Source organism: Nicrophorus vespilloides, unplaced genomic scaffold (genome assembly GCF_001412225.1).
Source record: "Nicrophorus vespilloides isolate i.1.1-1 unplaced genomic scaffold, Nicve_v1.0, whole genome shotgun sequence".
NCBI lineage: Eukaryota > Metazoa > Arthropoda > Insecta > Coleoptera > Silphidae > Nicrophorus > Nicrophorus vespilloides.
This window is the reverse complement of record NW_017095935.1, coordinates 1-126,957: the sequence shown is the minus strand read 5'-3', so window position 1 is coordinate 126,957 and position 126,957 is coordinate 1. Positions and strand designations below refer to the sequence as shown.

The window sequence follows — 126,957 nt, the reverse complement described above, 5'->3', positions numbered from 1 at the left end:
ATCTTCATAAATTATTTTCGTTAAAGATTTTTTTTAATTTAATATATATTTTTAGGGCAGAAAAACCTATGGTCAATAGCCCTTTGTATCAGTTAACTTTTTTCAAATTATATATATTTATTTTGTTCTTTTTATTTCTGTATATGTTTTTTTTGTACGACTGATGCGATAAACATTATTATTATTATAGATTTTCAATATAAAAACAATAAATTTGGTTACTATATAATATATAAAATATATTTCTGAAAAAGTTTAGAAAATTGCCTTTTCTTTAATATTGTAGAATCTGCATTAAAAATTGGTTAACTTTTGTTTATACTGAGTAAATTAATGAAAATTAGCAATTATTATTAAAAATTTTTCGTTGATAAAATGTGTGCTAAAAATATACAGTTTCCTACTTCTACTTCAATTTACACTTATATTGTTCTATAAAGCAAACGTATGAATAAAATAGTTATATAATCATTTTTAGATATTAATTTCGAACTAATTATATTTTGTTAAATTCAATTAACTAATTCTACAATTAATTAGAATTTGTCATAAAAAAATAACGCAATTTAATTATAATTAATAATAGCAGAGTGTGATAAATGTACAATTATAACTTTATGATTATTTTGAAAAAAAAACACTAATAATTAAAATTAAATTAGTGAACGTTTAGAAATAAAAATTATACAACAATACTGCAATTATTTGAATTGTATATAAAATGTGTTTTATAAATATATGTATGAAAGTAATTATATTCGCATTAAAATTAAATAACGTTAACATGAAGAAAATGCTCATAAATGTAATTAAAATTACTTTTATGTGTTTTATTGGTTAGAAAACATTCAGATTTATATAAAATATTTTGTGTTTCAATGAAAATATAATTAGAAATAGAAAGACAATTACAATTTAAAAAAAATACATTTTCTAATTTAAAACATGAATAATTTCTATCATTATTATATCAAATACGTATTAATATTAATAAAGAAATAATACTTTTTATTTTTTTATTCTAAAACTGCAAAAATTGATATTTTAATTAATAAATCTAAATGTAAATAATTATATTCGCATTAAGATTAAATAATATTTAAATGAATTGAATGCACAGAAAATGTAATTAAAATTGTTTATGTGTGATTGATTGACTTGAAAACATTCCTACAGTTGCGACGAGAATAATAAAAAAAATGTATTAGGTGCGTTAATAATGCCAATTAAACTGAGCGAAAAAGCGAAGGAGGAGAGCGAAAAAAAAAAGAACAATCGTGTGCACATATCACATATTTATAACAACAATGAAATGAGGAAGTTAAGTCTTAAGATTGATTACCTGGTGTATAGTTGATATGAGATGTCTCTGACGGGATCGATGGTCGGACACTTGAGTTTCGGAATGGGGAATAGCTGTACGTAGGCGTCTTCTATGCTAACACCCGGAGGGCCTTCGTCAGAAAATAAGTAGAAATACGTTAGAAATGAAGAAGAAAGTTTAAAGTAAAAGGGGTTCGCGCCGTGTTGCGTAATAACTTTATGGATAGAAGTAAAAAAAAAACAGAGCAACAAGTAAACTCACCCGGCAGTGCGCTGAGCAAGCAGGCCAGTAGAAGGTTTCCTGCATCCATAACAAAGTCCGCACTGACGACTAACTTAAACTAAATGATATCAATGGGAAAAGTTTTGCCGGGTAAAAGTGTACCACCGCGAATTTCGTGCGCGCTTACTTCAAGCTTCTTTCCTCTTCGCGGACGCCGATGGATTGAGTCCTGGTCGAGCGACGGTGCGATATGCCCTCAACGGGAATCCTTCCTCTTACACGGTGCATTTCTTTGCTCATTTTTTTTTCTTCTCCATCAATCTTGAATGAATTAAAAGTTCACGCTCCTACATTCGTTATGCAACTGTGATTAGACCACGCGATTCGTATTCTATCGCCTACCAAACACCGGTTCCGTTTTAGCTCTGCGATACGTTCTAGCCGGAAGTAGGAAGTGTCTACTGTTTTTTCTTATCTTAGCAAATTTCTCTAAGTAAATCACGCATTATATGCTAATTTTCAGAATTGATAGTTTTACTTAATCCAGTTTGTATTTATACATTTACTACATGTGATACAAATATTAAAGATATTCTCATAAGACAAATAATATAAATATCTGTCAAGTATACTAACTTTTATATCATTTGATGTTATAGGGAACTTCTTCAGCTTATGGTCCAGCCGATGTACTCTTCGATGCTTCTGACACCCACGTACCGTCTTTCCATCTTCAAAACTCGCTATTCTCTTTAGCCCATTTTCACGCACCTTGTCACAGCGAACTTCGGGAGTGGACACCTCAAGTGTACTAACTATCATTAGTTATCTTCAGGTCTAATAACGTTGAATCTATATTATGTCAGGTTACATATAGTGTGGATGTATTCTAATATTAAATTTCGAGAAAATTAAACAAATATTCCAATTCAAAATGTTGACTGTTGATATCATAGACATAACAGATTTTTTTTAACTTTCCAAATTACACATCATTAACAAATGATAAAAAACCTCTAGTAATTTTACTTAATTGAATAAATAAATATAGTTGGGACAGCTTGGACGTCTCATGTTAGTATGCATGTACCATTTTTTTTAAAATTTTGAATCTGTTTTTATAATCTTTGAATTCTTTCCTACAAGTCTTTTGTATACTTACTGACTATTAACAATAAATAACATATACAGAGGAAGTATATTCTTTAAAAATATTGTATGCATATGCTTCAATTTTTATACTTCTTACTTCTAATTTTATGTTTATTAAAGATTATAACATATATTATGTATAGAAACTTGATAGATGTTTATAATGCTGTTATAATATATGGACCTATTATAGCTCTGCGATACGTTCTCACCGGAAGCAGGAAGTATCTAATGCTTTTCTTTAACCAAGCAAATTTCTTGCATGATATGTTAATTCCCGGAAAAGCAACAGTCATTTTACTCAAATTTGAAGCCATTAAACTTTTATTATAATTGTTATTAATATTCAATTGTAATGTTTAATATATATATTACACATTATTATTACTACAATTTTAGTCTCCTATATCTATCTTGTATCTATATCCTGTCAAAGACAAACCTAGTACAGTAGATTCCTTAATCGGGACACATCGGGCTGACCCAATTATCCGAAGTTCCACAAAAATTGACAGAATATTGTCCCGTAAAAGCGGAGTAAATTTGTGTTTAGTTTTGTTTTAGTTTTTTAGGATTTGTCCCTAATACGCGGCTGTCTCGATTAACCGGTATCCCAATTAAGCGGCTCTATATCTAAAAATCAGTAACAGCTGGTGACAATAGAAACAAGTGGAGCCTAAAACAACTTATTTTGTTTTAAGTATGTCTATTTTGACTAATTGACTAATTCATGAAATATTGGGTTCGTTATACTTAAAACCAAATAATCCTAAAGGCCATAGACAAGCACTTGTTAATTACAGTGAAATCTTGAATTATCACACGATTACTATCTTCAGTGACAAATTAACCATTAAGAAATAACATTTTTCCTATAATTGCCTTTAATTTATAAAAATGATATAAACACATTGTGTAATTTCTAATAGAATTCAATTATTACCTCGCATAGTAAGGACAGTAGGTTCCGTCAATATCCCGGACTAATCGAACCAAATAAAAGAGAAACAAAATCGCACAAAAAGAAATTTATATCCTTTTTGTCCGATCGTTTCTATTATATTTATACAGCAACATCTCTCATAGTACGGTTTAGATCAGTTCATATGAAACCCCGTGTTTTGAGGTACCATTTTCCCTGTACTGTCTGATTATGGATGCATCATTATAATATACTTTGAGAGATTTTTACTTGTATAGATTAACCAAATTTAGATAGAAGTCACTTTCAAACTTTATTATATAAACAGTATCTATATTATATTAAATAAATAAACAATATTCCTTTGACACTTGTACTTCTATTAAACAACAAAGTGGAACCTTGGTTGTCGAACATAATTCGTTCCTAAAGGCTGAACTAATACTATAAATTTTAGTATTAACACCATTCTCGTAACTAATTGCCACATTCTCAATATTATGTTTTTAATATGATGCGTTTTTTGTTAGATTTTTCAAGAACCGAAGTTCTATATTATCCTTGTCTACTTCATAAATATATTAACTAGTAAAACGTGTGTAACTTTAATTTTCTTATGTTTAATTCACATCATTTGTGACATGAGATATGACTTTAAACTGCATATACAAACTTTTATTTTTTGTTGTGCCAAATTATTATTTATTCACTATTATTTGAAGCACTGGACTGGACTGGACTGCTTCTTTGAAGCAATGACAATTGTCACACATTTATAACAACTTTTGTTTGTTTTTGAGTCTACAAAAACAGCAAAAAAGTAGTAACCTTTAGGCCTATTTATGTAATTTTATAAAATGATTTTAAACATCTTGCTAAGAATTTAACTTTATACTAACCACTAAGAAATTATAATAAACGTATATTAAAATACTTGCTTCATTATTGATAAAATAATATAACAAACAAAAACAGTTTTATCTCCTACGTTTTTTTTTTTGCAGGAAACAGGAAATATCTGCGCAAATTTCTCTAAGTAAATCACTCATTGTATGCTAATCCCAGAGAAACCAGTAGATTTCAGCCACTGAAAGATCATCGAAACGAATCTTCCCATCATCGACAAAACAAAGACGTTATTGTTCATAATCATCTAACGCCAGATATTATATAAACGACTTCGCAAGATTTTTGCAATTTATTTAACACACTTTAGCAATAATCGGTGATTGTTAGCATCACGGTGATACGGCTTTTCTACACGAAGAAAATATTTAAAATTAAAAGAAAAAACCTCTTGTCCTATTTATGTAATATGATATTTCCACATCGATCTTTAATTTGTAAAAATTATATAAATATATTGTGCAAATTCTAGTGCAATTCGATTATAAATTACTCGTATAATTGACTAATTTTGTGTATATATATAATTCAGTATATAAAATCGTACAAAATGATAATTTAATAGAAAATTATTTTTTCGTATATTTTTATTATTCATTCATAAATAAAAATCTATTGATTCTAATTTTTACATTTTTTCCGTTTCTTTCTATTACATTTAAAAGTAATACATCGCACAGTCCGGATTCACTATAGTCCGGTTCGAAAATTTAAAAAAAAACTAAAATTTAATTGTACAAAAATAATAAAAAATCAATTCTCTTTTTATATGTCCCTCGAATAGTCCGGTTTCAAAAACAGATATTGCTGTATTTGCAGTACTGCTTCTTGTATGCATATTTTCAAATAAAGAAAACACTTATGAAAGTCACATAAACTTGTGTGATTTTCTTAAATAAATATCCAGAAATATCGAGCATTTACTAGTCTTCAAATGAGATCAAATCGACCGCAAATTTCCAAACAACACGCGTCCACTTTGCATATAACATAAAGCCTTTTTTAAATTAATTAATAAACACTTTACTTAGTATGAGAAGTAATTCGACTTTATTGCACGCAATTACTGGTGAAATTTATTGCGCTGTTATTTAGTCAAGCGAATATGAACTATGTTTGTACACGCTGCACGCTAGTTGAGGCCATGGATTATTACAAGTAAAAAAATATTGAAGTAATTGAAAATTTTGCAAATGCATATTGTTTTTCCTTTTTTTTTGCATTTTATTTTGAAAGTTTTATTAGGCAAAAATTGTAGAGATTTATGCAAATCGGTGCCAATTTAGTAATATTATTGCATTACGTAAATGGCACAAAATATTCGTTTGGTATAAAAATTTAAAAAAAAATATGTTGTTGCTAATTAGGTTTATTAGTGATTTATTATAAAATAATATGTAATTTATTTATTTCGATAAAAATAGAAGAATATATTGATACATTTATAAGCTAAATTATAATTAAAACATATGTAAAACAGCGTTTATCAAATTAGTTGCTACTCAAAATTGGGAGGCAAAAAAGTTGAGAAACTCCAGTATAAAACTGTAATCAATTACCTGTAAAAAAAACATGAAGTACAAATTAATATAGTGACTTAAATTTTATTATTACATAAGATCAAACTTGTGAAATTTGTTATAATTATAGTTTAAATAATTTTAATAAAATACTTCAAAATCAAAATCACTGAAGTTCTATTGATTTGTATCAAATTTAATATTTAAACGCAAATTTTATAATCTTTATTGCAACAGAACCGACTCACCATTGCGTCGCAAATGACAGCTGTCACTTTATGTCAAATGTTGAGAAACTCTGGTATAAAATATAGTTCTGAAGACGACAGGGACATTTATAATACTGAGATTTGCATCAAATACCTGTAAAAAAATAACATGAAATACAAATTAATATTGTGACTGAAATTTTGTTATTACATAAGATCAAACTTGTGAAATTAGTTATAATTATAGTTTAAATAATTTTAATACAATCCTTCAAACGATATCTCTTTTTTTTTCAAAATCACTGAAGTTCTATTGATTTGTATCAAATTTAATATTTAAACGCAAATTTTATAACCGACTCACGATTGCGTCGTAAATGACAGCTGTCAATTTATGTCAAAAGTTGAGAAACTCTAGTATAAAACATAGATCTGAAGACGAGCAGAGACATTTATAATACTGAGATTTGCATCAATTACCAGCAAAAAAAAAACATGAAGCACAAATCAATCTTGTGAGTTTAATTTTGTTATTACAGATCAGACTTATGAAATTTAATATAATTATAATTTTAATAAAATATTTCAAACGACAACATTTTTTGTTCAAAATCACTGAAGTTTTATTAATTTGTATAAAATTTAATATTTATAATCTTTATTGCAACCGCTACGACTCAAAATTTGTGGCAAATGACAGCTGTCACCTTGTGTCAAACTTGTGAAATATTCTTATTGGATCGCAGTACAACAGCAAATAAATATGTTGGAACGCGAGGAAAAAAAGTTGAGAAACGCTGGTGTAAAACAAAATTCTGAAGACTTTGAAGCAAGTACAAGTAAAAACAAAAACTTGAAGTACAAACCAATCTTGTGATTTATAGGTATAGTCCAAATAATTTTAATAAAATTATTCTAATGACAACTTTTTTAAACCACTGGATTTGTATAAAATTTAATATTTAAAGCCAAATTTTTAATGTGAATGGGTAAGTGTCTGTAACTAATTACTTATTTGTATAATTATTGAACAAACAAAGAATATTTATTATTTAAAGAATCGCATTTAAATTTTCTGAAAAAAGTATTATAAATTTTGATTTTTTTTAGTAGTTTAAATAATTAAAAAATATTAATGCATAAGAAAAGCAAAAATATAAGTTGATTCATAAAATTTAATAAAGAAATAAATTTCTAATTTAATGTTGAATTGTCTGTAATAACGTGGAAGGTGAAATAATCATTTATAATAGTTTATAAACAAGTAAATATATAAACGATAATAATATACATATTGAAACGTGTAAGATACGTTTTTACTCATATTCAGACAAGCATAAATGTGCAAATAAACATAATAATAATGTTTGCGGCTTTCAAACGAAATACATTTAAAAGTATGTTAAAGAAAATATGAATAGAAATAAAGCTGTGAAACTATCGAATAGGGAAAGTATGCAATTCGATTTTGTCACATATTTGAGAAATTATATAATCGACCAGTTGGCAGAAATTAATGGATTTATCGGTAACATTCGATACTGCATTAGCAAAGGTCGCAGATTTAATGCATCTCTTATCTACTTCACTAACACTCTAATACTATTATTATTTTATAAATCTACTCTCGAGTCGTTTGAAAAACAGAATTTAATGGAAAACAAGAGTAAAAGGCAATGCGCATTCGATAAATTAAACTTTAAATTATGCAGTACGCATTTTCCACAGCTCTAAATTGTCCACCGAACGATATTTATGCAATTATTGGCGGATGGTTGTAAATCTTGTAGAAACCAATAAAAAATAATTAATCCGGCTTTGCGATGGGAAAAACCTGGACGAGGAAAAGCGGATGACCATGCATGCGATTTCCACTGGATCAGCTTCCGTCAGACAATCGTTTTAGCTGAAAGGCTGTTGATCCTTTCGTTACTTTTACTTCCACTGGAAACAAACGATTATGTTTACACAAATCAAATCATTCTCTAAGATACATATTAATAATTGTGTTTGCACAAATCGTTGATTAAATAATTCTTTTTTAATCATTTTGATCAATTGAATTTGTACAAATTATCCATAAAATTATTATTTTTCAATTTTTATCCAATACATTAACAATTAAGTTTATGCAAATCAAATCAAATCATTCTCTTTGATTTATATTAAATAATTGAGTTTGCACAAAGGGCCGATATTTTTTTTTGATTCATATTAAATCCACGAATAGTTGAATTGGAACAAATTGTCTACAAAATAATACTTGTACGATTCATATTAAATACATATAAAATTAAGTTTGCACATATCGTCTATATTATAATTACTTTTTCGATTAATATTAAATGTACAAAAAAATTGAGTTTGCACAAATCATCAAAAAAATTATTTTATATCTATTCATATTCTATGCATTAAAAATTAAGTTTGTACAAATCAGCTATAAAATAAATGTTTTATCGATTCATATTGAATGCACTAACAATGAAGTTTGCACAAATCGTCTAAATGATTGTTTTTCAATTTACATTAAATGGATTAATAATATAGTTTGCGCAAATCATCGATAATATAATTCTTTTTACATTCATATTAAATGCACTAACAATTAAGTTTGTACAAATCATCTATAAAATAAATGTTTTTTGGATTCATATTGAATGCACTAACAATTAAGTTTACACAAATCGTCTAAAATTATTGCTTTTCAATTTAAATTAAATGAATTAACAATAAAGTTTGTACAAATCGTCTATAAAATAATTATTTTTATATTAAATGCACTAACAATAAGTTTGTGCAAATAAAATAATTCTTTTTCGATATATATTAATTGCACATACAATTGAGTTGGCACAAATAGTCGATTAAATAAATATACAATGCATTAACAAATTTGCGCAACTCGCTGATATTTTTTTCGATTTAAATTAAATGCACTAAACAATTAAGTTTACATACATCATTGATAAAATAATTCTTTTTCGATTCATATGCAATGTATTGTTTGGGCAAATCGTTGATATTTTTCTTCACTCGATTTAAATGCACTAGTAATAATGTTTGCATAAATAGTCCATAAAATAATTATTTTTAGATTTATATCCAATGAATAAACAAGTAAGTTTGCGTAAGTCTTTAATTTTATTTCGATTTAAATTAAATGCTCCAACAATTAAGTTTGCATAAATCGTTGATAAAATAATACTTTTTCGTAGATATTTCGTAGATATTCTTTTCTCGATTTATATTAAATGCACTAACAATTAATTTTGCACAATTCGTCGATGAAATAATTATTTTTCGATTCATATGCAATTCATCAATAAAGTAAGTTTGCGCAAATTGTCGATATTTTTTCTCTCTATTTAGATTAAATGCACTAATAATATAGTTTGCATAAATCGTCGATAAAATAATTCTTTTTCGATTCATATCCAATGCATTTACAATTGAGTTTGCACAAATAATCGATAAAATACTTGTTTTTTTTTTCGGCTTATGTTAAAATCACTGCAAATGCAATATTTATACTTGAAACTGGAATAGGGTTAATGCAGCGAATCCAGTGATGTCGACAACCAGTTGAGAATCAAACGAGGACAATAAATAAACCTCGATCGGAAAAACACTTAATCTTTCCACGTCAATTTAGTTTACAATTAATTATATATTATGTATATTTCCAGCAATACGTTTAACGTACCTTGACGTATTATCCATTTATACTAATCATTTTAGTGTTTGTACATTTTACATGTGTTTTAAACTTACAGAGAATGGTCACTTTTGCAATAACATGTTTCAAAAGCTGACTTGACAAAATTAATGAGTTTAGAAACCAACCAATTTTCTTCTTTTATTCCAAAGAAAGACATTTATAAATATTAATTTTGTAGCAATTAAACTTCTCTTCCGGCTTTTGAAAGTTGATATCAAATCATTGTTTATTAGTTCAAATTAATAACAAAACTACTTAAACCATGGTTTTGTACAAACTCAATTTAATATGAATACAAAAATAATGATTTTATCCATGATTTGCACATTCAATGCACATTAATATGAAATATTTTATCGACGATTTGTGCAAACTTAATTATTATAAATGAATCTTCATTTTCCATATCTGTATATTTAGGTAAGACACATTTATAGAAGAAAAATAAGAAAGTTTAAATAAGGAAACAAACTTTTTCCATTGTGTCCCAAATTTTGAGGAAAATTTCTTAAGTCAGGTAGTTTTAACATTAAAATTGACAATAAATATAAGTGTTTTTTGTTGAAAATGTCCAATAACAATAAATACTAACTTTCCATTTTTACTTTTCCAATGTCCTATTTTAGTTGCGAATACTATATGCATTTCCATCCAGTAAACAATTCCAGAGTACAGCAATGCCTCGTATAGTGCGGTGCGATCAATACGATCTGACTATAGTACGGTTTGAAATTTTCAAAATTTACTATTTTTTTATTGAGAAAAATCGTACACAAAATTGTCTTTATGAAATATACATGCTGTTTAATTTTATGTGGTTTTAAAGTTCCCCGATTAGTCCGGTTTCATACAGTGCGAAACCGTTTATCCGTACTATAAGAGATATTGCTGCATTCTTATTAAAGTCTATATTATTTGTAGGAATATTTTGCAACTTAAATTGTAAAAAAAAAACATTCAAAAACAATATTGTATTGAATTATAAATAACTAAAGTATATTTTTTGAGAATGATTGCACATAGATTTCTATATATATAAACTAAAATAAACTTAATGTCATTGAATTAACTGGAAAATCTCTGAAAAGTATAAATTTATTAATTTAAGTAATTTTATTCCAAGAATTCAACTGATTTTGTTTTCCTTAATTTACTCTTTTGTAAGTTGAAGATTAAAATTAAGATATTTTTTTATATTAAAATAAAAGATTATTAAATTAGTTTAGTTAATTTGATATTATCTTGTAAATAAATGAAATTAATTTTGAAATTTAAGTAAAAAAAAAAATTCTTTTCTATTGATGTTTGGCCAATAAATTATTTTTTTTATTTTAAATTAATTTTTATTTATTGCTTGAAAATGTAAATACCTCTTGTTTAGTAGCAAAAAATTAAAAATTTCAGAATATCTTATGAGGTGTTCTCTATTTCATATTACTTACTTAATACACTTTAACTGAGAACTGAATGATGAAGTAATTAATAATTAGCATCCGTTTTACCTCAATTAGTTTTGTTATATACCCATTAGTATAATAAATCAATACATAATGATAACAATGAAAAACGTTCCACAATATCTCAAACTTCAGAAAATTGAACATGTCTATTGGAATCTATAAAATAATTTATTGTCGCTTGAGGTGCACGACATAATTTAATAAAAAAAAAGTTGCTACCGTTCATGAATATCGACCGATTTGCGACTGATACAAGCCCGATATGCAAATACTTTCACATTATTTTCAAACGGTGAAAATATGATCAGAACAAACTTGCTCATGCATTGACTTATTTCAATAAACGTTTAATCAATCGAAGCACGAAAATAAATCGTTTAATAATAATTATGCGTTCGCCCCAGATAATATATTTCATTTCGTATTCGCAAAAAAATAGGATAAAATGTGCAAACTCATTGGAAAATGCGCTGAAACACTTTCATTTCAGAGATTAATTAAACTTCTGTTATATAACACGCACCGTGTGGGCCTTGTTGTTCATTAGCAGCAATACTTTCACTGTGATTAGGCATAATTGTTCACGAAGAGGAATAAAAGCATAATGATTCGGATTTTTTTAGATTTTGACTGCACTTTCAATTGCATTGCATGATCATTATCGTGCAATCATAATGTAAACGCTTCAAGCAAACTTTTAGAAATTTCAATAACGCAGATCAAAAGATTATAATTATCTAATGATTAATGTGCATAATTGTCTGTAATGATGTTAGATGAAATCACCCTCATTTCAATAAAAAAAAAATGGTCATTGCATAAAAATGTTAAATAAATGAAAACTGTTATTAATATTAAATTATTTATTAATTACTCTTAATATCTACTTATTGTTATTGGTGATTGCTTTGGAATTATTATAATAAAATGTTGAATGCTCAGAGATTAAGTTAATCTCAAACCTCCTGATAATAAAGTTGCCTATATTATGTAAACGGAGATGATCCAATTCCTTTAAAAATTGAAAGGAAATCTACTATTATCAGATGAATTTAGCACTGCTTTAATCTGATGATTATGAATACATAAAACTGTTTATTAAATCGACCTTTAGATAGAAATAAATGGCATAAATTTATATAATAATTTTGAAAGCTCATCACTTATTTATGAATCAAATACAACGGATTATACACATCACGCTCTATCACTTAATAAATGTTAAATGCTATTATTCTTAATTTGTTCACTAATTTAATACAAAAAGCAAATGTTTCTTTTTTCATATTTTTTTTCGTCATCGCCTCCACATTTCGTAGTAGTAGTAACAGTCAAAATGTCGAACTTATCATAATTGTGTATAAATAAAATTGCGAAGAAAATTATAAGGTTACAAAGTTCACATTTAAACGAGACTCCCTTTTGACACAATTAATTCTCGAGAGCTTACCTCATTTAATATTAATACACTATACGACATTTAGGTAAGTTGCGGATTCGCAACGTTTAAAACACTAAATTTACATGCTAAAAAAGTATATGTTTATGTATATATATATATATGTATATATAAACCGAATTGCGTAAAAAAAATAAATAGGAAGATTTTTTTTGTATCGTTTTCGTTTTGTCCAATTTTTTTTTGTCAGTTATTAATATTTACTTTCAGCCCGCATCGGAATAGCAACAAAAAATCAGTCGTAAAAATCAATTCTTTCTGCCGCCCCTCCTCCTCATGGTGATGGTGCACTGTGGACAGTACCATTTCCCTTTCGGAGGCGCCGTTATATCCACACATGGATAATGGAACCATTCGGAAGGGCAATCCTCGTTATCACAGGCAACCATATCACCATAAGAGACTTGATTGCATAAACAGTATCTGGGTTCGTTAGGATCATAAGTCCATTCGCCGTCGGTGACCTCTTGAGTTTGCACTTCGACTGCGGGTGCGGCAGTTGGCTGAACAGCGACGGGCTGCTGCGTAGCTATGATTTGCTGCTGGATGGCAGAGCTGCTGCCAGCCGTAGAGAATTTCTTTTGTTTCTTTTTGTTGCTATCCTGCTGTATAGCCTGAATGGCGGTCTGTGCTGCCCCAGCTAATTCCCTGCCCACAAAGTCATTCACATTCATCCTAGTGTGAATGGCTTCATAGGAAGCTTTCAAACTTGCCGTTCTCCTGCCTTGCTGCATCTGCTGGGTTGCAGCTATCGCCTGCGAAGCAGCTGCAGCAATTGCAGGCCCAGCACCGATGTGATTCAAATTGTACTGAGGTGCAGATGAGTTAGTGTTTATAGAATTTTGAGCTATCACCATATTTGAATTGTTATTTGCTGCTGTATGTCTGCTTTCTACTATTGGTACGTTATTACCAACAGCTTGCCTTTTCTCAACATATGCGTTTATTGAATTACCGCTGTCTCGCCTCTTCTCAGCTCTCGGCCGATACCTCTCGTATCGATTCTCTTTCTGTGAAGACAAGGAAGCGCTAGCTATTGGTGTGTCCAGGTCGAATGAGCGCTTCTCTAATAACTCGGTAATCCCCTTATTGTCGGCTTCCAGTTCGCATTTGAACTTGAGCAGCTCCGTGTCGAGCCGCCTCAGGTACTTGTCCACAAGATCATACATTGTGTTGGCTAGATGCACTTTCTCGTCGGCATCTTCTAGGACCTTGTAATACTCTTGATGAATCGCCTTAAACTCGCTGTTCGTGGCCGGCGTCGAATCGTTCATCCGCTTGCATTCACTAAATAAACTTTTGACACGCTTCTCCAGCGTATCCATATTATCTTAAAAGACCCAATTTTTAGCATCATCAACCCACCATAACTATATATATTATTAAGAGTACTTACTATGCACAGACAGATCTAACTCTCTCATTTCAGTAAACCTGTCTCGGAGCTCTTGAGGCAAGTGCTCAATCACTAAAAGGAAATTAAATTATTCAGTACTTAACTTTAATACCAACCACTTACTCTCCAAGTAATCTTCCAAGTACAGCATTTTTGCTTCAAAATATTATTAGTTTATTTATATATAAACACAAACACAATGTTCAAGCACTAACCTCGAAATGTGACCCAACGTCAAAATGCTTTAAAGACGCCAGTACGTCGCGCTGCTACCAATATCCACATAGGTACCAACCCAACAAAGAAGTTACCAGAAGTTACCCCAAAAAGAACACAACAAAATAAAAAAAAATAAAATCTCAGAGTTTCTAAATTTATTTTTTAAATATCTATTTTCTTTTCATTTTATTTTTTTTAGTAAATCATATTTCTAGACACACGCACATATTAAACAATTCATAAATTTGATTCCTAATACTTTTTTTTTCTTCATTGCATTTCATTACTCCTTCATAAGTTTCATTTATGTATATAACACTTTTTTTATTATTTTTTTTTTCGACTTTTCAAATAAGTTAAACAAATAATTTAAATATTAATATTTTGCTTTTGAAAATGTTTTGTCTTAAAATTCGAACTGATCTTGCTCGATGGGCTTCTTGATCCATTTCCCCAATCCGGCTTTGTGGAATGCATCGAATAGTTGGGTTTTTGCCAGCTGCAAAGAGTCTCATAACATACTGAACAAATCCAACAAAGCAAACAGAGAAAATAACCAAAAACGATAAACAGAACAACAGTAACAACGACAATAATAAAACCAAAAAAAAAATATATATATGTATATAGTGAAAGAAATATGTATCAATGAACGGCAAATACCTGGTAAGGTGTGATCGAGTGTTTGATGTCGCTGTAAAAGGCGCTGCTCATGTTGATGGGTGAGATTGTTGATAATCGCTGACTTAATTCTAAAAACTTTTGCAGCATGAACTTTTTACAGAGTCTCGAGACGCCGACCCCGTTCTCAGGTCTTCCGGTCGTCGTGTTTATCACTTCGACTCCTTCATCGGGCAGGTGGCCTAACCAATTCACTGCGAAATTCGGAGCCTTCGTTGGTTGTCTACTTTCAAAAGATGTCACCAAACTCATATTTGGTCTATTCAAACGGAAAGGGGGTGGAAGGCCTTGCAAAGTCGATTCAACTCTTCCACATATTGCTCTAAAAACAAACAAATTAAACTTTAGTAAACAAACAAAATGTCTTCAACAGCTCACCAATTTAAGAAATATTCAGTATAGTTAACAAAATAATTATAAATTACCACACTTTACCAATAACTCTATTTAAACCAAAGCCTGTGCATGTTTTGTATATGTGCAAAGTATATTTACTTGTACAAGATACTTAGCAAGTACCTCATAATTAAAGAATGCACCAAGTAGATTTTACACATCTATTACTTTTGTTATTCAATCTCATATCAATTTAAAATATTTCATATTCCATAATCATATTCCATTTCTATATCTATTTTTGATAAACAGTTTAAGTTCCATAGTGCACTTAGCTAAGTCTATTAATACATAGGATATTTTAAGTATATTTTGTGAAGCCACATTTTCAAGGACATCAAATTTCCAAAAATATTCTTGCATTATCAAAACTTTAACGTTTTTATAACATCGATAACAACAAAATACGGTATTGTAAAATTTTATATTTATTTGACAATTTATTAATAAATACTTTTCAAAATGGAATTCAAAGTACAAAGTACATAAATTTGTTGTGTGAAATTATATAATTAGTTTTGTGAAACCAATTTAGAGAAAAAAAATACGTTGAAATTCTCAACTAATTATATTTTTACACATGTATTATTAAATATATTACGTACTGGTGACGTGAAATCATTGAATATTAAAATAGCCGTTGACCGAACGGATTTACTTCAAATATTCACGGGAGGGTGACTAAAATCCGGTTGTTGTCATTCAACAGAATTCAAGATTCATTGAATGGGGTTCTCGTTATGCGAGGCTATTGCACACCGAAACAGGGAACGGCGTTATTATGTATGCACCCCTCTGAAGATGCTTCCACGATAAACGCCGTTTGCAAAGCAAACCACAGCATTACATTGATTCACTTACAAATATTATACAATGTTCTATACAGATTTTGTATAATACCTCAAGGACTATCAAACGTTCAAACTTTTAAAAACACGTATTTTTAACATAGGTGTTTACAATATTGAAGACAATTCAATTTCTATGAAATTTATATTAATTATTCAGATTCCGTATACTCAGATAATTTTGTTGTAATAAATGTGTGTAAACTTTATAGGATTTTTTTCGCATGCAAAATGAAAGTATTTTAAATGTGTTTAGTGTGATAGGATGCTTAACGATGCGTTTACATAGAGGGAATGGCAAAGTGGTGAGGCTTGAAATATAAGTATAGATACTGACCTATATAAATGTGTTTGATGAAATAGGCTGCCCAAGACAATTGATGACAGATATATAGGTTCAATAAAATGGGACAGCAATGAACCTTGAACGCCTAAAACATTCCACCTTGCCACTTTATCCGAACAAGACATGGTTAAAAGTCGTTCCCCTTGTAAAACTCCATCCCAAGTTTGAAGAACACCCCCTTTAACGGGCACCGTTCCTTCGCCTGATTCGATTTTGGACCTTAGTTGACCCCTGCTCGACCTATTAGGATGTCTGTCTTTACCCACCATGCACACCTCTTCGTGGGGACTGAAGATCCGGGCATCGCCGCAAGGAGCCGTGTTTATATACAAGTGGAAATCGATGCCTTCTTTCAGTTTGTAACCGGTGCCTTCCGGCCTTTCCATGAATATCGATTGCTTACCTTGGCCTTGAACAAAATGATACAATTCAGATAGTAACATCAACTGGTATCGTCTGCGTATGTAGAATGTCTACTTACTTATGGCATTTAGTTGGCAGTAGAAGAAGTGAACCAGGGCGCGTCTGGCTACGATTTCGGCGTGCATGTCGTTCAGGACGCACCCCTGCATGCTGATATGTTCACCGGAAACACACTTCGTTCCGGTAGATACGGTGATAACTTCTAAATTGCCGTTGGGAAGAGTCATAACAATGCCGGCTAAGACCTTTCTTTTAGCATGTGAAGAATCATTAGCCATGACACTCGTGAATTTCTCATTCACTGCTCTAGAATCACAGATACATTAATTCGCGCGAAACACGAGTCGTTCGAAAACGAAAACAAAACCAAAATATGTGATATAAAAAAAATATATAATATTATTGCAAATAAAAAAATTGAAATAATAAAACGAAACAAATATAGGTGAAACTTGAGAATAGGGTATTAATTGAAACTGTAAATTTGTTATGAGTATATGGAATAATACCCGATTCTAAAGTTCATCCTAAATATATATATAAATATATTTAAATTCATACTTACATGAATTTTTAAACATTTAAAAATGAAATTACAATCGTAGTCGAAGAAGAGAAGGGAAGTTACAGCAGTACACTATTATATTTACCAAATTAACAGTCAATGTAAGTAAACAAGAGTTGGCTGGCTGTGCCGCAAAAAATTTCTTCCATGCAGAAATCCAGAAATGATCTGAAAAAGCGGCGATTTCCGATGAAGAAATTTTTCGAGGCCATTATATATATAGGGGGGTTGAAGAGAACTACTGTGAAATATAGTAAACATAAATAGTGTATAACATGTAACACAGTATATGTGGCAATCATATATAGTTCATCGCATGTGTACGGGCGCGGGGATCTGAGTGGGTGATAGTTACCTTCCAATGCGATCCGCCAGTTCCTGCTGTTCGGAATTGCATGAACCTCTGTTCGTCGTGGACACTGGTGTGATGCTGAGCAATTTGGAGAGGGCCATAGTGGCGGCCGCATTCTTGGCCATCTTCTTGTTCGAGCCTAACGTTCCAGAAACAGAAAAGAAACAAACCAGGTGCGCGTTCATCAATCAAAGACCAGAGTCCGGAGATGACCATCTCCGGATGTTTGTTGTTATTGTTTTTTTTTGTGTGTATGTGTATATCTTTACTAAATATTTAAATGGTTTGTTGCAATAATCACCTGTACCATAGAACTCCTCGCCCTTAATATTAACCTTAACGCGGAACCGGGCGTAGGGATCATCGTTCTCCGAGCAGATATACTTAACACTGGGGAAGAGCTCGTTGAGAAGCATGCACGCGTTCTTCGTGGTGTCTTTCTTGTACATATCAATGCCGCCACTCTTAAGTCCGTTTTCCTCAAAATTGTCACTAGTAAAATCCATATTAACGTTATTGTTCGCAATTGAGGAAATAACTTTACAACTGTTTGGAAACTGTATGAACGACTTGAGGGCCATTTCGGCCGCATGGTAACGAGCGATTTTCTTCGACTTGCCCACTCCCATATACCTTTGCCCATCGACCTCCACGCACACCGTGAACTGGGGCGAGTGCGAGGGGCCGCTCTGCTCCACCAGCTCATACTTTAAACCCACCCGCAACTCATTTAATATCGCTACGGGATTCCTTTCACCAACATTCGATAAAGGATCAACCTTTTTTCGTTTCCCGCCACTATCCTCTATGCCAATACAGGAAACACACAGACAAAATAATATTAGTCCACATGAACATCATTATCATCATATATACACAAAATACTGCCTCAGAAAAACTACAGAGCAGAGATTCTTAACTTCATCAATATTCTTTACATTAATCCAATCCAATAAGAATAACATGTTTTTATGTACGTTCGTATGAACATAAGGTATGTTTATACGAAAAAAACACATACATTACATGAGTATTCATCGTCCCATTGACATACAATCGCCTAACGTACAGCGATTATGCAATTGAGAGCTGACAGTATACAATTAATTTCTTTCCATTCTATTGTTTTCACAAGTTGAGAATCTCTGATATAGAAAAGAGACAGTTTCACCCTTAAAATCCATACCTTCAACTAGATTGAACCTATATATAAATCTTTATTCAAAATATACTTTTAATTGTTTATTTCTCCATGTAGCATTTCAGCCTTTCAAAAAAATTACAAAGTTTGCTAATTGATTTCATATATAACAAGTCCTGAAAATATATTTTTCTGTTAATTCAATAAAAATAACTGTTGACAACTAAACAAAGATATTTAAAATTTGATTCATTTTCATAAAATATTGAAAAGAACTTGATTTCTATTAAATAACAATTCTTTATAGCTATTTCTCATTAATGGAATTATATGAAAATTCGTTATTATTTGTATAGACAAAACTTGTTTAAAGTTTGCAATCTGATTGGATTTTATGATTTATTGAATAAGATCTCAAAAATATCATAAGATTCAATGATTTACTGTAAATTTGATAGAAATAATAGTTGACAACTAGAAAAAGACAAATTTGACTTATTTTCATGAGATTTCTTGATTTATATTAAAGGAAATAATTAAATTTATTTAAAATTAACTTGAATTAAATTTTGACGATTATGTACTTTTATTTCTTAATTTATGTTCTTAACAAAAAGATCTGAAAATTTCTTAATTAATTGTTGACAACTCTTATTGGAAGTTTCAGTTTGATTCATTTGATTTTACTAGGTTTGATTAAATATTTGACTATTTTATAAAGCTATATAAATACTGCATGCGTATGTAATGTAATAATCTTGATTGAAAATCAATGTTAGTAGCAGCATTTAGCATAGTTTCAACTGTGGCAATAACATTCCATGCATGAATTAAACAGTACTAATAAATCATACACAAAGTTGATTAGAAGTAAATGTTAAGTATATACAATTAATATAAATAAATGGAAGCATAATAGATATAAATAAAATTGAGTGGAGCAGTAAACAACTGAAAACATATTCGAATAACCTTCACCATTCCAACTTGCAAATGAAATTGTTACATTGGTATAATATACCATATAAAAAAAAGAAGAGTGAAGAGTAAATCAATAATCAGTCTGTGCCTTCGAAAAGGTCACACACATGTGCCTTCAAATCAAGTGGTAAGGTATGGAATTTGAGGATGATCCGAACAAAGATTCAAACTTTAATCAGTCAATTTAAATTCAAAATGCAATTATCAGAGCCTATTTGCAAAAGGGGGAATTCGAGATTCCCCCCAACATCGTGTACAACGAGGCCTGCTTATCGCAAAATACGAAAAAAAAAAGCAATGAATACGTGAAAAATTTTGTTGGATTTCGATGTAGTTTTTGAAATAAAGTTTAAAATAGAAACCAAAAATAATAATGAAAAACACCTTTATCTGCTGCGTTCTTTCTCTTTTTTTCTCTCTTTCCCCTTTTGTAATTACATTGATTTATCTGCAACAGAGTGTCATGAAACAATTGAACCACCTTCTTCGTCGCTCGATCAATTGTCGCGCGTTGAGACAATTGTTCGGGAGCGACGGAGACGGCCAAAGAGCTGAAGACAAAAAAAAAGAGAAGAAGAAACACAACAAACAAAAGATCTGGATATTCGAACAACGAATGTACAACAACAAAAAATGCGAGTGTTTCAATACCATTGGGACCATTCTCTTTCCTCTTGATGGCATGAATCTCCGTCTCGTTCGCCATTTCGCCTCGATCTTTTCCTCTTCGAATTATTGTATAATATATAAGCGCAATTAATAACAACAATCACAACAGAAAAAAAACAACCGAACGAACTAATACTTAATTATATGTATATATATAGGTATATGTGTATCTCTCTTAACTCAAGTCAGCGATAAATTAAAGCATTAAAAACAAAACTGATTGTCACCCACAAGCACCAACTTAAAGTATCGATAAACTGCGACTGCCAACTGCAAGCAACCAAATCCTAACTTTGATGTACGCAAATTTTTTGCGTCTCCTTTAGAACTACCACCATTTGAACTACCCTAAGAAACATCCACAAAAATCATTATTAAATACTACCGTTACCTATAATAATAATACAAACTTATTTTATATCAAATACAATAATAACGTTTCATCTACAATGCAAATATATCATAAAAAAACACTTTGATCTACTTTTAAGTAGAAGTTTAATTTTAAAATTTATACATTTATCACAATTTAATTATATACACTTTAATTATAATTTAATAATAAATAAAATAGTATTAATTACAATATTTAAATTAATTGAGAAAGATGAACTAATAAACAATTTGAACTAATTTCAAATTTGAATCACTGTTCTTTTTGAAGGTCGTAAATGTATACATAAATGGAACACAGAATGTGAATTAAAATACTGAGATTTGTACTTCTTAGTACAGAGAATTGTACAGTTTATATACTTTTATAACCATGAATCTTAGAACATTCTTCAAAACTGTAATTGATTTATTTGACTTTAAGTCTTTATTTATTATACAATTTATATAACTAACATTTATATTTATTGGTAATATATATTTTATTATAAATTGTATACTTTCTGTATTGTACAAACATGTAATTGAAATTGGAATCACTTGAACATTGCACTATTGGAGTTGTTTATTGAAGGTCGTAAATGTATACTTAAATGGAATACAGAATGTGAATTAAAATGCTGAGATTTGTACTTATAAGTACTGAGACTTGCACATTTTATATACAATTATGAAATCATGAAACTTAGAGTATTCTTTAAAACTGCAATTCATTTACTTTGAACTTCCATATGGAAACTCATTTATTATATTATATAAATTGAAATTTGTATATTTACTTGAAGTACAATTTCTTGACAAATTCTTTAGTAAATTTTATTAAACCTGTTACAATTAATCTATTAGAACAATCCATTCCAAGTTGTCTAACTAAACCAAATATAACTAAAGTAATTGGTATACAAAATTATTTAGTATATTTAGTGTAAGCTTGAATTAAAATGTATATAATAAATTATATCTGCACTAAAACGTTTTCAAAAATATTATGTAGCAAAATAACTAAATAACTAATAAAAAAAATCTTGTATTAAAATTATAAAATTCTTTAAGAAAATATTTTTTCATCTGTAGTTATGCTATAAAATGTATATGTTACGGTAAAAGTACACAATCGGTAAATGTATACATTTCCCGGAAAATGGTAAGTATAAATCTGACAGCAGCGTCATATATCTAAATATTTACATCTACGTATATCGGTAAAAGTTGAAAATAATAAATACGACCAACCAAGTCGTACCAAGTTTTACCGTAACATATATAAGTAGAAACAATGTTATTTATTAAAGATTACCATATATTTTTATAATAAATTCAAAATATTTTGACCTTGGTCTAATAAAAAAATAATTATTTTGGTATAATTAAGATAATATTATAAGAAATGTATTAAATAATTGTCATAATTAATAATTATGTGTTATTAATACTGTTAAATATAATTCAAACCTATTTTATAAATTTGTAAATATTTGTTTTTAAACCTAACTGAAAAGAGTAATCGATATTTAATCGATATTTATTACATTATATTTCCATATGGATGAGTTTAAAATTGTATGAATTGTGCATAAAAGTAATTTATTTAAATAAAAACACATATTATAGTAGTATATAGTAAATTAATAGTAAAATTATGCAATTCACACTTCTTTGTTATAAAAGTTCATCATTGATACCTGCAAACAAGACCAGTAGTTTAATGCCAAAGCAGTCTGTCACAGATGTGACGTATGTAATTTTTGATTGTCTGTTAGTTATCAAATGCAAGGGGGTATTTTCAATTCAAAATCGACGCGTTTGCTTTGGTACTTTTGGATAAACTAAAGAACATGCCTACGTTCATTTCCAGTAAATACTAAATTATCAATCAATATCAAGTGTCTATTTATTGTTCTTTTACAGAGTATAAAATTATTGAGAAAATTGGGGAGGGATCATTTTCGGAAGTGTTGAAATGCGAGAACCGGGTCACGAGGCAAACGTACGCAGCGAAAATTCTAAAGAAAAGTTTCCAAAGGTTCTAAGTTCACTACGTTTATGTTCTGAAGAAAATTCATAGTTTATAGCTTTGTTTTCCAGTAACAGTGATGTTTACTATTGCGCCGAAGTCATCGCCATGCAAAAGCTGAGCAAACATCCAAACGTTCTCTACATGCTGGAGTACTTCTTGTAAGTCATCATCATCATCATCATCATGAAATGTTATCTTTGATGTTTTCTGTTTTGTTCGCAGCGAGAAGAAGTCGAAGAAGGTCGTGTTTATCTTCGAGCTGATGGACATGAGCATGTACGACTTCATGAAGAGCAAGAAGCGGTAAGCCGCACCGGTCACGAGGGTATATATTTAAATCTCTTCATTCACAAATGCAGTTGCATTCCAGAAGCGAGGGTGAAGACATATCTGTACCAAATGCTCAACGGTTTGGATTATCTGCACAGGAATGGTTTGTTCCATAGAGACATCAAACCTGAGAACATTCTTGTAAAGTTGAATCCGCCAATAGCGTATATGCATTGTCAGGTAGGATCTTCTGGATATTAACTTTTGATTTTTACCCAAGTTACTTATTTCGTAGAGCGAGCAAGTGAAGATTGCAGATTTGGGATCTATACGCGGTATTTACAGTAAACCGCCTTATACCGAATACATATCAACTCGATGGTACAGATCTCCGGAATGTCTTCTGACCAGCGGCCACTACGGCCCCAAAATGGACATCTGGGCCACTGGATGCGTTTTCTACGAGATCTTGACGTACCTAAAAATCAACCTTTCAACAATCAAAACATTATTAATTGTTTTCTTAGAACCAAACCTCTTTTCTCCGGAACCAATGAAATTGATCAATTGACTAGGATACACTCCGTGTTAGGAACGCCTAGCACCAGATTGCTTAGCAAACTCAAATCCAGGTAATAAATTTCAATTTGCTAACAAATTTTATTTCCATTTTATACTTAGATCAGCCAATCTGAAAAACTTCCAAAGGCAAATTGGAACAGGCTTAACACCTCACATCAATCAATTCAGCGATGACGGACAAACTGTCCTCAAGTTGATGCTCCAATACGACCCGGAAATCAGGAGCAACGCTCGACGCCTTCTTCAGCACAGATACTTCAACGATCTGAAGTTACAATTTATAACTTTCTCATTTAACACACAATAATCAATCTCCTTTTTATAGACAACAAGAGAGGTACGCAAAACTGGTTACGGCGCACATAGGACAAGAGTACGGAGATCAACCTAACATGAACTTCAATCTAGAATACTTCAAGAAGAAACGAGTATGTTATTTCCTTTCAAACTATTTCTTCATCATCATTAATACTTTCAGTTCCAGAGCAACTCGATGAAAACGCTCTTGTGTAAGAGCGGCGAATCCCTCAACAAGCAAAACTTGAGCGCTAAAACTGCTGTGGATCTGATGGGTGACAAGAAATCTAAAGGCAGCTTCGACGCTAAGAAGAATCTGAAGATGTACAACTCGAATTCGGACACTCAGCGACGCAAGAAATCGCTACAGGCCAAAACAAATTTGTTTAGGAAAACCACAAGGTTATAATAAAACAATTGGGTGAACAATTTTAAATTTGTTTGTTCCTTCTCTTAGTAACTTGACGAAGAAAACGGAAGTCTCTGATGACCACTTAAACATGAAGGCGTTCCAATCGACGTCCTTCGTCATGCCGAAACGGATCTGCAATAGAGAGACGCGACGGCCCAAATTTTAAGAATCAATTAAAACTAATAAATTATTAATAACATTCGATCTCCGATTATTCTCATTAAAAAAAATATCATGTATGAATTTATGAATCAATGTTCATAAAAACATTTATGTAACTGTCTCCTGCATTAGTTGATAATTATAAATTCATCTAACCAAACAATTTCGTTTGTTTAAATTATTTTATAGATAAACAGGTATTATTCATATTGGACAATGGATTGGATTAAATGTTTTGTTAAGAATAAAGTTTATTGTTTGCATAGGGTTTTATTCATTCGTTTTTTTTAAACTTATCTAAAATATAATATAGATAAAATATATAACGTATAAAATATATGTACTTAAATGTATATATAATAGGATGTAAATCCGGATGCGGTAAATCAGACACAATTTGTACCAAGAAATGAATAACTTTGCAGATGTAGAAGATCCACAAAAAACAAAACAAAAACGAACGTAATTGAAATGTGGCAGCGATATCGTCCCCAAAATAATAAATCATTAACATTATATATATTTCGAATAAAATAACAACTTAATTAAACGACTTAATTTTATAAAATGTTTATCGTTGCCAAATTTCAAGATGTTTACCTACTATAATTTAAAAATATTGAAGTACGTCGAGCAATATCACACTTTGCAGTAATGTTAAAATAATAATTTTAGAAAAAAAAAGTATTTTTTTAACAATTGCAGACGATGATTTTGACGCACCTCTTTGTGTACCCTGTTCAATCGAATGAAATGATATGGACATGTCGAATCTACCGTACACGAATCACCCATTATTTATATACGTGTAAATATTTGTACCAATATAATGCAATCTCAAATAAAACGAAGTAACAACACAAACAAAAATACACGGGAATGTCTCTGTCATACATACACATAGATTTTTAATTGTTATCATAGAGACTATCTGTCATTAGGGAAGTCCGAAGGATCTTGGTACGGATCAGGCCTGGATTGTCCAGTCTATATCTGTAAAACAAAAAACAATACGATTTAATGAATGCGTTCAATGTCATGTATTGATGTTGAACATTACTTTAAGCCACGCGCTTTCAGTCTGTCTTCTACGGCAGGTTTAATCCGCGGTATTCCACCAGGGCTATTGCGACCACGACCAGTCAGAATCATCAGAGTACCGTAGTCACTTTTCTTCTCCTTCTTCAGAAGCCTGATACTCCTATCCAGAAACATGTCCAACGCTGCCAGTGCTTCGGGGACGCGCAAATAGTGCAGATCCAATGTGTCGAAAGCTCCCAGCCTGTTAAAATGCTCGTGTAAGATCACGTTTGCAGCCTCATTGTTTGCACGTTCGAACTTCTGCGTCTGCTGAGACGCCAAGTTTGAATAATACATTGCGACTTCGGTCATCTTCCTCTGCTGATAAAGCTGAGCCTTCTGAAGCAACTCCTTTCTTCGTCTATGATACTCTGCAGCTTCCTCGCGCAATTCGTCCGCCGTTCTTTTTACTTCCGCTTGTTCTTTGAACTCATTGGATTTCTGAGCTTCGCGCATTTCTATCATGGTTTCTTCGGAGATTGGCGGTTCGCTAACGTTCAGGTTGTTCACTTTCATAGCACCTGATTGCCGTAGCACTTCCACCGTTTGTGTATAAGAATTACCGTGGGCATGGAGGATTTCTATTAAATCATGGCTAGGAATGTCAGGGAACGATTCCAGCAACTTATGTTTGCTCATTTTGTAAGCGATATCATCTGGTGTTTGCTTCTTCCATTCCTCGTTGAGGCTCTGTTGCTTCGATAGAACTTTCTGCTCGGACATAATGGTTTTGAAATTTGGCGTTATGCGGCCCTCCTCTTGCTGCAACTGCCTTGCAAGCTCCTCATCTTCCCTTATCATGTTAGTTAATATTGCGTTCTGCGCGTCCATCTGCTTGAAGATCGATTCCACGTACATAGCGTGCAACTGTTTACCCAAAGACTTAGGCATTTCAATGATGGGTAGAAATCCTTGAGGGTATTTTATGTTTGGATCACCAAACTTCTGCTCCAGTTGCGCAACGAACACCTCTCCCAAATTGAATTCGATAAATTCTTCGCTATCATCAAAATCAGGATCGGAATCGACGATAATCACATCGCTATCGTCCGATTCTTTGTTCTCCTCCCTAGAAGTGCTTGCTTTGGGCGACACCACATTCTTCTTCTTCCCTTTGTGCTTCAATTGCAATACGTGTTCTGAGTAGTGTTCATCATTGAAATCAACGTTAGCCTCGATTATTTGCTTGAGGTTTTGCCGTTCAATCTGCAAGCGTTTCCTGTCTTCATCTGAAGAGCCATCATCTACTTCGATAAACTCATAATCCACATCTTCGGATTCATCGATTTCCATGGATTTGGGCTTTGGTGGTGGCTTGTAATTCTCCAAGATATCCTTATTATTTTCCAATAGAATTTCGATTGCCCATTCGACACTTTTATTGCACTTTTCGTAGATCTCTACTATATATTCCAAAGGGTATTTGTTATCAAATAGGCCGACTAAATGATCCAGCGATAATTCGTCTATACCATTTTCTTCGTCATCTGTCATGGTACCTTTATCCAGAAACCCGCTCTTTTTGTACATCGGAGGTAAAATCGCGACGTTGTTAAAATTGTTTCTAGCTATGATCACTTTTAATGACGGATCATCAATATCTTTATAATCGAAATTCGTTTCAACGTTCGCATACGCCTTACTATTCACATCAATAGACTGCCAAGCTTGTTCATTTTCCATCCTAAAGTTGTTCTCCTTATTAACTATGTCTACATCTTCATCATCAGATATGTAGATTTCCTCTTTGAGAATAGGTGGATATTTCCTGGGCTGCGGCGGCAATTTCCCATCACCGTAACGCAATTCAAATTCATTAAATATCCTATGGACTGTCAAGTTCTTCTCATACCTATCCAACATATCCCTGATTTTACTTCTAGGTACAGCATGTTTGTTTCTCTTGGTCAGTTCTCTTTCATTGAAAGCCCAAGGAGTGTCAGGCTCCATGATTTCTATCATATAACCATATTGCACCCCCCAAATACAGTAAGGTTTCATTTCCCACATCTGTGTATGAGTGTTATCTATAATAATAGGACTGACACCATCATGCATCAAACGATGAGCCCTCGTTTGATTCCACCTGTGAGCCTCAGTTATATATTTGCCATCATACTTGTAATTTCCATTACTGTAGAAGTAATCATCAGCACTCAAAATGTGATCGCTCAATGTGCAATTATTACCAATGGACTCTTGCACAATTTTATTTGCCAAGTAGCTTTTACCACTACCCGGTAATCCTCTGAGCATAATCAACACTTTAATTCCCCTCTTCAAGGTCCCTACGATCCTATCTAAATTCTCGTTCCCTGTGAGTCCAGCCTTAACCTCAGACATAGCTGTGCTGTTTGTTATATCATTCAAACAGGTAGTGGCCTTCCGTACTGATGTTTTGGTGGATCAACCGCAAAAGATAAATTCAATTATAATGTACAACAATTATATGATTTTGCATTAGCTTACATTCGAATCCCGTCTCAAACGCCACAGACAAAATAACATCCCAATCAATCTTCCGTTCGAATTTCATCCTTAACTGCTGAAGCACTCCGCTGTTCTGTTCGAATTGTTTTTGCAAACTCTTTGCGTTATCGTTTCCCTCCATTTTCGCGCTCTCTTCGGGAACAAAAAAACAAAGAAAAAATCACCTTGATCGAATTCAACGTTTGCCGCGCTATATAAACCAGACGAAGCGCTATGAGATCTGTTGCTCTTATATGCACTGTGACCCATGTATTACTAGTTATGTGACGCCAAAATTAATTGTTATCAAACCAAACCAAACAATCGGAAAATTCCCCCTTCCCTGCTTATTTTTTGTACGATGAGAGCCAATAACAGCCAATGTTTTTGTTGTGGTTCGCAACTTCAGCAACAGGAACTATGGTTGCTGTAGTGGCGTGGTCGAATGCCGATTGGTGGCAGGAAAAGCGGGGGAAATGCAATTGTGAAAGTCCATGATTGCTTTCCATCGATTTCCAGGTAAAAAAAAACGGGAATTGCGCATAAATTTGCGAGTTACCCGACTCACAGAGTGTCCCTAGTTTTCGGGGTATTGTTGTCCGGAAGTTGGTAATTCGTTAGTCGGAGAGCTCGGAACAAAATTCCCCCAGATTCAGTTCAAGGTTAAAGCAAGATCCCAGCTGATGCTTCCAATAGCAATAGACAAACAGAGCACGAGTCAAGTTCTAGGTGAAAAACCAGCAGAAACATATCCGCCGATGCTTGATGACCGGATCGCAGATTTGCTAAAAAACGGATCGAACCTAGGACTGGAACTGGTGTTGCGTTTGTTTCCCACTTCGTCGAACGGTGGATGCATCTAGTCGTCTTAAATTTAGTGCACCAAGATCTCATGTTGGGAGGGGTGATTCCATTTTATTATATACCTTAACCAGCGCAAAATAAATTACTCAGGTAAACTCCATCTCAGCCCGTTCCTCCTATACGCACGCATTTTCCCAACACCCTCAATATTGATTTCACTTTACATAATTCCACCTAAATCCAGTGCAAACACAAGCATTTGTTGTTTCTTTTTTTTCTTCTCTTCTACCCTTCAATCCTTTCTCTCTCACTCTTTCGCCCCTCAACCACACTCACCTATCATCACATTATCCCTCTGTCAGATTCAAATGGTCACAGCCTAAGTAGATCAATTACACTCAAAAACAATTTACTCTGTAAGTTAATCATTTCTGTCATATTTTAAGGTTAAGACTCTGCCTATGTATGTTCTGTTCATGATTCATTCCTACCATTTTCATACAAAGTGCCCCTTGATTAATCTCAGCTATATTTTAGAAACTTTTTTGTGGGATTGGCTGGGAGTGAAATGCCTCGCAGTAAGCGTAGGTCCACAACTGAAATGAGTTCTGTAGATGAAGAAAGATATGCTTCAAAAAGGATACGCAATTATACTAGGTAAGTCTCCAAATTGCAGTAAGACAGTAGGATATAAATATAATTGTTTATAACTGTTTAACTTATCTCAGTTAAAAAGATTCTTGTATAATATATTATGCTTAATTGCCATATTGTATACATTATACTTATTGAGAGGTCAGCAAAAGGTGGATGTTTTTATGCTTTATCAAGCTTTTCACAGATGCATATATAAATTACTGTATGACAAAAAATAAACAGTATAGTGGAACATCGCATAACAAGCATTTCGCTTAACGAACAAAATGAATTGTAAGAAAAACGAGCATCGTTTTGTATAACGAGTGACGATGAGAAGTCCCGAATTTCGCGCCTGCCTCATCATTTTTAAAACTTGTGTACACATATAATATGTATTTTTTAATATATTTCGGAAATTTTAGAACGGATTAAACTCGTTAAGCGAGGTTCCACTGTATTATATTTCTATTATTACCAGTATGAAAATATAAATTTATTTTTTCAATTTGTTGAATATAAAATCAATATAGTAAAAATACTAAATAATCTATTATTAATTTCTAATGTAATATTTGAAAACAGTTTTTGTTTTAATTTTAAATAACAATTTTAATTACCTGTTATTGTTCATTTAATGTATTTATCTCAATCTCAAATTAAATAATTTACATTTAATATTTTCAGGGAATCCATTTGTGACTCATAAATAAAGTTTAGATAATTTAACAATTGTGGTGTTATTTAAATTCATTTGTGTTTAACGACTTTAATCCGTTCCAAAATTTTCGGATTTTTACTCGTATAATGAAACATATTCAAAAATACACATAATATGTGTACACAAGTTTTAAAAATGATGTAGCAGGCGCGCAATTCGGGTCTTCTCATCGTCATTCGTTATGCGAAACGTCGCTCGTTAAGCGAGTAATTTTTCTTACAATTCATTTTGCTCGTTAAGCGAGGTTTCACTGTATATATATTTAGTACAGATATTTGACATTTGTCCGCAGATATTTAGGCTTGAATTTAAACAACAATACAATCTCAAGTTAGTAATCAATGATATTTAAGTGTTTATTTTTCTTGATAATCTTTTAACGTTGAAATATAAATTTCGACATTAATCAGGATTAAAAACATGTGAATGAAAGGTCATTGAAAATAATGATATGAAGGAAAAATGAATACTTTCACTATTGATTTGTAAGGAAAATTATATGCAGCTTTGTTTTGTGATTAATATAAAACTAACAGATTAATTAAACCAAATATTGAGATTTATTTTTAAAATGTTATAGGAATCTTACTAATTCTTAATGGTTATTTTTATTTTGTTGCTCTTTTGAAGGGCACTTGACAAGTAAGTGAATGTATCCATGAAACGTTGTAAGATCGAATCCTTGATAGAACCAATCAATAGGATAAAACTTTAGAAATTCCGAGAGTTACAATTCTTAATTATTCTGGAATTAAACATATTTACAAATATAATACATAATTTATTCTAACACTGAAGTAAATGTTTAATTCATTTTTTTTGTTTTAACTTTCACTTTAGTTTTGTTAATAATATTATTATTTATTGATATAGTTAACATTTTATATCAGAAAACAAAATGTTTGCTCTAAGTTTCAGTTTTTATGGTTATAAAACTATTAAATTAAAAGTATTTATATAATCATAAAAATGTGATTTGTTGATGTTAAAGTTCAAAATATTTTCTACACGTCATTTGATAATTAAGGTAAATTGATGCACCGTCATTAGTTATTGTGTGTCTCTAAATAATACATGTATTTAACAAAAAATACTAAATTAGATTTGATGTCTATGTGTAAACTAAACGTTTTCTAATTAGTGGAGGAGAAATGTAATTGAAACTTTTCCATAACAACGTTAACGATTTATTTGTTATATGGGTTGTTATGGAGAAGAGAGTATTTTATTATCGTATGAAGATTATTGCACGTGAGGGGATGTTTGTGTCTGTCTAGCATTCGAAAACTGAACGTGATAAAAAGAAAATCCGTTTCAATTGGCGCGTCGCGTTCTTATTTTTAGAGTCCCCCGGCGCACGTTTAGTTACAAATTTAGATCTTTGGACCTCTCTCCTCACCATCTCTATATGTCAGCAGTTTCTGACCACCATGGATGAGTTAGTATGTGTGTGATCAATTAAAAATCTTATGATACTGAACTAACGCATTTCATTAGCTAGTATTATTGAAGTTTATATATATATATTTATTTATATGTACATATATAAATATTGCATAACGTATGGATGATTTGCTTGGCTCTGAATTGTGGTGTTTTTGTGTTAGTTCTAGGAGGTATGGTAATCGGGTGGACGAGGCTCTTCAGTTCAACCAGAAACGATGTCTGACGTGGTTCAGAGAGTACACGGCGCCAGATGATCCGGATACTTTAGGCCCGGAGGGCATGGAGAAGTTCTGCGAGGATATTGGAGTGGAACCAGAAAACATAGTGATGCTCGTCCTTGCGTACCGAATGCAGGCCCGCCAGATGGGCTTCTTCACGCAAGAGGAATGGTTGCGGGGGTTGTCAGACTTACAATGTGATTCAGTCAGTAAAATTCAAGCTAGGTTAGATCATCTCAGGTGTCTGCTAAATGATCAGAATCATTTTAAAGCCATTTATAGATACGCTTACGATTTCGCTAGAGTAAGTATTATTTTTGAAGCTAGTTGACCCTTATTTTTTTAAATCTTTCAATGAAATTAATGTAATAAATTGTGTATTGGTAATTGCAGGATAAAGATCAAAGAAGTATGGATATGGATACTGCTAAAGCAATGTTAGCATTACTATTAGGAAAGCATTGGTCACTGTACACAAACTTCAGTCACTTTCTGGAACAGTCCAAGTACAAGGTGATCAACAAGGATCAGTGGTGTAATATTCTCGAGTTCTCCAGGACCATCAATATCGATTTAACAAATTACGATGTCGATGGTGCATGTCAGTATACACTTACGTAAATGAAACGGCCTCATAATTGATTGGGATGAATGCAATTTTGCAGGGCCAGTGATGTTGGACGAGTTCGTCGATTGGCTGAAGGCGAATAGGGCGAAAACGAGTGAAGACGGTAGTTGAGTGTGAGAGGGAGAATTTTATAATTAAATGCAAAAAAAAAAGAACAAGGACTATTAATGTAATCGATAATACTTAAACAAACAAAAAAAAGAATCATAATTAAACAAACAAAAAATACATATTTATACATTAAGTGTGGACTGAGCAACAGAAAAAAGATGTACGCCGCAGCAGCAGCGGATGATGACGACGATGATGAACAGGAGAAGCCCACCAGATTGTTAACTGATGCTATTACGGATTTGTGTAGTGTGTATATATTAATTATGAAAGTTCGTGGGTCGCCCTTAAGACCACACCAACACAACAGACATGATATAACCCCCTCCCCCCTTGGCTCCATCAAAGTCCCCCCATTTTACAACTCTTAATTTATATTATTTTTTTTTAAATGAATGAAACCAGTGAAAAAAAAAACGAAAGAAAAGAAACCAAGTGTTGAATGACAATGTTTTATTTTTTACTCTTTATCTCGAGCTATTATTGTTTAAATCTTCCCTTCCTTTTACAGCATCAACAAAGTAAAACAACATCTAGAGCAATAATAGGAAATGAATAAAGTTACCTAAGTTAAAAGCAAATTTGTTTATATTTATAAACAATTATAGGCAACTTTATTTACACGTATAAACAAATTATTTACAATATCTGTCCGCTTTCATTTTGCTCCTTCTATCGAGCATAGTTTCATAAAAAGTTCCTTCCGTCTTTGCCTTCTCCAAAGCTTGTTTGCCATCCTGGGAGATCTTTAATTTCTTGTCCTGGAACTTCTGGAATTTTTTGCTGGAAAGTTCATACGTTTACTAGCCGTTCTTAAAAATCAAGAATTCTAACACTTACACGTAATTGATTTCAACTTGCTCCAAAGTTCCTTGCTCCTCATCAGGAACCTCTTTGCGCTTGGTGTCCTGTCTCACGGTCTGGCAGCGGATTTGAAGAAACTGCGCTTCGCCCGCCGTCCTGCTCTTCGCTACAACGTTATCATCATCGTCCACTGATAGAAAACTCTCTGTATTAGACTATAAATAAAGTACGATAAATAGGTGTAAATTTAACTAAATTGAATGCATTACTTGTATTGCCATTTTCCCATCTTGGAACACTGGCTCCCACTGTTCCAAAGGCCCAATAGCATCTGATCTTCCTGTAATATTTCCATTCTTTTCCACCCTCAAATACTTTCCATAACCAGATTTGAAAGCCACTTTCCTCTCTGTTATAGCCACTGCTGTTAAAATCTCTTCAGGTGAAGGTCCCTCAAACTCATTATGAGGAGCACCCAATGTGAATAAACCATTGTCCAAAGCCTTTACATAAGTTTGATCTCCAAACTCTATAGCCACAGGTCCACACATATCTTCTATTTTTGTTACTTTCCACCAATTGCCATGAGATATACTATCTTTGTCAACAACCACCTTCTCTTTTTCATGTTTCTTGCTCTTGTGTTTACGTTTCTTTCCTCTAAAACAAATATTAAATTTAATTTAACAATATATAGTTTTTATAATTACTTACTTTTGTGATTCTCCCTTAAACGATAACTTAGAAATTTTCACATTCCCGTAATCAGCCATACCTAAATCCTTTAAGTACTCAACTAATAACAAAAACAAACTGGCACCTATTATAGGTTAGGTTTTTTAAATGACCTCTCCAAAGAAAACAAGAAACTACATGTTATAATTATATAACCAAATATACAAAAATATATTTATTACATGTTTCACATTTTTTTTAAACAAGTATTTAAAAATATTTAAATAAATTAAATACAATTTATTTATTTTTATGAACGATTTTAAATAATACTTAATTATTTTGGATCAGATTTAACGATTTAAAACTTTTGAACATGTTATTACTGTTGCCTATCGTTAAAATTAGTTCCTTAAACTTAGTATAGAGTATGTATTTTTTGTTGTGTTAGTCGATTTTTTTAATTATTATTCTAGGTTATGTTTAAGAGCCGAGCCGAGATAGTTTGTTTTAATATGATGTTGATAAGGTAATGTTAAACGTGTGATTGAAAATAATGGGGAGGCACGACAGAAGTCCTGAAAATAGAAGACGGAGGTCCAGATCCCGCGATCGTAAATCCAGGTCCAAGGAGAGGAGGTCAAGATCCAGAGAGAAGAGATCTAGGTCCAGGACAAGAACTAAGGAAAGGTACTCTCCGAAGAGGGAGCACCACAAGCATTCACACTTTCATCATAAGCAAGAGAATGATCATGGAAAGTATGGTAGATCATCTCAGAAGAGTCACCACAAGAGTTTGACTCAGGAAGAGGAGTTTCTAGAGTCAAGGAGACAGGAACGTGAGATGCTGGGATTGCAGGAGTGCCAGCACATCTGGGGCATGTCTCCACCACCTATTGAGTGAGTTTCTTAATAGATAGTTAAGGAATATCAATATTAATTATAAATTTAGGCCTTGTTCAGAAGAGGAGGTCAAGCAAACAGAGAAAAGTGTAGGTAAGGTGAAGAAGAAAAAGAAGAAGGAAAAGAAGAGCAAGAAGTCTAAGAAGAACAAGAAGGAAAAGAAAAAGAAGAAGAAAAGGAAGGTATCTTCTAGTGAGGATGATGACAGCAGCTCATCAGAACAGGATCAATGGATTGAGAAGTCAGGTCAGTGGATTATTTGGTTATTACATCTATGGATAAGAAAACAAAGCATGTTTTGAAATGTACTAAGCTTTTTATACTCAGCAGTAAGTGTAACAATATACAGTGGAACTCCAATATTCTACATTAATCCATTCCCAAGAGGAGGACGAATATCAAATACGTTTTTCGCTTGCCGGCGACGTCAGTGGTGGGACAAATATTGACTTTTCCGACGAATATCAAACAAAAAACAGAACGAATATCAAAAAAAAAGACGAGTATAGGTGTGGACAAATATTGGAATTCCACTGTATTACTTAAGTTCTACACAAATTTATTTTAAAATCAATTTTTTTTAATCACTTTACAACTTCGATTAATTTTTTAATTATATTTCAAAATGCATTAAAAAGCAATTAGATATCATCTTTTTAAAATTTTCGTCATTAATTTTGAAAATATTGAAAAGACCTAACAATAATTGCAATTATTAAGAAACACTGTTGTTTTTGCTTACAAAATTGAACTATTCTTTTAAGGAAAGAAATGTAATATAAGGATCGTTTATACGTTTACTTCATTAACCATGACAATTATGTGGAGTAAATACTAGGTGGAGGATTATCCTTCGATCGTGTCATGTAAAGCATTGGGGACACGCACAGTAGAGTCAAGTACTTTCATCATTGTTCATGCTGGCACGAAAGGTTTTTCTTAGGATTTTGAAACTAATGATAATCATTCAGGCAGATTTAGTTCCGTTGTTTCGGAATTCTGCGAACACAATTTCTATAGTAACAATATTATAATAGAATTATATATGAGGAAATATTGCATTGAAATGTATTTCTTTTCATTATTATTTAATAACATCTGAACATAGAGACACTAAAATCGAATACATATTGTATTGATATCCTTTTTTCAAACTAGAGACATTTTAAATGTTATTCTAATCAAACATTTGGTAGACACATCCACATAATTGAACTGAAATTCTTTGGTTGAATGGGAAATACGTATATCGTTTTTATTTTCTTCATTGTTATTTGTACTCTAATTGAAAGTAATTTTCCTTAATTGATAGAAATGTATCAAAGTATCAAGGAATGTAACATGAAGTTACATTTAAAATTCTTACGGAATGATTACATTTAGAGTATAGAGTGAATTAAATTGATATTAATTCATGTCATAATCATATTGTATTACGTTCTTTGTAGAAAATCAATAATGCTATTTTTGTATACATTGCTAACCGCGATAGGAGTAAAGCTTATCGATTAAGATTTAACACTCAATATTCATATCTCGTTTGAAAGTCCATTACTTCATTATAACAATAAATAGCTTCATTAATAAATTGTTATTCTGTAAAGGAAACAATCGATATTTTGAAAAGTTGAACATTTTTAGTACAAAGAGAAACTGTAAACAAGATGTCAGTCAGTTTATTAATTCTGTTACAAAAGGTTTCAAAAATTTAGTACTGGACCAATCCTTCAAGGATTCATTTTTTTTTATCAAAGTCACTAATTTAGCTTATTGTCTATATGAGACAGATTTTTGAAGAAGAAAAGACAAAAAAATAAATTTAGACATCAGGTTTAAAAAGTTATTTATTAAAAATTGTGATATGAGAACATACAATAAATGAATGTCTATAAAGGTCAAACCTTCAAATTATTATTATTCGGTTATTGGGACGTGCTTCTATTAAGTTTTATATCAACCTTGAATAATGACGATAAGAATTGATAAACATTTAAAATGTGCAATTTCAATAACACTTCAAGAACTCTGTATTAGATTTCTAGCAACGAAATGAAAATAACAATATAATATTTGGATTTATTTCTTTAATTATTTATGTCTGTGATTTCAATAGCAATAATATATTTATATAATTTAATAAAACGTCAATAATTTTGAATATCGATGACGAAAAGTTACAAGTTTCACTTTTAATTTGACAATATTAGTTTGATTATAAATAAACGTGTTTTTGGAATGTGACAAAATGAAGTAATTGGAAATGTGCTTTATTAAAAATCAATAAAATGTAATTTAATGTATGCGTTATTTTTTTTTCAGTTGCCGAAAAGAAAAAGAAGATATATTCCAGCGACGAGTCCGATAATGATGAAGAGTTGGACGATAGCCTCGTGGGTCCTCAATTGAAGTCGCATAGCCAGTTGACCCATAAAGAAATGGGTAAAGCCCTTCTGCCAGGTGAGGGAGCGGCGATGGCAGCTTACGTGGCAGATGGAAAACGTATTCCCAGGAGAGGCGAGATAGGCCTCACCTCAGACGAAATCGCTACGTACGAGTCGCAGGGCTACGTCATGTCCGGAAGCAGGCACAGGCGCATGGAAGCCGTCCGTATCCGCAAGGAAAACCAGATTTATTCCGCCGACGAGAAACGGGCGTTGGCCATGTTCAGCAAGGAGGAACGCTCCAAGAGGGAGAACCTTATCCTCGGCCAATTCAAGGACATGATTAGCTCCAAATTGGCCGACAAGAACAATTGATTTGTACATAACGAGAAAGCAATTTAAATAAACGAAAGATGTTGAAACGCCGCTTCGATTTTACTATTCTTCAATTGTAGTTTCGTAAGAGAAAAAAAAACAATATACGCACAATCAGTGATAGGGAATAATTCTCCTTCAGTTGCGATCCTAATCGGGCAAAGATAAGCTTGTATTGTGCAAGTATTGATTGTACCAAGAAATAAAATAATATCTATGTATTATAGTGTTTTTTTTACTCTCTGTTAAAATTAGTGGTGTTAAGAAACATGTTTGTTTTACAAGCCTACTCGTGAGTTTTCTCCGCCCATTCCGTCCAGCTACCCTTGTAGTATCTGAGATTGCTGAAGCCCATGTCGGCTGCGACCTTCAGCGCTTTCAGAGCCCTCATCCCGGATTTGCAAGAGAACACGATGTCATCATTTAGCTTGGGTTTTTCCCGTTGGTAGATGGCCTCGAACTTCTCATCCGTTAGGTTTTGAAACACGCCTTCTACTTGTCCAACTGAAAATCAACACCCTTAAGAATCTTCTATCAAATGTAAAATAATATTTACGTGGAATGTTAATGCTATTGGGGATGGACCCTGTGGTTTCGAGCTCGTTCGGCTCGCGCACATCGATGAGAAGGGTGGTCGAAGGGTCTAAGCCTTTCACGTCCTCGTACGTTGCCACGGACATTCTGAATGGGAATGAGTGATAAGCACCGGTGGACGAAATGAAATTGAAACGAGAAAAGAAAAAAAATATATAGAGAGAGAGGAAATGGGACAAGTGGAATCGATAATAAGCTGGAAATCTGAAAGTTTAATGGCTGGGAAAGTTTGCAGCGCACGGCGCGTTCTAAGGGGTACAATAACAACGGGCTCTCTTTAATTGAGGTTATAAATGTTTTATTTTAATGATGCAAATGCGTCCAAGGACGAACCGTAATCGCACGTTCCTCGATGAGCACGCACTCTACGCGAAGCTAGAGTATATGCAACCGATCTTCTTGTTCGTTCATTTGCTCTTGGACTGCTCTTCCCAGTCCAACCATCCACCCTTGTAGTTCTTCACACTGAAACAACAAGCAAGAAAAATACTCAATTTAAAGGACAATTATGGAACATCACAATTTAAAGTTCAAATTGTATATTAATTTTATGGGTACGCGAAAACTAGGCGAGGGACACTAAATTTTAACATATTTGCTTATAATAAATATCAATAATTTATTAGTTAAATCCAATTTTGTTTAAAAAATGGAGAATAAAACAAAAATAAACGAATATATAAAAATTAATAACTATTAATAAATATTGTTTCTGTATAGTCTTAATTCTTAATTGATAAAGATTTTCTTTAATTTAAAATTATTTTGATTTATGTAAGGAAACATACTAGATAGATAATTAAAAACAATTAACAAATATTAATTCCTTATCTTTTTTTTTTAATTTTAATAATAATTTACTATTGGAATAACAAGAAAAACCACAAATCCTATGCATCTTATAAAACATCTTAACATTATCATTCATTATTTATAAAAATTGATACGTATCAATTAATCTTTCGTAACAAAATTTTATCTTAGAATTTATAAAGTAGAAATTCATAACAATTATGAAAGATAATAATATTTTATATGTTTTTACAAAATTTACATTATCATAATTGTAAGATTTTATAAATACTGCTTATATTTACTTACTTGTTATATCCCAATTTTTCAACAGCTGCCATAGCCTTAGCACTCCTCACTCCAGACCTGCAAGAGAATACCAATGGATAATCCTCCTTGGGTTTCTGTAATCCGTATTTCTTCTGGAACGCCTCATTGGATAAACTCTTAAATGCATCCTCAACTTCTCCCACTGAAATAAATGTATTTAACATTTAATAAAAACGTTTGAAACAACGAGAAGTACAATTAATTCGTACAAGGTATGTTGAAACTTTTTGGAATCACTCCAGTTTCTTTCAATTCTTTGGGCTCCCTGACATCGATCAAAGTGGTTCCAGCTTTCAAGTTCTTCACCTCCTCGAATAAAGCCAATTTGTTGTCACCGGAATACAGGCGAATCGATGCGAAATTGATTGAATTTTCTGAAAAAGGAACAAAAATTATTAAGAAAAAAAATAATAATATTTATTGATAATAATACTTTAAACCATAATATTTTTTAACCCATAATTACATAATTAACGACCGAATTTTTAGAGAATTATATGAAATGTTCTATATTAACTTAAGTCACGGAGTTTGGTTGTTCCGCAAGACAAATTTTCTGGTTATAAATGTATGCATCTAATATTCATTATTATCTAAAAAATCATTGTTTCGTTTATAAAATATGTATCTCTCGATATAATTCAGATTAATTACAAAAAAACATAAATGTAAAATCTATATAATGATTTTATAGTAATCATTGATTTTTCACTATATTTTCAATAATAATACGATTTAGATTTTAAATAAAATCAACGATAATAGTATGAGCCTTTAATTTCTCTTCTTCTTATGTATCGATGTTTGGCCAATAAATTATTATTATTATTAAAGTTGTTCAAATGAATTTAATATTTAAGAAATAATTTTGCATAATCATCGTAGCTACACATTGCAAGCAAAAATATTATCTTTAAAAGATGACTTAACCAATTAAGTCTACCTTAATTTTTTTCTTAAAAAACCTTGAATTAAATTTGTATGTTTTGAAACAAATTTTGAATGTATATTTTAAAATATTCTAAATACTTCCAAACTTGTAATAGCAATGAATCTGCGAGAAACATGTTAGGAAATAAACAAGCAACATTGGCATTGGATTGCGTAACTCAAGGTGAAAGAAAAAATGCGTATTAATGTGTAAATTGTTTATTTGTAAACCCGTTTATTTAAAACACCACCGTCTAGGAATGTTTATTGCTTAATCTTAGACTCCCACAAGAGCCAACCTCCATCGAAGTTCTTCAAACTGTAAGAAAAAACACTGTTAATCTGTTACCACGCATTTAAGTTCCTTCTAATCACTTCTTGTATCCCAAATCCTCGGCAATTGCGTAAGCGGCTGCGCTCCTCTTGCCCGACCTGCAGGTGAAGATGATTTCGGAATCTAAGTCAGGTTTGTCCTTTCCAAAGGTCTTCTTGAAATCCTCGCCCGGGGAACTAGCCAGGACATCCTTAACAGTGGCCACTGATAGCACAATGATTGTTATTTCGTGTTTATTAAGTACAATTTTAGCTATTACGTGGAATGTTGATGCTGTTCGGTACTACACCGGTCTCTTGGAGCTCGTGCGGTTCCCTCACGTCGATGATGAGGATGTTAGGATTGGTGGTAGCCGCTTTGAGCTCCTCGAAAGATACGATTTTGACCATCCTGCCGCCCGGTTCGTACTGTTTTGTGAGCTCGGCCGCCGAACCAGCAGATATTACTGGAATTACAGTTATTCATGGCTTTTTCGTCCAATTTTATCGCTCTCTCTCTCCACTTACTCGATAAGATTAAGAGATACACGTTCGCACTAATCGTCTTCATTTTCAAGCTCGAATTCCCACTGGTAAACAAACGGTAGTAAAACATTGTAAATTAAGCTGTATTAAATAAAACGATGCTCGCGTTCAACTTGACACGAACAAACTTTATAATTATAAAAAACAAAATAATTTGCAATAAGAGATTCACAAATAATTGCAATTAAGATTAAATTTATCGCAATGAACTTTCCATCTTGTCCATATTCAAAGCAATCTTGAGAAGATTATTATATAACAAATATACATTAACTTTGACTTACCTTTTAACAATAGGTTGTATAATTGCACTTGCTGTTTACACCAAATGCTTCTCTTCAAATCATCGCTTGGAGCAACTAGTACAGTTATAAGAAGCACCTAGCGCGACTGGATGACCTCGTTCACCGAAAAGGAAAGACGGATTATATAGTGTTTCTTTTTTGCACAAAACATTTCCGCTCGAAAGAGACGTCTTTCTTAAAACGAGCAGGTAATGAAACGCGGATTTATTGTGTATAATTTAACAACCAGAATTACTAATCCTACAAATAATTGCTCAAAAACGAGAATACTAATATTAATAACGTACATAATTACACACTTTATGCTCTTTTCTCGATAAAAACCTATTGTTAAAAGTAGCAATTTGCGTAACAATTCAATCAACTGTAAAAAAAATGATTACGCAGAGCATTTTCGAATGACCTTCGATTGTTTAAGATTCGGTATTCTATAGATATTTTTTTACATTAACTAATTATAATATTTGAAAAAAATATATTTGATGTACCCCAAGGATGTGCACTTGGTCCTATCTTTTAACTGATTTATTCGACAGATCTAAGGGATATTTTCATTCAGTAATAGCATAGGTATTATACAAAATATTACTAATAATATTTGAAAAAATTGTTAAATGTTTTACAACAATAAAAATATTGTTGAAAATGTACATATAATCATTTAAAAATGCATATTTTACACATTATTTTAAATTATATTTTATGTACCCCAAGGATGTATACTTGGTCCTATCCTTTACCTTATTCTTTACTTATAAGCAATTGACTAAAGCCAATGAAACAAGATATGTCCTAAATGTACGACCTAAATTAAGAAATGGCTTGATAATATATCACTTATGTAAAAACTGCCATTGTTAAGTCATTTTTGGATTATTTCATTATTTCCAAATCTTCACAATAATAATGTATAGTTCATATGTATACATTTTTGTATTTTATATTTTAGTCTTAGTTAGAGGGTCCAACGAAGAAGATAGTCTTAGTTGGAGGGTTGAAGTGTGAACATGGTCTTTCTTAGAGAGTCCAGGGAAGAGCACTTGCTCCTTAAATATTAACTTAAGAGGATAATGTAACTCTTAGTTAATAATCCATGAGATCAACAATTGTATAGTTGACTTCTCAATAAAACTCTGATGTGTATAATAAAACTAATAAAGAATATTGCATTTAATATTAATAGACAACGACATAACTAGAAGATAATCCACAGTGTCCAGAGATTTCTTAATCCCGGGACACGACACTATGACCATTGAATAATGTGAAGAAATGATAAGTTTTGACATAAGTTTTAATTTTAGAATATTGCTGTCTATTAATATTACCTCATACTAATAAGAATATATACATTTGTATACTTAGGTATCATGTAGAAAACATGTTTTCATACAAATATAATTAATTTGTTGTACGACCAATTCTAAAAAAATCACAGTCATCGTATAAATATTAATTGTTCATGATTAATCATAGATAAATAATTATAAAACATAACTTGAAATAATTACATAAACAAAACACAATTAATTGATATTTTCTGCTCTAAAATATTACGCATTTATATAAGAACGTTAATGATGCAAATCGATAAATTGTAATAATCATTACGTATGTACTAAATTTAAAAATGAGTCGTGACTCATACATTATTCACTACTACCTTGTTTCCTACAGAACATATATTTATTATTTTACTTGAAAACTTCTGAATAATAAACATTATTGGACAGTATTCATTAATGCACGATTTATTGATTTCGAATAAACACAAAGTGGATGATTGTGTTTGTGGATGATAGAATAGGAAAAAAAAAACATTACCCTATTTACTTTAAGCGCAAATAACTTCCGTAATTTTGTAATATTTAGGGACCAAATAACTTTATTGCATGTTTTATGGAGACAGCAATACAAACTAAAGAAACAAAGAGGTAAAGTATACAAACAAACTAATTGAGTGCGTGAGAAGTGACTTCAGAACACTTTCATATTTTGCTAATAAGATAATATTTTGTAGTTTGTAAATGTGTATAAGAAAATAACGAATATTTTTTTGCACATCATTATTTTCTCTAATTTTTGAAGAACTGTAAAACAAAGAAGAGGTCAATACTCTCAGATCATCGGTTGTATTTAAATATGATTTCTCGAATTCACATTATAATTTCCATATGCTCTTAACTTTGTTAGAAAATATAGTTTCATAATAATTGTTATATAAGTACAGAAATTAATGTGTCAAAAAAAAATCAGTATAATTTAATATGTCTGCAACATGTTTATATTTGAAATGTAATAAATTTGAGTAAATCACATTAGTTAATGTATAACATTTATATAACATGATTACAGTTTTCAATATAAAAATGCGTTTATTTTTTCATGAATTTACAACTACACAATTTTTTCTTCAAGCAATATTTACTGAAATATGTCAGTACATACATTTTATATTAAAGTACAATTTCAATATTATTTTTCCTGTTGAAACACACCAGATTATATTACCATTATATCAATAATGTTATAATTTCTTTTTAAATATATTATATAAATTCTACAAATAAATACAAAAAAATCTTTTCTAGTTGACCCAATTTCAAAAAGAAACATCCAATTCGCGTCAACCTTTTGTTTACTAAACACAATCAAAGATTTTCGAAAGTTTACTGATTTTTATACTGTATTCAATATACTGTTTCCATAAGCTTTTGTTGAACTTTCTCTCTACAAGAAATGAAGAATAACAATGTTTCCAAACAATACTTTGGTATATATTCAATATGAGTAATATCTATAAATAGTATCAATTTAAATCATAGTAATTAGTATTAATAATAAGGAATTTCTGCTACAAATTAATATAGTTTTTAAATTTTAATATCTAAAACATAATTAATTGAAAATTAAAGTTTATTTATTATTGAAAAATATTACCAGTAAAAGAAGAAACAGTTTTTTTTTCAAATATTTCAATATGTTAAAGTATGCAACCAAATATACATAAAATTAAATAAATAAAGGTAAATTTGTGGTTATAAGTTAAAAGATCTTTGGAATTAGATTTACCTTGTATTCCTTTAAGCTGAAGTGAATTTCCGGTGTTTGTAGCCCTTAGGGCTCTACCCAAAATATGCCTTGCGAACATTTTTATTCAACGATTAAAGTTAGACAACGTATCTCAATTTCGACTGAGCTCTAGGTTAGATAACCTTCACTTTGAACTTATTGGGAAGATTACATCAATGCATAAAACAATTGAGATTCTCTAAATTTATATTCAAAACATGTATGTTTCAGATACATTATCAAAATATTAAGAAAAGACAAAGAATAATGAAGCAGTAATAAAGCGAATTGTCTGCAGTATAGTTATGTTATTAAGAAGAAATTAGTATGTATGCAGATTAGGTGTGATGACGAATTCTATAAATAATGTATGTAAATATAATAAAGAGTTTTTGCGTATTTTCATAAAGAGTTATTGATGTTGGGGAAGAGTAGGTTGGTAATCCTGTTCGAAGTTCACCGTGCGAAAATTACGTCACCAGCAGAAAATGTAATGGTGGTTGTGGCTGTCGGGCGTTGAAGGAGTTGTGTTTTTTTTTGTTTGTTCGTACTTTAGCCGGTGTGTTTAGATTAAAGTGTTCGAATTAGAATTAGAGCAGAGCGCAGAGTTTCCCCTGGGAATACACGAATCGAACAGGTAACTCATCGTAAGTTTCGTAAATGCGAATAAGAATTCCGTTCCAAATATTTTCGACCAAATAGTGTACAGTTATTTTCTGTCCGTCCGTTGTTTTCGTGTTCCCTTTGGCCTTACCTTCACGGCATGCCCGGATCCAATTCGTATTTTAAGTAGCATATTCATTTTTTTCTTCCTCTTTCGTCCATTCTCGTTGCACCCCACCAGTTTCGCTGTCAAATCGATTTTTGTATGCAGTCCTGCAGGCTGCAGGAAAACCACGATTTGTCATCAGCCAACGATTTCGGGCCAGACCTCCCCCAAGAACTCGAAGATCGAATCTCGCACGCTGCAACCGCACAAATCAATACATCTTAACGCAGCCGGAATTTCTAACAGCAACGGGTAATCCAATTGGAATCAGAAAACAATGGTCTCAAACCCTACATTTTTTTGGTCTTGTGACAGGCATCACCAAAAAGTCAATTTTTGTTACAGTTTTCAGTGAAGATGAAGCCAGCCATGTCTGACCGTAAGGCTGAGTTGGAGCGCAAGAAGGCCAAGCTTCAGGCCTTGAGGGAGGAGAAGGACAGGAGGAAAAGGGAGAAGGAGATGAAGGATGTTGAGGAGGCTGCAAATCGCGTTGAGTCTGGATCGGATAAAAGAGACCTGGATGAGATGCTACGCTCCCTAGGTGTTGCTCCTGTTCCAGATGTCCTCTCGAGTCTGTCCACTGTTAACTCATTAACACCGGATCAGAGTATAAATTACACTCCGGACACCTCATTACAACCAAACAGTTTGCATAACAAGTCAGTGTTTTTTTTTCACAGCTAGATGAAAAATTAACAAATTATTTAATCATTTTTTATTACAGTGTGGCACAAGTCAAGAAGAAGCAGCCTGTTTTGACTGTAGTTCCAGTGCAGACAACCAATATCCAACCTCAGGAGGTTGTTGTGTACACCAGGCAGACCCAAACCACAGCCTCTGGTCACGAAAGAGATGGTGAGTCCCTGATTTTATATTATCTCTTTTGGGGAATTAATCTAACTGTTATTTGATCTTCTGTCTATATACATACTACAGTTATTACATTCTTAATTAGGAATAATTAGTTACATACAATTAATTTTAATTAAATAGATTTTATAATATACCTCTCCCCCTAGTCAAGGAAACTTACATACATTCGTTTTTTTTTAATTATTCCATTTTTTATTTATTTATTTGGTTGTTTACTATGTTGGCTGCACTAATAATTTTGATTATTTTTGTTATATTATTATTTTGTGCCTATTATTATTTGTAGTCATAGACTATTTTATTTATTTGACTTCTTATTATTTGGTCTAGTAGTTTTCTATTAATTTTCTTTCCCATTGAAATTGCCTGATTAAAAATGTTATTTTCTCTCTCTTCTCTTTCTCTCTTCTTTCATTTAGAATCAAGTCCCATATTCTCTTTTATCTACACCAATTTATGTACAAATACACTCTGATAATATAATAATATGTTTAATAATTAATGACTTTTTTGTATTATGATTATTCTCCAATGCTGCTTTGAATTTGAAGGAATTTTTGGATCTTCAATTTTAAGCAAGTGTGAGTAATTTGACACCACATTATTTGAAACATTTTTAATCAGGCCAGTGATATTTTTGTTTCCAAAATTATTATTCATACAAACACACACACTCAACTGTAAAGTATAGTCACCAAATTTGTTTTGCATCTATCATAATGAAATCTACCATAATCTACAACTTTGACTATAATTCAAGTAATTTTAGCTGAGAATATTAAAAACAAACTAATTTCTAAAGATTTTAACTTTTGAAAACTAGAGAAAGTTTGACTTATTTCAATACATGTCATGTTAATAAAAGAAAGGAAATGGTAGAACATTCCCAAAAAAAATACATACACAGATATTTAAAGAAGCAATGATAATTGAAAATATAGTAAATATTCAAACATGCAGTCAACAATATTTTTAATGAAAAAAAAATCAAATTAGTTTTAGAAAATATTAAAACTTTTTGCACATCATTTGTTTATTTATTAATAAAAATTTGTTTTATAAAATCATGCCTTTATTTATCTAGTTCTCAATGAACGCTTTAGGAAATTATTTTAATTGCAAATATAGCGAGTTTTTAAATGATGAAAGTAAGTAAGTAAAATAAGAAATATATAAAATTATCAATAACATATGAAGCTTAAGTATTATATAATAATTTATGATGCAATAACCAACAATTTTAGTGACTATACCGAACAATAGATTAGATACAAATATGTAAACCGTTTTTTAGTGGAAGTGTATATTAGAATCACGGTGTTGGTTACGTATACTTGTAGAAATACAAAAAATATCCATTGATCAATTCTGTAGAGAATCGAAAGTACATTACTTTACTACTTACTGTTATTTTATTTTTTTCTTTGATTAATCTTTTTTGTTGCTCACTCACCGTTCTAATTATGATTTACATATGAAATTAATTATTGGTTTCCTTTTTGGTTTATTGGTTTATTTATTGAAATTATCCACTAAAAAAGAGTTTCATTACATTAGTGACTTGTGGTTATGTATGTGTTGCTAACAAGGATCTTCTTCATCTTCTTCCCCGCTTAAAGGCTATATGGAAGATTGGTGGAGGCCACGTAAAGGTATAGTTCGATGTTGTAGATATATAAATATTTAAAAGAGACAAATGAGTGCATGATGATTCTGTTAACTACTGTATATTGTGAATATTCTTGTCATGGTACAAACTGTTTAAGAACAGCTCCCTCCCCCAGTCATTGTTATGTAAACTTAAGAGGATAGTGTGTTGGGGGGATTTAAAATGGCACAATTATTTCAGCCAATTGAATTATCTTAGGTTTTTAGATCACATAATCTGAATTCTTAATAATTTAGTTTAAATGGTCCGAAATGAGGCACATTCCTTTCAAATTTTCGTATGATTTGCGTCTCCGCTAGGCAACTAAAACTAAATGTTCTCCATTTAAACTAAATTTCACTTATGTACGTTTCCTATTATGTACGTTGCGTAATACACTATTTGCTTATTAAACATATATATAATGAAAAAGTATATAGTAATAAGATTGATTTCAAATTTTGTATTACGCAATCGAAGGGCGTTTAATTTAAACGGTTAATAGAGCTTAGTTTTCGCGCTGTTAGTTTAGATATATATTTTTTGTATTATTTCTTTTTTTAAATTCTTCGTTTACGTATATTATTTATTTATTATTTTTAAACTTAAAAAATAATTTCGTTCCTTTCCTTTTTGTCCCTAGCTCATGCAACCGATTACTACGGTAAGTTTATGATTTTATTCGTTTTTTAAAAACTATTTTAAGTTTTGCTTCTTAGCGGCATTTATATATATATACATATATTTACATAAAACCAAGCCTTTTTTGCTCTCGGAATGCCTGTCCCCTCTAGCCCATAATCACTTGTCCGTTTAACCACCATCACCTGAAAAGTAACAAAATCAACCGAAATTCTGCTGTTATTTAAGTTTGCATTTATCTTCTTTGGTTTATTTGTTTCTGTTTATATTTTTTTAATCACTCGACCACTTCTCTGTTTTAATTTTCCTCTATCTCTTCTATTATGTTGTACATACTGGTGGTTTCTGAAACAAAGAAAGCAACAAGCTAAGATTATTAGGGAAAAAAAGCAAATACCATTTTTTGATTTATGAATTGATGCGTGAGATTGATAATTTTTTTAGCGCTTTTAATATTGTTAGCTCAGTGATGTTCTTAATATTACCATTAACGCACTATTTACGAAAATATTTTGAGCACTAAAACGAGCACAATTCTGCTACATGTTGGGGGTATATTCATCTGTAATAATATTTAAATGGGTGATGCATGATGCTCTTTTCTTTCCTGTATTAACAACAAAAACAAACAAAAAAATAAGGAACAAACAAAGAAAAAAAAAGAGTAAATATTCTTCAATTTCGTAAATTGAAATTGGTGCAGCCAAACACAGAAGACAGTGGTAGTCAACCTGAATTATGTTTTATGTTTTTTATTATTATTATTAATTATTTTTTTTTCTTGTTTAATTTCATTCTATCTCTTGTTTCTGTTAAATTGATGACCATGACAAATTGATTATCCGTACTCCCTACTGATACATGTTTCTTTCCTCCTCAAGACGAATACAATCTAAATCCGGGTTTAGAATGGGAGGACGAGTTCACAGGTAGGTGGTTTTATAAAGGAAACCTCCTCTTGATATAATTATATCTATTTTTTTTTATATTTTTGTAAAATATTCATTTTATAAATATATTCAATTATATACTGCACACTAAATGTACCGCTTTTGAAAATTTTGATTTTATTGCACAAAGCCAGAGTTTATTTTTTTAATTGATAATTCTAGTTTAACAAATTCATTTATTAATTTGTAGATAGGTAATTTAGATTTTGATCGTCGCTGAAAGCTAATGTTTAACGCTTCATTCACTCGTAGAGTTTGGATTCAGGTCTAACTGCATGCCCTTGGTAACTAATTAGAACTGGTAAAGGTTTATGAATGTGATGCGCGAATGGATTTAAAAAAAATATGATTAATTATTACGACTTTATTTTGTTATTCTAAAGACCAAAAAAGATTGCATGTTCCGCTTATTTTGCATTTTATTATTTTGGAAGTCATTCTCTACACTTCCCCTCCATTTTCATTTTTAAATTATCCTTTTATTACAATTTATCACTTGTTATTAAGCACTCTGTGATTATTCGTTTAGTTTTAAAATGTTCAAAATCAAGTAGAGCATAATTCGACTTCAGGGGATTTTGGATTCAAAGACAGGGAAGTCGAATTGTGTTCATCGGTTTTCTGTTGGAAAATTATTATTGGAAATGCGTATGTGGGTGTGTACGTAGATTGTTATTGGTTGTTCGTGTGAGTTGTTGTTGCGAGAGGTTGTGAATGTTGCGTGTGACGATAGAGCGGACAGCTTATTCACCACAGTTTTGACGTATGACGACCCGCAAGGTGAAGATGAGGAGAGCAGCCTTCCGCATCTTGGTGGTTTCGGCAGCAAGCTTCCCCCTGGTATCCTTCCTCATGGGCTGCCCCAGGTCAAGGAGGTCCAGCCGGCCGTCACTGCCGTCGAGCAGGAGCAGGCAAAGCAGGAGGTCAAAGAAGGTATGCTAACTCCAAAAACAATGAGGCTTCTTTGGTAGTAACATCTTTGGTTATCTCTTAGTACGCGAGTTGAGCGAGGAGGAGAAGCAGATGATCATCCTTTCGGAGGACTTCCAAAGGTTCGTGGACAGGGCCGGGCGGGTCATGGAAAGGGCCTTAGGAGAAACCGTGGATATTTATGCAGATTATAGTGGATTGGGAGGAGACGAAGGATTGTAAGTCATCCTTCACAATAGCACAAAGATAAACTTAAAGGATTATTATCTATTTTGCGTGTTTTCTAGTCGTATCAAATAAGCGTAGGCGTTTTGATATAAATAATATAACTTTCGATAAATACATAAAAGCAGCTCTACTTTATAAATTAAATAATATTTATAAAGTTAGGAATTGCAATATTTAAGTTTGATTCATTCAGTAATATAATTTTATTACAATTAACATTTTCTAACATTTTTTTTTTATCAATATAACAGTTTTTATTTTAATTATAAAAAAGTAGGAATGTGTAATTTCTAATTGTGATTTCTATTAATTTTGCAGAGACGAAAAATCACATCAACGAATTTCCTTCAATCGTTGGTTCTACGACGAGAGATGGTCGAAGAACCGTTGCGTAACTTCATTGGATTGGTCGCTACAATATCCGGAGCTGTTGCTCAGCTCCTACAACAACAACGACGAATCCCCCAACGATCCGGACGGTGTGGCCCTCATCTGGAACACGAAATACAAGAAGACCACGCCCGAGTACGTTTTCCATTGCCAGAGCCCCGTGATGAACGCGAAGTTCGCACGGTTCCATCCGAATCTTGTGCTCGGTGGCACGTACTCCGGACAGATCGTCCTCTGGGACAACAGGGTCCAAAAAAGGACTCCTATCCAGAGGACCCCGTTGTCGGCATCTGCACATACAGTAATCTTGTTGTTTATTGACTTAATATCATTTACTAAGATTCTTTTGTTTCCAGCATCCTGTGTATTGCATGCATGTTGTTGGTACGCAAAATGCGCACAATCTGATCAGCATATCGACGGACGGACGTCTTTGTTCGTGGTCGTTGGAGATGTTGAGTCAGCCGCAGGAGACGATGGAGCTGCAGCGCAGTCAGTCCAGATCTGTGGCTGTCACCTGTTTAGATTTCCCACATTCCGATGTAAATAACTTCGTGGTCGGCAGCGAGGAAGGTGCAGCCTTCTCCGCATGTCGTCACGGCGCCAAGGTGGGCGTCACCGATACTTACGATGGTCATCAGGGTCCCATCACCGGTATCAGCGTTAACGCTGTTCAGGGAGGTATAGACTTCTCGCATATGTTCCTGACGTCCTCCATCGATTGGACCATCAAGCTGTGGAGTTTGAAGGACACCAAGCCAATCTACACGTTCGAGGATAACGGTGACTACGTGTTGGATGTCGCCTGGTCCCCTACTCATCCGGCTCTGTTTGCCGCCGTCGATGGTGGTGGCCGTTTGGATCTGTGGAATCTAAATCAGGACACTGAAGTTCCTGCAGCCGGATTGACCGTTGATGGAAATCCGGCTCTAAACAGGGTGTCTTGGACTCCCTCTGGTCTACATGTTACAGTCGGTGATAATACAGGAAAGATTTGGGTGTACGATGTTGCTGAGGTATGTTTTCAAAAGCATTTATATCATTTATCGGTAGTTTTAACGTAATCCCAAAGATAATTTAAGGTACATTACTTTTATCCTTATAGTTAATAACCAACTAGCATTATTTATTAATGATTAGAACTTCGAATACCAATCATAACACTCATATTTAACTAGCATTAAGTAATAACTAGTATTTCATGGATTGTAATTTGTGATTTCAGAACTTTGCGCATCCGAGACACGACGAGTGGAACAAGTTCTTGTATACGACCCAAGAGTTGCGCAGCAATCAGGTAGATGAGGAACTAGAGAAGCTGAACCTAGGCATTTCCAATACTCCCTTAACTAGTATGAGTTCTATATCGTCATCGCCTTTACGATAACTTTGCAACAATAGATAAGGAAATTTCACATGTACTGTAACTTTGATCTAGTTATAATTGATAAAAAAAAATATTTGAAAAAGAAAAACGTAAAAAAAAACACACAGATGAATACGTTTGCAGTTGTTGTGTCATATATTGTTATTTTAGATGACTGCAGGACGGTAAAACAAAACGTAATATTACTTGTATATTTATGCAGCTGTACTAATATTTATTAAGTAATTAATACAAACTAAGTTATTCTTGTGATTTATATCTTGAAAAGTATATTTATGTACCAATCTTTACAGAGATATATGTAATAATAATTCTTTTTTTTTAATTAATCCGCGCTTTTAAAACAAACCAGAAACGAAAAACAATGAGGAGAAAATAAGGTAATACCTGCTGTTATATTATAATACTTATAAATATATATATATATAAAAATCTTAAAAAAAAATGAAAATAAACAATGTGTACACACGGAGTAAATTGTTACTGGATGTGAATATATTAATATTATTCTTGGTATGTAATGGATTTTGATTAAAATTCGCATGTAAATAGCTAATTTATTTTTTTTTGTTATTTAATTTTTTTTAAATGCCTTTTTTTACGTTGTTATTCATCATGTAATATATTTTGTATGCAGTTGTATATTCCCTCTTTTTTTTTTAATTTTTTACGATCTGTCCATTTTTTTTCTATAGCAAATATATACAATCGCATTCTAAAAATATATTATTATAGACTCTATGGTTGTCCTTTATTACGTACATTTATATATTACTGAATTAAATCCTTCAATACCTCAATTTTGTTAAAAAGTATATTTTAACTCTTTAAGGACACGCATTGTCCCACCTTTTAAACATGTCTACTGTGGCATTATTATAATTTTCTAGGAAAGAGGAAATGTCAAAGGATGAATCTTGATAGGCAATACCATCCGATGTTGATTCAGTTGATGTAGTTGTCTCACTCAGTTGTCTAGAAATTTAGGATTTTCTGGCCTCGCGAAGAGTTAAAGGCGTACATGGAAACATAAATGGTTAAATTAACCACTGATTCGCAACTTAATTTACATTTGAAAGCTATTATTTTTACACCAAATTTTGATTATAATTAAGGACTTTGGTAATGAAGATACAATAAACTTTGATTTTTAGTCATCTTATTGACAAATCAATATCCGGAAAAATAAAACTAGACATAATATTTCTATTTGATTGGAAATTGTAACTATTATGAAAAAGAAATGCATTAATAACACATTAACAATGATTTACTTCTCTTAAAATATAAAAAAATCAAATGTTTATGTTGACAGCGTATTTTGTTGTCCTTTCTATCCCTATAGTAACTTATTGACCCCTTCAGAAGGACTGAGTAAGTATTTTTACGATATGAAAAGTCAATATCTATAAATTGTTGTATTCATTAATAAGAATAAATTCATTCATTTTTCTTGTTACAAGAATTGAATTTGAAAATGATATAAATTTCATTCAATTAAAACTAATTGTAAAGACATAATTAGCTTGTTAAAATCATTGATGAATTAGCACTAATATGATTAAAACTATTGGATTCTAATAAGAAAATTAAAGAGACTGAACCGAATAAACCAAGTAATGTTTGTTGCATACATGAATAAATAAATTTTCTGAAGGTAATTTGTCCCGAATTTTATAAACAAAACTTATACATTTGATTGAAAGTATTTCTCCAATTTCTGACAAATTTTCCTTATTTTCAAATAACATCTCAAATCAATTGCTTCAAGTCCACATATCAAATATTTATATTTATTAAAAATACTGGATTTTAATTTACTTTAATTCATTTCTTTGTGCTAATAAAAAAAAACAATTATATTTTAATCTTCAATCATAATATTGATGAAATTTAAAATTTTAAGCAAATTAATCATTGATAATTAATGATTTTTTAAATTCTTGACAATTTTTTTAACAAGAGTTAATGTTAAAAAAAATTGTCAAGAATTTAAAAAATATTGAAAATTTATTATAAAAAATTGGAATGTTAAGCAAATGATTTCAATGAATTATTTAAGTAGGCCAACCCATTTCTTTGTCATATTGTCAATTTTTCATATCTTACACATTGTAATATTTGTAGATAATACTATAATACGAATTGTCAATATGTCTAATTTAGAACTGTAAGAACAAAATGGAACAATGTCTTTAAAGTTTATTTAAGTTTGCATTTGATGATCAATTAAGTCAATCAATCAAACGCTTTTCGCGTGAAAGGCAAGGCTAAGTTGAAAGTCTCTGTGTTTACATTCGTTGCAGTGCACTCGGAATGGGAGCGCCTAAATATTCAATCAAGTTTGGCGCGCGAGCGGTCAACAAAAGGGAACGGAATAGATACCACAAAAAAAAACGTGCAACAAAAGGTGCATAGAACTGTGAATATCCGTTTCCGTTAGAGTAACATTACACGCGTTTCGTATATTCCCTTACACAAATTGTACCCATTTCCAACTAGAAGAGAAAATTAAAAAAACAACCACATAAACTATCTGTGCCATAGTTGTATCATCATTTACTCATTCAAAGGATTGATTTGATTGATTGAGTTTGCTATTGTTTAAATCCTTGTCATACTTGTAAAGATTTCCTATGAACTCATTGTTTTGATTTGTCGCGGGTTCAACGCCCATCCAGATCATCACCAAAACCTGTTGGTCGATGATGCTGTTGATTGGATCACTTTCACTAAGTAATGTAGTCGCGATGTATCATCATATTCTTCGGATTTGGTGTTGAGATCTAGGATTACCATCATCTTCATAGTCATGGAGCATCCGCCCATGACCTAGCTACGCCCCACTATGATCTGGTACAATTCGCGAACGACGCATTGGACAGATGCGCACTTCAGTCGGCTTCGAGCAGCTGCATAGTGTACACGCAACAACGACCCAATCCGTTCTTCCAATAACACTAAATCTAACCAGAAATATAAGAAAACAACGATCCCAGGATCAACGAATTTTCGTGCTTTAACACATCGTGCAAGAACAGTGCTTCCTCACATCCGACAAACAACTGAATCCGAGTAAGTTTTCATTCAGGATTTCCATAAACTGTACATCTCACAGGATTGTTTTCTGATCGAACTTAGTGTTGCCATAGCAGCGATTCAAATCCTTTTAAAAACTTTTCCCCCAATACGAATTTTCTGAACAGTATTATTCATATTTATTTTTGTATTTCGCTCGTTATCAGCATATTTTCCGTTGTGTTATCAATACATGCTGCTGCTCGCTATTCGCGCCACCGTCTACATTATTTATTAGCACGTGTATTCATGTATCCTTCGACTTTGCATTCTTTATTGGCTCTGGGCTCTTCAGTGATCTCATGGGTATTGCGTCAGGTTGTGTTATATAAAGTAGTGAATATTAAATTCCGGAAAGGCCGGATACTTCCTCGATGATAAAACCGAATAACCAGAACCAGTTGCTTTTGCAAAATAAAATATGTTTTATGACTTATAAATTATTTTTAAATTTCTATTATTTCATTCTCATTTTAATAATTCGCGGTTTCTATAGAGAAATCTGCGAGATGAAATCGAAGAGGTGTGACAAAAAATCGATCGCCCACTTTACCACACGGATGTGTCAGAGTTGACATAATTATGACTTCCTTATTAAAATTACTTAACATATTTAAGAAGCATCGTAGCTTTATAACTTAGTTTGAATTAATTATATGGCAATAATCCATTTAAATTGTGATCTAATGCACTTACACTCTAAATATAAATTAAATTCTCAACAACCAATTGAAAGTCTGAATTTAGAAGTACTAAATCTAAATGGAATTTAATAACTGTTTTAATATGTTTTTAATGAAAACTGTTGCAAAGTTTATCATTAAATATTGAAATAGTAAATAATTCATCATTGACCTAAATTCGAATTTTATAAATTATTTCCAATTATACCAGTTTTTTAACATGGTTGAATGTATAAAAATCTGTCACATTTAATGAATAACATTTTTTTTTTGTAATATGATGTTGAAGTTTGTAGAGAATTAGTAATCAACAATATTAGTTTCTCTAGCAAATTGTTTACTATTTTGTCTTTACCTCTTAAATTATACGTATCATCCAATTTATACCTGTCAGAAATATTGCTTAACTATTGTAAACTGTCATCTGTCAACCTATGGGTTAACCAGCGTTTACTTTAATTACATTATTTTCAATACATTTTTGTATTGAAATGTATAGTACATAATCATCATTATGCAATTACATGTAATTAATTTTGTATTCTATAAACACTGTTTCACAAATTACGAAAAATCTATAATTATGACATTAATAAAAAAAGATATTTATAATTATCTTTTTCAATCCATTTACGTCATTTGACAAATTAATCTGTCAAGTCTAAAGAACTGTCAAATTTCAAGGACAATTGCATTTTTTTTGTAATATAATATAGAGGTTTGTTTACCAAATACATTTTCTTTTTTAGTTGATAGAAAGAAAGTACAATTTGATGAAATTGACTTAATTCTTCTCTTTGCAATTTGAATATACTATTGGGAACATATTACAAATTTTATAAATTTGAAAGTTTTTTTTCGAAATTTAACACTTTTTAGTATAAGATTAATTAGATTTTAGGTATTTTAAGAAATACAAGATGTAGTATAAGTCAAAGTATGTTTCCTTGGGGTATACCATGCATATTTAACTACTAAATTACCAAAATTTATAATACTTACTTAATGTCTAATAATAAAATTAAACACGTTAATAACAAAATGCGTGTTAGTTAAATATAGTTCTTATTTTTCGCAGAAACAATTTTCATTTAAAAATGCGGTCATCATTGAAAATATCTCGTTTAATTAACTTTTTTATCATGTTACTAACTACTAAAGAATTTATATTTTTTTATATAATTAATTCATGAAATATACTGACTTCATAGTGAAGACTTGTGTAATTTTCACGATGCGATACGAACGTTGTTATCATGTAGAGACAAAGTTATCACAAAATAAACATTTGGATAAAAATAGGTGGTTTTATCCAAATGTTTATTTTTTATCAACCTTTAATAAAACATTTTTTTGCTCGAAACTCTTCAATAACATAACGAAATTACCGCTTTGTTAGTATAAAAATTCGAACATAAATCTTGTCTGGTCTTGAAATAGAAATGAAATTGACATCCTGATAATAATTGCATTCAATTGATGTGCATAAACAACGATAAACGACTTCAAAACAAATACAAATTCCAAAACTAAAATTAAGCTGTGAACTTCGTGACCGACCGTAAATAATCATCAGTTGTACAGAGAGATGTATTGTGTAATTTTTTGCATGAGATGAAAACGTTTCACGATCATTCAAAGCGCGCAACAGAAAGCAGCGTGAGCGCAGCTATGGAAGAAAGAAGCACAAAAGAATCCTGTACGAATGATGGAAACTGGAACAATGGAAACTGGACTAATTCCGTTCCATGAATCATCCTTAAAAATTGAGTAGACGCAGGTCAACTATTAGAATTTACTATAAAAAAAGGAGTAGATTATTATTTTCTTTATTGCCAACTTGATTAGTTGACAAGGTCATGTCAATTATTTTTTATTGCCAATCTATATTTTGTGACAAGGAAAATACCAACTTTACGTAATAAAATAACTAAAGAAAGTTTTTGTATTAAAACTTTTCTTATTATGAATACATCTTAATAAATCTTTAATTCTTATTAATTGTAGACAAGTACCAAATGTTATTTATTTGACATAATCAGTTTCTATTGAGAAGTTAATAATTTTTACTTTTTGACATTATTTTTTTTTCAACTTACAAACTTTGTCGAATTGCAGCAAAATAAAATTAATTAAAAAAACAAATTTTGAACTATATTCAGGAAAAAATGTTGATGTTTAAGCGAAACTATGTCAATGAAAACAGACTACTGAAAATAACAGTTAAATTACAAAAAAAAAACAAAATGAAGAGAACAGATGAACTGTGAAATGTTTACGTGGCCGCCTTTGCAGTTTATAGTATTCATGAATAAAGTATTATGAACGTAGCGCGCATTTCATGAATGAGAAAATATAAATAAATGCGTTCGAAGTCCTACAAACATCGTGATCGTTAGCTTTAAATTTAGAACTGGACCAAAAATGTAGCGCGAAAAAAATAATATGAAATGTTTCGTCCAAAAACTACAGACGAAACAAAATTCTGAAACACTTTATAAAGTTTATGATTTTATCACTTGATTCCATTTTCAAGTTGAGAACACATTTTATTAATTACACATTTTATTAATTCTAGTGTATGAATGTTCACGATCTAAAATTAGAATCAAAGCAACTGCAGCTACGAAAATGAAAATAAAACATTCATAAACACCTCGATCGAATTAAAAATATATACGTTTCTCACACAGTTTATAAATAGAACGTAAATGGGAAAAGCTAATAATCATAAAAAATCTAATAAACAGTTATCAATATAATGTGAGTTCATGAATATTGAAAGTGCAAATTCTATTTGGTATTATTTTACACATAAACTTATATAAAAAAAATAATTATGAAGTTGGAAATTGCAAGTTAAAAGTAATGATTGAAATAAGTCACTGAACTAAATACAAGTTTTAGCTTTACAAAATATAACTTATTGGAAGGATTTGAGTTTTTATATATATTAAATATTTGAGTTTAATGGCATTATTTTTCTTATAGTTCATGGAAAAAATCTTTAACATTCACAAGTGATTATAGTTTATAGTGGTATTATTTATAATGAAGCATTGAGACAACAAAAAGAGTAATTTACTAGATATTTGAAGAAATTCAACCGTGGTTGAAATAAACTGTTATTTCCTATTACAGTTACTGATATTATTGATTAGAACGTTCAATGCTTCCTCGAATCAGTTCCAATAAATCGCTGCGAAGAATTATACAAAGAAACATATATATTATATAAAAAGTAAAGTCAATATAAAAATACAGTTCATTTCTATTAGTTTTTTTCTCTAAAACCACTTAAAATGCGTTGATATCAAACGACTTATATGGATATAAAATATAGAGAATGTCAGTAACAAAAAAATATGTTCATATCGAATTGCTTATAAGGAAATATAAATTGAGAACGTTTAAATCTTGTATTACTTTACTATGAGATGTAGAATGTTTATAATTTTTATAAAAATAATATTTCGGAATGTTATAAATTATTTATTATAGTAAATATCTCTTACAAACTATGCATATTTAGAAAACAAAATAGTGAAAATTCTGTTTTATTTTGTATATTTATTTGTTCGTCCTATTTTCAGGAAAATGGTTTCAAAATTTATATTAATAATAAAAAAAATGTAGATTTTTTTCATATTTTAAAATGTACTATTAACATGTTCATATTCATTATTAACATAAAAACTATGTCAGATATAAATATATAAATCTTAATTTGATGGAGTATCTTGCATTTCTAAACTTCTATAACTTTTCAGAAATTATACTTCTTTCGAAAAATTTACAAACAATTCTATTCCAAATTGGTGTAAATGAATTCATCTGAATGAAAAAAGTTTGTTAATTTTTACTTTGAACAAATTTTGAGCTTATTTAAATATTTCTTCTTCTATTGAACACTGTTTCTCAACTCAACAACCCAAATGCTTTAACTTATGTCAAAGTAAGGAACTGGTGAAATACTACTTAGCAATTTGTGCAAATGTTGGGTCTTGCCGCTAAAATGTTGAGAAACGCTGTTATAGAGTATCATGTGATTGATATGTTAATGAACATTAATGATAATAGTTTTCTAAACGTATAATAGCTTTTGTGTACTTATCAAATTGAAATTAGTAATTTAATCTCAGAATTAAATAGATAATACAAACTAACTAATTAGCACCCAGATAATAAACTAACATTGATATTTATAAAAACAGTTTACTTTGATAAGTTTAATTAATAGTTTATTTTCTATAATGGAAGGAAAAAATAAACTTTTAAGGAAATACAAGGGAGTTTGTGTTTCTATTATTCAGGTGGAAAATGTAGAAATCAAATATGAAAGTAATTTAATTGTGTAACAATGTTGGAGTTTGAAAACAACACATTTTAATTAGTATTGAACTCTGGTGTATTCGTTTAACTGAAAATTGTTTTTCACAATATGTTTTTGAATAAATGTTGGAATGTTTCCTCGACTGTTCATTCTATCATATTTTTCTCAAAACAACTAAAATTAATTAGTTTTAAACTCGGCTATATTCGTTTAATTGAAAATTGTTTTACAGGATATTTGTTTGAAAAAATGTAGGAATGTATTTTATATCATATTTTTTGTCTCACTGATGTGTAACAATGTTTAAGTACGGAAAACAGCAAAATTTAAGTAGTTTTAAACTCAACTATATTCGTTTAACTGAAAATAGTTTTTCAGGATATTTGTTTGAAAAAATGTTGTAATGTTTCCTCGGCTGTTCATTCTATCATATTTTCTGTCTCACTATTTGTGTAACAATGTTTAAGTAAGGAAAACAACAAATTTTTAATTAGTTTCAATCTGAGAAATATTCGTTTAACTGAAAATTGTTTTTCAGGATATTTGTGTGAAAAAATGTAGGAATGTAATCTCGGCTGTTCATTCCATCATACTTTTCTATATCACCAATTGTGTAACAATGTTTAAGTACGGAAAACACCAAAATTTAATTAGTTTTAATTCGTTTAACTGAAAATTGTTTTTTAGGATAATTTTTTTTTTTGAAAAAATGTAAGAATGTATTCTGTTTCTTTCTCTCCGATGTTTAGAAACTTGGCAGACGCAAGCATCTGTTGCATTTTTCGTCTTTTATTGTTTTCTCCACTCGCCCGAGCGCTTATTTTTTTCTCTCCTCCTCTCTTCTTCCGTGCAGTTTCCCAAAATAGAGCTGAAACTATTTCCAGGCTTTCTCCAGAAATAACCGATATTAAACATAATTCAAATGCCTCGCACTCGCACGTCTGAACGTTCATAATTCGTCCCACTATCATCTCCATAAATTAATAACAATAATTAGATGTGTCGCTCCACATACTGAAATTGTTCTATCCTGTACACAATTTACAGTTTTTTTTTTGTAAATTTATTTTCCAATTTTATTTTCCTCTTGTCCCTGGTGTGTCTGTGCGTGAAATCCGATGTGGCGTTCACTCAATCAATAGACTCGACCCAATTTCGTCAGATGCAGTTGCAGATAATCATGCATGATACTTTCCTGGTTGATATTACATCCGGAGGGCGTTCACCTCTCCTCCTGACTAATAGCACTCTTGAAAGAAGGAGCTAATAAGTAACTCGATGATGATTAATTCCAATCAACAAAAGGCGCTTGTAAATCAAATTATGTTTTACAATTTAGAATATTAAAGAGTTTTCCTTGTTTTTATTATTTTATTATATTATAACATTTGTAAGCAATATTTTTACATAGTTAATTAAGTTAAAACTAGATTGTAATATTAATTTATTTTTGAGTTAACCAACTTTACTTAAAGACAACTTGACGAGTATTTTAACTATATTATGTAATGCTTTTATGTTGATAAGCAGAAAATAATGATAAATCAATGAAATATTACCATAAGGTTATCAAAAATTAGTAAAAATTCCAACTAATTTTCTTATATTCACACATTTAAAATTTACTTTTGTAAGAGACATTAAGCAATGATATATGTTATTTTCAAATAATTATCAGAAAATATGGAAAATTTTATGTAATTTCTTCAATTATAAATTATTTTAGTTACGTTATAATTGATTAGTTTATATTATGTTTATTTACTCTAATTTGGGACAATTAGTCAAAATTCGTATTATATTAACTAAATGAATATAAAAGTTGGCATTATTGATATAAAATGAGTATAAATAATTGAGGAATTATTTGTATTAATAAAAGTAATATTTTTCACTTCGGTTTTTCGAAAAAATATTTGGTCAATAATTGTGTTTTGATACAAGTTTTATAATATTTCAAGTAATTTAAATTAATTACGTACATAATATATAAAGAATATCAGTTTTTTTTATTAAACAATGTAGATTTTTCAAAAAATTCAGTAAATGCATAAGTTATAAACTAAGAATTTCGTTACTTTGATTTGTATAGTCATAAATCAAATTAAATTACAATTTAATTCAACTTACAATTCTTGCTCAATTTTATTTAAAAGTAATAAGTAATTTAAGGCAATTTTTATATCAGGGCACATATGAGATCAAATAGAGCCGCAACTCGTTTTTTTTTTAAATATTTTATAAAGAGCCACACGTAGATACACAAATTAAATTTTGTTTCTAATGGGAGCCGCACTTGACTCAACTAAGAGCCACATGCGGTATTGTCCACTGTTGTTCTATATGATATTAATAATTGAGTTTTTTTATCAGAAATATTCTTCAATGAATGAATATTAAGTAATATTGTGTCCTAATTCAGTTGTCGTACATTTTGTAGTTGTTTCTAAGATTGCTTTTGTAGGCAATTACAATTTGGTCTTTCCCCGACTCGAAATAATGCAGCGGTTAAGTCATAAATTGAGCTCGTGTACCTCCCATAAATGTTTCCCACAACAGCATCGTTAATACGTAATAACATTTCCAGCATGGCCGTATTATATGACTTTTGTGGCACAAATTTGAAGAACGTTAAGTCACTTAAATTGGTATTTAGTAAAAAAGAATTTTATCAAAAAAAAACGACTAATATAAATTTATTTAAATTATAATGTCTTCGCAATGTTATCAAAAGAATAGTTCAAAAGTATTTAAAAAAGAAACTTCAAATTTTATTATTTCGAAGCTTCATTATTAAATGTAACGTTAACCGAGGTATATCTGCATTGATTCTAATATAAAGTTAACTCCAAGAATAAATATTGATATATAATGTCTTTGTAATGTTATTAAAAGAAAAGTTAAAAAGTACTTAAAAAAATAAATTTTGGATTTTATTATTTCGAAGCTTCGTTGTTAAAGGTAACGTTAATCGAGGTGTATCTGTATTGATTAACAAAGTCGTTATAATATAAAGTTAACTCCAAGAGCAAATATCGATTTATAATGTCTTTGTAATGTTATTAAAAGAAAACTTCAAAAGTATTTAAAAAAAATAAATTTAGGATTTTATTATTTCGAAGCTTCGTTATTAAAGGTAACGTTAACTAAGGTATGTGTGTATTTATTTACAAAGACGTTATAATATAAAGTTAACTCCAAGAACAAAAATTGATTTATAATGTTTTTGTAATGTTATTAGAAGAAAACTTCAAAAGTACTTAAAAAATAAACTTCGAATTTTATTATTTCGAAGCTTTGTTGTTAAATGTAACGTTAATCGAAGTATTTCTGTATTGATTTACAAAGTGATTTTAATATGATTACAAGAAATTTTGAAAATAACTTCATCCAAAACCGTTTACATCAAGTTAATGCTACTAATCAGAATAACACAAACTTATTTCCATCAGCAAATATAGATTTACAATGTCGTTGTAATGTTGTTAAAAGTAAATGATTGTGATAACTGTTGCGGATGAGCAATCGGTCGGATGGTAATTCGACCTGTGACCCGTTAAATAAAAAGATGCGTAACGTCCGTCTCGATGTCTCCCCGACTCGAATACTAAAAACAAACGCAACGAAAACACCTACTAGCAAGAACATAGTAAATTATTATTGTTTTTTGCTATGTCCACGAGACCTACATTTCTAGTAGTCAAGGTTGTTCCAATGAGAATCACCTTGTATTCATTCAATGTCCAATCTCGTATTTAGTTTCTTTTAGACGATCTCTGCGCGAATTAAAATAATAATTATAATAGTTTTGTTACACTTTCTATTATTTGTTTTAAAACAATCATCAACAATTCGATTCGTTTAAATGTATTAAAATTCTATCATTCAAATAAAGTTATAATGATCTGTTTTGGTGACAGATTGCGTCACGAGTAAAGAATCCGAGACGTTTTAAAGTTCATTGTGATATGTTTTTTTTTCGTTTTTGAGTTATGAAGGCGACGTTTTTAACGATTTTTCTGGACAGTTGGATGAAACTCTGTATATATTATGCATAGTAATTAAAGCTGAGCCTCCTACTGAAATAGATGAGTGTTTATGCTGTGCTGGTATTCAGCCTGACGTGTATTTTCATCTCGTCTTAATTAAAGTTGATTACTAAATACTTTTACTATTTTATGAATTTCTCATAATAGATTACAGATTTATGTTATATTATTGGTGTACATAAGTCAATTTGGATATAAAATTATAATCAGTTTGAAAAATTTCCAAATTTCGCATAATACACTACATTTATGTAAGATATAATTTGTATTATATAAGTGATAAAATATACAATTAATTTCAGTTCAAGAAATGAAAAAAAATACATAATTTAGCTTATTTTTTATGTATTTATTTGTTATTATGTTTAAAGATTGTACAGTTAATTTGATTGATGACTGATGCAAATCAAACTGATGCTATTCTTTTGATTGATGCAGATTTGTATTAAGTCATTATAAAGTTGACTAAAATCTTTCTTAATACAGGAAAAATATTGTTTTACGTACTATTTTTTTAGAATTTATTTTCATTTTCCTCAATTCAAATTTTGAAAATTTCATACCTAATTATAGTGAATCCGGACTGATCGAAGCCGAAGTTTTTCATCTATATGTTATATAATATGTTTAAAAAGTTCAGTTTGAGAATTAGTAACTATATGTACTACGTGTTTTTTGGTAATACATGAATTAACTTTTTACTGGCATTATTTGTTGCAATATTTACAATTTTTATAGACATATAATTATATAATTGTAATTGAAAGAATATTATAAGCTTCAAAAAACCTTTTTTTTTCATTGCAAATTTGTGTAAAACGATTTTATTTGTTATTTTGAATTATTATATTGAATTTGATGAACATTGTACTTTTCAATAACAACATTACTTTTCTTAATGAATACTTTGTTGTGTCCAACCATTATTATTATAATTGTTATTATATAGTGTATTAATGAACTAGAGACATCCACGGCGTCTCTTAGTCGCATTATTATATAAACATAAACATAAGTATAAAGGAATCTTTACCGTGATTCCAGTTCGATACACTTTAATATAAACAAAGGGGACCAAGCGTAAACATTCCCATCGATACTCCCATACCTTTAATCCAAATTCAAGTCCTTATTATGAACACATAATGATCGTTACACGTACAATCGTAATCGATCATCTTTTTTATATAAGCAAATGCATAGAATTTTGTCCCGGTCTTATAATAAAAAAAACTACCTAGGCCGATTCCCGTGGGAATCGAAAGTTATGTAAAACCAATTGAATTATTTAATTCCATCAACTGAGACTCCACAACGACAACACCAGACAATATTCCACTGTGTCCAGAATTCCATCCCTGGGACAACATGTTGTTACAACATTTTTTAAACAAAATAAGATTTCGTATCGTATCGAAGGAATAATATTCCAACAATATGTTTGCACGGAATATTCGTATCAAATCACTAAATTAAACTGGATGAAAATTTCAAAATTTTCAAATTTTATAGAAATATATTAACTTCAGTCACGCTAATTGTTTTTGTTTAATTCTTAATGCAATATTAGAACTTTGATATGAATTTGAATAATAATCAAAAAAAAAATATATACGCAGAACTATTGAGTCTTCGATCAGTCCGGATTCACTCATAAAATTTCAAAACAAACTAAATTTTTATCGAGCAAGATAAAAATAAATTGTAAAAAATGAGTACACAAAATTATGTTTCGTCTGGTATATTGGCAATTACCCGGACTATGCGAGGTATTAAAACGTGCTTAAATTGGTGATTTAACAAGGACAAGAAAAAGAAAGTTATCACTCAAATTGGAATTTTCGGTCCATTCAATTTTATGCTATTTATTTTTGTTTAATTATATTAAGAATTATTGAAATTAAGATGGGAATTTGAATAATAATTACAAAAAAACATAATTCTCATAAGTAATTTTGATCATTCTAAAGTTTGAACAATATTAAATGCTTAAATTGGTAATATAGATGAAATGGAAGACAATTAAATAAAAGAAAGGTATCGAATTAAATGCTTTAAAAGCATATAACATAGGAAATACATGCTTTTAAAGCAATAATCGAAATTACGCAATAAAAAACTCGTAATGTTCATTTGAATTACGTTTTATTGAAGTGGGAAATGAAGGAAAATAGCGAATCATTCCTGAGAACACCAATCAAACAGAATTATATGAAATTGACATTGATTTGTAAAGTAATTTTTTTTTGTGAAAAACGTATAAAAGCATAGTCGCATTAACGGATGGCATCGATAAATCCAGTTACCGAATAAAACCGTTAAAAAAAAGAAAAGAAGTTATTCTTAGTTTGTTTGCGTAGAAATGCGAGAGTTCCGTTGTTGCTGCTACTACTACGAAAAACAACTTCATTGTTTGCATTGGACGGTCAAATGGCAATCTAAAAATGTATGACATAATACGGGGAGCGAACGATTCGAAACTTTCACGTTCCTCCTTTTTCTTTGCGGTCGATTCATCCAATTTCCGGATTCGAACGCTATTTTTACACTCGATATTTAGCGTCCATTGTTCTATTATATCACATAGCTGATCGCAACTCACAACGTTGAAATAAACTAGATTTCTCAACGTTTATTGCAATAAATTTTGAGAAAGGTTTGTCTAAATATTTCGGGTGGAGGACATCAATGGAAAAGTTTGATCTATGTTCTCTTTTATATTAGTTAGTTGCAATTATTATATAGTTCACTATTCCATAACGTTGAAATAAACTACATTTCTCAATGTTTGTTCTTTTTTATTGCTGTAAATTTTGAGAAAGGTTTGTCTAAATATTTGGGGTGGAAAACGTTAATGGAAAAGATTGATCTAAGTTCTCTTTTATATTAGTTTTGCATGCTAACTGCAATTATTATATAGTACCAGATTCACAATTCCACAACTTTAAAATAAACTAGATTTCTCAATGTTTGTTCTCTTTTACCGCAATAAATTTTGAAAAAGGTTTGTCTAAATATTTGTGGTGAAAAACATCAATGGAAAAGTTTAATCTATGATCTCTTTTATATTAATTAACTACAATTATTATATAGTACCAGGTTCACAATTCCACAACGTTAAAATCATCTAGATTTCTCAATGTTTGTTCTTTTTTACTGCGGAAAATTTTGGGAATGGTTTGTCTAAATATTTGGGATGGAAAACATAAATGGAAAAGTTTGATCTATATCCTCTTTTATATTAGTTTTGCATGTTATTTTCTAGTGCCAGGTACGAATTTCCATAGGGCACAGTAAACATATCGTGCGTGGGAAGTTCACTGAACCAAAAATGAGAATCATAATATCCTGTATTTATTATCATATTTAAAAGACCCTCCTTGCTCGGATAACCGTAAACAATATCTAAGCTTACATAATAACAACTACAGCAACAGCAGCAGACGTCATCTCCTCTTGCTCTCGTGTTTATCTTTCTGAAAGAATTATTGCTCTTGAACTCGCATCTCCTCCGCCCAAGTGCTTCGTTTTTTTCCCTTCTAGTTAACTGGTAATTTCATTCAATCACAGCAATGCATCTTTCCGTTCCATTTCCGCTCCCGATCCTTCTCCTCCCACACTTGTCCCAAGGGGAAAGAAACAGGATAAGAGTAGCAAAAAAAGCAGATACACATGTCTCGCCAAATTTATTTACGCACTTGCGGACGTTCTTACGAGCTGCACAAATGCAGATAAACGCAAGCTTCTCTGGTGCAATCAGCGTTAAACCTCGACACGTTTGTGGAAATACAGAAATCTATCGCTGCTCTTTCCATTTTACTGTCTGAATGCAAAATAGCATATTTATAGAGAGACCTGATTCGTGTTTCGATTGTAAACATTCATTTGATATTTGAAATAGAAAAACACTCTATAATTAGTAATCTAAAATATAGTTGTAAAATCTTAAATTATTTTTCCAAAATTAAAAGCAAGGTTTATTATAAAAATTGAAGTACATTTCTTTCTATTTGTTTTTGGTAAATACACATGTCTGAAACATTTAACACAAAATAAAATAATTTTTAATCCAATTATATTGAAAACTTTCTCAAATCTATATATTTTTTTTTAAAAAGATAGTTCGTTTTTCAATGTTAAAATATATACTCAATAAGAAATTTGTTTATCATATTTTTTTGTGCTATTATATTAAATTGACTATAATAAATTTAATAAAGTTTATAAGAAAACTTCAATTATAAATAAAATCTTAACCCCGAGTTAACTCAGTTTTGAGAAATTAAATATTTTCCTCGTAGTTTTAGCTTCTATGACGTATTTTCTTTGTTCTTGAGAGTATAAACTTATGTAGTGTAGTACAATTTTTTTTACGTTATTTCTCCCTATCATGGATAGGGATAAGAAGATTGGGTACTAAGTTCATTAGTTGAAATTATAGAAATTAGTTTTTTTTTGTAGTTGAAACTTTTTGTTTTGCAATTTTTGAAAAAGAATAGTTAATGTTGTGTTATGTGCAATGAAAGTAAAGAATGAAATAATTGATTAAAAACATCATTCTGAAATATACAAAATATTGCTGAAAATTATAATTTAAAAGTGATAAAATACTTTGTCCAAATATAATGTTTTTTTGTAATATCAAATTTTTCAATATAAATTTGCTTATGTTCTTGAATAAATACGGTTATTAATATTGTAATTTTATGATTTACTAAAAAGAACAAAATCGTAAAATCATCAATTAAATGAAACTATCAGTTTCTTGATTTATTATAGACATCAATAAATAATAGCTAAAAGTAGACTTCACATAAATAAGACAAATCTAACGTATAAATAGATATAATTAAATAGCTTTCAAAATAAGTCTACACATTCCAATGTTTTTCTAAAAATAATGTTTGAAAGTTGACTAAATATAATTAGAAATCTCCTTTTATCATAACTTTTTAAACAATTTGTTTTTGAAAATTAAGAAGAAAATGTTTAAAATATGTGTATGTGAAATTTTTAATTAAAATAAATCAATTTTTACGAATCATCCCAATTTTAAATTTATCAAATGATTGAAAATTAAAAAAAAAAGTCTTAATTTTTTAAAATTTAAATCTAATAATCAATTTGTGATCAAATTAAGTATTTCCAAATAAAAGTTATAAATATACATAAGATAATTAAATGTATTTGCATAAATCTAATAATTTTCTAATTTGTATGGACACATTGAAGTTAATTTGCGTTTCATATATAACTATACTTAGTAAACATTTTTCTTATATAAAATAATACATATTTTGTAGTCATATCATGTGTATTTCAAATGAATCTGAATGTTCATATGATAATTAATTTGTATTCTAATTATTACTTTTAATTGTAAATTTAATTACAAATATATTGTATGCGTTTGACGAACGTCGAAGGTTTACGACGCTCATCGAAACGAAAACAAAATTTCCGTTTCCTTTTAATTTCCTGTTCGCGCACTGTGCAAGCAGGTCATGAAACAAAATTACTCCACGTGCGCACGTCTTCAACCTGTCGGAATTGTTCTTCGATTAATTGTAATCGATGCACGAGTCACCACAACAATCGTTGAAAAATGAGAACAGATCGTATTGTTTTATAATCAAAGGGATCTCACACAACGTACGATCAGTACGGATTCGCTATAGTTCAAAATTTTCAACATACAACAATCCCTCGCATAGTACGGATTCGTTATAGTTCGAAATTTTCAACATACAACAATACCTCGCATAGTGCTGCTTCGATCAGTACGAATTCACTATAGTTCGGTTTGATTTTTTCAACATACAACAGTAACTCGCATAATTCGGCTTCGATCAGTACGAATTCGCTATAGTTCGGTTTGAAATTTTCAACATACATCAATACCTCGCATTGTGCGGCTTCGATCAGTGCGAATTCACTATAGTTCAGTTAGAAATTTTCAACATACAACAATACATCGCATACTGCGGCTGGATTCAGCACGGATTCGCTATAGTTCGGTTTGAATTTTTCAACTTAAAACAATACCTCGCATAGTGCAGCTTCAAATAGTATGAATTCGCTATAGTTCGGTTTGAAATTTTTAAAATAAAATACATTTTAATTGAGCAAAATAAAACAAAATTGCATAAATAAATGTATTTAGTTCCTCGATTAATCCGGTTTCAAACATTGCGGAATATTGACGAAACCCGGACTATGCGAGATATTTCTGTATCAAAATCAAAATAAGAGCTATGCCTTCAAATGCACATGTTTACAATTTCACGTTGAATGCCATGTGAGGAGAACGTTTTCCGTGTATATTTATATAAACGTGACTCAGACTATTTCTAATAAGTGTCCAATTTAAAGGGATGGTCTGACGCTCGTTACACTGGAGAATGCTTGAAGTGATTTAATGCCTATTTAAATTAAACACTTAACACGAGTTAAGATGGAAAGAGAAAGACACTGAGTAAATCATCACGGTTTTTTTTTGTCAAAACCCATTTAGGATTTAACGGTTTTCTCAATTACTCATAACATTATTTATAATTATATAAATATTTATAAAATTGCATTCACTAAATACTAATTATCTAATTATGTCCTTATTACCATACTAATATTATCAAAGTATAAATAAATATTTTCGAAAGATCTTGCTTCAAAAGGTTGATGTACTACAAGGAAATGTACTTAGTCTTATTATTTAACATATCCAAAAATGTAATTGCTATAATTGTGAAAACACTAAAGACGTCTTCATATCTAAAAGGAACATCAAAAATCTCATAGTAGAGTCATATATCGGTTAACGTTACCTCTGATAACGAAGTTCGCAATTTCATAAAATAGACAGAAGTTGTTATAGAACAAAAAAGTTGATTTCCAAAAATATCGATGAATATAATGTTATAAATTTATTGAACGCAGAAGGTGATGGTTTTTTAGTGGAAAATTTAGAGTTTTTGTTTGCTACGAAGAAAATGAAGACGAAATTAAAAAAAATGTTCATAAAAATCTATATTTCTACATTAGGTTATATAAGAAGGTGTAAATTGGACATAATCTTCATTTTATTTAAATTTTCTAGAAATATGTAAGATTTTTCAGTTGCTGTAAAAAACATGTTAAAAGCTGAAACGAGTTATTCCGAACTGGGAATATACCAAAAACCTAATATAGTGAGAAGCAGAAATGAATCATCGTTGTGTACAAGAAATGGAGATTACGTTTGGACGGTCGTGAGGCAGGTCATTGCATCTGAAGCAAACACGACTTACGATTTCCTAGACCCAATGATTCAGAGCGTTAAATATCTTCGTTTTGTTTTTTTTACCCCCTCCCATACAAATTCCTATTGGAAATTTCACGAACGAAAAGAACACCATTCAGCCTTCATTACAAAAAAATGTATTTTATGGTCTCGTAAATAATCTCAAATGAAAGAACACAACAAAGTATATTCTTTATAGTAATGTTTTCATACATAAATAATTTATTGTTTGAAACATTTTAAAGGATTTAACGTGAACGAAATTTATTTACTAGTTTTCTCAGAAGAATTATATTTAGACTTCCTCTCTAATATGGCTTTATGATACATAAAGAAATAGTGCGGCTTCGATCAGTGCGGATTTTCTATAAAACGATTTCAAAAATTCAAAACAAATTCTAAATAAATAGTATTCAACATTTTTTTATAGTTAAATTATAGTTTTTTTTTCTATACAGTCCATGGTCTTTTTGTACTGTTTATGTTTATGCGAATTTAAATCCTCAATTAGTCCGGTTTCGTCCGATTAGTCGCACTATTCGAGTTATTCTAAAACAAAGTAAATGAACAGATTTTTGTAATAATATTTGTATACATAAATAATGAACGAAAATTTTAGAGTTTTCTGCTAATAAAAACTAAGTTACTTAAATAATTACACTTACATAAATAATAAAACGTTTTGAAAAGATTGAAACATTTTTTAATAACGTCGACAAAAACTGCAGTTCTGTAGTTTTCTCTTTCGCTTATAAAAATCGAAAGCAAAAAAACAGTTTTCTTTTCGTTACGCAACAACGAAATATTTATTTTTTTATGAGAAAAAAAATAAAGATTCCTGTTTCCTATTATGCACATCGTGGAAATACGCGCGTAGCCTGCTTTTCTTTTTCACTCCTATAAGGAATTACTTACAAAACCGACGCGTACTAGTATTTTATAAACAAAGTTGATATTTATGTGCACCAAATGTGTACGTCACATACTCGTTATAAATATTAAAAAAGCAGCTGCAAGGATGAAAGCATAATATGCGTATAATAATATAATACAGAAAAACGAAAATGGATATTGATTTATGTGTGGTTTGATATTCATATTAAATGAAGCAAAAGTGGAATTATAAAAAAAATAACTGGAGAATTAATTTGAATACATTTGATCGTATATGAATACAGTTTTGGAAAACAAAACTGTCCTTGAAATAGTAGTTTATAAAAAAATAAACGTAAGGAAATGTTTTTTTTTATATCTGTGTATTGTTTTAACTCGAAAGGTTAAATTATCTATGTAAGTGATAATTTATGAATTAAATATGAATAAAATATTAAATGTTTGATCAAGAAGCGAATTATTTGTATGGATTTTTTTAATTAATGGAAGCTTTTCAATTTTACGTTCTTAAAACAATTAACGATAGTTTAATTTAATTAATAAGTTAATTTTTGTTGTTTTTTTTCTTTCAAAATTTATAAATGTAAGAAAAATAATCATATTGAAAAAAAATAACATTTAGAATTATATTCTTTAATATTTTATAAAGTTCACAGATTATATCAAAATGCTCTTGCAAATAGACTTAATTTCATGCATTTTTATGTAATTCTTTGATTATTTAATAGTTGATAATGGAATATTTATGTTAAGGTGATCATACTACTCTATATTTGTCAAGTAACTTGTGAAGAGTACTATTCTTCACTATAGAATCTTCATGATTATTAAATCAATGTTACTGGCGTTTGTGTAAAAACATTAATAAAATTACTTGACAAAGTTGTTAGTATATAATCTGCGTGACTATTATATCAAAGGTACTGACGTTTGTGTTAAAACATTAATAAAATTACTTGTTAAAGTTGTCACTATAGAATTAACGTGAGTATTACATCAAATGTACTGACGTTTGTGTTAAAATTTTAATAAAATTGCTTGTCAAAGTAGTCACCTTAGAATCTGCGTGACTATTATATCACAGGTACTGACGTTTGTGTTAAAATGATAATAAAATTACTTGTTAAAGTTGTCACTATAGAATCTGCGTGATTATCATATCAAAGGTAATGACGTTTGTTAAAATATTAATAAAATTACTTGTCAAAGTTGTCACTATAGAATTTGAGCGACTATTTTATCAAAGATACTGATTTTTATGTTAAAATTTTAAGAAAATTAATTGTCTAATTTGTCACTATAGAATTTGCATGAGTATTATATCAAAGATACTGATTTTTGTATTAAAATATTAAAAAAAATACTTCTCAAAGTTGTCAGTATATAATCTGCGTGACTAATATATCACAGGTATTGACATTTGTGTTAAATTGTTAATAAAATTTCTTGTTAAAGTTGTCACTATTGAATCTGCATGATTATTATATCAAAGGTAATTGCGTTTGTGTTAAAATATTAATAAAATTACTTGTCAAAGTTGTCACTATATAATTTTCGTGACTATTACATCAAAGGAACTGATTTTTGTGTTAAAATATTAAAAATATTACTTGTCAAAGTTGTCACTATAGAATCTGCGTGACATCTGCATTACTTCTGCGTTACATCAAAGATACTGACGTTTGTGTTAATATATTGTGAAAGTTGTGAAAATCATGCATTTATTCCAATATATCAATTATTCTCTGAACAATTAAAAAGGTAAATGTAAAGTTATGAAAAATTATCAGTTTTATAACTGCTTTACTTTGTAGTATATTTATATCATTTATGAATCATATTCGTTCCAATTAGAACGCATGACGTGGTCAACAACGATAATTAAATGATAATTTACTCTTTGATTTTCACAATCAAGTACATTCACATGGTTCAACGTGAAACATATTTGGGAGTCGTTTCGTAATCACGTTAATTGTACCTTGCCATTTCGATTGTTTCTGTACACATATTTGATTGCTTTCAATGCTATTCGCATGTAAAGTCGATTTCCAAATTCACACACAAACAAACCGACGATAACAAATGAACATGATTCAGATGTTATATAACGAAAGGTTTCCATGACATTGAACTATAACAATTTGATTTATTCAATTTTGCATGAAAACAATGTATTACGATTTAATTTATGAAATATTTTCTCTATAAAATTTATTGTAAATTTCTATCTACATTCCAATTTCATATTTTAAATTATTTCTATTCTTTGATACAACTTTTTGAATATTTTATATATTAATTTATTATTTTTAACTATTTTTTTATTATTAGGTCAAATTTTGAGTGAAATTAACAAACAATTACAAGTTCATTGAATCTGTAATATAACACAATTGATATTGTAAGAAACTAAATTTATTTAAAAAAAATTGAAATCACGATATTTTAATTCCTTTGCAATTGCAATTCTTTTTATAAATAAAATTTACGTTAATTAAAATATGAAGTAATATTTTTGTTACATTTTGTAATAGTTGTTGGAAAAGTGACTTGTCTTAATTTATATAATATTCTAGAACGAATTCACATATTTATGAGATAATTTAATTGTTATGTTCGATTTTTATAGATTTTTCCAATGAATTCACATATTGACGTGAATACTTAATGACGAATGCATTTTATAAATAAGTTAAGTTTATTAGAATATTTCTGATACATTTTATAATAATTAACTTTCACAATGGAAATGTTACTTATTTTTGTATAATGAAAAGTGTCTTAATCAAAACATTTTTTAATTAGTTTTTATTTTAAGATTTGACGTGAAGATACTGCGACGTGAATGCAATTCTTGAATAGAACTGTGACTAACGATGTGAGCAACATCTAATAAAACTCGAAAACACCATTCGATTTGCGATTGTATCAATCGTCTTGGTACAGTAAATTCGGATTGTTCTATCCTTAACAATGGCTCGAATATTGCGAACAAACGAGCACGATTATGCAACGGTTCGAATACGATATTTCTAGAATAAATGAGTTCTGCGCCATTCGAATGAGCTGCGGTAGCCGCAAATTTACTTTTACTTCGCGCTCCTAAAATGGTAGAAAAAAATAGAAAGAACCGATTGCGCGCAACTTCTAAGTACATTCGTTGACATTGAGAACGGACGATTCCGTTGCGTCATCCGTTATTTATAATGATTCCATCCAGTGACGTCGCCGTCCGCGAATGTAATTGCGTCACGGAACGAAAGAAGGAGTAGTTCCGGCGGAAGGTCGAGATTAATTGGTGCTCATTCTGCTTTTAAATTTAATAATTAACTTGACATTTCCAATTGGATTTGTAGAAATGACTAAATCTTATGTTTTTGATTGATGTTTTTTTTATTGGATTTGCAGAGATGACCGAAACGATGGAGCAGAACGAGCAGGTGGTGATGACTCCAAAATGCAAGTCGGCGAATTCCACAACTTTGATCGTGGAGAGGAGAGCTGTGAAGAAGCAGGATGATAAGATGCACGTGGCAGGTGGAGAGCACACCGGAATCGTCATCAACAAAGAGAACGCTTCTGGTAATTGTTTTTGCTTTTATTAAACAGAAGCATTGTTGATTATGCAGCAGCTTTTCAATGTCTTCATTGATGATATTTGCAGAAAGCGCGGATCTGACGCCTCCACAATTGTGCTTGGAGTTTCGCGTGTTCTTGGTCAGCGGCCAAACGGGAAAACACACGCAGGAATCTCGCACTTTGCGATTCTGGTTCAAGGCTCACATGACCAATGGATCGGCTATGAACGGAACGACCAATGGACACGGACACGGCGACACGGAGCAGGCTGCTGTAGCTCAAGACTTCTTCAAGGAATTAGTCACCCCGCAGGAATTCCCGCGAGGTTCTTTTTTGCTACATCCTCTTTTTACACCGACTCTAAATTGAACTTGAATTTCCTCAGATTACGTGGGTTTCATCAAGAAAATCATCAAGCTGATGCAAAACGAGTACAAGACGATCAGGAAACTTGAGGTAGAGCTTAAGCAGCTCGAGGAGGCTTCAGTGACAAGACCTCGTAAGTCGAAAATCGTTCCTTCTTCTCCAAACACACATCTATTTACACTGTTATATTGTATTATTATTTTTCTTTTTTTCTTGACCTTCGAATCTCTTGTAGCTCGACGAGGCTACCTTCATGTACAACTAAGCCCTTCTTTAAGCTCTCCAGGTTTGGGTTAGACTTGCTCTCTTCACTAATAACCGAACTAATTCAACATCATTGATAATAATACTAATACACCCGACCATTCCAAATCCCCCAATGGCAAAGCGGAAGCGCACAAATCATCTCAATTAATTAGTTTGAAAGCACTAACCTAGAGAGTAGAGTAACTTTGAACAAAATACGTAATTCATTCATTTTCACCTCTCATTAATCGTGTGTGGCTGTATGTGTGTGTGTGTATGCATTAATTCTTGTCCTAATTTCGTCACACCTTTTTTTTTCTGTTTTAATTTTCGTAATTAATTTATTGTTCATCGTTTTTCTTACTATTTGTTGTGTTTTTCATGTGGTTTACGATACTTTCGTCATTTCGAATTTAGCACAGAAACGTTCTGATTTCAGTTTCCGCGGACGAAAATTCATTGGACAATGTCGTCGTCCTATCGATTGAGAAAGTTTTGGAACTCATTGAATCCTCTTACCCCAATCCGATCACCACTCACGATATGGCCAAGTAAGTATATACTTCTCTTTACCCAATGTTATATACCACTTAATAAGTAAATTCAATCAAATTTAGGAGCATAAAACATACTTGGATTTAAAAATAATAATTTAGACTTACTTTATGAACATGAAATTTGAATATGATAGTGAATTAATATCAATTTTTTTTTACATTCTTATTTTAACAACTAGAATGTTTAGGTTTTGTGAGACCAGATTTCAAAAATGTTGAAGAAATAATGATGAACTTTTGTTACATAAATATTTTTAGTATTTATTAAGTTTGCAATGATAAATAATGGTTTTCTTGAGGAATAAATTATGTAAAGTCTGTACCTGCACTAAGTCTAAATCAATAGAACCAGTATAAAATGGTTTGTTGAAAAATGATGATTACCTTTGTAATTTTAGATAATGGTCAGCTTATATATTATTCTGTATATTGATCATTTTAAAGGTATAATTTTGAAGCAAACAATGAGTTATTTTTGTAATTGTTTTATTGGTAAAAAATATAATACATTATTGGTGATTCTTTACAGAGATAATAATTGGGATGAGGAAGAGGTAGCACACCACTTGGCCGAGTTACAGAGCAGAGGTTTGGTAAAGGCTATGGACCATGGCGCGTTCACCAGGCAACAGTCCCAAGACACGCAGATCACCGTGGTAAAACAGATGCCTACGATGGCAAGCTCCAAGCAACCGACGATAGCCATCATCACTGCACAATACTGCGAAAAGTTAGCCGTAGACGCTATGATCGAAAACAAGGAAACTTTCGTTAGATACACCACAGTCGGTAAGTTCTTCAATTATTTTTTAACTATTAGTCCGAACTATCATCGGAGGATTCTTCCGAACTACTACTGCTACAACTGCAGCTACTACTATCACTTGACGATTCGTCTTCATCGTCGTCAGAATCCAACACGTTTTCTTTAATGGTCATACCGCTCATCATCGAGGTTAAATTACAATCCGACATTGATGGCAACTCGAGATTCAGATCTTCAGCGCTCACCGTCATCGCGTTGACTTCTTCTACGACTTTAGCCCAAGCAGCCTTATCCCATTTCATGATGTAATTCACGTAATCTTTAACGAACAGGTTGTTGAGGACGTATCTACTGCTATCACCTCCAACGAAGACTTTATACATCTCCATCAAGAGTTTCAGTATAAACTTTTCTCCAAGACTCAGAACCTTTTTGAGGTCTTCAAAGACCTTGTGGCTCAAATCCATATTTCGGTAAAGCGGATATATCAGCGATCGTCTGTACCCGCAAATCACTGCTTCTTTCACGCTCTTGAATCCTTCGAAATAGCTAAAACTGGCGCTCAACTTTGCGATTGTCCAACCTGACTCGCAAGTCTTCTCGAAGAACGTCGTCCTAAAGTCGTAGCAATACGCAAACAGAATCTCCACCAGCGAAGTGTAACAGTAATTCGTTTGATTCTCGCTCAAATTATACTCAATGTTAATCAAATCCTTTAGGAAATCCAATTCTTCAACGGTGAATTTTACAGATTTAGCATCCAAATCATCGTACGGTGATTTTGCTTGGGTTATCTCCTTAATTTCCTCGCAATCGATCAAATCCGCAACGCAATGATCTAAATCGAAGTCTTCGGCTTCCTGCTTCAAACGCACACCTCTCCGATCCTCCAGTTTCACTTCGTGCGGATCCACTTTGAAGATATCGTAAAATTCTGAACTCACACCGGCGAAATTATAACCGCCTCTTTGCGCAAACCCATACTTTTCCTCAGATTCCACCACAACTGCATCATCATTGCAGTCCTCCGAAGTTAAAATCTCAATCTTCCTGTTGCCTTCTTGCACCTCAATTTTTGGACACAAGAACTTCGTTATGAATTCTAAGTCCTCAAATTGCTCACCCGGTGTGACTTTCTCATATGTGAATGTGAACACTCCCAGATCAGCATCGAATTTACTGTGGGAGTTATCATTTTCTTCGATTTTGCCAGGGAGGTGCAGCCTCAGATAGTATGGTTTGCACACAAATATAAATACATTTTCTTCGACACTCACATCCAGGTCTCCCAAACTGCAATAGGGAGCTCTGACTTGTATGGAAAGGGTTTTCTCTGTTTGAGTCAATTCGAATCTCGGCGTTAACATGATGATTCTTCGCTGTACACAGCTACACACGTTCTTTAATATTCGAGGTTATGTTTTAGTTGTCAGATGTGATCGTTGTTGGGTTAGTATAGACTACTTTATGTACACATGAATTTGAAATTTAAATTATTTTATCGTTTCTTGATAAATTTTTTGAGAATAATTCTGAATTGAAATATCAAAAAATATTGAAGATATGTATTCACAACTTGTTTATGTAGACTCAAATTTTAACTACAACTTTGAAGAAATTTACTTCAATTAATTTATATATGTATTTCTTTGTGCTTATCTAGGCGATATAGCTGCTGTTACATATAAATGCAGCTAAAATTGTGTAGTTTCGTATCTAGTACATCGCTTGTATATCGTTGTCCGCTATATTTTTTTAATTGAAATGCTATTGATTATTGATTAGGTCCAGCGAGTCCTATTGGCGGTTATTCCAGGGCGAGATTTGGTAAGAAACAACAGCTTGGAAGGTTTTTATAGACTGGGAAATAGAGCATACCTGTAATCACTGCACCGACTCACCTTTGTATATACTTCGTACTTCTCTTACAGCAAAATGTATCAACACATCAAAACCAACACACACATATATGTGTCGCTTCTGTGTAATCGTCTTATTAACAACAATCGTAAATAATCCTCAATCTTTAACCAATTACTAACAGATCATGTGTGCTGTTACAGGGGAATCCAATGTGTATACTCTTGGAAACATCGGAGCTCACAGGATCGTCTGCACCAAGTTACCTTCTGTAGGTCATACCAGAGAGGCAATGACCGCAGCAGGAAACACCACCACTCGTCTTCTGGGCACCTTCCAAAAAGTCGATTACGTCTTCCTGGTGGGCGTGGCCGGAGGCGTTCCTCATTACACCGATTACAACAAGCACGTGCGATTGGGCGACGTTGTTGTTTCGCATCCAACCAAAGACAAGTAATGATTCGATTTATGATGTTTTGAAACTTTTAATTTATCGATTTGTTTTAAGGGCTGTTTACGTGTACTGCGATAACGCAATTAAAAGCGACAAGGGTTTCGATTTTGAGGTGAAATCTTACAGCCCCAAAAACCTGAACCTGCAGGGCATTGCCAGAGAGCTGAAGGCTTCCAACTTGGATAATTCCGTTTCGCCGCCGTGGTTGAATTACTTGAGGGATGGCTTGAACTCATTGCACGAACAGGACTTCAAGTTGCCCAATACCGACACCGACAAACTATACATGTCAATCGGAGATGGTGACTTGATCGAAGTTACTCATCCAGTTCCGCAGGAAAGAGACAATAGAAGGCGAGTTAAACATAACATAACACAAAATATGAACAGAATATTTCACCCAGGTCTTTAATACAGGCGTAGTTTACAGGATAATGAAAGATTTTTGTTATATCACAATGCATATTTCATTTGCATCATTGATTTTACTTTAAAATCAGTTTTTCCGTGTATAATAGCAATCAGTATCATCAAGAAATTTATCAAAATGACGTTACAAGAAAATATTGAACTAACTTCTTTTAGTGTTTCTGATTGAAAAGCTTTTGTGTCTATTGAATAAACATAATAAAGAACATTTCAGAACAGAATATGAATAGTGATGTCAATGTCTCTCTAAGTACAGATTTAACTGTTGGATTGCCATGAAAATTTGAGATCATTAAACTAACTTAATGTTTCTTTTTATAGATTGGATGGTTGTCCCAGGATTCATTTATCTCCAGTGGCTTCAGGAAGGCAGGTTGTCAAAGCTGACCAACTTAGGCAGCAATTCGCCACGCAATTCGGAGCTTTAGCCTTCGACTGTGAATATGACGCAGTAATTGAGTCGATTTTGGGTAACTGCAAGGACAGTTTCGTATGCATCAGAGGCATCTCCGACTACAAGGACGGTACTAGACGCAAAGAGTGGCAGCCGTACGCTTCTTTGGCTGCCGCCAGCGTCATGAAAGCCATTATCTGCGGAATGGAAGCGCCCACCAACGTCTAAAACTAAATATCCTAACAATTTAACAGATTTCGTCGTAATAGCACACGCGTTCTTATTCATTAAATCGAGGTAACGACGTTTTTAGAGAAAAAAATCGAATTAATTTGCGATTTAGGATAATAAGATATGTTGGAAATTTTGAAGTTACCTTTTACATTGTGATTCCTCTACGAAGAAGGCGCCGCGAGCGCGCACCGTCTGAAAGAAGACATACATTCTATTTAGGTGTAAGATGCGGATTCTCTCCTGGTCTCTCCACTTAGCAGTACAAAGAAGTCGAGGAACAATAAATATTTAAATCAAAATAAATATATAAATATATAGATAGAGAATATAATGACACAAATAAATGGCGCAACGATTCTTTTCAAAACGGGCTATAATTATCATATGTTTATATTATTTTTACGTTATATCCAATAATGTTTTACTTTCTTTCGTTGACTGATTATATCCAATCATAAATATACTTAAAATCAGTTTGCATGCATTTTAGTTTTGTACTTGCCATAAGTAATTTAGCTGTAAAGTTTCTTCTCATTTCTCGCGTTTGTTAATTTCGTTTAAAAAAGAAGTCTGCTCTAAATAATATGCATGTTATTTTATTATGATACACTTATAGTATATATTTTTTGTTATTAATTTATTTCCAGTGGATAAATATATATTTATTATTTGTATATAGGGAACAGAATAAAGAATCGAATAAATAAAATGAATCGTTTGATTTCACATTATCCAAAACATTAACAGAACTTATTAGAAAATATAAAAACTACAGCTTTTATATGCTAAAAATATAAAAGTTTACTTTAAATTGTAAACGTACCAAAACTGATGAAGCCACAAACTGCTCAATCGTAACCAAGAGATAGCGGAAATATATTTTCAAAAATGTTTCAATTTTTTTCAATGATTTAATTAAAAATAGTAGATTTGAGGAGGAAAGCTCATACAAGGGAGTCTCGTACTATGGTTTCATCAAGACAATTAGTAGACAGCCGTGGTTTGAGGGGCTGGGTTTATCAGAAAATCAGAAATTGCAAAACTGCATTTGGCCAGAATCGAGTGGCAAGATTCGGACAGATGTAGTCGGTGGGGACTCTGGATCACATCTGCTTTGCATGCGTTAAGAACCTGCTAGCCACAGAAGAACTTTATAGGCTGCTACAGAATGCGAGTGATTTGAGGAGGAAAGATCATACAAGGGAGACTCGTACTATGGTTTCATCAAGACAATTAGTAGACAGCCGTGGTTTGAGAGGCTGGGTTTCATCAGAAAATCAGAGATGCAAAACTGCATTTGGTCAGAATCGAGTGGCAAGATTTGGACAGATGTAGTCGGTGAGGATTCTGGATCACATCTGCTTTGCATGCGTTAAGAACCTGATAGCCACAGAAGAACTTTATAGGCTGCTTCAGAATGCGAGTGATTTGAGGAGGAAAGATCATACAAGGAAGTCTTGTACTATGGTTTCATCAAGACAATTAGTAGACAGCTGTGGTTTTTAGAGGCTGGGTTTCATCAGAAAATCAGAGATGCAAAACTGCATTTGGTCAGAATCGAGTGGTAAGATTTGGACAGATGTAGTCGGTGAGGATTCTGGATCACATCTGCTTTGCATGCGTTAAGAACCTGCTAGCCACAGAAGAACTTTATAGGCTGCTACAGAATGCGAGTGATTTGAGGAGGAACGATCATACAAGGGAGACTCGTACTATGGTTTCATCAAGACAATTAGTAGATAGCCGTGGTTTGAGAGGCTGGGTTTCATCAGAAAAACAGAGATGCAAAACTGCATTTGGTCAGAATCGAGTGGCAGGATTCGGACAGATGTAGTCGGTGAGGACTCTGGATTACATCTGCTTTGCATGCGTTAAAAACCTGCTAGCCACAGAAGAACTTTATAGGCTGCTACAGAATGCGAGTGTCCCCGTCTATTAATTGTTTAATTATTAACTACAGAAAAAGTAGTATACTGGGCGATTATTAAATCATCAAGACAGCCAAAAATTTGAAAATTGTTACTTTTTGTTATGCTTTGTCGCCACTTGTTGATCACCAATCTCTCCAATCCCATCCAGTAAAATACGCTAGTAGCAGTAATTATATTTATTAGAGTTTCATAAGTATAACAACAAAACAGTGGCTGGCGAAATTGCGCTTAGACGTAAGCTAAATAAAGTTGGAAGGCGGTGAAGAAAGAAGAAGACATTCCTAGTGTTTAACTTAATTACATACATTTTTCTTTTATATTTTTTAGTTGGTTTTCATCTTGTTCCTGAATATATTTTGATTTATTGAGATTTTTGTATTTGGAAATCTGTTTTTAAGTGATGGGTTGTTGTATTATGTAAAAAAAAAATGCATTTTATTGTATTATTTACTTACATTTTTACAGATTTAGTATTAAATATAATATTCATTATAACATAATTTTATAAGAGTTTATTAAATTTTAGAAAGAAGTTTATTAATTATTTATAATATATATAAGCTTTATAAGATATAAGCCTATAACAGTAACTATAATCAAATTATACTAACCTCTTGATTTCGTTTTAGAACTTATAGACCAACTATCTGCTCTATTAAAGTTATAAAATTACATTTCAATCAGTATATTCAATAAAATTAAAATATTTCAATTATATTGAATTATTCATAAAATTCAAATTTGGGAGGGAATAATTATCATATTTCCATTTAATTATTTGTATCCGAAATTTAATTTATTACCATCGAGTGACTCGAGTTACAATTGAAACCCGAATCATATTTCAATTAAATTTCATGTTATTGAAACATACATCGTTCTGTCTTTTATATTTGGAAATCGAATTATTTATTACTTGATGTTATTTCAGTGTTAAATATGTTGCATATTCTGCTTTTTTTTTCAAAATTCATGTGTTGTATTATGCAAAAAAAATAATGGTATTATTTACTTACATTTCGATAGATTTAGTATTAAATGTAATATTCATTATAATTTGATTTTTAGCAAACTTAATTTGCGAAATGTTTATCAAATTTAAAAAGAAATTCAAGTTTTCATTAATTATTCATAAGATTATAAGATTTTGAAGATCTAACATTTTTGATGACTGTTAAAGGCTAGAATTAATGTATGAAAAGAAATGTTTTGTTATGGTTTACGTTTATGTTTAATTATGTGAATATATTGCAATGGACCCAAATCTTGGAGTAAAATGGATCATCGTCTGGCAGCTCTATCGTTTCGAACGGAATGTTATAACATTCCCTGAAAATACCGGAACCCCTGAAAATACCGAAGTGTGCAATAAATACTTCGCGTGTAATCGCTCGTATCACCTGCATAGAAAATCGGTGAGATTAAGTGTATTGCTCTTGTAGAGGCTGTACACATCGAAGGCGTTCATATTCCTCGTGAAATCCAAGCACATCTTCCCCAATCTGCAAGAAAAAAAAAGCACCCCAACAAAAAGAAAAAACAAAAAGCGAAAGAAAAGGAAAAACAACAATAGAAAAAACGAAAAGAAACATGCAGATTAAATTATTAACTTCGCATTCCATTGGCCGTCCAGCGCGGATTTCACGTGCTCAGTTAATGCGGACGAAGCATCAGTGACAATGGCAAATCCTCGGTAATCCCTCAAATCGTAGCTAAAATAAACATGATTAATGCGATCCAATTAAAAGTTAATGAAATTGACGCAACTTTTTGAAATGGTTCGAGCACAGATCCGACGTCGCGTTCATCACTGTGGACTCCTCCAACTCGTAGTCTTCATTCCCGTTGGCAATAATTTCGTCAAAAACTCGGCGAATCTGGAAATTATATAACAAAAGATGTAATTAAACGTATCCGTGCTGTGGAAATTAGATAAGTTTGATAAGTGTGACTTCCTAGTATATTGCATCTCCAAACACAACAGATTCAAATTAAGAGCGTTTGAATACAGTCTCCAAGTGTGCTGACATCAATCTCAGTTCGTTTACATAATATTAATACCTCGTATAATGTGATTTTGATCAGTACGGATTCGCCATAATACGGTTTGAAAATTTTAAAACAAACTAAATTTTAATTGATCAAAATAAAATCCTAAAGAAATAGTAACAAGAAATTATATAATAAAAGATGTGATTAAACGTATCCGTGTTCTGGAAAATAGATAAGTTTGTTAAGAGTGACTTCCCGGTATATTGCATCTCCAAACACACAGATTCAAATTAAAAGCGTTTGAATGCGGTCTCCAAGTGTGTTGACATCAGTTCGATTACATATATTAATACCTCGCATAGTGTGGTTTCGATCAGTGCGGATTCACGATAGTACGGTTTGAAAATATACTAAATTTTAATTGATCAAAATTAAAGAACATCATATACAAACAATTGTTATTTTTTTTCTACACAGTCAAGTGATTTATTGTGCTTCGATTAGCACGGTTTCAAACAGCTGTTATAATATATAGCAGGGGTTCCCAAACATAAAGATAGACGGATGTTGTGACTTGGGGCGCCGCGAAAAAATTCTGATATATTAAGGGCGACGCAAACCGAAAAAGTTTGGGACTTAAGTTGCAGTTTGTATATTTGTACATCTACGTTAATTTATAGCTTTTTTGAAATATGACAGCGGTACACACATATAGCGCCATCTATTGGTTTATTCCCAGAACCTTCAGGTCTGTCCGCTTATATGTAAGTTGATTTAATGGTATATTTTTTGTATATATAATTAAAGTCATAAATAAACATTATTGAACATAAAAGCAAATCATTACACAAATGTATTTTGTTGGTTCTGATGACTAACAATGGAAATAATTAATATGAAATTAATTTGAGAACAATTAATACAATAAATAGATAATTTTTATATGAATAGTTACAAAACTATGACTATTTTTGATTGTTTTTTTTATTTATTTGATTGTAATTTTCGTTGTTTTTTAATTAAGAACTTACAACATTTATATCAGATATAAATAACAAATTAAGTTGATAAAATAATATTCTAGTTAAGATAATTTATTAGAGTAAAAGGTTTCAAAGACTAAATACATTATAACAATATACTAAAACTATTTGAAAAAATCCATGCGGTCAAATGTTTTGTTGATACTCGTGACTTAAACATGAGTCGAAAAGTTACATTTTATACATTTTTTTTTGTTACATAAAAGAAGACCCTTCCATCACGACTATTATACCGAATAATCCATTCCATAAGCCAGGTTTATGTAGGATTTTTTTCCTATTACATCACCCACGGAATTCACCAGGCTTTGCACTCTCAGATTATTACCTATTTCAGTCACCGGGTTCAACGAAATAAAAAAAAACATAAGAACTTGCATAAGGCATGATATGTTATCAAATAATATGAATTTTGATATTTATGATACATACATGGGTTTGTTTGCATCATAATATCCTTTTAATTCTAATATAAATTTAGGAGTGAATAATTGTAGTGAATAGTTTAGGAATGAATAGTTGAATAAGGCTTATAAAAAATATATTATAAAATTTATGATAACAGTATTATATTTTAAGTTTTTTATGGAATAAAACATTAATAACACTAATAATAACAGGATATTTTTTTATTATTTAATTTTTTATTCCAATTTTTTTAATCAAATATAATAATAATTTTCATAATTAGTTTACTAAAAATGTACTTGTAATGTAAAATAAAAAGTTTAAAATATCGAAAGGTAGTTCAATAGAACGTTTACAAGGATATAACTTCTGTCTATAATAATAACTCATTAGATTGACTTACATTTTCTGCAACTGCTAAACACGCTGCGCATTTCAAGCAAATAGGTATGACTTTCCTATCATCGGTGCGTCTGCATTGACCGTAACACGGATTGATGATTTTGACCGCTTGGAATGGGCAACAATCATTAGATAAATGATTATTATACAATTCGGAGTTATCCTCGTAGATTTCCAGAATTGTTTCTGGTTCTTCTGGAGCCTCGACTTTGATCTCATCCGAGCAGTTGGAGATCTCTATGAAATGGTACCAGCTTTCCGTTGATTTCAAGTAGATGAAAAGTATAGTGAGTGTGTATAAGAGGTGAGAGTATAACATGGTTAAAAGTAAGGATAAATCTATTGATTCAAGTAAAAAAAAATAAAGGTGTATATCACTGACGCAATTTTGACGTTAAAATAATAATTACAAATTTGATAGATCTACATTTCAATTTTAGTTATTTTTTATTCTAATTTGTTCCCAAATTTTTTGACAAATTTTAATTTAGTTAATTAAATTTACATATATTGACTGTTTGATTATTTCCAGTTAACATTTATGTAGAAATAACCAAATAAAATAATGGATATTTCTACTATGTTTTATATATCTCGTATCCAGGTACATTCCCAAGTATCTCACCCTTGAAGATGCTGGAACTACTTTGTTGTTGAGTTTAATTGGAGGACAGGTGTCTCTTTTTAAGGTGAACGTAACACCGATTTCGACTGGTTTATACTAATTCGCCATTTTCTGAACCATATCTCGAGCAGATTAAACTCTTCTTGAAGATGTCGAGATTCAATTATGGGACTTTCGTCTGATGCCACGTTTGTTTTCTCTGTTGTTGGTATATCTGCAGAGTATAAAATTGATCCTAAGACACTACCTTGCGGAACGCCAGATTCGATGGGACTCAGCTCAGTTTGTGCTTCCTCCAATTTGATAAAAAACTTTTTCTCAATTAGGTAGGATTTCAACACTTCATAGAAATTATGTGGAAGTTGCAGCTTCAGCTTGTAGAGTAAACCTGTATGCCAAACTTTGTCGAAAGCCTGTACACATCAAGGAATACAGCTGAATATTATCTTTAAGAAGAAATTAATGTTATAAAATGATATAATTATAAACAAATTACATTGTGTCATTTGCATATTAAAAATAATTTCTTGTTTTATATAGTTTTTTCTAAGTAAAATGTCTAATATGAAACAACAATAAAAGTAAAAGAAATGAAATTCTCCTGAAAGGAATGCCGATATTGCATTTCTGCTTTAAACGAACTGTGATGTTTGATTTTGTCGCATTTACAAAGGATTTGTACGTGTTATTGGAAAATACGTATATTTTACGAGTGATCCGAGTATTATTAAATATGCAGTTAAAAAATGATGACGGTATCATTTTTCATACATACTTTACAGGATTTCAGAACTTATCGATCGAGCTATTTATAATAGCTGTACTCGTAATTCCTATTTTAGAACGATCGTCGAAAATGTATTGTACAACTTAATTGCGAATGTGTGTCCTTAAATTATTCAGTTCAATTTTATGTGACGGAGTTATGAAACTATTATATAGAAAATTAACTTTATGTTTTTTTAATTTTTAAGCTAAAAATGATTATGAAAAATATGGATTGAATTTAGACTCAACTTTTTATTATTTTAACTTTAAGTAATTGTTTTTGTCTTTTTTTTTATAGATTTTCAACTAAAATCTTTTCTCTCGTGGAAATATCTAATTTTTATGTTTTCTTTTAGCACAACTTTTTAGTTGTTATCCTTGAAAGTGACTTTTATTAAAAACGTAATATAATTATGCTTTATTCTCACAATCTCGAGATATTAAGATTACAAATCCGTGTCTATATGTAAAAAAAATAGCTAAAAAAAATGTAATTATATTAAAAAAACAATTCATTTTTTCACAGCATCTAATTAAAACTTCAAATAAGACGTTCCAATTTTATTATTTATTAGAATAATATAAGTTTACATCAGTTATTTGAAAACTGTATAGTAGTTTGTTGTTTTTTTTAAACCGGTTTTTTAAAGAAATTTTATTTTTTGAACTACAGAACCGGTTTTTCATTCATTATTTTATTAAAAACGCAAACATTTGGACACAAAATTGTCTTTGTGAATGAATGAAGGTTAATTTTTACTGGCAAACGAGATGAAGTTTAAAAGCCATGATAAAAAGAGGATTTAGGACGACAAGATACGAATTTATTAACAAGTGAGGATATATTTGATTTTCTGTTTTGTAAATTGAAAACTGAAATTAGATCTAAGATATTACATTCCGAAGAGACACGAATACAAGTGAGTACAAACAGGATTAGTAGCACTTTGCTTGGACAAAGACGTCTAGCTTCAAAAAATGAGATCACTAGTTATCTAGACAAATATTATCAAAATTATATCCTAATTATTAAATAGAAAATGACTGAAAAAAGCGACGAAGAAGAAAATCTAGTGTTAGTTTTAGGAAATGAGTATTTTTTTCAAAATCTGGAAATTTTGTATGCAAAACAGGTCCATGTTTGAGTAATAAATCTGTAGATATTTTTTCCTTTTTTAAATCATATTTTCTGAGAAAATGATAAATAAAATAATATTTTATAATAATTTATTGTTATTCGTTTCATATGGAGTAAATTTTATATTGTTATGGTTTTACAAAATATTCAATAATTTTTTAAGTTAACATTCTAAAATCTTGTAGAAAACTAGTTTTTTTAGAGAGAAATATGAACTATTAATAAATATTGAGGCTGATAAATATTAAAAAAAAAAACTAGTAAACAGTGTAATAAGCAAAGCATTTATGTTAGCAGTGAGATTTGTTATAATAATATTATGTACGAATTATATACGAAAAAGTATCAATTAAGATGAATTTGTCTAAAGAATAATTTAACACATAAGACGTATTACGTGATACAGCACAAGACGTTAATTGTAAAGGATGGAAATATTTTTTACGATATCCTCTTTAAAACTCATTGAGCAACCTTATTTTCGTCAGATACTTAAACAACAGGAAAAGGTATTGTGTAAATTGAATGATTATTGTTTAAATTAATATGAGTTTGACCTTCACCAAGTTGTGTGACCTGAATGGGGAATATAATTACACACTTTTATTGCATTAATGAAACCTTGCCATGCATTCATAAAACAAACATTTAAACAAAGTGTTCAATATTATACTTACTTTCAACTTGAATATTCTTAATTAGTAATTAAACAACATTATTAACTGATGCAATGAAATTATCAATTTCATGTAGTAAAAAGTTCTCTTATTTATACTGTGAACAGCGATAAAAAAGATTAGTATATATTAAAAATATGTATATTAAGTAACTATATTTTTGATTAGTGTAAGTAACAAAATGAATCTGTTCAAAGACGATCAGCTCCAGCTCCTTATGTTGAAAATATACATCAATTTCTTCTTTCAAAAAGTGTTAAAAAGTAAGACTTTCATTTGATTTTTATAAATACTACAAAATTAGTTTATTTATACTATTATATTTTCAATGATCCACGAAAATCCACTGTAATAAAGCTAATTCATTAAAATACTAAAGTTTAAAGTAAAACTGTAAAAATATGTTGAAAAAAAATGTTACAGAGAAGATTTCGATATTCGATATTAGGTCAGAAAAAGTATACAGCTTTCTACATGTATGTATTATTTTATGTATACTATAAATTCTATATATTACTTACTATTTATCCATTACTTTAAATCTTTGAGGGGCGATGGGACACGCATTGTTCCACTTTTTGAACATGAGACATGTTCATTATTATAATTAACAGGAAATGTCAATGAAAGATAAATTATCCTTTAATTAGTATGTCAATGGATGAATCTTGATAGGCCATACCATCCGATGTTGATTCAGTTGACGTAGCTGTTTGATTCAGTTGTCTAGAAAATTGCTGGGTCTAGAAATTTAGGAATTTCTGGCTATTTAAACGATGTCACTTGTGGATAATCCTTATTTTGTGTATGTTATTATAGATTATCTAATTTTATTGTGTAAACATGGATTATATATGAATTATAATTTTATAATTATATAAAATGATTATTAATTATTATTGCATTAAAATTGAGTTTATAATTAATAAAAAAAACAACCAATCATTAAATGTTACAGAAATCACAAAAACTTCTTTATTTTCCCCGATAAGCAGACATTAATTATGCATATACGACTTAACTTTCGAAAACGATTAGACAAGAACATGTTTACGTTTTGATTCTCTTCTACGTTTAAGTCCTCATACATTTTTGCCTCTTGGTGGAGCTATCGAATTTGCATGTTTCATAAGCGCTGCATTTCACGTTTCCGCAATAGTTTCCGGTTGCGCTACCTGCGTTGAACAGAAAATAAAAGTAAATAAATCAAGAGGACGGTAGTGAATTGAAAAAAAAAGTTCACCCGCAAAAAATTAATCAATCCGCAAAAGCGGAAAATAGAAAAAAGTAATACCTCCACTCCCTTTGTATCCACTGGATGCACTAGCTCCGAGTTGGTTCTCTGCAGCGCACGATTTTGTATTGCAAATATTTGTGCAGCACCTGCGGCCGAAGCATTCGGTATCGTCCTTGCATTTCGGACTGCAACTGGTCATTTTACTGGCAAGTGGACAATCCTCTGAAGGATGAAAAAAAAAGATGTATGAGTTGGGGTTTAACTTAAAAGGATTTGCATGTACTTACGTGATGCTGCTTCCGAAGAGGCGACCAACACGCAAACAATTGCGAAACAAATCCACAGTTTATCTGCAAAATAAAGTAGTTTAGTTTATATACACGTTCATCGAGGAGTTGGGAGTCTTACTCATTTTGTCGGCTCGGTATCTGCAGGACGAATAAACCGATGGTTAATGTTGGCCGTTCATTTATATGCTCTTGGGTTTCCAAAGGCCGTCGGCTATTTGCTGGCTGCTCCTGCTACATTTCCAGTTTCGCTCAAAATCACGTGGCGACCTGAACGCGACTCACATACGGAGAATATCCTTACGTAATCGCCGATTAAAACAAGTTTTATCGTTAAACGGTGATGTTTACACGCCAACAAAATCATTATTTAATTTGAAAATTTCCATAATTAGGATACATTTATGCACGAAACAACTTCTCTGAGTCATTTGGACTTCTGCCGTTACAAGTTCATGCAATAAAGTAGCTCGATTATATGAACAAAAACATTATTTAATAACAAATACAGACAAAAAAAACAAGAAGACACAAGCAACAAAAATAAAATTTAATTGACCTTTGATTTTTGAGGCCACGAGCAAAAATATGAAATGGGCTTCCAATGCATGAATAGGGGGTGTCGTGTCCCAGGAATGGATTTCTGGACACTGTGGAATATCTTCTTAATAAATTGAAAGAGTTTGACTTTCAGTTTATTATTAAAATATTCAATACGTCTTGATTCTTTGACGTTCTTCCTAAGACTAATTACAAATACTTATTCTACGGAGTTTGAGGAGTAAAGCATGGTTTTGATAAGACGCTCCGCTTCAGGTCACTGCTCCTATACGGATTTTGCCAATTATGCGTCTTGTTCCCAGTTTAAAATATGAGCGATGTTCTTATCAGTAGTTGGTCTCGATGAGAACTGTCTATTCTGCGTCCGGTTTCAAGTTGAAAATAGGAAGGAATGTTACAATCGGTCTCACGTTGAAGGTTCCCTTTATGCTGATTTATATGTTCATATAATAAGGCGACTCTAGAGATGCCGTGGATGTCTCTAATTCGTTAATACACTATATTAACAATAATAATTGTAATAATAACGGTTGGACATAATAGGGCAACTTAAAAAAAATTGTGAGAGCTGGGTTCTAACATTCGATAAAAATGTGAAAGCAAAGGGGAACTTACACTGTTGGGGGCCCCAAATTTTGCGAAGCTCCGGTCATTCGCCCGAATGTTATTATGAAACTATTAGACCAGGGATGAGCAAAGTTTTAACTTTTTGACTTGTTAAATTACAAAAGAAAAAGTCCATAAAATTACAATAATTTGTATTTATAGTGTTTTTGATAAATTATTAAATTTGTTGAAAAAATATGTTGCTTATCCTTGTATTAGACGACAGTTTTAATACACTAAAATGTGAAAATATTTCAAACTTTTTGACTTACAGTTTCATATAGATGAATTAATGAATAATGTTGTAATTCGTATTACAATTCAAAGCTACTATCGGAAAGTGCCTTCCATTATTTGTGAATCGCAAACTAATTAATTGAATGTTCATTTCGATTAGTTTGTGAGTAAACATTAGCTTCAATTTAAATCAAGTGTATTTAAAGTAAATGTATATAGAGGAAACAATTCAATTGTTTTGTATATAAATGTTTTGATTGATTTATTCAATTCGTTTAATTAGATAATATACATTAAAGAATATACAATTTTCCCAATTTTGTCACAGATAAACAGTGAAATGAATGAGGATCAGCATATGGACCTTCAGCCAAGTGTTAAGGAGCAGATTCACAGTCAAAGGAAATAGTGGAATCGCAGAGCATCAATATACTACTGAAGTTAACTTACAAGACGACAACCAACCAACAAATTCAAAATCAAATCATCATAATGGTAACTATCCACCGGGAAAAATTACCTATCTAATGTCACCCACGATCTTAAATTTACTCAATGTTCACATAGATAAACAGATTGTGAATAAAATTACACGACATAAACAAAAAACATTATGTACAAAATAAATATTTGGAACAATATTTTCTGAAACAATCATATATAATAAAAATAAAATATATTTGTATTATTTAAAATTATTGCCCATAAGTATGAAAAAAAAGTCTATAATAATAAAAAATAGTTTTCTCATTAATAATACATTGTAAATAACATAAAATAATGAAATGATTGATTTAAATGGTAGTTTTATTTTGATATATATATATGAAACGTGAACCAATTAAAAAATAACTGTGCATTCATGCAGTTAATTGAAAGGAACAAAATAATTACGTAAAAATAATATTTATTTAATTAATACTTCATAATAAATCCGATATATTCTTTATAAATATATACAATACCTAAATAGGTTTCGACAATATCCCGGACTGTTTGAATCCGGATAAATCGAAATTTTCAAATTATTTTTCGGATTATAGCGAATCATGTCTCATCGAAACCGCACTATACGAGGTAGTGTTGTATATTAAAAATATTGCTTTTATGAAGTAATTAATATGAAAAAAAAAAGAGAATATTTAGGTCATTGAACAAAATTAGTAATTTATTTAAACAAAAATTATTAAGAAAAAAAAAACGTTTATTTAATGAATACTTAATAATCTAAAATACATATAATTTACAATAGTTATAAATGTAATTTTTGGTTCATTGACTTATTAATAAATTTCGTTTTAACATTGCATTTTTATAATCTAAATAAGATAATTACTGATTATTATACCAAATCTAAGGTTATTCTGGTTTGGTGCACGCCATTGCGCCGCATCGGTTCTTGCAACACTTCTTGCTTCCTCTGCAATCACCATCAAAGGCGCATCTGCTGGAGCATACCCAAGGACCCGTCGGTCGGGCAGGACACGATCCTTTCTTCTCTGTAAAATAAATAATAAAAACAAGGATTATTGCAACATGAAGTTTGTATAGTTTGTGCGATGAATCTGATATATTTATAATATCTGGGTCGTGCGCAAATTATTGGATTTGACATAGAAAACCTGTTCGCAATTTAAATGATTATGCAAGGAAAACGCGCGCATCTCTCACATTTAATTATGTTGCAAGAAGCTCAGTTCCAATTAGATTATATCTTAAATGTCAGATTTAATCGTTACTTTTTTTTCTCTCAAATCAATTAAATTTGTATATTAAAATTAGATGAACAGAATTTTTAGTATTTCTACATTTCTTAAAGGTTACTAATAATATTAACAAAATAACAATATTAATTACATTATTTAAATAATTATCAACAAAGAAACGTATTTTGTTTAATTAATTAAAAACTGTAGTTGAATTATTTCAATTTTTGAGAATGGCTTTGTTAATAAATAAAAATTTGTGTTGTTTAATATTCCTTTAAGTACATAAATTGTATGAATTGAAATATTAAAACAGCAATTTTTATTTAAATTTTTTCTGGTTTCAAGCACTTCGTTTACCCACAAATATGTAATAATAATTTACTATAAAAAAGTGTATCATCATAAAACAGCCTGTTTCGTCCATTGCTGAACATAGGTCTCTCTTAATTGCTTCCAATTCTAGCGGCCTTGAGCCTCTTGGATCCATGTTAAGGCGATGCGTTTCAGGTCAGTTTCAGACGTTTTCAAAAAATGTATACGATTTAATAATTGATGCTGTAAATTAAACTTATCTAAACTTAAAGAAAATCGATTAAATTAGTTAAAGTAGTTTTACAAAAAAATCTTACTTAGTTCCGTACATATTTTATGTTCGACCAAATTAGCAGTAACTTCGATATGTCTACAGAATACCTAAGTTTGTTTTGAAACTATCAATTCTAATTGTTTTAGGTATATCAATAAATAGTAGTGGTTTTAATAAATCTACAAATTAGATAACAAAAAAATGTATTTAGTAAAGTTATTTAAGGTTAGATTAAGTTAGGTTATGTCACATTTTTTAGTTTTCAGCAGTGGTTTTCAAACTTTGCTAGTTCGCCCCCTTTAAAAAAAAAATAATCTAGCTGCCTCCAAGATTCAAATTTGAAGAGCGGAGGAGAGTCTTACAAATTTTTCATGGTTATAGCAAAAATACCAATTTAAAAAAAAATATATATTTCTAGTATTTTTTTTTTCGCACCTTCCACTTTGGTAACTGCTTTCATAAATATATCTCTTTGAATTTTCTTTGGGTATAAGAAAAACAGGAATATTTTGAATCAATGTTTAATAAAACAATTTACTTTAATTGTAATTAATATTTTGATTGATTTAATTAGTTTATTAAATAACTTCTAAATTTTGCTCGTATCACAATAATTAAGCTATTACAATTGTTTCATTTTAATTAACAATATTCTAACTTCAATGTTAAATTTAGATATAAAGTCAAACACATACAATGTTTGCTTTAAGTAGAGTTATATTTCTAAAGAACAGGAATATTTTGAACCAATTACATTGATAAAACAATTTGCTTTAATTGTAACTAATATTTTGATAGAAATAATTACTTTGTTAAATAACTTCTAAATGTTGCTGTTTTCACAATAATTAAGTTACGATCAAAAAAGAAATATCTATAAACTAATAATGTTATGTTAATTGTTTCATTTTTATTAACAGCAACAGTATTCTTTTCAATATTAAATTTAGATATAAAGTCAAACACATACAAACTTGAGTCATATTTCTAATAAATATAACAACTTTCAATTATAATATGATTCATTACAAATATAAATTAATACAAAAGTAAATAAATAAAAGAAAAGTAATATTGGAAATTAAACATATAAAGTCGAAATTTCAAGAGATTAATCAAATACCAAATTTAACAAAAGTCATCGATCATTTTTTTTACTTTAAGATGACGTTAATTCTGGTTGGTAAAAACGTATAGATATATTCTAAAGAAAACAAGTATTATTACTTATTGGAAAGTAACTTTGTGTGGATTCATATTTTAAAATCAATTAGTAAAACGGGGATTTCCAGTTTTTAAATTAATAATACAAGTCACCTATAATTACTTTTTATATATTTCTTGTAGAATTGATTTCCATTGAAAGACACGTGTTTTTATTGTTGAATTGTTATCGAAAACATTTATAATTTTCAATTTTATGCTCCTAAATTATTTTTAACAAATTGTTTTAAATTCTATAATAAAGCTCCAAAGAACGAGGCATCATTAAACTTACGTAATTTATAGAAACAAATATTTAGTATTTATATATTACCATTACGCAACTACAGTCAACCGCAATTACTATACATAACAATCACCGAAAGTCTCGGCTAAAGTGGTTAAAAATCGTTTTTCTTCAAGGATCATTTAATCTAAATTTATCCTTAATTTACTTCTGCTATTATTAATGAACCATTTGAAATAATGGTGATTAATGAGGCGTTAAACCACTGTTATAATTGAGGTCAAAACCCATTTGGATACGCATTTACACGTTTACATCAGTCAAATAAATTGGTTATACAATGAAAAAACAAACAATTATACAATGCGGTATCCAATGAATCAAAATCCGCTGGATACAAATCCATTATTTAATCATCTGAAACCGAATATCATTGAAATCCATGAATCACAATAGACGCTACGCATTTACGATAATTAAATTTCAATAATTATTACTCACTATTACTTTTTCGTTTTGGTTTCCATTTGTATTCATTGTTTTCCGTCCAAACAGTTTGCATTTATATTGAATAATTTCCATTGCATTTAAATAACAAATCTTCTACGGATTAATATTAATAACGCGAAATTTTATTAAACATTTCGATGGAAAATACATTTAACATAATTGAATCCGAAATAATAAAATTAAATCGTAATTAGAATATTTTAATATGTATTTATGTTTAGTTTCAATTTAAATAATAAATTGAGAATAAATGTAAGTTAATTCAATTTCTTGGCTTTATTTTTTTCTTGTAGATGGAAAATTCAACAGTTTTCTTTACAAGTTATAACAGTGTAATAATGATTGTGCTATAATTGCTTCAGAAAGAAGTTAACAATGGAAATAAAAAAACATAATTCTGTTTTATAAAGTTTTTTTCAGGTAAAATGTGAGTTAAATTTAGTTTCCAAGAAATTCAATTTGACTTCATATATAATTAAAAAAATACAATGACTTTATTCATTGTACAGTTTCATAAAGTTAGGAATAATTGGATTTTTTTTTTGTAAATTATGTTTAAACAAATTTAATAAGTTTTTAATGATTGAAGCCAATTCTAAATAAATATTTCATTAGTATCAATTCGCACCTTTTAATTGATAATATTTTTTTGTTAAATAATTGAATGTGTGAAAATTTGTATTTTTTTTCATTGAATATAGGAAGAAATGTGTAAATTTCTTAGTAATTTAGATAATTAAAAAAATGTATATGTCTAATATCTAAGTTGTACTGAAAGTCTATTAAAAAAAGTAAAAAAATATGGAAAATTATTAAAAATTTATTATATGTGTATAATTTTTAAGTTGTATTCAAAGTCTATAAAAGAAGTAATTAATAATTGTAGAAATTTGAAAAAAATTAATGACTAAAATGTATTAATTAGTTGATTAAACTGTTTGCATTTATGTTGAATCATTTCCATTGCATTTAAATAATAAATCTTCTACGGATTAATATTAATAACGCGAAATGTTATTAAACATTTTGATGGAAAATACAATTAACGTAATTGAATCCGTAATAATAACATTAAATTATAATTAGAATATTTTAATATGTAATTATGTTTAGTTTCAATTTAAATAATAAATTGAGAATAAATGTACGCTAATTAAATTTCTTGGCTTTATTCTTTTCTTGTAGATGGAAAATTCAACAGTTTTCTTTACAAGTTATAACAGTATAATAAAGATTGTGTTATAATTGCTTCAGAAAGAAGTTAACAATGGAAATGAAAAACATAATTTTGTTTTATAATATAAAAGATAAATTTAGTTTCTAAGAAAATTATATTGACTTCATAATCAAAAGAATACAATTTCTTTATTGTAATGTTTAATAAAGTTCAGAATAATTGGATTTTTTTTGTAAATTATGTTTAAACAAAATTAATAAGTTTTTAATGATTAAAACTAATTCTAAATATATATTTCACTAGTATCAATTCGAACTTTTTAATTTAAAATATTTTTTGTAATTTAATTGAATGTACGAGAATTTGTAATATGTTTATTGAATATAAGAAGAAATGTGTAAATTTCTTAGTAATTTAGATAGTTAAGAAAATGTATGTTTCTAGTAACTACGTTGTATTGAAAGTCTATTAATATAGTAACAAAATATGGAAAATTATCAAAAAGTTAGAAAATGTGTATTAATTTAAATAATAAATTGAGAATAAACGTAAGTTGAATACATTTCTTGGACTTATTTTTATGTTTAAACAAATTTAATAAGTTTTTAATGATTGATGCTAATTCTAAATATATATTTCACTAGTATCAATTCGCACTTTTCAATTCATAATATTATTTTGTTAAATTATTGAATGTATGAAAATTTAGAATTTTTTTCATTGAATATAGGAATAAATATGTAAAGTTCTTAGTAATTTAGATAATTAAGAAATTGTATATGTCTAATATATAAGTTGTATTGAAAGTCTATGAAAAAAAGTAAAAAATATGGAAATTTATTAAAAATTTAGTATGTTTAAGTTGTATTCAAAGTCTATAAAAAAAGTAATTAAGAATTGTGGAAATTTGAAAAAGGTTAATGATGAAAATGTATTAATTATTTGATTACACAGTTTGCATTTATATTGAATCATTTCCATTGCATTTAAATAACAAATCTTCTACAGATTAATATTAATAACGCGAAATGTTATTAAGCATTTCGATGGAAAATACAATTAACATAATTGAATCCGTAAAAATAAAATTAAATCGTAATTAGAATATTTTAATATGTATTTATGTTTAGTTTCAATTTAAATAATAAATTGAGAATAAAACAAACGTTAAGATGTTTGTCCATTGTGTAAGTTGTATACAAAAGTAAGGAAAGAAACTTTTTTTTTTATAGAAAAGTAAGTAATTATTCAAGAAAAATCACGAAAAAAAAAGTGGAAAATAAAATAGAAAAATAAATTTATATACAATTAAAAATATTTCCACATCTCCATAAATTACAATATTTATGAGTTTAATTTAAATGAAAATAAAAATTTAAAAAAATGTTTCAAATTTACTCAAAAACAAATAATAAATTGTTCCTCTTATATTCATGTCTTTTCTTCAATATACAAGCAACATTTTCATCTCTACACCCTCTCCCTTGCAATTGTGTTTTCCCTATTCCCTATTTACATAAGTACATACACACAATTGCTCGATTCTAAAGAGAGAGTTTCATTCGAGTTCACACTTGTGGGGAAAGCAATTTCTGCTGGCAGGCAGCATTATAGAACTGCGCACGATTTACTCGAAAACTCTCTCTTATTCAATACATGAAAATCAAAGAAAATATTTCATGAAAAACAAAAGCTTACTCTCAGTAAATTGTTGTTTTGAGTGTCATAAAAGAAATGTTACAATTTTATTATGTTTTCATTTATTTTCTATTGAAGTTATTACAGTTTCTATTGATAATTCTGTAGTGCTATAGTAATTTGTTTATTTGTAAAATATAATTTTAAAGGGAAATTGTAGAAAATTAAACAATTTTCATAAAAATGTCATAAAACTATTATTTTTGTCATATTTTTGTTTCTTTGAGTCTCTTTGATAATAATGAAATGTGCAGTATCTAATAATAATATTATTATTTATTAGTAATTTTTATTTAATCTTACATTTTTAATATCTTTTGAAATTTGTACCGTTTCTTGAACAGACAAACGGAACATTGTGTTTTTAAGAAACATAATGTAAGAATTCATTATATTTTTTCCATATGAATGTTGTAATGTTAATGAATCAAATTAATTAAAAGTTGTTCAATTATTATTAATAAAAAAAACACTTATATAATAGAATCAAATGGTGAAATATATAACTATAGTAGAGGTATATAATAAAACAAGATTTGTGGACAAGAAGTCAAGAAATTGGCAATCTGCTGCGAGTCTCTAATTTGGATTACAGCAACTTTCGATAAATTTGCAGAGAATGTGCCGTGTCCTTTGGGGGCTCAACCTCGAATAAGTTAATAAACTTGGCGCTTTAGGGTTTTCGTAAGAAACTTTCGCGTGAAAAGGCGACTCGGATAAAAAGGCTATGATAGTTGGCTCTAAATTCGATTTACATGTATAAATGTCTGCACACTTCTCAACTTAATTGAATTAAGTTTATATAATAGGTTTACGCTTTAAAGTTGAGAGAAAGTGTTAAATTAATTGTCATTTTTAAAATATAAAAATTTTACTTGTCATGTTGTTATAAAAATTCAGTAACGTTTCTTTAAAATATTAGAATAAGTGTGCAATATTTCCAAACCAATAGTGCTAAATACAAAAATTTGTGAAGTAAACCGTGATGAATATATATTTGCAAATTATGAAAACTGGAAGATTTGAGAATAATTCACTGACAAAATATGAAGGCGCGACTTATTGCCGGTTCGAATTCTGGTCAAGCCAGGCCCTTTGTGAGCCCTCTTAGTGCTTGCAGTAATAGGACCATCGTTCATCACAGATGGACAGTCAAATAAATAAGGTTCAGCATATGGACCTTTTCAGCCAAGTCGATGGACAATGACAGTGTTAAAGATAGCAGCAGATTCACAGTCAAAGGAAATAGTGGAATTTCTTCATATTTGTTATTGACATCCAATAATCAAGTTGTACCACTTCAAATCTTCATGAATAAAAAAACAAAGATCTCATACTGCTTTCTATTGATTTTTTTTTAATAATTTAACAAAATATTTTGATAATGAAAAATGTTATCCGTTACACGTGTTTTAACCTTGAATGAAATCAAACAAACTTATTTTATGGTCTCCACGTATAATGGTATTAGAGATAAACCATGTAAAACATTTGGGATAACTATTATTTTTATATTATTATTTTGTGAAAATAGATTGCTGTATTTTTTTTAAATATTATAATTTCACTAAAAAAATAAAACAAATAATGTATTTTGCTATGAAAATACTGAACACTTGTAAGTCTTTATTTTGCTAAAGTACAAAAAAAGTTTTGGAGCTTAAAATGATTATAATAGAAATAAAAATATGATTTTTGTTCAATTAAGACACTTTATATTATATCGCATGTATTTTCAATTAACGACCAATTATATTTATAATCATTTCGATTTTTCGTGTTAATGTTCAAAACTCAAAGAGTTTCAATTAATAATTTGTTGTCTATTATCAATGTAAAATGTATACAATAAATTATTAAAGTTTTCTACTATATTTTCAATAAATGATCTAAAAAAGAAAATATATTCTTTATTTGTTAATTATTATGATGTATATCAACTACAAACATTATTATATATAATTAGATAAAAATAACAAATAAGTTTAAAATTAACTTGGAACTGAAAGATCAGATAATTCAAAATATTACTAAATATCCATTTCATATTTAGTTTATATTCTCAAAAAACATAAATTAAATATAATTGAGAAGTTACAAGAAGGTTTATGCTTTAATTTAATGAAATAAAATTAATTCATGCTAAAAAAATGGCTCATAATATGTTCATATTTTCGAAAAGTTGAAAAATGTATATACTGAGGGCAGAAAAATTAAGTGTAAATGTATAAGAATTATTTTATACTTTAAGAATGTTTTTGTTTAAATATAGCTGTCCAAGAATATTTGGATAGAAATTTCTACAGAAAAATCAATAGATTTTTAAATTTTTTTAAATCAATATTTTATAAAACGGTTTCAATTAAATATTATTGACTATTACAAGTGAATATTACGGAATTACCTATAGGTTTAAGTTTTAATTTGTTTGGACAAAATTAATTAATTCAAAATAATAATAATAGTTTTTATGTACTGCAGAAAAAATATTTGTAACATTTTTATTGATTGTTGTTGTGTGTTAGAAGTGCAAATACACATACTGACTAAAGATTAAGTAAGTTAAGAATTTACTAATAAGTTTAAGCTTTGATTTGTTGGAATATGTATAAAGATATAAACTTGTACTCACCGGATAATAGTTTGGGTTGTCTGGCTGTGACAGGCATCGTGCAGATGGTTCCTCCACATGCAGTCCTGCAGCATTTGGTCGCTCCATCGCATTGACTATCAGTGGAACAGGTGTAGGCACAAATACCGGACCCGACAGGCGGTGGACAATCTCCAGGTTTCCTGTGGCTCGTTCTCTGGGCCAGGACCGCACCGCAGATCACCAGGACTACAAAACACTCCTTGACGAACATCTTTCTACTTATAAATTATGAAGAACGTCTGTTACGATCGTGTGCACGAATCCAATTGATTTGTCGCCGAGAGTGATGCGATCATCTAACCGGTCCCGCCGTTTTCAAATTCATTTATAATCGGAAAACCACAAAGAAGGGGACTGAATGGACGGCTGGTGTGGGTTTCACGAGAAAATCGGAATTCGTGATAAACGAAAAAAAAATATATGTGTAAATGTGTACGTGCATGTACTGAAATCCAGACGGGAAGTAACGAGAACCTGCGGTTTAACGAAAAAAACTGTATACATATATACACACTGTTACAAGTTCAACGTTCCTGGTCTTCGATCTACCAAAATCCGAATGAGTTTCGACGAATTTGTTTTATGCGGAGAATCCGGCTTTTTCGGATGAGCTGTGCGAAACTTTGATGACGATTGTTATATTATTGTTAACAAGGTCAAATTTACAAACTCTTTTATGTTATTAACGCAATTTCCTTATCTGCAGATTCGATGTGGTCATCGTAATCTCAAGATGATAAAAATCCATTCAACTTATTGTGGAATTATTACATTTCTACAAATCAATTCATACTTACAATCATAATTTACTATATAATTCGCATAAATTAACAAATAATCAATTTTGCTTTAAACTTGAACAATCTATGAATCTGCAGAACTAAATCTCTATGTAATATAGGGCGGAAAGTCTATATAGTTTGCTCGTCAATCAAACTCCTGACATTCAAAATCCCGACAACCATAATCCCAACAGTATCATTTCAAGTTGTAAAAACGTAGTAGATGGTGACTACTCTCCGGAATAATTTAAAAATGTTATTGTAGAAATTTTAATAATAAAAGATACTTTTGGGTTTTTGATACAATCGAGATTTTGATATAGTCGGGTTTTTGATACAGTACGAATTTGGATACAAACGGATTCTGATACAGTTGGTATTTTGTCATAGTCGAGATTTTGATACAGTCGGGATTATGGTTGTCGGGATTTTGATAAAGTCAGGATTTTTATACAATCAGGATATTTATATAGTCGGGATTTTGATACAGTCGAAATTATGGTTATGGGGATTTCGATTGTCGAGATTTTGGTTGTCGGTATTTTGATTGCCACCGAATCATTATATAATTTGTTATAAAAATGTATACACAATAATTACTAAGTAATTTGAAAAAGTAACTGTGAAATAAATTATTTAAATATGCAGTCATACATCGATTAACGAATAAGAAGCATTAAACGAAATTACTTCGTATAGTGAAACTTTTCAATGTCTTAATAGACAGGAACTTCTTTAATTTCATCTTCATCTTCTGCATTCAATAAATTTCTAACATCCTCTTCATCGACATTTTCGAAACCTATGACTAATCCATCTGGGTAAATTCCTTTCTAATTTCTTGGATGATATTTTCTTCTTCTATTAGAACTCTCCACATTTTGCTTGAAATTGTAAATTTTGTTATAACGAAGTTTTGTTATCAGATGCAAGATATTGATTATAGTTGGAAGTTAAATTACGTTAAGTTTTAGGCATCCTGAACTGTTTGAAAACGGACTAATCGAGGACTTTAATACTGGAAAAATAAACAGCATAAAACGAGACTGTATAAAAGAACAAAGGTTTGTTATCAGATGAAAGACATTGATTATAAATAGTAAGATATGATTGTAATCTTTCGATATTTGTTTATAAAATATAGGTTTGGATATTTTTTTAATTAACTAACCTGTCTTTTTACATATAGAAATTGATACCAATAAAAGTTAAAACATAATTCTGGCCAATAAATATGTTACATAATATTCATTAGTTCTAATGAATCATTGCTTATAATTTATTGAAATGGAAATTGTCAACTCAAGAAAATTATTTAAAAAAGATAGACTTGGCATTTAAATTATTAAAAATCATGAACTTTCAGAGATACTTGTTGTTATTTAAATAATTGATTTACATAACATGAAATTAAATTTAAAATAGTTGTCAATTAAATTTAAATTTATTGCTAATACATAAATGCAGAATTAACTACAAAAACAAGTAATAATTACTTTGTAAACTAAAATTGTAAAACTTTATGTTATATTATTTTTATTTTTTAGGTTTTTTTTTTCATAAAGCAAAAATCAGAACAAATTTACAAAAAAATATGTTAAAATAATAGTTAAATGTATTAAATGTATTATATGTATTAAAGATATTATATGGATTTATAATATATATTGTATATATTGAATATAATTCAATTAGTTCGAAGTAAACTGATAAATTATGGCTAAAGTTAAGAATCGAAACAAATATTAATTGTATAACATTTTCTATTGATCCATTTAGAACCAAAGTCCATATACTTTCAATTGTTATATAGCAAACATTTGATGAACCTGCATAGAATCAAATCGAATTGAATAGTTGAAATATTTATAAATAAATTTCAACTAAAACTATATTAATTTCAAACTGGATATGGATATATTTTGCTGAAAAACAAACTGGGGAAAAGCACGAATAATTCAAATATTTAAAATAAACCCAAAACGTGTATTGTACATTATTATTCGGACATAAAATAACAACTTATATGTTTTTATTAATAAATTCATTTCTCTTCTGCACGCGTACATCACAAACGAAATAGCCACGCAGCTGAATAAATAAATAAATAAATAAATAAATACAATTTGCACTGTTCGTTCAACAGCAATAAACTCGTATGAATATATCACAAAATTCACAGAAACTAACATAGCTTAAGTGGTATATCAATTTAACAGTTTACCAGCAGGTTAATTAACTTTAGTTTTCATGTAAATAAAATATGTCCATATCATAAATTTTTCAATATTTTTGGACATTAGATTTTTTTTAAATTGAAGAAATAGGTGTCAGTCAGTTTATATAGTTTATGTAGTCAATTTTTTATTATTCTGTTATTTACTCATTTTTTATTGAAAGTAAAATTATTTCATTCATTTCATTTTTTTCATTACACTGAAAAATTTATTGAAGATACAAGTCTTCGTTTATATAATTGAAATATTATTATTTTTTTTACATCATTTTTTTATCATGTTGATTCTAGATTCAATAATTCTTTCATTGTAGACATAAGTCCCAATTTATGAACTTTATGAAGCCAATTGTATAAAAATAAAAAAAAAATGGCATTCAGCCAACTGTTGGTTTATAAGAAGTTATTTCTTTTATTTGAGGTACAAATCTCTATTTAAGCCAATTATGTTCAAAATTTACTATTTTCTTTATGTTATTGAAATTGATTTATATAGCAAATATATAAACTTTTTTTTATAACTAAGGTGCCTTTTACTCTTGATACAGATCGTTTGAACTAATTAAGTAATGATGAAAAATACATAGATTAAGCTTAAATTCAGACTGAAATCTTTAACCTTGCGGATAAACTCTTAAATGAGCTAACACACTTAAACCTTTGTGTATCTACTATCATATAAATACCATTTCCATTCATTCTCTCTCCATCTTCAATTAACATCATCTACTTATCTTAAATCATCTATTATAGTTCTGTAGCTGCAACGGAATGCCTTTGTTTCCGCATCGATCCGTTGGATACGATCGTCCCTTCGTCAGCTTTCCGCCTGTCCTGTTGCTCGTCTTTCTGCTGTTGCGAAGACTGCTGCTTTTGCTGATGTTGCCTATCAAAATAAATCCTCGTCGAAAGGGTATTCATACGCTCCGTGCCTCCCCTTGTGCTCCTGCGACTGAGCCCTGTGATCACATAATTTAATTAAAAGATATAACATATCTTCAGATTCAATGAACACAACGAAATGAGTTCATTCTTTTTCACACAGCTAGTTTTTTTTTGTTCTCTCTCTCTATCTTCGCAATCTCAGTTTCATTCTCCACTTCTGTCAAGAGCAAGCGCAAGGTGTAATTCACGCTCCGAAATCCAATTACACATTATATTTTAACTGGGAACTAATATAAGTATCTCATTTCTACCAGTGCAGCAAAATCTATTTTTTTGTATTCCTGAAAGGTATTATGTAACTGAGATAATTTTTTATTTGACACGAAAAAATGGGAAAACTTGACCTTTGCGAAATTGGATATATTTTTAAAAGTTGAACCAAATAAAGATCATATACAATAGTAATAATTTTATAATTAGTATACTTTATTTATCGATTTTAATAAAAGAAATAACATATATGATATATTTTTAAGAATGGTTTGGACAAAATTAGATTATGTTGGTGTTAGCTTAAATTTTCTGAATGTTGTCAGCTTTGGTTAAATTTAGTATGCAGTATGCAGCAATACCTCGGATAGTACCGGTAATCGGACCCGTCAATATCCTGGACTATTTAAAACAGGACTATTCGAGTACTTTAAAATTAACAGCACAAAATATTATATTACTGTATAAAGTAAAAAAAATGATTTTGGTTAAATTGTCAAATAAGGTTACAGAAACTTAAATTGCATTAAGTTAGGTTATATTAGAACTTAGATTAAATTCGGTTATTGCTAGGTTGAGTTAAGGTTTGTGAGGTTAGGTTAAATGAGCTCCAATTGAATTAAGTTAGGTTAAGTTAGTTGAGGACAGATGAGGTTAGGTTAGTTTAAATTGAATTACGTTAAGTTAGTTTAGAACAAATGAGGTTAGATGACTATGCACACTTATATCACAAAAAAGTATTTACGACAAGAAAGAAAATCGATACGAAGATGATGAGCTCATATCTTAGACCAAAAAAAACTGTAAATCCACAATTATTAAAAAAAGTTAGGTTAAGTTTATAAGTCTACGTTTATAAAACAATGAATATCAAGTTTAAACATATAGTTCTAATTTTGCAGACAGGTAAGATAAGTTATTATGACTTATTATAGAATATTGAAAAAGACTGGAAAATTTTACAACGTTTAATTTTTTGGAATCATTGAAAATGAATATGTTTAATGCTGCAATACAAATTGATTACTCAGGATCAATATTAAAATGCATTTTCAGCGAAACAATCCTTGACACATTTACGTAACAATTTACGACAGTTTAAAAAAAAAACCGTTGCTTAGAAAGCAACCAGCAATTCTTAAAGTTTTAGTGAACGCCGATTTCCCCCGATGTTATACTTTTTCAAGAAGCGTTATCTCTTATCGAAACGACATTGACACATATAGAATGTTCACGTTGCGAATTGTGTACATCATATTTCCTAGATTTATGCAATATTTAGATTACGTTATCAAAAGTCTTAAAGCAAACTGTTTCCAACAGAATACTCTCAATTTGCATCTTGTAAATGAAAAATTGTTATTATAGCTGATGCAGGACTACAATAACTGCGTTATTTAGAGTACAAAGGGATGGAAACAATGCGGAAACGGAAATGATATACCGGGAGATTCGAATCGTGCAGGAAGTCTCTGTTTATCTCAAAGGGCAATTGTATGTCATGCACTTTAAGCACACTCATTGTAACATGTTTTGCAATGTTATCTCGTGACATAAACCCTCAAGCGATTTAGATGAATTAAATTAGTAAGATTTTTTTTTACCTGATTTCATGAAGGATTGTCCGTTGTTTGTAGGACTGTCCATCGAATCTTGCCAGTTGCGATCTATAAGTATCCTCCAGCAGCATATGGCCCTTCGGAAATACCTGCGAAATCTGCGAGAAAGTAATAATATCAGCAATATTTATAGATGGCGCTACTTAATTAGATGACTAAAATGGATACGAGCATCGTTTATCACTTAAGACTAGACAACAACGTTATTAAATATTCTCTTTGTCGCCGTTTGATGGGAAGGATGTGATTTAGTATTCTTGTCAACGGATTCCGAGCAGCAAAGTTTTAAACGAGTTTGCTGTACTCACCTTGTGTTCATCCAGTAATAAATCAATGGATTGACCATTGCGTTAGCCATGGCGAACCAATAGAATGCCAAGTAGACGTGCTGCACGTATTTGCTGTAGAGGACTTTGCGATCGAAATGTGTGTAGATGAAGTACGCGTGGTAAGGTAGCCAGCAGATTCCGAAGACGAAAACGATGAAAATGAACATCTTCACAACCTACGAACACACAAAGAAGATACATTTTTAATCTTAGAGCTTTCCATATATTTATAATAGGTTTATCTTAGTTAATATTTGGATTGTTGAGTTTCACCTTTTACACACAAAATTGAATACATATTAGGAAATATAATTAAAAATGAAATATAAATAATAGTTACAATTAGAATAAAAATATAATAAAAAGTTGTATAAAAACAATAAAACAAACAATATCATTAAATAGTAGAAAATTTGCAAAATAAGTAAATATAAAGAAAAATATATAAATTCATGAAATAATATTAAATAGAAGAGAACTTAATGTAATAATAACAAATTCAAGGATAACAGAATAAAATGTAAGTAAAAATTTGTAAAACTGTGAGAAATAATTAAACAAAATGAAAAAAAAGATGCCAACAGGATGAGAACAGGAAGACAATAAGATGCCAACATGATGAGAACAGGAAGACAACAGCATGAGAACAGGATGACAACAGAATGACAACAGAACGACAACAGAATGACAACAGAATGACAACAGAATGACAACAGAATGACAACAGAATGACAACAGAATGACAACAGAATGACAACAGAATGACAACAGAATGACAACAGAATAACAACAGGATAGAATGAAAACTGGATGAAAACTGGATGAAAACAGGATGAGAACACTAAGACAACAGGATGATAACTGGATAATAATAGGATGACAACAGGATAGCAACAAGATGTCATCATAATGAAAACAAGATGACGACAAGTTGACAACAAAGTAATAACAGGATGTCAAAAGGATGTTACCAGAATGATGATAGGATGAGAACAAGAAATTGAAGCAATAAATAAATATTGTTATCTAGTAGAAACTTCTTTGAATAAAATAAATGGAAATGTAAAAGGAAACATTCACGAATAAAGTAATATAGTTAAAAATTTAGTGAAATTATAGGAAACACATTTAATAATACAATAAAATATGAAATATATATTAGAACAAGTTGGTGGAAGTAGATCGTAGCAATATTTAAATTTAGTAATCTGGAAAAATATTTCTTGACAAAAATAAATACTACTTCAAAATATGTAGTAAAACGGTCGAGTATAGATGCTCGTGTGTTGATTTAGGATTCCTATGAATATATTCCATTCAAAGTACTATCGACAGAATTTAATATTACGTTCGCAGTGCAAAGGATAGGAATGTGTAAAAATTTCAATTCGATGAAATATTTTCACTTTATTCAACCTTTCTCATAAATAAAATACCAAAGTCTCAACGAAATATTCATTTATAAAACAAATAGTTTGAAAGGATTATAGAGAAATTTAAAAAAATGGCATAATTTGTAAATTAGTACATTTTTAATAAAAATCTAATGGATTTTGTCCGCAATAATCTGTATTATATTAATAAATTTATCCGAGAAATTCACGTTTTTTTTCTTATTTTACAAATATTTGGTTGTAAAGAAATGTTCTTGCATGAATGAATATTGATGTTATTTTTTAGAATCAATTAATTAATATCAATATAATAATTAACTTTTTCTTAAAATAAGTAAATTTTTATGACGTTAATTTAAATTTTGTATCCTTTGACATATGAAAATCGAGATAAAATACATAAAATGTCAATTTGATTTAATTCCCAAAGTTTAACTAAGTCAAAGTTAGTTAGTTAATTGCATTAATATGAAAATGCGAGGGTTAAATTCAGTTTCTAATAGTTTTGCGAGTAATTTAAGATATACTTGCAAAACTATTAGAAACTGTGCGTATAAAATAACGCGTTAATAAAGATTACAAAGTCTATTTAAATCAAGCTTATTTATGGAAAACCAGTTGCAGAAAAGTAATATGGAACGTTAGATTTATATCTGATTCTTGAAAACTTACTCTAGGAGAGAAAGAGGAAATTTTCATGCGCTTCTCAGCTCGTGCCAGATTGATTTTCCACGTGCATCATTCCATTGTGGACCAAAGTTTTCTGCTTATCTGCGTCCACGCAAAATTTCCCATAAAACACAATGGAATTCAATTTCTCTCATCCCCAACGAAAAACTTTCTTGGAAATAAAAAAACGAATAAATAAATATCGCAGCTGAATTCCAATACGTATTTGATTTACATGAACGTAATGACATTATTTTCATGGTTCATGTAGATTTGTTGGTTTTGATGTAACGTGGGAGTTTCTAAATTGGAGAGAAATAAAAAAAAATGACGAGCGGTTTACTCCCTACGCAGCAAACGAGCCCGACTTTACATGCAAAATGTCTGTCATTTCGTGTGAACAAAATTGATTGCTGTAAAAAAAAGTATGTATAAATATAAACGCTTACATGTTTCATCCATACATGTATGCACTATTTGCATGTTTGATTTACGTCGAAGATAATTTGTAACCTTTAAAATTGATTTTATCTCTGCAACTATTGAAAAATCACACTTAAATTCACTGGACAAATATAAATTTGTATTTATATTAATAAAATCCTCGATATATTCTATATAATTTTAATAAATTCAAGTAAAAGTATAATAATTGAGTTAAGACAATTATTAAGTATTATTTTTAAACTATATTAAATAAAAATAATATCAACTTATCTTACATAAGTTTCTTTGTAAAATCGTTTAAAAGATTGACAAAAATTATATATATTTACAATCAATTTTAATATTATAAATACAGCAACGCCTAATGCGGGACTAATTAATACCGGACTAATTGAGGATTTAGTTTCACAAAAAGAAAAAAATAATTGTTTGCACATATATTTTTTATTTTGTTTAATTAAAAATTAGTTTATTTATAAATAAATCCGGACTAATCGAAGCAAGGCAACTAATTTTGTGAAAACAAAAGCAAACAAGTGGTTTTCTGAAGAAAAATTTTAACAATTTAGCAACAAAACACATTTTCCATAACTGCATTAATGTACATATTAATTCTTTATATACATAAATAACGCTTCGATTTTCCGAACAATTTTATTACAACTTATTGAATATTCAATACTTTTCTATTAATGAATATACAAATGGAATTAATAATTAATGGAATAATATTGATTATAAGAAAAGGAAATTTTCAAAGTATTAAATTATTTGTAATTACTCTTAACTAATTAAGAATTCAGTTGTTTTCTATTATATTAAAGTATATTATTTTCATTACATTATAAATTATTTTCTTGAATGACTCGCATGCGACATGCGACAAGCGAATTACTTAGAGTAGTTTTCAAGATGTATGTTTATTTCTCTATTTGCATTTATCATGTTTATTCTGTAAATTACATCAGTTCTAGCCACTACTTAATTAATTACTTATATATGTTACGTTGTGAGTACATAAAAGTTTTAAGTATTTTCTTTAATAATGAAAAAATAAGTAACAGTTCTATAATTTAAATATTATCTTTCCTGGTTTTCTTAAATTTATTTAAAACATGTATATTTTCCATTGATATTAGGAAACACCACAAAAGTGATAGTGACCTTTCTCTCCCTTCCGGTTACCGTTCAATAACACACATCCCCGCCATCGGCAAATCCTTCGAATCCCTCATTAAAAATAAAATCCTCTCCCACCTAGATAATTCCATCCCCGCCTACCTGTTCGGTTTCAGAGCTGGAAAGTCCACTATGCTTCCCCTTACTATCCTCGATTCCAACTTCCAGACCTCTCACCTCGAGGATGGCCACTCGATCGCTTTGTTCATTGACGTGTCCAAGGCGTTCGACTCTGTCTGTCATCGGGGTCTCCTTTATAAACTTTTCCTTCTAAATCTCCCACCTTACCTCATCAGCATCATCAAAAACTTCCTTAATTATCGTTCCCAAAAAGTTAAGATCCGCAACTCCTTATCCAGTTCCTTTTCCCCGCTTCAGGGTGTCCCGCAAGGCTACCCTCTGTCTCCTCTGTTATATAACCTTTTTTGTTGTGATATGTATAGCCCCAATCCTAATACCTTCGATCCCAACCTGTATGTCCTCCAATACGCTGATGACACTACATTGAACAACCTCCTGTCCTCAACGATTTTATGGTTTAAAAAATGGCGCCTCAAAATTAACCCATCCAAAACCAAACTCCCTATTCCTTACCATCGCATATACCCTTCGTCTCCCCATGTTACGTTAAATAATCATTCCATTTTAACATCACCACTTGTTAAATACCTAGGAATCCTTCTTGATCCTAAACTCAATATCAATTCTCAAATCCAAAATTAAATCCAGATCCCGCCATTTCTGTTCCTTAAAACTTTTTCATTACTTATATGAAAAAGATTTTTTCTTGACTAATCTATAATTAATATCCTATTGAATACTTATTTTTTTCTCATCTTTATTTAAAATTTAGAAAAATTAATATTTTATTTTTATGAATTGTAATTAATTTTATTTAGAAATACTTGAAACGCGACAAATATTTGTATATAATTTGAAAACTTACGCATAATGTTAACTATATAGTCAATACATAAGACTATTTTTGTGATTACTTGAGAAACTTGGGTCTATATCGCAATTTAAAAATGTTATTGTAGACATTTTCGATATAGTCGGGATTTTGATACAGTCGGGATTATGGTTGTCGAGATTTTAATATAGTTGGGATTTTGATATATTCGGGATTATGATTCTCGGGATTTTGATACAGTCGGCATTTCAAACGTCGGGAATTTGATTGACGGTATTTCGGTTGTCGGGATTACGATTGCCTTCGGAGAAACCTACATATGAACTTGCGTAAGTGTCTTTGTAAAATCGTTTAATGGAATGTTGGTTTTAGATAAATATTTGGTACTGCTGGTAGATTTGTATGAACACAAATTAACGATGAAAATTTAATTTATTAATTAAAAATAGTTTATTTAAAAAAATATTTTTGAATTGTTTTAAACAAAATACTAAAATTTTCGAGTACATACTAGGATTAGTTAGTGTTTGTAATAGTTTTCGTTTCAACAGTTGATTTAAAGTTTCTAATATATAAAAACATTAAAAAAATATATAATGAGTAAATTCTTCATTTAAATTTGTAAATATTAACAAGAACATTTTTAGGGTTTGTGTGTAATATTCTCATTTTTATATGTATTTAGTTTAAGTATTCCTAATAAATATTTATTTATAATTTACCTATTTAATATGTTTATTTACTAACGTGTTTTTTTATGAATCAAATATCAAAACAATAAAAGTTTTAATAATTTTCTTAATTTCGAGAATTGATTAAAAAAAAATTTGAAGTGATGAAATTTTAATCTGAAATAGTTATATAGAAATATGAATAATAGTTAATATTAAGGACTAATAATAGAAATTAATTAATTGAAAAAAAACTTTAGTTTGTGAAAGAATTCTCATTTTCGTTGATTTTAATAAGTAAAAATTATGCAATACCTCGCATAGGACGGTTTCGATAAATTCGGATTCACTACAGTTCTGTTTAAATATTTTAAAGTAAACTACATTTTAATTGACAAAATTTCCAAAAATTAGTAGACAAAATTACTTTTTTTATATATTTTTTTTTTCAAAGTATAAAGTCAAGTCTCCTTTTGTGTGTTTTAAATCTTTAAATATATTTAGTTTGTCCATTAGTTCGGTTTCAAACAGTCCGGGATATTGGCGAAACCGAAACTGATTTTAAATATACTATTATGTCAGATGTGGTTTTATTTTTTTATTACCAGTAAGTTATTGTTACTATAAATTTGTCTGTACAAAAAGATTACAAAAGCTGCAAGATACTGTGACATTTATAGTAGAAAGAACTGTTACTAGATTATACGATATACTGAGGACATGGCAAATGCTGCGAGAAGTGATAAAATTAAAGATTGTATACAGAGGAAATCCGAATGGATCTGGAAATGGCCAAATAAACAGACCACTAAAAGAATATATTGGATCGAAACAAACATAAATTGTATGTTCAATGTGGAGATTTATTTCGGCGGAAACAAGGAATTATGAAAGCCGACGGCCGTTCGTTTCCATTTCGTTATATAAACGGTTCTTAATTGGAATATAGCTGTAGCGCAAGAAATATGCTTCACTTTACCAGAAATTACAGAATTTATAGTGGGACTCTTCTATAATTTCTGCTGTGAATGAATAATAGCGAGGATGAGAGATCAATATTGAAAATACATAGTAAAGTATATACATATGTTAATCCCTTACACATTTATATATTTTACTATGAACAGTATAAATGAAAAAGCTGAATGCAGTGTAACCTCACTTTACGAAAATTTCGCTTAACGAGCAAATGAATTGTAAGAAAAATGACTCGCTTAACGAGGGACGTTTCGCATATTTAGTGCACGCCTGCTACATCATTTTTAAAGCTTGTGTACACATATTATGTGTATTTTTGAATATGTTTCATTATACTTGTATTTCACTATACGAGTAAAAATCCGAAAATTTTGGAACGGATTAAACTCGTTAAGTGAGGTTCCACTGTATTTGTATAATTCTTTAAAAAAATCTAAAATATTGTAATTTCTTGAAGTAAGTAAGCAATTCATTCTACATTTATAAAAACTAACTACTTCATTTGTTCAATATTTTTGATTATAATTCACTTGAAAATGAATTATTATTAATTGGGGTTGTACAATTTTATTACAATTATATACCTCAGGTAAAATTTATGAAATTAAATTTGGAAAAAAATTATGCATATTTTAATTATAATATGTTTATTGTACACCAATAAAAATATTACCTAACAATAAATTCTCTTATAATTTCTGTAAGGGTAAAAAGTACAATGCAAAATTTTATATTTATTTATATTTAAACCAGTTGATTTCTGATCCACATCTTTATTCTTGAAAAGAACCAAAATTGTGTCCAAGACTTTAATGTTTTCTGCTCAATCGTCATCCATCGTCAATCTACAGGATAATCAAGAAGATTGTTGTTGGTATTTGGCCCACTCAACGGGGAAGGTTTCTATTTGGAGACCACAATGACATATCTAGAGGCAGGACACCTCTTTTACCATGTTACGGAAGGAGGTGTCCACCTGCTCCTGATGCAACACCAAGAGAAGAGTTCTCTTTGGGATCGAGAATGCAAGTAAAATGAATGTATCTCTTCCGAACGATAGCCAGAGAATTCCAAGACCTCGCAAGCAGATTAGGAGGAAATGATATATGGTGTTAAATGGAGACGACGACAAGCCTTTGGAATACCATGTAATAAAGACTGCAGATGAGTTGAGGGCCACTCGAGGCATTTCAAGAGTATTGTTGTGGTTCAACAAATAAAAATATTTACTATTTTTAAGATCTTGCAAATACACCGGAACTAGGGAAACTTAGTCTAGACTTATTTTTTTTGATTTTTGGGGCACGAGATAACTGTTTAAGGCAGTCTCGGGAATTTTTAGGACTCGAGAAATTTCCTGTTAAGGAAAATGTCTTATATGTGAGTGCTTGTTGGTTTTATGGAGTTTAGTGAATTATATAGAACAGTCTTGTGTCTCGAACGATAATTCGAGACTATATAATTTTCCAAAATTCCCAGGAATATTCATAAATGGAATAGCTAATGCAAACGAGTTAACTCGTGACCGGTCAACAACGTTTCGGCATTAAAATACGAGTTAACCGGTCAAAAATGTGTTAAGGTAAACATTCGTAATTTTTAGATATTTTATGAAATGGCTAATTATTTCATAAATTAGCTGGTTTTTAGTTAACATATACAATTAATTAAGGGATATATTATAAGTTATATACATCAAACGTAATCGTTATTATTTGGAGTAAATAGATAAAGTATAGAATAGTTAATTGCGTTTTGTCAATAAAATGAGTATAAAATGTTGTATTACATTTTAAACAATATGTATGTGGTTATTATCACGTTCATAATTGAGGTTTTGAGGTTCTTAATTGAATTAAAACTGAGGCGCAAGAATTGAGTTGTACTTTCCGAACTACCAAGAAATTTTAGAAGTAATTGTGCTGTTTTATTTTTATATTTGCAGTATAGATGAATAATCAAGGACGAACTATCAATTCTATACAATAAATAGTGAAAAGGATGTTCGTGTGTTTACGAGCACGTTTAATAATTGAGATTTAATTGCGGTTTCGGACGGATGACTAATTCATTTGCACGTTTTGCGCAAATTGCAATCAATGAATTGTCGATAATTAAATTCTTTTGTAACAGGAACGTGAGTAAACAGTGATTCAGCTACAAGTAATTTATTAATCGGCTAAAAATAGCGGATTCGTAGGAAAGAGACGTTTCAACGAAGATTGAAGCAAGAACCTCTGCGGTTGTCGGATCCTTGTCAAGTTAATCTTCTCCATATCGACGAGTTACTTCTTTGCACTTTACGTCGGCCCTGGCTTTGACACTTCTGCTGCTGATGAATTACACCACGAAAGCCAGAGGCTTTCTTGTTTCGTCCATGGAAAAGACGAAAAGTCCAAACAAAGAGTCTCGTGAGAAGAAAAAGAAAATGTATGTTTATTGAATTCAAACTTTGCTGCTAAATAGAATGTTCTGGTTTTACTGAAACCTAGAGCATTTGCATTGAAAAGTTCTCTAGAAATATGTTTTAATTAATGGTATGAATATTTCAAATTGCGCATTTTTTTTAAATCCTTATTCATTCAAAACCATACTCGCGTATAATATTCTGAAATTAATAATGTGCACGTAAAACTAGAAGTTTTGTTTACAGTGAAATAAACTTGTTGTTTGATGTTTCATGCTACATACCTCCACATGTTAATATTCCATATACACTATGGAAATGTTTTACGCATCCAATGATTCATAATAATGAACATCGAGTGTAAACAAAAAAAAACAGAACGATTCGCTGAAATCGTGATATTTTTAGAATATTCGTTCAGCCAAATAATATGCATGGATTTAAGCTACACAAATTTAAAAAAATACAAATATATTAACACTAGGAACGTATTAACACTAGATTTACAAAATTAATACAATTTGTTTATTTCTTGAATAGAGAAAATATTTTTATTAACAAATTAATTAATTATTGAAAATATCCAAACTTATTATATAATATATGAATATTTTCCAAAAATCTATATACTCAATACCCTTGAATCTACTATTAAATAGAAGATTCTTCAATTATTATTACTACTAACGGAGTTAAAAGTTTTTAGTTTTGAAATTCATTATTGTTTCTAAAGATAACACATTTATTGTTGATATCGACGAGAAACTTATGGGACATGATTCTTCAATTATTAGTATTAACTAATGAAGTTAGAACTTTTTAGTTTTGAAATTCATTATTTTTTCTAAAGTAAACAAATTTGTTGTTGATATCGACGAGAAACTTATGGGACAAAATTCTGCAATTATGAGCAATAACTTGGTTTACCGACCAAAACTTTTTACTTTTAAAATTCATTATTTTTTCTAAACCAAATAAATTTATTTTTGATATCGACAACAAACGTATAGGACAAGATTCTGTAATTATTACTATTAACTAATGGAGTTAAATCTTTTTAGTTTTGAAATTAATTATTTTTCCTAAATTCATGAAATTTATTGTTGATATCGACTAGAAACTTATGGGACAATTAAAACAAATATATCTTCGGACCATAAGACATAAATCAATATTAAGTCGTATGTAAAAGAATCATAAATTAACATTGTTTTTTCATTATAAAAAAATAATCAGACCTGATTTCAGTAAAATTTTCAATAAAATTTAACATTTTCATTTGGGAAATAAACCTGGATTATAAAATTGAATATTGATGAAATCTTTTAAGTTATTAAATTGTTACATTCAAACAAGTCAATTTTTTATATATTCCTTTAGAAAAATTCATAGAAAATAAAATAATTTTTATTTCATTAACAGAAATAATTATATTTCAATTAAACTTATATATATATATAAGTAAAATAAAGAGACAATAAAACAAACCAACTTGCAGGAAGCAAATATAAATGATTTTATGTTTTTACATAAAATTGAGGGAAAGCCTAGATATATGTGTGCAAATAAGACTACGGTGTCGTAACAGAGAGAAAACAAATTGAATTTGATGGAAAGGGATTTATTATCGGTCCTTTTTTATTTCAGAGACATCAGTGTAAGTAGCTTTTTTTACACGCGATATCTGCAATTTACTTGCAGAAGCACGAACGCATTTTTAAGATGTTTGCTTGAACGCTCAAGCACATACTAATTATGATAATATTTATTGCATAAAACGTAGTACTGTTGACCATTGCATTTTTGTAAGAATAAGCGACATCATTTCAATACATACATAGAATTTACCCCAAATGGAGTAGATGGGAATACTTGGGGGTTAATGAGATTGTCAATCAATTATAATATTGGAGTTTTATTTTAATTTATACATCATTCATGTATCCATTGCAGCAATAGGTAAGAAAATCCCCGATCTCTGTATTAGAATAAGATATTGGCAAAGTATGTTACGAAAATTGTGTATAAGACACACCATTGAAACATTCTTTCATGATAAAAAATGTATAGAAATAACTTATAAAATGTGATATATATATACATTTCCCGATAAATCTGTACATTTGCCGATCTTGTAGGTAAATATAAGTATACATTTGACATCAGCGTCATATATCTACTTTTACCGGTAAATGTTTACATCTACCTACGTATAAGTTGAAAATAATAAATTCGGGATAAAGTCTCTACAAAGGCATTTGATGGCATTATTTGATAATGGCAGTGCGAGAGAGATATTTCATGGGCACGATATTCATTTTTTTCGCATTGTTTATTTACTTTTGAAATCGCTGTGGCACCTATATGAACTTTTACCGACGTAATTGGGTAAGTATATACATTTCCCGGAAATGGTGGGTAAATGTACGTTGAACATACATTTACCGGCTTGGTCCGGGATTTACCGGGAAATGTATACGTTTACCGATTATGTACTTTTACCGTCACATATATATTTAAAAATGTTAAAGATGTCAAAATTATGACATTAGTTAAGTACAACCTTGGCCATAATTACTTATGCCAAAAAACTTTCAATGTTTTCAATTACGTTTATATAAAAGTTATTACTATTATTTCCTCATAATCCTTATTTAATTAAATTGGAGACAAATTTCTTTACTATCAGTACCGGGAAATGTATACATTTACCGATTATCTACTTTTACCGTGACATATATATTTAAAAATGTTAAAGCTGTCAAAATTATGACATTAGTTAAGTACAAGCTTGGCCATATTTACTTATGCCAAAAAACTTTCAATGTTTTCAATTGATTTGGAATGATTTTTATTTGTAATATTTTAAATTCATGAAGACGTTAAATTGAATGACGATAATTTTAAAAAATGTCTTAAAATTGACCCAAAATAAAATGTTTTTTTCTTCTAAAGACATAAAATGATAAAATCTAATAAAGGTTTGTTAAAGAAAATGTTTCTTATATTGAAAATTAACTCTATTTCTTATATAAAACATGCAAATTTAATCATTATTAATTGACTACTTACAATTACATAAAGTACACTTTAACTATTTATATAATTATTTAGTGAATGTGGCTTACATAAATATTTCAGTTAATATTAGTGACATAAATACAAAAATGCGAGTGGGCGTTAAATCTAAAAAATAATAATAATCGGTAATTAAAACCACATGAAAAACTGTTTCCGGTTGAGATTATAAATATTCAAGTAGCAATATTTTCATAAAATTTATAGGAATAGGGTCATCTTTGGACGATTCGCTACGACGTTTAAAAACAATGGTTAATGTGCGAAACGTGTTCATGTTGGCAAACAACCTCCACTGATAAATATTTACACTTCGGAAAAGCGCATGTGGTTACGTATTTAAAAAAAAACTAAAAACAAACTGTGTTTCTTCGCATCTTATTATTTTCAATACGCGTCCTTCGTTAGGTCGCATCTCCTTTTTTTTGAATGCCAGTTGTAACGATCTTCGTTGGGGGAAATTTAATGAGATACTCGAAGTCGGACGAGGGTCTTCCAGTATAACTACAAACGTTGTCATGAGATTTATTTAGTGATACAATTTAACGGTTTAAAAAATAAATAAATGAATGACGGTTTTTAGTTAGATATTTTAAAACTTTTAATTAAATAAATAAAAATTATCTCATATCTCAACTTAACAAAGCTTAAAGCAACAAAAAAAATATATATAAAAAATACGAAACCGTAACTTCATAGTTTGATAAGATTCCCCAAATTATTTCGTTAAGCGAAATTTCATTTTCAGAGGTAAAATTTTATTTTTACTATGGCCAAAATGGGAATGATTTCATTGGTAAAGATAGTGAGAAGCTTTTTTGGGTGGTTATCGAACGTTGATCTTAAATTAGAATATTTATTATATTAAATGCAGCCTGGATTACGTACTTCGTTATATGGAAGCATTGAATTTTATAATAACGAATTATAAAAAATAATAAATAAATAAAAAATTATAAAAATACTGTAAAAATTGTACACAAATAAAAAAAATGTACAAATTAGGGTTTGTCCGGTTTTGGAAAACAATTTATTTGAATAAATTTATATTAAACTAAAAACCAGTTATTGAGCCTACATTTAAAATAAAAGAACCAATAAAATGTTACACAATAGAAAATTCCCCTTCAACTACTTTTGCCTAAAAAAGCGTCCAGTTTTCGAGTAGGAAGAAACAACGTCTGGTAGTAATGTCTAGTAATGAATGTGACGTTTTGTGCTCGTAACAGGTACGAGGACATTGTATATTTCTGCAAATTTTCTATTTTAATAAGAACCTGTTAGAGCAATATATCTATAGACGTTCCATCCTTACATTACGTTCCATCCATAATTACATTTTCTAAGAAAAAAAAATAAGAAATAAAATAATATTTTAATGTCATTTGGATATATGACGCTGTTATTATATTTTGTTATAGTTTTATGTAAGTTTTAAAAATCCTTTTGTCCATATATTTTTGGAAAACCAGTTTTTCTTAATACATATTTATCAAATCTAAAAATAAATAAAAAATATAGTAAACCAATACAAAGGTAATTATATTTATTAACAGTAAATTTAGTTAGTTTATTTGTTACTGTATTTGATTTAAGAAAAGTATATTTCTTGAAAAATAAATGTGAATTCTAAGGTTTTGTGAAAATATATTTAAATATCGAAAAATTTAATTGTTGTATAATCATGTATCTGCATTCAATATGACTACACAAATTTGTAAAATAAGTACAGTAGAACCTCGCTTAACGAGCACCTCGCATAACGAGCATTTCGCTTAACAAGCAAAATGTATAAGTAAAATATCTATGGATTGTTCTTTCAATTTTTTTCGAATTTTACTAAGATCTTACAAATTTTCTATTTCTTTTATGCATTATACTAATTTGTATAATAAGTAATTGCAAATTATAAAATATTATAAGATATAGTTTTTTAATAAAGAACTTATTGTTGTTAAAGAATAATTGGTTTTATCGGTGTTCCCACTTTACTTACAAAACACTTCACTTCAATAGAGTAATTGTAATTTATTCGATTGGAATAATAATTTCACAATGATTAATTATATGAAAGCAATCAGATAAGGAATCCCCGGTATTTGCATTGCAAATGAACAATTTATCGATTTGGACATGAATCTTTTCCCTAAGACTTTATCTGCTCTGTTAGCCAAGTTGAAATATCCACGACGTTTATTGTAATTCGTGTCTCCGCGTACTGTAGGTTTTTTCATTAAAATCGGATAATCTTTTATTAAAAACACGGCTCGTATTCTATTCAAATAGCCCTCCGTATGTAAATATTTACGTAACGTGTGTTACATGCATGCATTAGTTGCTCAACTGTTGATTGGCGTTTGGAAGAGTTCTTTGATAATGATCAATCTGAAATATGCATTAAACATTACATATTCATCAGCGTTTCCATTAAATACTCAAAAATGATTCGCTTTGTGCGCAAATACTTATCGATCATTGCAGGAAATTGCATTAGTTAAATCATAAAAGCTCGCATTTTATGAGCGTTTGCATCGTACATATTATTTATTAATACAGCACTTTGGACAATAATTTTATTTAAACTACATTTCAGATTATACAATTTTTAATTGGCTTGTCTTTTTTAGGATTCTAAATTTGACAGTATAAATAGATATATATTTTCTTAACTCTGTCAGTTAGAAAATATAAATTAATTGTTTTTGTTTAAATGTCAGATTTTTACAATTGAAATTAACTTGTCGTTTTTAATTGTCAGATTTTACATTAACTGACAGATTAAATTGACTTGTTTTGTTTAAATGTCAGATTTTTACAATTGAAAATTACTTGTCTTTTTAATTGTCAGATTTTACATTAACTGACAGATTAAATTGACTTGTTTTGTTTTAATGTCAGATTTTTACAATTGAAATTAACTTGTCGTTTTTAATTGTAGATTTTACATTAACTGACAGATTAAATTGACTTGTTTTGTTTTAATGTCAGATTTTACATTAACTGACAAATTAAATTGACTTGTTTTGTTTTAATGCATATTTTTACAATTAAAAGACTTGTCGTTTTTAATTGTCAGATTTTAAGTTAAATGCTTAATTTTTAATGCGATTTTAAATTAAATACTTGTCGTTTTTAATTGTCAGATTTACATTAACTGACAGATTAAATTGACTTGTTTTGTTTTAATGTCAGATTTTTACAATTGAAAATACTTGTCGTTTTTAATTGTCAGATTTTACATTAACTGACAGATTAAATTGACTTGTTTTGTTTTAATTGTCAGATTTTACATTAACTGACAGATTAAATTAACTTGTTTTGTTTTAATGTCAGATTTTACATTAACTGACAAATTAAATTGACTTGTTTTGTTTTAATGTCAGATTTTTACAATTGAAAATTACTTATCGATTTAATTGTCAGATTTTACATTAACTGATAGATTAAATTGACTTGTTTTTGTTTAAATGTCAGATTTTTACAATTGAAAATTACTTGTCGTTTTTAATTGTCAGATTTTACATTAACTGACAGATTAAATTGACTTGTTTTAATGTCAGATTTTTACAATTGAAAATAACTTGTCGTTTTTAATTGTCAGATATTGATTAAATTGACTTGTTTTTGTTTAAATGTCAGATTTGTACAATTGAAAATAACTTGTCGTTTTTAATTGTCAGATATTACATTAACTGACAGATAAAATTGATTTGTTTTGTTTTAATGTCATATTTTTACAATTAAAAAGACTTGTCGTTTTTAATTGTCAGATTTTAAACGTTTAAATTTGTCTTGTAATTTTTTTTAATTGACGGATTTTGCTAGTTTAAATTGACTTGTCTTTTTTTTAAATGTCATATTTTACAAGTTTAAATTGACTTGTCTTTTTTAAGCGTCTGATATTATACAAATTAAATTGACATACCTTTTTGCTAATGTCAGATTTAGACAGTATTGACTTGTCTTTGGTATGTTTCAAATTTTGACAGCTAAATTTAGCTTGTCTTTTTTTAAGTGTTAAGATTTTGACAACATGATATAAACTGATGCATTTAAAGTAATTGTTTTTATAGAGTAACAGAATTGTATTAATACATTCACAGTAATATTAAGATAAAATGAAGCTATTTACGAGAAAAGAAAAGATTCTATGCAAATATGATTTGTGACAAATATCAATAGGTTAATTTATTATACCTTGGGTTTGCGCTGTCTCCTCTAATTAATGAAAATCCATAGATCTAATTAGGAAATGCCTTAAGAAATTTGTATATTATGGTTTGGTCTATTGAAAATGCTTGGTTTTGTATTGTTCCGGTTAGGGATTATATAATTCAATCGTAGGAAAAGCAAAATCAATAATGTTCGTAATTAAAATATGGAAAAGGTTTCCTGGTCTACTATATACAGAATAAACAGAGTGCAGTTCGTTTACGTACTTGAAGATATTGTACACTTGACCTATAAGACTTTTGCATTTCCTGAAACCATATATCAACCTGTTGACACTGCGTAAACAACGGTCCAATTTGTGTCTATCATAGTAACTTATTTACTTTGTTATGTAGATCGTCAACTTATAACATTTGAGAGATGTTATGGTTTTATTACATTTTGTAATATTTGTATTAATTAATTCTGGAAAACATCTTGGAATATTGCATACATTGGTCCTTTCTCATGTTTTTTTTTGGTATTTTATTTCTAAAAATGCGATAATCTTTGACCAATCTCTAGATTGATTCATAAACGAATTAAGGTATTTAAAACCGTATAGAAATAAACTGCAGAAAATAGAGATTAACTAGAGAATAAATACGATTGTTTGTACAAAAAAAAACAATAATTTTCTGTGCCATTTTTTTTAGAATTTATTTTCATTTTGCTTAATTAAAATTTAGTTTGTTTTGAAATATTCAAACCGCGCTATAGTAAATATGCGAGGTATTTATGTAATTGGATTTCGGTATTCTATACCAAAAAACAGGTATTATTTAGATGTTTTTTTTTTTATAATTTATTGTTATAAAAATATTGACTGTATTTACTAATTACTGTATAAGCTGTTTTTTCTTTATTTATTATTAATTAAATATTAATTGTTTTGTACAATATTTCTCACATTTTTTACTGCTGACCTAGATTGTGGTAGATAATTGACGATTTTTCCCACATAATATCTCAATTCTTTCCCGAGAAAAAGAAAA

The 126,957-nt window shown here is 30.0% G+C and overlaps 16 protein-coding genes across 44 annotated transcripts in view; 5 read left to right on the top strand and 11 right to left on the bottom strand.

The window, feature by feature from the left end:
• LOC108568835 (pancreatic lipase-related protein 2-like) overlaps positions 1-1,806 on the bottom strand; it is a 19,531-nt gene extending 17,725 nt beyond the window's left edge. The window contains exons 1-2 of the mRNA XM_017930136.1: positions 1,586-1,806; positions 1,343-1,454 (exon numbers count right to left, since the gene is read on the bottom strand). Coding sequence (XP_017785625.1) covers positions 1,343-1,454; positions 1,586-1,634 — 161 coding nt within the window. The 5' untranslated portion in view covers positions 1,635-1,806. The remainder of the gene's footprint in view (positions 1-1,342; positions 1,455-1,585) is intronic.
• Positions 1,807-13,041: 11,235 nt separating this feature from the next.
• Positions 13,042-14,614, bottom strand: LOC108568852 (inhibitor of growth protein 3). Of its 2 annotated transcripts, XM_017930194.1 has the most exons (4): positions 14,507-14,614; positions 14,415-14,447; positions 14,292-14,363; positions 13,042-14,225 (listed from the first exon to the last, which is right to left on the bottom strand). In XM_017930194.1, exons 2-4 carry the CDS (start codon positions 14,440-14,442, stop codon positions 13,144-13,146), a joined length of 1,182 nt encoding a protein of 393 aa, XP_017785683.1. In that variant the 5' UTR covers positions 14,443-14,447; positions 14,507-14,614; the 3' UTR covers positions 13,042-13,143. The 2 variants fall into 2 exon arrangements, with proteins under 2 accessions (XP_017785683.1, XP_017785682.1); XM_017930193.1 differs by having other exon boundaries at positions 14,415-14,508.
• A 278-nt stretch (positions 14,615-14,892) lies between these two features.
• Positions 14,893-21,177, bottom strand: LOC108568851 (double-stranded RNA-specific editase Adar). Its single transcript, XM_017930192.1, has 7 exons — positions 20,895-21,177; positions 18,423-18,926; positions 18,125-18,260; positions 17,263-17,510; positions 16,773-17,190; positions 15,174-15,513; positions 14,893-15,009 (listed from the first exon to the last, which is right to left on the bottom strand). Exons 1-7 carry the CDS (start codon positions 20,947-20,949, stop codon positions 14,917-14,919), a joined length of 1,794 nt encoding a protein of 597 aa, XP_017785681.1. The 5' UTR covers positions 20,950-21,177; the 3' UTR covers positions 14,893-14,916.
• A 1,999-nt stretch (positions 21,178-23,176) lies between these two features.
• On the top strand, positions 23,177-25,049 carry LOC108568823 (MAPK/MAK/MRK overlapping kinase-like; the record flags this gene model as incomplete). Its single annotated transcript, XM_017930123.1, has 10 exons — positions 23,177-23,328; positions 23,391-23,480; positions 23,545-23,625; positions 23,682-23,816; positions 23,890-24,066; positions 24,120-24,224; positions 24,274-24,444; positions 24,500-24,602; positions 24,653-24,873; positions 24,929-25,049. Coding segments are annotated over 10 exons (1,356 nt in total), but the record flags the coding sequence as incomplete, so codon positions are not given.
• Positions 25,050-25,374: 325 nt separating this feature from the next.
• Positions 25,375-29,093, bottom strand: LOC108568847. The gene is made up of 3 exons (XM_017930184.1): positions 28,595-29,093; positions 26,106-28,515; positions 25,375-26,038 (listed from the first exon to the last, which is right to left on the bottom strand). The coding sequence occupies exons 1-3, from the start codon at positions 28,734-28,736 to the stop codon at positions 25,954-25,956; spliced, it is 2,637 nt and encodes an 878-aa protein (XP_017785673.1). The 5' UTR covers positions 28,737-29,093; the 3' UTR covers positions 25,375-25,953.
• Positions 29,094-29,264: 171 nt separating this feature from the next.
• LOC108568849 (DCN1-like protein 4) lies at positions 29,265-33,319 on the top strand. 4 transcript variants are annotated; one of them, XM_017930187.1, is made up of 5 exons: positions 29,265-29,548; positions 29,936-30,055; positions 32,363-32,723; positions 32,813-33,020; positions 33,085-33,319. In XM_017930187.1, the coding sequence occupies exons 2-5, from the start codon at positions 29,967-29,969 to the stop codon at positions 33,156-33,158; spliced, it is 732 nt and encodes a 243-aa protein (XP_017785676.1). In that variant the 5' UTR covers positions 29,265-29,548; positions 29,936-29,966; the 3' UTR covers positions 33,159-33,319. The 4 variants fall into 4 exon arrangements, with proteins under 4 accessions (XP_017785676.1, XP_017785677.1, XP_017785678.1 ...); XM_017930188.1 differs by lacking the exon at positions 29,265-29,548 and adding an exon at positions 29,557-29,814; XM_017930189.1 differs by lacking the exons at positions 29,265-29,548; positions 29,936-30,055 and adding an exon at positions 32,019-32,193.
• Positions 33,320-33,623: 304 nt separating this feature from the next.
• LOC108568848 (protein FRG1 homolog) lies at positions 33,624-34,818 on the bottom strand. The gene is made up of 4 exons (XM_017930185.1): positions 34,677-34,818; positions 34,232-34,622; positions 33,999-34,177; positions 33,624-33,941 (listed from the first exon to the last, which is right to left on the bottom strand). Exons 1-4 carry the CDS (start codon positions 34,733-34,735, stop codon positions 33,794-33,796), a joined length of 777 nt encoding a protein of 258 aa, XP_017785674.1. The 5' UTR covers positions 34,736-34,818; the 3' UTR covers positions 33,624-33,793.
• A 261-nt stretch (positions 34,819-35,079) lies between these two features.
• LOC108568842 (UPF0396 protein CG6066) lies at positions 35,080-38,347 on the top strand. The gene is made up of 3 exons (XM_017930166.1): positions 35,080-35,537; positions 35,590-35,786; positions 37,860-38,347. The coding sequence occupies exons 1-3, from the start codon at positions 35,194-35,196 to the stop codon at positions 38,294-38,296; spliced, it is 978 nt and encodes a 325-aa protein (XP_017785655.1). The 5' UTR covers positions 35,080-35,193; the 3' UTR covers positions 38,297-38,347.
• A 164-nt stretch (positions 38,348-38,511) lies between these two features.
• On the bottom strand, positions 38,512-39,076 carry LOC108568844 (heat shock protein 67B2-like). Its single transcript, XM_017930167.1, has 2 exons — positions 38,853-39,076; positions 38,512-38,800 (listed from the first exon to the last, which is right to left on the bottom strand). The coding sequence occupies exons 1-2, from the start codon at positions 38,974-38,976 to the stop codon at positions 38,583-38,585; spliced, it is 342 nt and encodes a 113-aa protein (XP_017785656.1). The 5' UTR covers positions 38,977-39,076; the 3' UTR covers positions 38,512-38,582.
• A 95-nt stretch (positions 39,077-39,171) lies between these two features.
• On the bottom strand, positions 39,172-42,226 carry LOC108568822 (thiosulfate sulfurtransferase-like). The gene is made up of 8 exons (XM_017930122.1): positions 42,085-42,226; positions 41,783-41,844; positions 41,536-41,721; positions 41,318-41,480; positions 41,242-41,261; positions 40,222-40,386; positions 39,992-40,154; positions 39,172-39,355 (listed from the first exon to the last, which is right to left on the bottom strand). Exons 2-8 carry the CDS (start codon positions 41,823-41,825, stop codon positions 39,298-39,300), a joined length of 798 nt encoding a protein of 265 aa, XP_017785611.1. The 5' UTR covers positions 41,826-41,844; positions 42,085-42,226; the 3' UTR covers positions 39,172-39,297.
• A 3,407-nt stretch (positions 42,227-45,633) lies between these two features.
• LOC108568840 (cytoplasmic dynein 1 intermediate chain) lies at positions 45,634-53,522 on the top strand. 24 transcript variants are annotated; one of them, XM_017930146.1, is made up of 13 exons: positions 45,634-45,814; positions 46,052-46,198; positions 46,262-46,605; positions 46,671-46,801; positions 47,371-47,400; positions 48,439-48,471; positions 49,111-49,131; positions 49,991-50,038; positions 50,816-50,992; positions 51,054-51,207; positions 51,536-51,908; positions 51,964-52,623; positions 52,833-53,522. In XM_017930146.1, the coding sequence occupies exons 3-13, from the start codon at positions 46,304-46,306 to the stop codon at positions 52,992-52,994; spliced, it is 2,091 nt and encodes a 696-aa protein (XP_017785635.1). In that variant the 5' UTR covers positions 45,634-45,814; positions 46,052-46,198; positions 46,262-46,303; the 3' UTR covers positions 52,995-53,522. The 24 variants fall into 24 exon arrangements, with proteins under 24 accessions (XP_017785635.1, XP_017785638.1, XP_017785630.1 ...); XM_017930149.1 differs by having other exon boundaries at positions 46,052-46,226; positions 46,292-46,605; positions 50,840-50,992; XM_017930141.1 differs by having other exon boundaries at positions 46,052-46,226; positions 46,292-46,605.
• Positions 53,523-55,873: 2,351 nt separating this feature from the next.
• On the top strand, positions 55,874-82,791 carry LOC108568854. Of its 2 annotated transcripts, XM_017930195.1 has the most exons (10): positions 55,874-56,069; positions 76,722-76,895; positions 76,978-77,217; positions 77,278-77,391; positions 77,944-78,055; positions 78,591-78,850; positions 80,613-80,654; positions 80,891-81,140; positions 81,196-81,495; positions 81,892-82,791. In XM_017930195.1, exons 2-10 carry the CDS (start codon positions 76,724-76,726, stop codon positions 82,190-82,192), a joined length of 1,791 nt encoding a protein of 596 aa, XP_017785684.1. In that variant the 5' UTR covers positions 55,874-56,069; positions 76,722-76,723; the 3' UTR covers positions 82,193-82,791. The 2 variants fall into 2 exon arrangements, with proteins under 2 accessions (XP_017785684.1, XP_017785685.1); XM_017930196.1 differs by lacking the exon at positions 80,613-80,654 and having other exon boundaries at positions 55,876-56,069; positions 81,892-82,790.
• Positions 78,837-80,606, bottom strand: LOC108568855 (protein SHQ1 homolog). Its single transcript, XM_017930197.1, has one exon. It carries the CDS (start codon positions 80,192-80,194, stop codon positions 78,878-78,880), a length of 1,317 nt encoding a protein of 438 aa, XP_017785686.1. The 5' UTR covers positions 80,195-80,606; the 3' UTR covers positions 78,837-78,877.
• Positions 82,792-92,127: 9,336 nt separating the features above from the next.
• LOC108568830 lies at positions 92,128-92,964 on the bottom strand. The gene is made up of 4 exons (XM_017930131.1): positions 92,828-92,964; positions 92,707-92,769; positions 92,477-92,641; positions 92,128-92,357 (listed from the first exon to the last, which is right to left on the bottom strand). The coding sequence occupies exons 1-4, from the start codon at positions 92,829-92,831 to the stop codon at positions 92,257-92,259; spliced, it is 333 nt and encodes a 110-aa protein (XP_017785620.1). The 5' UTR covers positions 92,832-92,964; the 3' UTR covers positions 92,128-92,256.
• A 2,420-nt stretch (positions 92,965-95,384) lies between these two features.
• On the bottom strand, positions 95,385-104,191 carry LOC108568832 (WAP four-disulfide core domain protein 2-like). The gene is made up of 2 exons (XM_017930133.1): positions 103,873-104,191; positions 95,385-95,609 (listed from the first exon to the last, which is right to left on the bottom strand). The coding sequence occupies exons 1-2, from the start codon at positions 104,102-104,104 to the stop codon at positions 95,470-95,472; spliced, it is 372 nt and encodes a 123-aa protein (XP_017785622.1). The 5' UTR covers positions 104,105-104,191; the 3' UTR covers positions 95,385-95,469.
• Positions 104,192-107,442: 3,251 nt separating this feature from the next.
• LOC108568837 (tachykinin-like peptides receptor 86C) lies at positions 107,443-112,138 on the bottom strand. The gene is made up of 4 exons (XM_017930137.1): positions 112,081-112,138; positions 109,994-110,190; positions 109,671-109,783; positions 107,443-107,870 (listed from the first exon to the last, which is right to left on the bottom strand). Exons 1-4 carry the CDS (start codon positions 112,105-112,107, stop codon positions 107,659-107,661), a joined length of 549 nt encoding a protein of 182 aa, XP_017785626.1. The 5' UTR covers positions 112,108-112,138; the 3' UTR covers positions 107,443-107,658.
• Positions 112,139-126,957: the final 14,819 nt, after the last annotated feature.

Excerpts from the sequence above, each read along its gene's own strand:
- LOC108568852 (XM_017930194.1), bottom strand. The coding sequence starts at position 14,442 with ATGCTGTACTTGGAAGATTACTTGGAGA. Across the intron at positions 14,364-14,414 it reads CTTGGAAGATTACTTGGAGA|TGATTGAGCACTTGCCTCAA; the intron begins GTAAGTGGTTGG and ends ATTTCCTTTTAG. Across the intron at positions 14,226-14,291 it reads GTTAGATCTGTCTGTGCATA|ATAATATGGATACGCTGGAG; the intron begins GTAAGTACTCTT and ends GGGTCTTTTAAG.
- LOC108568851 (XM_017930192.1), bottom strand. The coding sequence starts at position 20,949 with ATGGCGAACGAGACGGAGATTCATGCCATCAAGAGGAAAGAGAATGGT. Across the intron at positions 18,261-18,422 it reads CGAGGAGTTCTATGGTACAG|GCTCGAACAAGAAGATGGCC; the intron begins GTGATTATTGCA and ends CTGGAACGTTAG. Across the intron at positions 17,511-18,124 it reads CTGGCGGATCGCATTGGAAG|AGCAGTGAATGAGAAATTCA; the intron begins GTAACTATCACC and ends CTGTGATTCTAG.
- LOC108568847 (XM_017930184.1), bottom strand. The coding sequence starts at position 28,736 with ATGGAGGGAAACGATAACGCAAAGAGTTTGCAAAAACAATTCGAACAG. Across the intron at positions 28,516-28,594 it reads GTTTGAGACGGGATTCGAAT|TACGGAAGGCCACTACCTGT; the intron begins GTAAGCTAATGC and ends CCAAAACATCAG. Across the intron at positions 26,039-26,105 it reads CTGAAAGCGCGTGGCTTAAA|ATATAGACTGGACAATCCAG; the intron begins GTAATGTTCAAC and ends TTTGTTTTACAG.
- LOC108568849 (XM_017930187.1), top strand. The coding sequence starts at position 29,967 with ATGCCTCGCAGTAAGCGTAGGTCCACAACTGAAATGAGTTCTGTAGAT. Across the intron at positions 30,056-32,362 it reads AGGATACGCAATTATACTAG|TTCTAGGAGGTATGGTAATC; the intron begins GTAAGTCTCCAA and ends TTTTTGTGTTAG. Across the intron at positions 32,724-32,812 it reads ACGCTTACGATTTCGCTAGA|GATAAAGATCAAAGAAGTAT; the intron begins GTAAGTATTATT and ends TGGTAATTGCAG.
- LOC108568848 (XM_017930185.1), bottom strand. The coding sequence starts at position 34,735 with ATGGCTGATTACGGGAATGTGAAAATTTCTAAGTTATCGTTTAAGGGA. Across the intron at positions 34,623-34,676 it reads TTTAAGGGAGAATCACAAAA|AGGAAAGAAACGTAAACACA; the intron begins GTAAGTAATTAT and ends TATTTGTTTTAG. Across the intron at positions 33,942-33,998 it reads CAAGTTGAAATCAATTACGT|CAAAAAATTCCAGAAGTTCC; the intron begins GTAAGTGTTAGA and ends TGAACTTTCCAG.
- LOC108568842 (XM_017930166.1), top strand. The coding sequence starts at position 35,194 with ATGGGGAGGCACGACAGAAGTCCTGAAAATAGAAGACGGAGGTCCAGA. Across the intron at positions 35,538-35,589 it reads ATGTCTCCACCACCTATTGA|GCCTTGTTCAGAAGAGGAGG; the intron begins GTGAGTTTCTTA and ends TTATAAATTTAG. Across the intron at positions 35,787-37,859 it reads TCAATGGATTGAGAAGTCAG|TTGCCGAAAAGAAAAAGAAG; the intron begins GTCAGTGGATTA and ends TTTTTTTTTCAG.
- LOC108568844 (XM_017930167.1), bottom strand. The coding sequence starts at position 38,976 with ATGTCCGTGGCAACGTACGAGGACGTGAAAGGCTTAGACCCTTCGACC. Across the intron at positions 38,801-38,852 it reads CAATAGCATTAACATTCCAC|TTGGACAAGTAGAAGGCGTG; the intron begins GTAAATATTATT and ends GTTGATTTTCAG.
- LOC108568822 (XM_017930122.1), bottom strand. The coding sequence starts at position 41,825 with ATGAAGACGATTAGTGCGAACGTGTATCTCTTAATCTTATCGA. Across the intron at positions 41,262-41,317 it reads GAGGATTTGGGATACAAGAA|TTTGAAGAACTTCGATGGAG; the intron begins GTGATTAGAAGG and ends TTTTTCTTACAG. Across the intron at positions 39,356-39,991 it reads GAAAAATTGGGATATAACAA|TGTGAAGAACTACAAGGGTG; the intron begins GTAAGTAAATAT and ends TTGTTGTTTCAG.
- LOC108568840 (XM_017930144.1), top strand. Across the intron at positions 46,606-46,670 it reads CCAAACAGTTTGCATAACAA|TGTGGCACAAGTCAAGAAGA; the intron begins GTCAGTGTTTTT and ends TTTTTATTACAG. Across the intron at positions 46,802-48,408 it reads CTCTGGTCACGAAAGAGATG|GATCTTCTTCATCTTCTTCC; the intron begins GTGAGTCCCTGA and ends GTTGCTAACAAG.
- LOC108568854 (XM_017930195.1), top strand. The coding sequence starts at position 76,724 with ATGACCGAAACGATGGAGCAGAACGAGCAGGTGGTGATGACTCCAAAA. Across the intron at positions 77,392-77,943 it reads GGCTTCAGTGACAAGACCTC|TTTCCGCGGACGAAAATTCA; the intron begins GTAAGTCGAAAA and ends TTCTGATTTCAG. Across the intron at positions 81,141-81,195 it reads TCGCATCCAACCAAAGACAA|GGCTGTTTACGTGTACTGCG; the intron begins GTAATGATTCGA and ends ATTTGTTTTAAG.
- LOC108568855 (XM_017930197.1), bottom strand. The coding sequence starts at position 80,194 with ATGTTAACGCCGAGATTCGAATTGACTCAAACAGAGAAAACCCTTTCC.
- LOC108568830 (XM_017930131.1), bottom strand. Across the intron at positions 92,642-92,706 it reads CTCTTCGGAAGCAGCATCAC|AGGATTGTCCACTTGCCAGT; the intron begins GTAAGTACATGC and ends TTCATCCTTCAG. Across the intron at positions 92,358-92,476 it reads TGGATACAAAGGGAGTGGAG|GTAGCGCAACCGGAAACTAT; the intron begins GTATTACTTTTT and ends TGTTCAACGCAG.
- LOC108568832 (XM_017930133.1), bottom strand. The coding sequence starts at position 104,104 with ATGTTCGTCAAGGAGTGTTTTGTAGTCCTGGTGATCTGCGGTGCGGTC. Across the intron at positions 95,610-103,872 it reads ACAACCCAAACTATTATCCG|AGAAGAAAGGATCGTGTCCT; the intron begins GTGAGTACAAGT and ends TTTATTTTACAG.
- LOC108568837 (XM_017930137.1), bottom strand. The coding sequence starts at position 112,107 with ATGAAAATTTCCTCTTTCTCTCCTAGA. Across the intron at positions 110,191-112,080 it reads TTTCCTCTTTCTCTCCTAGA|GTTGTGAAGATGTTCATTTT; the intron begins GTAAGTTTTCAA and ends GTGTGTTCGTAG. Across the intron at positions 109,784-109,993 it reads TATTACTGGATGAACACAAG|ATTTCGCAGGTATTTCCGAA; the intron begins GTGAGTACAGCA and ends ACTTTCTCGCAG.